General features: G+C 36.7%; 1 protein-coding gene and 1 long non-coding RNA gene across 2 annotated transcripts; one reads left to right on the top strand and one right to left on the bottom strand.

The window, feature by feature from the left end:
- The first annotated feature begins 414 nt into the window (after positions 1-414).
- Positions 415-19,610, top strand: LOC125964325 (uncharacterized). Its single transcript, XR_007477248.1, has 3 exons — positions 415-511; positions 10,348-10,423; positions 19,560-19,610. It is a non-coding gene; the product is annotated as an uncharacterized LOC125964325 (long non-coding RNA).
- A 32,407-nt stretch (positions 19,611-52,017) lies between these two features.
- On the bottom strand, positions 52,018-121,691 carry TMPRSS11D (transmembrane serine protease 11D). Its single transcript, XM_033425559.2, has 10 exons — positions 121,536-121,691; positions 99,694-99,815; positions 97,693-97,811; positions 79,989-80,056; positions 66,369-66,523; positions 63,044-63,082; positions 60,207-60,384; positions 57,606-57,865; positions 56,357-56,499; positions 52,018-52,578 (listed from the first exon to the last, which is right to left on the bottom strand). Exons 1-10 carry the CDS (start codon positions 121,541-121,543, stop codon positions 52,417-52,419), a joined length of 1,254 nt encoding a protein of 417 aa, XP_033281450.1. The 5' UTR covers positions 121,544-121,691; the 3' UTR covers positions 52,018-52,416.
- Between the last annotated feature and the right edge of the window lie 22,488 nt (positions 121,692-144,179).

Raw genomic sequence — 144,179 nt, 5'->3', positions numbered from 1 at the left:
CACAGGCTCCAGACGCGCAGGCTCAGCGGCCATGGGTCATGGGCCCAGCCGCTCCGCGGCATGTGGGATCTTCCCAGACTGGGGCACGAACCCATGTCCCCTGCATCGGCAGGCGGACTCTCAACCACTGTGCCACCAGGGAAGCCCAGACTACAGTTTTTTACTTATTAAATATGTGACCTTGGCAAGTCACTTAACCTAACTTTGCTTCAATCTCCTCTGCAAAATGAGAAACTAATATGTATATACCATACAGGGTTGCTATCAGGTTAAATGAGTTAATATAAGTTCTCTGGGGGTTCTGGTTGAGAGCATGGATTATTTAAAAAGGAACCAAGAAAATTAAATAGCACAAGTTCTAGTTTTAGGAGGAGGTATATTCCAAAGCATATTAGCTTTTCTATTTGAGATTGTGGCTGTTATTTTTCCATATCTATTGCAGGTTACCTCTTCCTCACCAGTGTTTGGATAAACATCTTTGCTGCTAGAAAATAACCGTAGAATTAGGAAGGTAAGGTAAAAGAGTGAAGCTGGTTGGGGGTAAATACATATGTATACATTTGTGTGAGTGTTAGGGCCTGCTGCAAACAGTGAAGCTTCAGTGTCAGAATATTGTTACTGTGTGGGAATGTGGGTCACATGTTGTTAGATCTTTTGATTTTTTTTAACGCATTCTGAGAATCCTGCTTTTATGTGAAATTTTCAAACTTTTACATTTAATCCACAATTCTAAGCAAGATTTGGCACATTATCTACTAGTGTGCCACTCCTGGGTCAGACATTTTATATGTGGCTCTCCTATCTTATCCATTCTTAGGTTGAAATTATCTGATTTTATATTTGCTTTTTGACTTTGTGCCTTCAAATAAAAAACAACCCCATTTAACCTTTACCTGATACTCACCATCAGCTGGAACTCTTGGCTCTGGTTTAATAATTTTCCAACAGACCTTGAATACATTTTTTCACATTTGAAAATGCTAGTGGTTTTGAAGCCTCAAATTTAACCTTTCGATTATATACTATGCAAAGATATTCTGTTGAATATGAGATATGAAGGCAAAGGAAAAGTTTATTCTCTGCACCTCTCAGGCTGTTTTACATACCTTACTTGGGCAACATGAGATTTGACATACTGTCTTCTCAGTCTGGATCCATGAAATGTTTCATTTATCTGTTAAACAGTAAAATGAATAACTTACGCTTTTAATTTTTTAATTTTAAAGTTTTCACTGTGAAGAACTTCAAATATACATGAAAATAAATAGAATAGTATAATGTACCCCATGTACCCATCATTCATCTTCAGCAGTTATCAATCAAGGACCAAACCAGTTTCATTCTACTATTATCCACATCCTAGGGATCAAATAACTCCTTAATATCATCAAATACATAGTGTTAAAATTTCCCCAGATCTCATTTAAGAAAGAGACGCAATGTGTGTTAAACGTGTGTGTTTTTTTTTGAAAATTACCTTTATACTAGCTCAATTAATTCTCAAATATCCTTAAATCAATAAATTGTGTGGCAAGGTGAGGCAATAATATTTGCTTCCTAACAGCATGATAGGGAAGAATATTCATTTTAGAGAGATAAATTCAAAGGTCCAACGAATAGAGTTTGTCTTCCATGTTCAGCCTCCATTGAACATCAATGCCATAAAACTAAGCAGAAGTGTCCCGAGAAGGAGGAAATATTTCTATTTTTTTTTTTTTTGTACTATGGCAGCCTGCTTTTCACCTCTGGACTGCAAACCATTTTCCCGGATCTTTCAGTTACATGCTACTGACGGGTTCAAAGCAGGATATGTAGAAATCTCTCAGAGAAATCTCACATAAGAGTCATTTTCTCAGCTGTTCTTGATCTTAACCTAATGATGATTTCTCACAGCAGGACCTTCACAGAGGACAAGACAAAATGTTGCACTGTCCATGGCTTTTACTTTGGCAAAGATAGTCCTTCAGAAACAGTGACTCATTTTTGGAACTGCAAAGATTTAATTTATATTTTTCCTCTTGCTCCAAAGCAATTGGAATATGTTCATTTATTCAATAAATATCTATTGAAATAAAACTACTAACAAATTAGATAGATCCATACTTTCTTGGAGATTCAATGAAGGAGACAGATAATAAGCAGACCAAGAAATAAATATATAAATATGATAATCTGAGATAGTGTTAGGTGATATGAAAAATGTAAAATGATGTGATGGAGTGATTTAGGGAATAGTACTTGAATGATAAAATAAGATCTCTTTCAAGAGGTGACATTTGATTGAGACCTGAAAGATGTAAAGTTGACTATCAAGGGGAGAAGAATATTCTATAAGGAGTGAACAGCAAGTGATATAATCCTAGGTAAAAATGAGATTAGTATGTTTGAGGGATAGAAGCAAAGTTGCTGTGACTCAAGTAAAATGAGTAAGGGAGAGTGTGTAAGCTGAGGTTGCCCAGGTAGATAGCAATGTGATTACAGACAGCCTATTTGGCCATGGTAATAAGTTTGGATGTTATTCCTAAATATAGTGAATGGAGGAATCCTGACAAGATGGTAACTTAACTATACTGTATTTTTCTTCTATTCTCTATTCCAATCTGCCACTCCTGGGGCCAGGTGGAATTGGGTTTTATGGGAGTCCTAGAAACAGGAAGGTGATGAGGAATTTCTTTTCCACAGGTCAAGGAAGAACCTAGAAAATAGTATGAGTCCTGTGCAAGGATAGAATCAAAACAGGCCCTGGGAAGATCTTGGTCAAGAGAGGTGCTTGAATACCCAGGGATAAGGTCGACATTGAACCATGTGAGTGTGTTTCCATGGCTCCACAGAAGCCAAGAAGGAACTGAAAAGGGGGCTGAAGCCTCCTTTCTCCTGATGCTAGGCTAGTACTGGGCAGAACATGGGGAGCTGGAAGACTTCCTCCTGGGTCCTTGGTTTGGAGACGCAGAAGGCCTGCTGCCCACATTCAGACTACAGGATTTAAGAATAGCTCATGCTCTATCTTGTAGGATTGTCTCCAGTAACAAGACAGTGGCCCGAATAAACCAACAAGGAAAAATGATAATACAAATAAAGAAACCCAGCAGCCAGAGAAAGGAAATAACAGATTAGGTGCTCATCAAAAGAGAACTTCTGGAGAAAACAGCAACCTAACAACAATGGCAAAAAAGCACACATAAGAACATTCAGGTACATCAAAAAAAGACTATGTGGTACTAAAAAGCACAATTTTCAAGTTAAAAATTTAGTGGGTCAATTTAAAAAGATGAGTGTCATTCTTGAGATCCAAATTTGTGACCTGTAAGGCCAAAAAGAATAAATACTTTAAATAGTAAAATTTAAAAAGAAGAAAACAATGAGGGAAGAGAAACAAAACACTTAGATCATGATTCCAGAAGTGGCTGTAAATAACAGGATCTTGAAGAGAGAAAGAGATAGAGGGAAAAAATAATAATAATAGTAAAATAAGTAGTAGGAGGAGGTGGTTCTGAATTAAATAAAGATCAAAATCTACAGATTCAAAGGGATAGACTGAGTTGCAGGCATATTTGATGCATCAGGGGAATATTTTCGAATTTTAGCTATAAACTTTAATACTGAAGTAAAAATATGTTGTCAGAAGAAATAGAATCATTTCATCTGTAACATTTGAAGGTGGAAGCTGGTGGAATAATATCCTCATACTCTGAGAGAAAAAGCTGACAATTTAACAATCCTATTCTCAGTCAAGGTATAATTTCTCGTTAGAGTAAAAGAAAGTTATTTATGGATATTCAAGAATTCAGTAATATAGCATTCACATATCACAACTGAGGAGAATACATGACTCAGGATTCTAGGAAAGCAAGATATAAAACAGAATTGAGGTCTCAATAGAGGGGGAGGTGAAGAGGAGAGGGAACAAATGTTGAGCAATGAAACCTGAGGGGTGTGTGTACAATACAATGAATGTATAATGGAAATGCTTGCAGCAGAAGCAACAAACTTTAAGAAACAGCCTAACATTAGAACTTGAGGTGCTATTTCACCTATTAGGAATAGGAAAGGAGGGCAGGAGAGGGAGGGGAAACAAGTGTTAAAAAGCCTTATCAGGAGTGGGGAATGGGAATGTGAGGAGAGGATAAAAATGAAAGTATGTTAAAGGCCTCCTGTCCTTGGGTTGGCATTTAGGTAAGGAAAATAATGTTTTGATAGGGCTAATAATTTTTTTAATAAAGAAAAATATTCATCTAACTTTGAGTTTCAGGATGGATGTTAACTATTAACTAAGTACATTGAAATTTTCAAGTGGAAAAATATAGAATGAAAAACAGTGAAACTCAGCAAGAATAAGGATAAGAAAGTAAAAAAATAAAATGTTATTTACTTAAAGAAAGATGGAGAAATAAAATCAAGTATATTACCTGCTACAATTAATGAGAATAGATAAAACTTTGTCATTAAAGAATCTATGAAATTGCATTCAAAACCAGAACCTAGTTATCTATTATTTAAAAGAATCGTACATGTAAATAAAGGGATGAAAGACTGTTGACTATTTTGCTCCTGGCTGTAGTGTGCACGTATTTTTTTCCCCTCTTCCATGTTTTCTAAACTTACACTAAAAGGATTCATCAAATCATCTTGTTCAGATAGCTCAGGATTGTTTTTCTTTTGCTTACCCTGTGCTCTTGGGTTCTATGGTATTTCTGTAATTACGTAACAATGGTGTTGCACAGTAATCTATCATATAGAGCTATATGTATGGAAAATTTTGATCAGTTTTTTAAAGAAAATTATCCTGTTTGCAAAGGCACAATAAAGTTGCATCTTATAGACTATAGGCAATAAAGCTAACACTAAACTTTATTTAGCACAAACCATATTCACATTCCCTGTTCATTTGATCTTGAGAAAAGTCTAGCATATCCAGTAGTTTCACGGATATCATTTTAACTTAAAATGTTCTGATATATTTAATTTATAAAGCTCAGACTGATAGAGTTTTGGAAAACGATAAGAGATGCTTTGGTAATGTGTATATTCTTATATAAAACCCATGGCTTCTCCTGTGTATATTTTTAAAAATTAAAGGAATGCACATTTGACAAAAAAAAAAGACCGTTGATTATGAAGTTATGAGAAAGAAATGCTATACAATTAATGTGGAACACAATATAGAATCAAAAAAATAGATCCTAGATTATATACGGACTTAGAATACAACAAGGATGGCATTTTATTTTATCTATTTTTCAAATTAACATTAAAATTTTATTTGGAAAAATGTAGTTTAGGGAAGATCTACGCTTATTTCATGTATGAACATGTGTACTAACTGTTTAAGTACCATAGGTTTGAGTCCTAAAACACACAAATTCTGATATATTTTAGTTTGTATGATTTCCATTATAAGAGAAAAAAATGTAATGGTATATTTATGATTTTACATACTGCCTTATCAAATATGTTCCTAGTACAAGGGAACTTCCATTTGATCATGTACTGAAATAATGTGTACTGATGGATGTTAACCAGACCTATTGTGGTCATTTCACAATATACATTTAGATGGAATCATTATGTTGTATACCTGGAACCAACACAATGTTGACAATGTTAATGTCAATTATACCTTAAAAAACAAAAACAAAAACTGAAGCCTTTAAAAAATTTTACATGTCTGATGACTGGAAGAATCTCCCACACACTGGATTCTAGCTCCTTAATACCAAGATTCATTTATCCCCCTCTACCACATACTTCCACTGTTGATGCTCATGATGCATTCATCATCATTCTAGGGCCCCAACCCTCTTCCTCAAATAACAATGCTAATTTTCTTGTGAGATGCATAAGTTTTAGAAGCTATATGTGCAGTAAAGAGTTAACTCAGTAGGCTTAGGGTGTTTAATCCCTGTACATTCCAAAGGAAGGAGTGACCCTTGACCAGCTTCTGAGGGATAACCTTTAAGCCCTTGGAATGTCCTGCCTGAGAAGAGTGTGTTTGTATACCTGGGGCTTTGGGCCACACCAGATGGTTTATGTTAACACTGTGCTGGATGCCTGTGGGGGATGCCTGCTTTTTACTTGCCTGGGGCCCTGGGTCATGGTATAACAGTTTCACCTCTGGAGGGGCTGCAGACTAAGTAGTTAAGGAGAGTCATGTGGACACTCCATGCTTATGTGACTGTCCCCCAGAAATTACCCTGGATCCCCTAAGGCTTGGATGAGATTCACTGGTTGGCAATATTTCATATGTGTTGTCAAACCTTTTGTGAATGGGGACAGTAATTATATGCTGCTTATGAGCTGTTATGATGATTAAGTGAGATAATATGTCATATGCTTAGAACAGTGACAGACACTGTTCTAATAAATAAAAGCTATATAAGTGCTTGTTAAATAATTCTAAGGGGTGAGTACAGGAAAGCCAGAGTTTAGAATCTGAAAACATATATCAAGCAACAGATTTGGGATGATGAAGTTTGAGCAAGCAACCAAAGGGCCAAAAGGCAAAGAAATCTGGAGCAAAAAATAAACACACACACACACACACAAACACACACACACACACACACAAATACAAAGTATGAAGTAGAGGGAGTACAGATAGAGAAGAGAGGAGAAGATAAAAGGAGGGGGAAAGATGGAGAAGGAAGGGAGACTCTGGACAATGCAGAGGGGACCACCTATATTTAGAGATCTACAGATGATAAGGAACCAGCAAAGGCAGCTGGGAAAAGCAGTTATTGAAGAAGAAAATATGGAGAAGGAGGTATCTTGTAAACGAAAAAGAGAAAAGTTTCAGGAAGGAACATAAGTAATGGTGAGAAGTTCAAGTAAGAAGTGACCATCGGATTTGGCAACAGTGAGGTATTTGGTGACCTCTATGAGAGTAGTTGAATGCGTGCAGGAGAGAGAAATTCCAGCTGGACTGGGTTAAAGTGAGAACAGGTGACAAAGGAGGTGGAAACAGCAAGCACATCTAACTTTTTCAACAAAATTTTACTGAGAAGGAGAGCAGGAAAATGATGCTGGAGGAGAACACAAAGTCAAGAGCAACATTTTTAGATGAGAGTGTGTGAGCTAGCTACTGATATCTCTGAAGAAAAGACAATGAAATACTGTACTGCACTCTAGAAGAGCAATAGTATTCCAGTATCTTGTTTCCTGTGGAAAAGAAAATCCTATGAAAAGAGAGAAAAATATAGCTACTTATATGCTCAGAATAATTCAACTGTTGTCAACTCTGTTAGGCTGCAGAAATTTTCTGCTGATCCGTAAATCTGCCTTTTCCTCTTTAAGCTGTTTCATCATTTTTCTTTCTCACTCCTTCCTAACTCCCTTCCCCCTGACTTTTTCTTCTCCTTTTTTTCAAATATTATTTGAATATAAGGAGATGACTGGGGCAAGAGGTACAGGAAGCATACCTGTAGCTACAAAGAGAAGACACAGTAAGTGACAAAATTATTACCATAGATTGTGTTTTCTGTAGGTATTCAGAGATGGAAGACAACATTTTGAGTTGGAGTGGTTAGATAATAGCATCCTAGAATTGATAGTAATAAATCCACAGATTCATGGAATTTAAATCTATAAACCACCTTATAAATAATCTTAACCAGTCCTATTCTTCAGATAAGTAAACAGAATCTTGCACAAGCTAACTACTTATGTAATTGAGTGATTACACCAGAAACACAAATAATATCACTTCCTATGTTTTCCAGATGGCTAGCTGATTGGCCCAACACTATTGAATTTGAAATTGTGTCTTTATCATAAACTATTGTACTGGATTTATCATTAATTTGAACAGAATTGATATAATTAAAATAATGAGTCTTCCGTACAATTTATGTTAGTTTTATTCATGTATATCTTATAGTTTTTGTTGCTATTAAATGGAATTTAAAAATAATGTTTATATTTTGTTATTTTTGCTGATTAAGAAAACTATTACTTTTTGTGTGTTGGTCTGGTATTTGGCCACATTGCAAAACTGTTATTATTTCTAGTAATTTTTCAACTAAGTCTTTTGAATATTTTAAGTATCTAGTAATATTGTCAGTATATAATGACCTTTTCCCCTCATTCTTTTCAATGTACACATATTACTCCCTTTTCTTTTTTAAATGCATTGGTATAGACTTCCAGTAGAATGTTTGATTCAGTCCTTTAATTAATTTACAATATATTACTTCCTGTTGGAATAATTAATACCTTATGTTAATTAATTAGTTACCCACTATGACTTCCTTTCAACCTTTGTTTTCTCTGATCTTGAGTTTATTTGAAGCTTCTGTTGGGAAGACTCACTTTCTTGGAGGCTGGTATTTTACCTCCAGGGCTCTGGAGTTTGTCAGTAACTGTGCTGCTGAGATTTTACTCTTAGTGGAGCTCTAGTTTTTATCTTCCAGAAACTCCTCACTCTTTTAGTCTTTTGGGTGGCAACATTTCCACCATTGTAAGACACATTGTATTGTTTTTATTTGTCTTCTGTCATTTCAGTGAGATTTGAGGAGAGACAGAGAGGGATAAATGCTTGCTTTTAATCAGCAATCTTGCTTTGGAAGTTAGGCTAGAAATACTTTGAAGAAATAATTAATAAAATTTGGTGAATGGTTAGATAATTGAGATAATGTTTAGATAATGGAGATAATGGTTAGATAATGGAGAAGGAGGGGTCAAAATTGACTTTAAGATATGGTGACTAGGTGAGTGAGAGAATGGGAATACTATGAACCAAAACCAGGGAAAGAGATTAGACTGAAGACCCAAAATGATGCCTGCTAAATGATACTTGAAAAAAATAAGCTTCAGAATGAACTCAGACACCCAGCTTTAGCATATAATATGTGTTTAATAAGGTGTGGATATATGGAAGATGTAGAACCATCCTTAGAGTGAACAGTAACTTCAGGCTTAGGGTGTTCCAAGAAGCTGTAAGGTGGATTTATAGAAGTTTCCCCAGTAGCACTCAAGCAATCCTTGTTTTTAAGAAGCTCAGTCTCTTGGTACACCCTGTAGGAAAAGGGTTGTTAGATATTTGACCTGAAACTAAGTGCCAAGTTTCAGAAACTCACTTAGAATTATGTTAGTGTTCATTATTACCATTCCCACCCTCCATAACCATGTCTGCAGACATCCTGTCCTGAGCATCTAATATTTCTTCTCTCTTTATTTTCCAATTGTAGAAAACTAGCGCATCAGTAATTTTTTAAGTTTTCTTCATACCATTTGAAATATGAATAATATCTCCATAATGTTGGTTGCATTTTTTTTTGATAAACCTGGGATATTCTCAATTCCTTCATCATTAAAAATTTAACGCACAATGATTTTCGTTTAATATGTCAGATCAGCATTTTTTTCAATAACCTATATTGGAGAGTACAGTAATCTTGAATTTAGTTTTCTTATAAGTTTTGAAGGGCATGAAACTGAATGAACACTGGCATAATTTTCACTCATATTAGATAGGACAGGAATCCTGCATATTATCCTTCACTTTGTTACCTTTTAAAAATTACATACTTCTAATCTTGATGAATTCCATAGATAATCTGTCATTTGGTAGGCTGCACAGAGAGACATAAGTTTAAAGGTGCATATGCCCATACCAGGTTTAGGTTGGCTCAGCAGAAAATTTGTTATTTGATGAATACCCTGGTTATATAATGACCAAAGATGCCCCCTGCTCTTGGATACTCTGGTAAGTGGTTTGATGTATAAGCTTGGCTGACCTGTTTCTTATGGGTAATCTTAGATATCTTACACATATCAGGTATCATTTTGGTCATCTATAATCCACTGCATTTATATGTGAAAACCACATAGTATTTGGTTAAACATTTTGGAATATTTGACCTGTCATGTGAAAATTGATGTAATTGGAAATGTGCTTGAGATTTTATGTTTGCATGCTCATTAATTATAGGACAATAAATCATAAAGTAGAAGGAAGCATACTTGCATTATGACTTTGGGTAAATTAACCTCTTCATGCCTCAGTTTCCTCATATGGAAAATGGGGATATCAGGAGAATCAAATAAGTTAATATATAAAGTGCTTAGACCAGTCCTGACAATTAGTAAAGCTAATTTTTGTTGTTAAGGTATTACCTCACTCCTAAATTTTAGAATTTATATTCACTGTAGTTGGACATCATATCTGCTGGAGAGCTACAAAAAAAAAAAAAGAAAGAAATAACGAGATTTCTTTTGAGTTTCCCACTAGAAAACCATATATCTAAAACATGAAAATGTTCCCTATGAAGGTGTATTCTCTGTAGTGAAAAAAAAACTATGATTCATAGTAAAGCAGCAGCTCTCTTTATTTAATTCCTTTTCTCCTTTTAGAGTGAATCATCACACAAATTATTTAATGGAAATCAGAAGAAAAACAGGCTGTGTGCATTATAATAATGACTAATAGGTAAGTTTGATGAATGATTCACAAGTCCATTTGGTACATGCTATCATCACCAGTGTTGTACTTTTGAATGTTGTGTATATGGTAACAATTATAATATAAGGAGCATTGAATTAAATGAAAATAGAAGGAAAGGCATGTAAAAGCAGGCATTCTGACCCATGTAAATGAAAAAGTATGAGAAATATTTGGTGATTGTTTTAATACAGGTGACTTACAAATTGGGAATGAGGACTGCTAAAGGAGCCTGAAGGAAGATGTCAGGATTGGTGGTTGATTGACCAAGATGATATGATAATAGATCAGACTGATAGTTTTGGAATATTCATTTGTGAAGTAAACATAGGTTAATTGGTTTGAACGTGTTGATTTGAATTTATAGCAGAAAAGGTGAATTTCTTAGTGTGGGCATATTTGGAGTTATTTTAATTTTATTTATTTTACATATTAGCTTTGTTATATACTTATAATTTATTAAGTCTATTGGCACTCTTATTTTAGGTAATTGTTTTAGACCATCCTTATTTTAAGGGTTTACAGAATAATAAGACTTCTGTTAAGATTATGACATATTTAACCTTATGTCATGCCAAGAACATTTCCATGGTATAGGTATTTGTCATCTCATTTTTAGTTGAAGAAACTGAGGTGTGGGAAGATTAAATAACTTGCCTGAAGTCATACAGGTAGTAAATGGCTACACACAGAATTGAACAAGAACTCTGAGTCCAAAGTCTACTATTTATTAGTCCTTGTGTTATACTGCTTCCTTGTCATTTCCTTCTTTATCATAAAGCTAAATTAAAAGTGGGAATTTTCTTTCTTCATTTTCTATATGCTAACTCTTATTCTAATGGTAAAAGCACACCAAAACTTTTAAAGTCTTTGGATTTATTAGAAACTGGAGGTAGTGGAATGCTGTGGGAAAACTACAAGCTTTACTCAGAGACAGTTAGGTCTGAAAATGTCCTGTCAGGAATCTGCTCAGGGAAACGGGAGATGAATGATGACACCATTGCTCTTGGCAGAATTTGGTTTGATTGATAGAATTATTTGAGTTAGTTAGAGTGGTATCTATGATAAAGGAAGTTTATGTCCAAGGGGCAGTCAAGACTTTTCACTAGGTCTTTAGTCAAGTAAAGTTTAAATTATAACAAGCATATTCTTAAGTAGACATTTAAAAATTTTACATACACTGAGGATCAACAAGAAGATTTTTATTTTGGGCTGTATGTTCTCTTCTACACTGGCCATTTCTCTTCCTTGAAGGACTGTTTAAGTTAGGAGCAGAAACAGCATAGCCTTGGTCAGGTATCTTGGAGGTAGAGTAAGTTTTATTCATTCAATTTATTAATACGTTAGAAATATTCTTTGACTGTCTATCACATGTCAGGCATTTCTTAGATGTTTCAAAATGTGTCCCTCTTACATTTTTCCTCCCATACATGTATTCTAACTGACTTTCTGAAAGGGCTCACTATCCTTATCTAGAACTGAGGTAGTGGTAAGAAATAATATCAAATTATCAATCATTTCCAACTTGGAAGGTGAGTGCTAGGATTCTGGCATTTTAAAGAGCATAGCATTTTAAAAAAACAATGCTAAGAAAAGAATTTCATCTTACCAAAGATACTATCTTTTTAGTTAGGTCCATATATTCTTGTGAATATGGTTTTTTGAACTTGCTGTCATAGTCAATATTACTGACTTTAAAGCTCATGTGATAGTAAAAAGTGTTTTTCCTGAGAAGGAGAAAAAAGAAAAAATAGTTCTGACTTTGCTTATCGTGTAACTCCTTTCATTCTTAAGGAATAATGTGAAACAGAATACTCTGATTAAATTTCAAGTAACTTAACATTTAAATAGTCTTAATACCTAGTGATTGTGGAAATAACTTTGACATGTCTATTAAATTATAACCTTGCCCAAGAATGTAAACCATTTTGTAACATTCTGATAAAATTCTTCATGTTAGTGGCTGCAGTTAATTATCTAAAAAATCTTTCCTATACAGTCACAAATAACTTAAAAAGCAAACAAAAAAATGACATAGCATTTTTCTTGGATTGTATTGGCAAAGATGACAAAAATAATAATACTCAGGCTGGAGTAGCTATACATATATCAGACAAAATAGACTTTAAGCTAAAAATAGTATTAAGATACAAAGAAGTTCATTATATAATATTATATACATATTAAATAATATAATATGACCTATTATTATGCAATGATAAAGGGGTCAATTCATCAAGAAGACATAACAATCATAAGTATATATGTACCCAACATCAGAGCATCTAAATATATTAAGCAAATACTAACAGATCTGAAGGGAGAAATAGACAAGAATGCAGTAATTGTAGGGGACTTCAATACCTCATTTTCAATAATGGATAGATCATCCAGAGAGAAGGTCAACAAAGAAACGTTGAACTTGAATCATACTTTAGAGAAATTGACTTAACAGACTTCTGTAGAACATTCTATCCAACAGCAGCAGAATACACATTTTCTCAAGTTTACACAGAATATTCTCCAGGATAAAGCATATGACAGGTCACAAAACAAGTCTTAGAAAATTTAAGAAGATTGAAATCAACTACCTTTCCTACCATAATGGTATGAAAGTAGAAATCAGTAACAGAAATAAAGCTGGAAAATTCACAAATATGTGGAAATTAAACACACCCCTGAACAACCAATGGATCAAAGAAGAAATTGAAAAATATCTTGAAACAAATTAAAATGGAAACACAACATACCAAAATCTATGGGTTGCTTCAAAAACAGTTCTAGGAGGGAATATTACAGTGATAAACACTGACATGAAGACAAAAGAAAGATCTCAAATAAAAACTCTAAATTTACACCTCAAGGAACTAGGAAAAGAAGAACAAACTAAGTCCAAAGTTACCAGAAGGAAGGAAATAACCAAATCAGAGAAATAAATGAAACAGAGACCAGAAAAACAATAGTCAAGATCAAGGTTTTTTGAAAAGATAAACAAGATTAAAAAAACTTCAGCTAGACTAACTGAGAAAAAAGAGAGAAGACTCAAAATCAGAAATGAAAGAGGAGACTTTACAACTGATACCTCAGGCATGCAAAGGATCATAAGAGATTACTATGAATAATTATACACTAAATAATTGAATAACCTAGAAGAAACGGATAAATTCCTAGAAATATACAACCTGCCAAGACTAAATCATGAAGAAACAGAAAATCTGAACAGACCAACAATGAGTTAGGGGTTTGAATCAATAATCAAAAACCTCCCGAAACAGAAAAGCCCAGGACCAGATGGTTTCCCTGGTGAATTCTACCAAACATTTAAGGAATTAATGTTAATCCTTCTCAAAATTATCTAAAAAATAGAAGTGAAGGGAACACTTTTTTTAAAAAGAAAATTTTATTGGAGTATAGTTGATTTACAATGTTGTGTTAGTTTCAGGTGTAGAGCAAAGTGAATCTGTTATACATATATATATATATGTATATGTATCCACTCTTCTTTAGATTCTTTTCCCATATAAGCCATTACAGAGTATTGAGCAGAGTTCCCTGTGCTAAACAGTTGGTCCTTATTAGTTATCTATTCTATATATAGTAGTGTGTATGTGTCAATCCCAATCTTCCAATTTAACCCTCCCCCTACCCTCACTCCCGGGTAACCATAAGTTTATCTTCTACATCTGTAACTCTATTTCTGTTTTGTAAATAAGTTCATTTGTAGCCTTTTTTTATATTCCACATATAAGCAATATCATATGATATTTGTCTTTCTCTGTCTGACTTACTTTGCTCAGTATGACAACCTCTAGGTCCATCTGTGTTGCTGCAAATGTCATTATTTTATTCTTTTTTTTTTTTTTTTTTTTTTTGCGGTATGCGGGCCTCTCACTGATGTGGCCTCTCCCGTTGTGAAGCACAGGCTCCGGACGCACAGGCCTAGCGGCCATGGCTCACGGGCCTATCCGCTCTGCGGCATGTGGGATCTTCCCGGACTGGGGCATGAACCCGTGTCCCCTGCATCGGCAGGTGGACTCTCAACCACTGCGCCACCAAGGAAGCCCCTGATATACCATTTTAATAGAATGACAGATAAAAATCATATGATCATCTCAATAGATCAGTAAAGCTTTTGACAAAATACAAAACCTTTCATGTTGTAAAAACCCGTTGGGTCTAAAGGGAACAAACCTCAACATAATAAAGACCATATATGACAAACCCACAGCCAACATGATAATCAAGAGTGAAAGGTTGAAAGCTTTTCCTCCAAGGTCAGGAACAAGATAAGGGTGCCCACTCTCACCACTCCTATTCAATATAGTGCTGGAAATCCTAGCTGGAGCAAAGGCAAGAGAAAGAATTAAAAGGCATCCAACCTAGGAAGAAAGAAGGAAAGTTGTTATTTGCACATTGATGACCTTATGTATAGAAAATCTTATAGACTCTTCCAAAAAACTGTTAGAACTAATTGAGTCAGTAAAGCTGCTGGACACAAAATTAGTTGTGTTTCTATATACTAACAATGAAACATCTGAAATAATATATAAGCATAGTAGTGGGATTGCTGGGTCATATGGTAGTTCTATTCTTAGTTTTGTAAGGAACTTCCATACTGTTTTCCATAGTAGTTGGATCAATTTACATTCCCACCAACAATGCAGGAGGGTTCCCTTTTCACCACACTCTTTCCAGCATTTATTGTTTCTAGATTTTTTGATAATGACCATTCTGACCGGCGTGAGGTGATACCTCGAAAACCATAATTCAAAAGGAGACATGTACCACAATGTTCATTGCAGCACTATTTGCAATAGGCAGGACATGGAACCAACCTAAATGTCCATTGACAGATGAATGGATAAAGAAGATGTGGCACATATATACAATGGAATATTACTCAGCCATAAAAACAAACAAAATTGAGTTATTTGTAGTGAGGTGGATGGACCTAGAGTCTGTCATAGAGTGAAGTAAGTCAGAAAGAGAAAAACAAATACTGTATGCTAACGGATGTATATGGAATCTAAAAAAAAAAAATGGTACTGATGAACCTAGTTGCAGGGCAGGAATAAAGAGGACATGGGGTGGGAGGGGGAAGCTGAGGCGAAGTGAGTGTAGCATCAACACATATACACTACCGAATGTAAAATAGTTGGCTGGTGGGAAGCAGCAGCATAGCACAGGGAGATCAGCTCAGTGCTTTGCAATGACTTAGAGGGGTGGGATAGGGAGGACGGGAGGGAGGTTCAAGAGGAAGGGGATATGGGGACATGTGTTTGCATATGGCTGATTCACTTTGTTGTGCAACAGAAACTAACACAGTATTGTGAAGCAATTATACTCCAAAAAAGATCTATTAGAAAAATATACACATAAGCATATTATGATAATCATTTTGCAATATACAAGTGTATGGTGGTAACAATTTTGCAATATATATCAAATCAACTCATTGTATGTCTTCAACTTACACAATGTTATATGTCAATTATATCTCAATAAAGCTGGAAGAAGAAAATTCCAAAGGAACATAATATTTTTGTTATTATATATTTTTATTTATAAATACTATATGACCTTAATTTTCTATTAGGATATCAGGGCTGAAAATCTAGGGCATTAAGACAGTATTAGGCTTTATTAACTTGTTGGAGTACTAAACAAATTTTAAACACTAGAAAGGAAAGCCATTCCTTAGCTCTGTTATCCTGTTAGAGCACTAAGTCCTGAATTGGAAGGTGTAGTGATAAATTAGGTGCTACTGTTGGTATTCAGAGGAACTAACAGGCTATTATACTAAAGGATTAGTTTCTCTCCTTCAAATGTAACCTGGACCTTGAGCAGAGAAAAGGAAAAATTATGATCTAAGATCTCTTCTGAGTGTTATTTTGATTGGTTTTTCCTCCCTATAAGAGTCATGTTTTTCAAATAATCCAGGTCACATTCTGGGCTAGGGCTAAGAGCTCCAGGGAGGACTAGATCCTGACCAATTCTTCTCTTTGTATCTTTATTTATTTATTTTTATTTGCTTTCCAAGTGGTTTTTACAATTGAGATATAATTGACATATAACTTTATATTAGTTTCAGGTGTACAACATAATGATTCAATATATGTACATATTGCAAAATGATCACCACAATAAGTCTAGTTAACATCCATCCAAGCGATTTTTATGCACATTAAAGCTTGAGAAGCAAGGTTTACATAAGTGGCTCTCAGCCTGGGCTTTCAACAAAGATCACATGTGGATTTTTGAGAACTATCAAATCTTGGGTCCTCTCCCACAGATTCTGTTCATTGGTCTGGGTGAGAACATCAATGTTGCTTTAATTAAGTGCTCCAGGTGATTCTAATGAGGCCAGGGTTAAGTATGTGGGCTCCTGAGTATATTTATGAGAGTTGAGTCCAGGCTTTTGTCCAAGGGGAGGTAACAGGGTCTGTTCTACATGGGTTTGGTAGAGGCAGGGCGGTGGAGCCCACATTAGCTATTGTGTAGCAAAATTTAGGGGCATCTGTGGGAAGGGAGGGTCATCGAAGACAAGAAAGGAGAAGCTCAAAGTTTGTTCTCCAGGTAGGAGCTCATTGTTCCTGAATCTCTCCTGAGACGAGGAAGGGTTGACTTTCCTAAGTTTCAAGGCCCTTCTGCCCATGGCCACATTGGTAGCAGGTAAAGGATCTGTGCCGAAGCCTTTAAAGGCATATTCTCAAGATGCTGACGTGATTTCTCCACATAATCTCACCTGAGGAAGAAACCTAGAGGAGGAAGCAGAAGAGGAAGAAATGGCAGGTTCTCAGGTAAATGTCCTGTCTTGGGTCAGGGGCTATGTCCTCCTTACTTCTTGAAATGCCATGGTTTTAGAACATGCAAAATTTTACTTCTGTACTTCTGGTGTTTCTGCCTAACAAGTTTTTTTCAACTACCTTTTTTTTCTTCTTTCTTGTGACAGTCAAGGTTAACTCTTAAGAACACTTCTCCCTTGTATCCCAGATCCTTCTTTGTTTTCTCCATTCAGACTTCTGATGGGCCTTGAGCACTTGCCACCATGAAGTAATGACCTGAAACTACAGATAATATTCCCTTTGTGACAGATCACTTTGGAAAGTTATTGATAACTAAGATTCATATGTAGGATGAAGTGGGGACCTGGGATATCAGTGAAGAAGGGAAGTGTAGTGTTTAGTTCCCATATGGATGGTCTGTCAGCTCTATGTAGATCAGGATTAAGAAAATGCACATCTAGGGCTTCCCTGGTGGCACAGTGGTTAAGAATCGCCTGCCAATGTAGGAACACGGGTTTGAGCCCTGGTCCGGGAAGATACGACATGCCATGGAGGAGGTAAGCCACTGTGCCACAACTACTGAGCCTGCACTCTAGAGCTTCTGAGCTACAACTACTGAAGCCCGTGTGCCTAGAGCCCATGCTCCGCAACAAGAGAAGCCACCGCAATGAGAAGCCCGTGCACTGTAACGAAGAGTAGCCCCCACTTGCTGCAACTAGAGAAAGTCCATGCACAGCAACAAAGACCCAAAGCAGCCAAAAAAAATTATAATAAAAAATAAATAAATAAATAAGAAAATGCACATCTAAACAGGATGGCATTTATGGCCCAGAATAATGCAGAAATTTCTGAAAGATAAGAGTAATTAGGAGACACTGCCTCTCTAGAATGCTAAAGAAAGATTATTTAAAGACACTACTGTATTAGAGATTGAGGAATATGGGCACTCTATGTGGCTTGACATTTGAATAACACTGATGTTTTTCATGACTAGATTTAGATTATGATTTGCTTATTTTTCTGGCCAGTAAATATCACAGCAGTTATATGTCCTTCAGCAAACATTAGGCACCTGATTATCAGTTTGTCCCATTACAGCTGATGTTAACTTCATTCACTTGGTTCATGCGGCAGATTCCCTCCCCTACTCTTTGTATCTTTTCAAAACTACTGAAAAGTAATCTAAAAATGGTGTTCAAGGAAATGGTTTTATGTTGAATTTACTTTTACAATACCACTTGTCCTGTGAGAATTCTTGCCCCATAGAATTCTTTCTGTGGTCAGGACCATACATATATTGTGGGCTTATAATTAACTGATAACAGTATCAGTACACTTGTCCCTAGATGTTTCCACACCTAGATCTTTCTCACACATGGTGACTTACTTGCTCAAAACTGCATTCTGGTGGCCACCAATTGCTCTCACTTTTGTCTGCTATTATCTTAGAAGATGAATCACCTTAAATACCCTCAGCTTGGTCCTTGGCTTCTATTCTCAACATTTAAGACTTGTTGGGCTTCCCTGGTGGCACAGTGGTTGAGAGTCCTCCTGCCGATGCAGGGGACACGGGTTCGTGCCCCGGTCCGGGAAGATCCCACATGCCGCGGAGCGGCTGGGCCCATGAGCCATGGCCAGTAAGCCTGCGTGTCCGGAGCCTGTGCTCCGTAACGGGAGAGGCCACAACAGTGAGAGGCCCGCGTACCGCAAAAAAAAAAAAGAAAAAAAGAAAAAAAAAAAGACTTGTTGAAAGTAGTTCTCCAGGCCAGGATCTCCCAAATGTGCCTCTAGAGAGTCAAAGAGATGCCTTTTACAAAATCTATTAGTTAACATTAAACTTGGCCCTGAAGAGACAGTCTAGAAAAAGGACCTCACATATTTACCATTTTGGCCTTTGGCTAAGAAGCAAGAAAAAAAAGAAAATAAATTTGCATTTGAGAAGAAATTATTTTTGCCTTGACTCTAATGCTTTCCCTTTCATTTCCTATTCCTTGAAAGTGAAGTTGCTATTTTGGGATTAACAATTTCCATTTACAGTTGGCACAGGAGTATTTGAAATATCCTGAACTATGGTAGTGAGAAAATCAGCAAGATAGATTAACTTTCTCCATGCCTATCCAGAAACTTTCCTGGAAATCTCATCTGTTCATTTCCTCATCAGTTACTCACATCCTAACCTACTGCAAGAGAATTTTAACCTCCTGAGGATGAAATTGTGTGCTACTTCTTGATATTCTTTCTTCTCTTTTCCTATAGTGATACAGTTTGTGATTTTTAACTGAGCAGATTCTATCCCAAAATAAAAACTATGTTTTCCTGTCTCTGTTTGTTCCATCTAGGAGTGATGGAGTACATTTAAGTTCTGACAAGTGGAATGAAATGGAAAGTGGTATGTGCAATTTATGACATGTTTTCTTAATAGAAGCCATGCTCTTCTTCCTATTCTGCCTTCTGTCTGCCTGGAATGTGAACGTGATGGTCAGAACTGGCACAGTCACTTTGAATATTGAGATGATCTGGGCAATATAGGTCATGGTAGCATAGCAAGATTGAAGGAGCCTGGGTCTCTGACATCTTGAAGTGACATACTGAACCTGAGTCACTGACTTCTGAACATATTTGTGTCTGAATCTTATAAATATATGTATCTGTTTCCCCCTAGATCAGTGGTTCTCAAATCTTGGCTGAACATTAGAACCACCTGGGGAGCTTTTAAAGTTAAAATTTCCACTCCAGACAGCATCTTTGAGTGGGGCTTTTGTACTAGTAGTGTTTGAAAAAAACTTTCCAGGTGATTCTAAGGTGCAGTCAGGGTTAAATTTTATTAATCTAGATCAGGGATCAGCAAACTGTGTAATCTAGCTTGCTGCCTAGTTTTGTATGGCCTGTGCCTGAGAAGGTTTCTACATTTTTTAAAAGTTGAAAAAAAGTCAAAATAATAATATTTTGTGACATGTGAAAATTACATGAAGTTCAAATTTTAGTGTCCATGAATAAAGTTTTATTGGAAATTAACTACATTCACTTATTTACATATTGGCTACTTTAGCATTACAACATTAGACTCAAGTTGTGATAGAGACTATTATGGCCCACGGAGAGGAAAATGTATACTGTCTGATCCTTTACAGAAAAGTGTGCTGACCCTGCTCTAGATGCTGAGCACTTTAAGGCAAGGACTAGTGTGATGTTCTAGAAACTCTCCTTCATTACTCCATTACTCCCATTATAGCACCTAGCCTACTACCTGCCATTAAGTACACACTAGTCACCCAATGAATGGCTTGTTGGGTTGAATCTGTATGCAATTTCAGATAGAATGGGAGAAAGAGGAAGGCTATCCATCTATCTATTTATCTATCTTCTCTTAAAAAGTTAACCAAATAGATAACACAACATTATTATTACATAGAGTCATGTGAAGTATAAAAAGGTAGGTTTTGTGGAGTGAATATCTGTGCTGTGCTTTGGTTGTCTAGCTGTCTTTGTTTAACTAGTTACTGGCCCAAGCGAAAGAGTAGTTATTTTGAGGATATGGCTAGTAGCTTCCAGGTTTGGTGTCTAGAATAGTGAACTAGAAAATCTTAAAATGGTAATGGGCAGAATGGAGCCCGCAGAGCTGGAACACCCGGCTCAGGGTCTGTTCCCTCCGCCGTCACGGAATTGCCCCGGAGCCCGAGGCGAGGGGGGCCTCACTGAGGCTGCCGGCTTTGGAGGGGCCCCGGCGGCGGAGGCCGCGACAGTTGTGGGGACGTCGGGCCGGGACAAGATGGTGGAAGAGTAAGATGCGGAGATCACCTTCCACCCCACAGATATATCAGAAATACATCTACACGTGGAACAACTCCTACAGAACACCTACTGAACGCTGGCAGAAGACCTCAGACCTCCAAAAAGGCAAGAAACTCCCCACGTACCTGGCTAGGGCAAAAGAAAAAAGAAAAAACAGAGACAAAAGAATAGGGACGGGACCTGCACCAGTGGGAGGGAGCTGTGAAGGAGGAAAGGTTTCCACACACTAGAAGCCCCTTCACGGGCGGAGACTGCAGGTGGCAGAGGGGGGAAGCTTCAGAGCCATGGAGGAGAGTGCAGCCACAGGCGTGCAGAGGGCAAAGCGGAGAGATTCCCGCACAGAGGATCGGTGCTGACCAGCACTCACCAGCCCGAGAAGCTTGTCTGCTCACCCGCCGGGATGGCGGGGGCTGGGAGCTGAGGCTTGGGATTCAAGGTCGGATCCCAGGGAGAGGGTTGGCTGAGTGAACACAGCCTGAAGGGGGCTTGTGCACCACGGCTAGCCGGGAGGGAGTCCGGGAAACGGTCTGGAACTGCCGAAGACGCAAGAGACCTTTTCTTCCCTCTTTGTTTCCTGTTGCGCGAGGAGAGGGGATTAAGAGCGCTACTTAAAGGAGCTCCAGAGAGCGGTGCGAGCCGTGGCTATCAGCGCGGACCCCAGAGATGTACATGAAATGCTAAGGCTGCTGCAGCCACCAAGAAGCCTGTGTGCAAGCACAGGTCACTATCCACACCTCCCCTCCCGGGAGCCTGTGCAGCCCACCAATGCCAGGGTCCCGTGATCCAGGGACAAGGTACCTGGGAGAACACGGTGCGCATCAGGCTGGTGCAAAGTCATGCTGGTCTCTGCTGCCACAGGCTCGCCCAGCATCCGTACCCCTCCCTACCCCTGGCCTGAGGGAGCCAGAGCCCCTGAATCAGCTGCTCCTTTAACCCCGTCCTGTCTGAGCAAAGAACAGACGCCCTCAGGCGACCTACACGCAGAGGCGGGGCCAAATCCAAAACTGAACCCCGGGAGCTGTGCAAACAAAGAAGAGAAAGGGAAATCTCTCCCAGCAGCCTCAGAAGCAGCGGATTAAAGCTCCACAATCAAGTTGATGTACCCTGCATCTGTGGAATACCTGAATAGACAACGAATCATCCCAAATTGAGGAGGTGGACTTTAGGACCAAAGATATATTATTTTTTCCCCTTTTTCTCTTTTTGTGAGTGTGTATGTGTATGCTTCTGTGTGTGATTTTGTCTGTGTAGCTTTGCTTTCACCATTTGTCCTAGGGTTCTGTTCGTCCGTTTTTTGTTTACTTTTTAAAATTTTCTCTTAATTATTTTTTATATTTTATTTTAATAACTATTTTATTTTACTTTATTTTATTTTATTCACTTTCTTTCTTTCTATTCTTTCTCCCTTTTATCCTGAGCTGTGTGGATGACAGTCTCTTGGTGCTCTGGCCAGGTATCAGGCCTGTGCCTCTGAGTTGGGAGAGCTGAGTTTAGGACACTGGTCCACAAGAGACCTCCCAGCTCCACATAATATCAAATGGTGAAAATCTCCCAGAGATCTCCATTTCAACACCAAGACCCAGCTTCACTCAACGACCAGCAAGCTACAGTGCTGGGCACCCTATGCCAAAAACTAGCAAGACAGGAACACAGCCCCATCCATTAGTAGAGAGGCTGCCTAAAATCATAATAAGGCCACAGATACCCGAAAACACACCACCAGACGTGGACCTGTGCAACAGAAAGACAAGATCCAGCCTCATCCACCAGAATACAGGCACTAGTCCCCTCCAACAGGAAGCCTACACAACCCACTGAACAAACCTTAGCCACTGGGGACAGACACCAAAAACAACGGGAAATACGAACTTGCAGCCTGCGAAAAGGAGACCCCAAACACAGTAAGATAAGCAAAATGAGAAGACAGAAAAACACACAGCAGATGAAGGAGCAAGGTAAAAGCCCCCCCAGACCTAACAAATGAAGAGGAAATAGGCAGTCTACCTGAAAAAGAATTCAGAATAATGACAGTAAAGATGATCCAAAATCTTGGAAATAGAATAGAGAAAATGCAAGATACACTTAACAAGGACTTAGAAGAACTAAAGAGGAAACAAGCAATGAGGAACAACACAATAAATGAAATTAAAACTACTCTAGAAGGGATCAATAGCAGAATAACTGAGGCAGAAGGACAGATAAGTGACCTGGAAGATAAAATAGTGGAAATAACTACTGCAGAGCAGAATAAAGAAAAAAGAATGAAAAGAACTGAGGACAGTCTCAAAGACCTGTGGGACAACATTAAACCACCAACATTCGAATTATAGGGGTCCCAGAAGAAGAAGAGAAAAAGAAAGGTACTGAGAAAATATTTGAAGAGATTATAGTTGAAAACTTCCCTAATATGGGAAAGAAAATACTTAATCAAGCACAGGAAGCACAGAGAGTCCCATACAGGATAAATCCAAGGAGAAACATGCCAAGACACATATAAATCAAACTACCAAAAATTCAGTACAAAGAACACATATTAAAAGCAGGAAGGGAAAAACAACCAGTAACACATACGGGAATCCCCATAAGGTTAACAGCTGATCTTTCAGAAGAAACTCTGCAAGCCAGAAGGGAGTGGCAGGACATATTTAAAGCGATGAAGGAGAAAACCTACAACCAAGATTACTCTACCGAGCAAGGATCTCATTAAGATTTAATGGAGAAATTAAAACCTTTACAGACAAGCAAAAGCTGAGAGAGTTCAGCACCACCAAACCAGCTTTACAACAAAGTTAAAGGAACTTCTCTATGTTCTTTAACTTCTCAAATGTTAAAGGAACAAGAGACAGAAAAGACCTACAATAATAAACCCAAAACAATTAAGAAAATGGGAATAGGAACATACATATCGATAATTACCTTAAATGTAAATGGATTAAATGCTCCCACCAAAAGACACAGACTGGCTGAATGGATACAAAAACAAGACCTGTATATCTGCTGTCTACAAGAGACCCACTTTAGACCTAGGGACACATACAAACTGAAAGTGAGGGGATGGAAAAAGATATTCCATGCTAATGGAAATCAAAAGAAATCAAAAGCTGGAGTAGCAATTCTTATATGAGACAAAATAGACTTTAAAATAAAGACTATTACAAGAGACAAAGAAGGAAACTACAGAATGATCAAGGGATCGATCCAAGAAGAAGACATAACAATTGTAATATTTATGCACCAACATAGGAGCACCTCAATACATAAGGGAAATACTAACAGCCATAAAAGGGGAAACCGACAGTAACACAATCATAGTAGGGGACTTTAACACCCCACTTTCACCAGTGGAAAGATCATCCAAAATGAAAATAAATTAAGGAAACACAAGCTTTAAATGATACATTAAACAAGATGGACTTAATTGATATTTATAGGACATTCCATCCAAAAACAACAGAATACACTTTTTCTCAAGTGCTCATGGAACATTCTCCAGGATTGATCATATCTTGGGTCACAAATCAAGCCTTGGTAAATTTAAGAGAATTGAAATCGTATCAAGTATCTTTTCCGACCACAACGCTATAGACTAGATATCAATTACAGGAAAAGATCTGTAAAAAATACAAACACATGGAGGCTAAACAATACACTAATTAATAACCAAGAGATCACTGAAGACATCAAAGAGGAAATCAAAAAATACCTAGAAACAAATGACAATGAAAACACAATGACCAAAAACCTATGGGATGCAGCAAAAGCAGTTCTAAGAGGGAAGTTAATAGCAATACCTTAAGAAACAGGGAACATCTCAAATAAACAACTTAACATTGCAAAGAAATTAGAGAAAGAAGAACAAAAAACCCCCAAAGTTAGCAGAAGGAAAGAAATCATAAAGATCAGATCAGAAGTAAATGAAAAAGAAATGAAGGAAACGATAGCAAAGATCAATAAAATTAAATGCTGGTTCTTTGAGAAGATAAACAAAAGTGATAAACCATTAGCCAGACTCATCAACAAAAAATTGGAGAAGACGCAAATCAACAGAATTAGAAATGAAAAAGAAGTAACAACTGACACTGCAGAAATACAAAGGATCATGAGAGATTACTACAAGCAACTCTATGCCAATAAAATGGACAACCTGGAAGAAATGGACAAATTCTTAGAAATGCACAACCTGCCGAGACTGAACCAGGAAGAAATAGAAAATATGAACAGACCAATCACAAGCACTGAAATTGAACTGTGATTAAAACCTTCCAAAAAACAAAAGCCCAGGACCAGATGGCTTCACAGGCGACTTCTATCAAACATTTAGAGAAGAGATAACACCTATCCTTCTCACACTCTTCCAAAATATATGAGAGGGAGGAACACTCCCAAACTCATTCTACGAGGCCACCATCACCCTGATACCAAAACCAGACAAAGATGTCACAAAGAAAGAAAACTACAGGCCAATATCACTGATGAACATAGATGCAAAAATCCTCAGCAAAATACTAGCAAAGAGAATCCAACAGCACATTAAAAGGATCATACACCATGATCAAGTGGTGTTTATTCCAGGAATGCAAGGATTCTTCAATATACGCAAATCAATCAATGTGATACACCATATTAACAAACTGAAGGAGAAAAACCATATGATCATCTTAATAGATGCAGAGAAAGCTTTCAACAAAATTCAACACCCATTTATGATAAGAACCCGGCAGAAAGGAGGCATAGGGGGAACCTTACTCAACATAATAAAGGCCATAAATGACAAACCCACAGCCAACATCATCCTCAATGGTGAAAAACTGAAAACATTTCCTCTAAGATCAGGAACAAGACAAGGTTGCCCACTGTCACCACTATTATTCAACATAGTTTTGTAAGTTTTAGCCACAGCCATCAGAGAAGAAAAAGAAATAAAAGGAATCCAAGTTGGAAAAGAAGAAGTAAAGCTGTCACTGTCCGCAGATGACATGATACTATACATAGAGAATCCTAAAGATGCTACCAGAAAACTACTAGAGCTAATCAATGAATTTGGTAAAGTAGGAGGATACAAAATTAATGCACAGAAATCTGTGGCATTCCTACACACTAATGATGAAAAAACTGAAAGTGATATTACGAAAACACTCCCATTTACCATTGCAACAAAAATAATAAAATATCTAGGAATAAACCTCCCTAAGGAGACAAAATACCTGTATGCAGAAAACTATAAGACACTGATGAAAGAAATTAAAGATGATACAAATAGATGGAGAGATATACCATGTTCTTGGATTGAAAGAATCAACATTGTGAAAATGACTCTACTACCCAAAGCAATCTACAGATTCAATGCAATCCCGATCAAACTACCACTGGCATTTTTCACAGAACTAGAACAAAAAATTTCACAATTTGTATGGAAGCGTAAAAGACCCCGAATAACCAAAGCAACCTTGAGAACGAAAGATGGAGCTGAAGGAATTAGGCTCCCTGACTTCAGACTATACTACAAAGCTACAGTTATCAAGACAGTATGGTACTGGTACAAAAACAGAAATATAGATCAATGGAACAGGATAGAAAGCCCAGAGATAAACCCACGCACTTATGGTCACCTTATCTTTGATAAAGGAGGCAAGAATATACAATGGAGAAAAGACAGCCTCTTCAAAAAGTGGTGCTGGGAAAACTGGATGGCTACATGTAAAAGAATGACATTAGAACACTCCTTAACATCATACACAAAAATAAACTCAAAATGGATTAAAGAACTAAATGTAAGGCCAGAAAGTATAAAACTCTTAGAGAAAAATATAGGCAGAACACACTATGACATAAATCACAGCAAGATCCTTTTTGATCCACCTCCTAGAGAAATGGAAATAAAAACAAAAATAAACAAATGGGGTCTAATGAAACTTAGAAGCTTTTGTACAGCAAAGAAAACCATAAACAAGATGAAAAGACAACCCTCAGAATGCGAGAAAATATTTGCAAACATAGCAAGTGACAAAGGATTAATCTTCAAAATATACAAGCAGCTTTTGCAGCTCAATTTAAAAAAAACCAAACAATCCAATCCAAAAATGGGCAGAAGGCTTAAATAGACATTTCTCCAAAGAAGACATACAGATTGCCAAGAAACACATGAAAGGATGCTCAACATCACCAATCATTAGAAAAATGTAAATCAAAACTACAATGAGAAAAACAAAGAAAACTACAATGAGGTATCACCTCACACCGGTCAGAATGGCCATCATCATAAAATCTACAAACAATATATCCTGGACAGTGTGTGGTGAAAAGGGAACCCTTTTGGTCTGTTGCTGGGAATGTAAATTGATACAGCCACTATGGAGAAAAGTATGGAGATTCCTTAAAAAGCTTAAAATAGAACTACCACATGACCACGCAATCCCACTACTGGGCATATACCCTGAGAAAACCATAATTCGAAAAGTGTCATGTACCACAATGTTCATTGCAGCACTGTTTACAATAGCCAGGACATAGAAGCATTGACAGATGAATGGATAAAGAAGATGTGGCACATATGTACAATGGAATATTACTCAGCCATAAAAAGAAACAAAATTGGGTTATTTGTAGTGAGGTGGATGGACCCAGTCTGTCATACAGAGTGAAGTTAGTGAGAAAGAGAAAAACAAATACCATATGCTAACACATATATATGGAATCTAAAAAAAAAAAAATTGGTTTTGAAGAACCTAGGGTTAGGACAGGAATAAAGATGCAGACGTAGAGAATGGACTTGAGGACATGGGGAAAGCTAAGTGTTAGCTGAGACGAAGTGAGAGAGTGGCATGGACATATATACATTACCAAATGTAAAATAGATAGCTAGTGGGACGCAGCAGCATAGCACAGGGAAATGATCTCTGTGCTTTGTGCCCACCTAGAGGGGTGGGGATAAGAAGAGTGGGAGGGAGATGCAAGGGGGAGGGCATATGGGGATATATGTATATGTACAGCTAATTCACTTTGTTATACAGCAGCAACTAACACAACAATGTAAAGCAATTAGACCTCAATAAAGATTAAAAAAAAATAGTAAGAAGAATAGGACAGAGAACTTGGCACATAGAGCTGTTTTTAAGGAAAATCAATATGAGAACCCCAGAATTTTTCTTGTATGGAAAATATATATAAAAGTTTTTACTGACCTTTTAAATTTTATTCCTCAATAATAGGGAATACTCTACTTTTTAATAAGAATTTTATCAGAAGAAAACTTTGTATAGAGAAAAAATTATAGGCTTTGGAAGAAGAAAGCTTAGAATCCCATATTATAGACTTTTAATGTTTGTTAACTCATTGATTATCTCTTCAGATAGTTATAAGTTTAGCTAAGGTAGGGAGAATGACTACTTGCTTCACTCATATTTTCCAAGAACCTAAATCTTTATCAGAAATTTTAAAAAGAGTACACTAAATCTTTGGGTTTAGAGTGCCCTAAACCAAAGTTTGCTAAAGAACAATCTCGTTAAATGTTATTAACCATAAGAAATTTTCTCTGCCTAATAATATTGTCTGACTGCTTCTCTTCCCTCATTCTCAAAATTCCTAATTTTCCCAATAATGGAACCAATATTTCTGTGTGATTAGAAAGACATATTGAGTACTCAGCATAAGTGACAAAATAAACTGAGTCTGAAGACTACTATGGTGATGACCATCATTAAGATACACAGGGTAATCTTTCCACAGCTTGTGATTTTCATTTTTGTGTTTGAATCTGTTCTTTTGAGCAGAAAGGACAGGGATGCAAGTGTTAATATGAGCAAAATATAGGATACTTTAAGAAATACATATGGACTTGATGTTAAGTGTAGAAGTATATTTTGTTTTACATTAATTATGGACTCAGTGGACTGCTTAGCTTGTAGAACAACAAGCAGAAGTAGTGAATTAATATTTGACCTGCTTATTTTTCAGCATGTATGAATAATATACTAAAATCAAACTTTATTCATTCAGCAAATTTTTATAGATGACCTACTAGGCATAGTTGTAGGAATAAAAATCTCTTTTGTTATGGAGATTACATTTTACTGAGCGGAGATAGACAACAAATGAAGTATAATTAATGAATAAAATACATAACTGGTAAAAAGGTAATAAATGCTGTAGGAAAAGTAGAGCTAGGTAAAGAAGATCAGGAATGTGGGGTGTGTGTGAGAGATGGTGGTGGTGGTGGCAGGATGTGATATTAAACAGAGTGGTCAGATTAGACCTATTGAGAAGGTAAAATCTGAGCAGACTTGAAATAGGCAATGGTGTTAGCCATACAGGTATCTGGGATGTTCCTGGCAGAGGGAATGACCCTACGAAGGCCCTGAAGGAGGGGCATATTAGGAGGGCACTGTGAATGAGGAGTAATGTAGTAAGAGTACTTCTTGGTGTTACGAGGGCCCAGATCATATAGAGACGTGTGGGTCATTGTAATAACTTTGGTTTTTTCCCTCTGAGTTAAATGTGAGCTTTGGAAGTCTTTGAGTGGAAGACTATGACGATTTGGCCTAATTTCTTAATGCGATCCCTCTGACTGCTTTTTGGAAAGTAAATTATACAGTACAAGGGTGGAAGCAGAGTGACAAGATAAGAATTGATTCTAATCATTGAAGCACAAGATGATGTTGGCTTGGACCAGAGTGGTGGAGGTGGAGGAAATGAAAAGTGTTTGAAGTTTGGATATATTTTGAATACAGAGTTGATAGGAGTTCCTGATGAATTGGTGGAATGTGAATGGAAAAGAGGTGTCAAAGATGGTTTCCAGTTCTTTAGCTTGAGGACTTGAGGGAGGGAGTTGTCTTCATCTGAGATGGGAAGGTTGCTGATATAGCAGGTTTTGAGGGGATGATTATTATTTCAGTTTTATGTTTTAGATGTTCACTAGTCATTCATCCAAGTGAAGATGCAGGTTGGATATACAAGTCTGGAATTTTGGATAGAGGTCTGGGCTGGTGATGTACATTTGGCGTTCTTCAACATAGAGATTATGCTCTGGGACTAGATGAGATTACCAAGGGAGCAAGTGTAGCTAGAGAAGAAGACCAAGAGATGATCACTGGGACACTCCCATATTAAGAGATCAGGGAGAAGAGGAAGACCAAGCAAAGGACACTGAGAGGAAGCAACCAGTGAGGGTAGGAGGAAAACCAAGAAAAAGTGGTGTCCTGGGAGCCCATAGAAGTGTACCAAGATTTGTGAAGGGGATCAACTGTGTCAGATGTTGCTGATGGCTCATAAACAAGATGAGCAAATGAGCACTGAAAATTGATCATTGGATTAGCATTATGGAGGTAATTGGTGACCTTGATGCAAGAAATTTTAGGAGTGGAAGGGCATGAGAATGGTTAGAGATGGTTTGAAAGAGAATGGAAGTAGAGGAGCTAGAGACAGTGACCACTGACCACTCTTTCAAAGATTTTGCTGAAAAAGGGGTGTAAAGAAATGGGAATATATACATGGTGAAGGAAATGGGATCAAGAGAAATTTTATTTTATTATGGAAAATTTTAAATATACATAAAAGTAGAGAAAATAGCTTAATAAACTTTTGTTTATCAATCACATAGATTTAAAAGTTGAACATTTTGCAAGATTTCATCTATTTTTCTGAAGCATTTAAAAATAGTTCCAGGAAAATAATTGCCTTATGATATTCACAATGGAAAAATCATTTTAGATTTTTTCCATCTAAAAAATAAGGGCATTTAAAAAATGATCATCTCTAATGAAATTAGCAATAATTCTTTAATATACTCTAATACCAAGTTCATATTCAAACATCCCTTTTTGTACTTAAAATGTCCTCAAAATGTCTTTTACAAATTTTGTTGTTGTTGTTGAACACAAATCAGATCAAAACCCTCACATTGCATTTGGTTATTATTTCTCTTATGTCTCTTTTAATCTAGAATACCTTTCATACTCTGCTTTCCTTTTTAATTTTTTTGTGACATTGACTTATTGAAAGTACTGGGTCAGTTGTGTCAGAATGTTCTACTAAGAGAAGTTTGTATATTTTTCAAATATTTTAAATTAAAATGTTGTGGACTTCCCTGGTGGCGCAGTGGTTAAGAATCCGCCTGCCAATGCAGGGGACACCAGTTGGATCCCTGGTTTGGGAAGATCCCACATGCTGCAGAGCAACTAATCCTGTGTGCCACAGCTACTAAGCCTGCACTCTAGAGCCTGCAAGCCACAGCTACTGAGCCTGCATGCCACAACTACTGAAGCCCGCGTGCCTAGAGCCCATGCTCTGCAACAGGAGAGGCCACCACAACAAGCCCTCGCACTGCAACGAAAAGTAGCCCCTGCTCGCTGCCCCTAGAGAAAGCCTGTGTGCAGCAGCGAAGATCCAACACAGCCAAAAATAAATAAATTTTAAAAAAAATTAACATTTTGTGACAATTAGACTCTCATGCAGTAATAAGAAATAATACAGAGAGATCCCTCATATATTTTACCCAGTCTCCCCCAATGGTAACAAATTGCAAAACTATATATGATATCATAACCAGGATATTTACATTGATACAGCCAAGAAAACTAACCAAGAAACTAAGATACCAAGATTTCCATCACAAGCGTTCTTCATGTTGCCCTTTTTTATAGTCACATTCACTTGCCTCCAGTACCATTGCCCTCCTTAACCCTGGTAACCACTAATTTGTTCTCCTTTTCTATAATTTCAAGAATGTTATATAAATATGAAACCTTTTTGGATTTTGCTTTTTCACTCAGCAAAATTCTTTGTCAATTCATTCAGGTTGTTGCATGTATCAATAGTTCTTTTTTAAAACAGTTATGTTAAGAAGTAAGTCATAGTATAGATGTACTATAGTTTGTTTAATCATTTACTCACTGAAGGACATCTGGACTATCTCCACTTCTTGGCTGTTAGGAATAAAGGTGCTATATACATAGATGTTTTTGCACAAACATGTCCTCATTTGTTTGGAATAAATGTCTGGAGGTGTAATTGCTGAGACATATGGTAGTTGTATGTTTAAATTTTAAGAAACTGCCAAACTGTTTTCCAGAGTGGATGCAACATTTTATATTTCCACCAGCAATGCATAAGTGATCCAGTTCCTCTGCATCCATGTCAACATTTATCATGATTTTTAATTTTAACAATTTTGATAGGTATAGAGAGGTACCCCGTAGTTTTAATTTGCATTGACTAATGGTGTTGAACATCTTTACATGTGTGCTAATTTGTTATATGCCTATCCTCTGAAATGTCTGTTTATATCTTTTGTCTGTTTAATAATTGGATTGTTCTTTTTAACTGTTGAGTTTTGAGAATTCTTTGTATATTCTAGATACTAGTCCTTTGTAGAATCTGTGTTTTGCAAATAATTTCCCCCCAGTTTGTAGCTTGTCTTTTCACCTTCCTAACAGTCTTTTCACAAAGCAAAAGTTTTTAATTTTGATGAAGGCGAATTTCTCAAATTTTTCTCTCATGGACGACACTTTTGGTGTCAAATCTAAGAAGTCTGCCTTGACCTAGATTGTCTTATATTTTTTCATAAAAATTTTGTACATTTTATGCTATGATCCATTTAGAATTAATTTTTACATGAGGTAAGAAACTTAGTTTGAGGTTAATTTGTTCCTTCGGATTGCTAGTTGCTCCAGCCCCATTTGCTGAAAAGTCTATCTTTCCTCCATTGTATTGCTTTTGTATTCTGGTCAAAAAATCAGTTGGGCATATTTATATGGGTCTATTTCTGAGTTCTCTTCTGTTCCATTGATCTATGTGTCTTTTTTTCCTCCAATACCACACAATCTCCATTACTGTAGTTATATAGTAAGTCTTAAAATCAGGTAGAACTATTCCTCCCACACTATCTTCTTTGTGAAAATTTTTTTAGCTTTCTAGTTTCTTTGCTTTTCCACATAAACTTTAGATAATCTTGTGTATATCTAAATAAAAATCTTGCTTTGATTTTGATAGGCTTTGCTGTAAAACACTGTATCAATTGGAGATAATTAACATCTTTACTATGCTGAGTCTTCTAATCCACATAGCATGTCTTTCCATTTAATTAGCTCATCTTTGATTTCTTTCATCAGTGTTGTGCAGTTTTAAGCATACAAATCCTATAAATATTTTGTTAGATTTACACTTAAGTTCTTTCTCTCGCTCTTTTTTTTAAGCAATTGTAAATAGTATTATGTTTTGATTTAGAAGTCCATTGTTCATTGCTATTATATAGAAATACGATTAATTTTTGCAGTTTATCTTGCATCCTGTGACTTGTTGGGCTCACTTTTTAGTTCTAGGAAGTAGCCTTTTATTTTTTTTCAGATTCCTTGGGATTTTCTATGTAGACAATCATGTCCTATTGGTCCTATTGGCAAATAGGCTCAGTTTTATTTCTTACTATCCAATCTGTAAGCTTTTAATTTTCTTTACTTATCTGATTGCTCTGACCAGAACTTCATCACTATGTTAAATAAGAGTCATGGGCTTCCCTGGTGGCGCAGTGGTTGAGAGTCCGCCTGCCGATGCAGGGGACACGGGTTCATGCTCCCGGTCCGGGAAGATCCCACATGCCACGGAGTGGCTGGGCCCGTAAGCCACGGCTGCTGAGGCTGTGCGTCCGGAGCCTGTGCTCCGCAACGGGAGAGGCCACAGCAGTGAGAGGCCCGTGTACTGCAAAAATAAAAAAAAAGAGTCATGAGAGTGGACATTTTTGTCTTGTGCCTGATATTAGTGGGACAGCATTTAGTCTTTCACCATTATTTTAAGTTTTTTGTAGATTTTTTTTCAAGTTGAGAGTTTCTCTCTATTCCTATTTTCCCTAGAGTTTTTGTCATGAAACAGTGTTGAATCTTGTCAAATACCTTTTTACATCCAATGATATGTAACGTTTCTACTTTAGTTTGTTAATATGGTGGATTATATTGCTTTTAAAAAAAATATTGAACCAGCCTTGCACCTCTGGCATAAACCTCACTGGATTTTGTGTGTGTGTGTGTTTTTAAATTGCAATTTCAATTTCCTTAATAACTATGAGTCTATTCCAATGATTTATTTCATATTGTTTGAGTTGGGATAGTTTGTGTTTTTCAAAGAATTGGTCCATTTTGTCTAAATTGTCAAATTTATGTGTGTAGAGTTGTTGGTAGTATTCCCTTATCCTTTTGATGTCTACATGTACCTATATCCCGTTTCATTCCTGATATTGGTAATTTGTGTTTTTTCTTCTTTTCCTTTGTCAGTTTTCCAGAGATTTGCTAATTTTATTGATTTTTTTCTAAGAACCATTGTTTTCTTTTTTCATCTCATTAATTTCTGTGCTTATCTTTGTTATTTCCATCTTTCTGCTTGCTTTGGGTTTCCTTTACTCTTCTTTTTCTAAGTTCTTGCAGTGGGAACTTAAATTATTATTATAAAAAATTTATTTATTTTGTTTATTTTTGGCTGCGTTGGGTCTTCATTGCTGCACACGGGCTTTCTCTAGTTGCGGGGAGTGGGGGCTACTCTTAGTTGCGGTGTGTGGGCTTCTCATTGCAGTGGCTTCTCTTGTGAAGCACGGGCTCTAGGTGTGCAGGCTTCAGTAGCTGCAGCATGTGGGCTCAGTAGTTGTGGCTCGTGGGCTCTAGAGCGCAGGCTCAGTAGTTGTGGTGCACGGGCTTAGTTGCTCCGTGGCATGTGGGATCTTCCTGGACAAGGGCTCAGACCCACGTCCCCTGCATTGGCAGGTGGATTGTTAAACAATACATCACCAGGGAAGCTCCCTGGGAGCCTAAATTATTGATTTGAGACTTTTTCTCTTTTCTAATGCATGCTTTTAATGCTATAAATTTCCATCTCACCACTGTTTTAGCTGTGTCGTACAAATTTCATGTGTTTTATTTTCATTTTCATTCCATGTATTTTTAAAACACCCTTTTAGAATTTCTCTTCGAGTTCTGGATTACTTAGAAATGTGTTGTTGAGTTTCCAAGTGTTTTGAGATACTCCTTTTCCTTATTGACTTCTAGTTGAACTCCACTGTGGTTGAAAGACACGCTATATATGATTTTTAAATTCTTTTAAATTTGTTGAGGTTTGTTTTATGGCACTGAATATATCTTGGCATATGTTCTATAGGTCCTTAAAAAGAATGTGTCCTGCTGTTGTTGGAGTTTTCTATGAATGTCGACTAGCTCCTGTTGATGTTGGCATTGTTTATTCTATATCTTGTTTTTCTGCATAGATATTCAACAATTGAGAGAGAGGTGTTGAAGTCTACAACTGTAATTTTGACTTTTGAATTTCTCCTTTCAGTTTCTTTTCTTCACATATTTTGCTTCTCTGTTTGGTACATACACTTTTAGGGTTGGTATGTCGTCTTGGTTGATTGACTCTTTTATCATTATACAATGTCCCATTCTGGTAATTTTCTTTGCTCTGAAGTCTACTTCTTTATCTGATATTAATTTAGCCACTCCTGCTTTCCTTTGAGTAATGTTTTAAATAATATTACATGATAGGCCTTTTTGCCATTCTTTTACAGTTAATCTGCCTATATTGTTATATTTGAAGTGAGTTTCTTGTAGACAACATATGACTGGATTATGTTTTTCAATCCATTCTGTTAATATATGTCTTTTACTGGTATATTTAGGCTATTTAGCTTTAAAGTAACTATGAGTATTTTAGGACTCAAGTCTGCCTTTTTAATGCTTTAATCAAAACAGCCTTCAGAAGTCATCTGGAGGCTAGAAGTCTGAGATCAAGGTTTCAGCAGATTTGGTTTCTTCTGAGGCCTCTCTCTTTGGCTTATAGATGAATTTTTCTCCTTATGTCTATACATAGTCTTCTCTTTATACATGTCTGTGTCCTAGTTTCCTCTTCTTATAAAGACACAAGTTACATTGGATTAGGGCCCACCTAATGACCTCCTCATAACCTAAGGTGTCTTTGGAGACCCTATCTCCAAATACACATTTTGAGGTATTAGGTCAGGACTTCAATATATGAATTTTGAGGGGACACAGTTCAGTCCATAACATATTTTTGTATTTTATGTTTGGTTTATATATATTAATATAAATATTTCATATTTATATTACTAACATAATATACATATTTTATTTATATTATATATTTTATATAGTATATACCCATACATACAATATTCCAGGTATGCTTGTATGTTTGTGTGTGTGAAAAATGTATCTGATATATATATCAACATTTCACTGAAATGACTATGCTAAATGTTGATTGGTTTAAAAACACTTAATGTTAGTTTGATTTTATTTGCAAACAGAGTCAAATATCTATCAGAAAATTTAGTTTTTAGTTAACAGTCATTCCCTGAAAGGTAATATTCCCTGAAGAAATATTTACTAGATCCCCAGAGCAGATACATTTCCAAATCTTAAGCTTTTTAGAAATTTCCTTTTACTTAAAAAGAAAACTGACTTTGACTATTTAAATATTGTTTGTCAAAGTTATGTTTGCATCCTGCACATAAAAATTAATATCTCAATATTTCCATGGAAGTATGATGTTCATGAACTCTTTTGATCTATAATAAAATAAAAAACCCTAAAGGACACCTCACTATGTAAAAGTTTAGAGGAAAACACTTTTCAATTGGACCAATTCACTTACTGAATCTAGAACAGTGTATAATATAAAGTTTTTGGAAAAAGAAAAGACTAAATGATATGGTAAAACCCTCATAACTTAAATTCTTGTAGATTAGTATATTATACTAAAGCAACCTCTTCCATACCCAAAGGTATATATCTCTATGTTTTCTTCAATACAGCTTGCCATGGAATAAACTTCAATGAAAATGTGATAAATGGAGTGTGAAATTTGATGTGGCAAATACTTGGAGTATATTTTCTATTTATCTCAACTGTGTTTTTCTAACAGATTGAGCTATATAAAGATGCTGCTTTTGTAGATCAAAAAAATTTATATTGTCAATTTTACAACAGTTTAACCTATAGATTCAGATACATTTAATTTATTGTTTCTCCTTATTTGTCTATAAGGTGACAAAAAAGTGATTCTTGTAAACAACAACTTGTTTACTAGGGAGATTGTTTGACTTCAAACTTCTCTTCAGTGTAAATTTCCTAAAATGAGAGATGCATGGCCCTTTGGAGATGGCAGGGATTTTGCAAATCACCCATTCCTGTTTCCTTATTTAAAAAAAGTGGAAATTGTAGGACAATATTTTCTCTTTAGAACCTTTCAAATCTAGGGAAGACAAACATTCTAGGTAGAGATTTCTCCTTTGGTTATCAGCAGCATATTTAGGGTTAGGGTTTGAATTTGGATTAGGATTCTTTCCTGGTCTCCTGAAGGAAAAGTAAATCATATAGGGCACTCTAACTTGCAACTCTTACTTAGCTTACAGCCAAAATCTAAGATCACTACAGTGACTTAACTATCTTGATTCACAAATGCAAAATTATGGTTAGTGAATAAAACTTAATTCTAAAGGCAAATGAACTAAGTGTGTATTTCTGTCATTCTCACCTGAGTTTTCAAAGATGCAGATGTTCTTCCTACTTACAAAGGATTTTATTGATTTGGAAAGTAGTTATCCTCTGTGTGAGTGCTGTGTGTGTGTGTGTGTGTGTGTGTGTGTGTGTGTGTATCCCTAAATTGAAAAGAAAAATTAAACTTTGTAAATATCCAGATTCTTTATTCTCTAAGAACAATGTGAGACATTTAAATTCCACTTTCTCAAAGTGTTATTATGTGATTGTCAGTTGAAAAATAGACTACTTATTCAACAGAAATTGGGTCTTAGGTGGGAGTTGACATGAGGAATAGAAAAACCTGTTTTTATTTCTGCAACATGCCTTAATTTTCCAAAGTTTTATTTATTCACCAAGTGTATCTTGAAGCCATTCAGGTGTGATAAAGGTAATGTAATAATGGTAAGGTGTAATAATGATATTGAGATTGATTTAGCAGTTTTAGAAAGTGTGGCTTGCTGATGAGTTTTACATAAAAATTATTTCCTTGAATGTATGAAATCAGGGTCTGTCTATATATTATTTCTCATATATCATTTATGAAGCCTAACGAACTGAGCAAGTTGACGTGGAAATAAAACACATTAATTAGAGACAAGGCCAAACATTTTTTACTAGAATTTTTGTTAATTAAATCATAGGGATTAACAGTCACCATTTAATGGAAAAGATTTCAGGGGTACTCTTATAGTTAAATATTTATGTGAATGTATAAAGTGACTGATTATTGAATAAGTTATATTCTGCCCAATATTAAACTGTTCACCTAGAATCTAGATGTTGGCAAGATCAAAACCAGAAAAGTTGTTTAAAAATTGTTAAAAACATGGGTCAGGCCCAATGTGTCTATCAAGGTGTGCATTTTGGAGTGACAGGAAGGACCATAATTTGTACGTGAACATTTATCTTTGTGTGCTAATTTGATTAGCTTAAGAGTCAAAAATTATTTGTCCATCTGTGTGCCATGGAACCAGTCAGCACATTTCTTTAACTTTCGGGCCAGTTGCTATCTAAGCATGTGGCACTGCTAATGGAAAGAAATAAATTTTTTTTGTTCTTGTTTCCAACTGAAATATTAAATCACACCAGTAAAAATGTATAGCAGTGAAGCACTGTGATGTTTCAATGATTAACATTAACACCTAAACTTTTATGTACCACTTCCTATAGGTAAAATAGCATATTATAAACATAAATATTAATGTCTCTGTATCAACACACATCAAGAATAGATACATATAACTATCTTGTGTTCTTTCAATTTTCAAAGTGAAATTATCTTTTAAAAAGTAGAATGCCCCAATTTTACTTCAGAAATTTCAGCAATTTATACATATACTTCTCATGAATGTTTTAATTGTGATGGAAATATTTCTCACAAAAACTAACAAGCAAAACAGACTCTAATGATTAAATTTTATCAATCATTTTTATTTTTCTTTTATTTAGAATATACATTGTTCCTTCTTCCATATAAAGTTCATTTTTTGAGACTATAAAATACAAATGAAGCTACTTCAATGAATTTGGTCCCTTCAGAAAATTTCCCTGAGGAGCAAGGGCAAGCCCTCCTGCTGCCCAGCCCATTAAGCCCACCTGTTCTGTGGTGGTGTCCATGCCTGCTCTCTCCACAGAGGTTGTCCCTTTGCCATCATCTCCCCGAGTGCTGTGCAGCACAGTCATTCTCCACCCATTTAGCTTACAAGATACTGTGACTTTTATGTGTTTTATGATAATGGTGTAATGATAATACTTAGCACTCATACAACTTTTCATCTTCAAAGTACTTTCTGAGAATTTCCTATTTGTACATTAGTAAAACATGAGCTGTATATATGCTGTTCCATAAATAATAATCATATGACCCAGGTTAAAACTCTCAGTTGTTGTGACTGAGGAAACAATGTTTATGTGGTTTGAGAAGGACAGTCAGCCTTTATTTAGTTTTGCATTTTGTGAATCTAAAGAGAGCAGCTGCCCTTCTTATTCCCTAGAGTGTGGCAGTTTCTTTATTGCTTTTTGGTGGAAGACCAATGGCTCTCCAAGTTCTCACCCTCCACCAGAATCTGAATGCTCTCCAACACATAACACTTGTCTCCTTTGACTCATCTCATCCTTTCTGAATTCCTCCCTGAAATTTTTACTGCTACCCTAATACTAGCACTCATTAAAGAATTTTTCATTCCCTGAAACCCAAAGGGTGTTGATTTTTTATTAAAAGTATACATGGGTTTAACCAGTAATTTTTCAAATTTTTAGATAGCATTCTTGTTCTTAGCAGCAAGTTTAGATAGTGCTGTGGAGACTAGATTTGACACATTCTAATGTTTAGCCACTTGGAAGAAAATGAATTTGCCAGAGGCCAGGGACCCGTAGTAAGGGAAAATCCAGTTATGCTGGGAGAGAAGGCTTCCTTGGGTAACAGTCTTTGTTAAAGAGATTCAAACTTATACGGTCAAGTAGAATCATTGTTCTAAACTGTGCTTCCCCTCTTTTTTTCCTCCCAAACATGTAAAGGTAAAGGTCATCAGAGTAATGATATTTGTATCAGAATGAAAAACCATAACGGTGGTTCTCGTATCAATTATTAATAGGACCTGGATCAGAAACATTTGCATTCTTTAACAATTTCTACTTTAATTGTATTTATTTGAGCATTCTAGGCTAGGCTTTTGTACTTTTCTTCAAAATATCTAGTATGCTCTTCTTACTCACTTGTCTATGTAAATCTATTCATCCTTTAAGATTAGGTCAGTCCCTACTTTTTCCATGTGAGCTTCTCAAAATATACTGCTTAATCATTTGAAGTTCATAAAGTCATGGGATCTTGCACCTTCCTGAGTTCTTTGTGCCATCATGGTGCTTAAGCCCTTGAATAGAGAGACTTCACAGTGTATTGAGGCAGTGAGATCCTGAGGTAGGCTTGATGAGTGTGATGGTGACTGAGAAGAGTGGGGGATAATAGTCTATTTATTCTATGCTTCTAAGCACTGTGTAGAAATGAACGTGTGAGAAAGCTGACTGACCTGTAGATTGCGCCAGTGAGGTGACAGTCTGGACAGATTATGACTGTAGATCAGCCCCCTCAACCCAGTGCTTTGATACTATGTAAGCTGAGTCACCTGGAACTTAGAGAACAGGGAGGAGTATGGTAACTCACTTGAGAAAACCCCAGACTGCCTAAGAAAAGCCTGAATTGGCTAAATCTACCAAAAATAGAGTGTACAGCTGCAGTCATTAGGCAGAATGGGAGTTTGAAAGAGAAATAATTAAGAAAATTACTTTTCTGGGGGGTATACTTGAGTTTATGGCAAGAAAATATCATACCAGCTAAAGAAGCACGTTTGAGTATGAGCTTTAAAAGGCAGATTTTAAGTTATACTAAAAGGGGTTTTCACACTAATTTGAAAAGATTCATGCACCCCAATGTTCATAGTAGCATTATTTACAACTGTCAAGATACGGAAGCAACCTAAGTATCCATCAACAGATGCATGGATAAAGAAGATGTGGTATGTGTATACAATGGAACACTACTCAGCCGTAAAAAAGAATGAAATTTTGCCATTTGCAACAACATGGATGGATTTGGAGGGTATTATGCTAAGTGAAATAAGTCAGACAGGGAAAGATAAATACTGTATGATATCACCTACATGTGGAATATAAAAAATACAACAGGGCTTCCCTGGTGGCACAGTGGTTGAGAGTCCGCCTGCCGATGCAGGGGACACGGGTTCGTGTCCTGGTCCGGGAAGATCCCACATGCCGCGGAGCGGCTAGGTCCGTGAGCCAGAGCCACTGAGCCTGCGCGTCCGGAGCCTGTGCTCCGCAACAGGAGAGGCCACAACAGTGAGAGGCCCGCGTACCGCCAAAAAAAAAAAAAAAAAAAAAACAAACAAAAAAACACTAGTGGATATAACAAAAAAGAATTAGACTCACAGATTAGAGAACAAACTAGTGGTTACCAACGAGGAGAGGAAAGGGGGGAGGGGCAATTCAGGGGTAAAAACTATTATGTGTAAAATAAGCTGCAAGGATATATTGTACAACACAGAAAATATAGCCAATATTTTATAGTAACTATAAATGGAGTATAACCTTTTTAAAAATTGTGAATATGTAAAGCAACCATACTCCAATAAAAATTAATTAAAAAATTGTGAATCACTATATTGTACACCTGTAACTTATATAATATTGTACAGCAGCTATACTTCACTAAAAATTTTTTAAAAAGCAAAAAATGGGGGTTTTCATAAAAGCATTAGTTTTTAAGCAATGAGTATCAAGGAAAAACATAGGGTCATAGCTTTAAAAAATTATATATAAGAAAGATTCCATAGAAAGGGGCTATATGGAAGTTACAACTCTAAGTTTCTTTTTAAATGCCATAATTTTATGTGTTTGAAAGTGTCTTCTCTATATATCTAACATTTGTGATGATGTACACTAGAACACTTTCAAAAAGTATCTCTTTTTTTATTATTACAAATCTAAGTGTCCACTTTAAAAGCTATCATTAAAAATCAACTAATCAATCATTGGATTTAGATGAGAATTATTTAAAAACTAATTTTTAAGTAAATATTAATGGACACATTGACATATAAAGTAAGTGAAAACCTAAAACCTTTTGATAATTATCATGAAACAGCATAAACTAATGTTAAAGATAAAATATAAAGTGAATAAGGCAGAATACAAAATTGTTCTGTATTGTTGGAGGAGGTCATGGAAAGGACATGACTGCCAGCTGACTCACAAGCTGGACCTGGGCAACTGGAGGCTCCTCGCCCCTCTCCTGTCCTTGGGATGTATGTTCTTCCCACTATTCCCATAGTGGGAGCCATTTTCAAGGACGCAGCCTTGAGAGAGCAATGTGTTGCTGAGATCATCTGGACTGTATATGTGACTGAGCTCAGTTAAGGCCTCTAAATACTGTAAACTTTAAAGATTTTGGTGGACAGGAGTGGAGATTTGCTCTTCTTGTGGCCACCCAAGACAAGCCTGGAGTGTGAGTTCTCTTGTTTACTAAAATTGCCACCTACCAGTCTGAGGTGGTCTGCCTCTTGCTTCAGTCTGTCCTTTCCTTCTGTGTACAGGGGCCAGTTTGGGAACCAAAATGTAAAATTATACATATATTTGGATGAGAACTGGAAGAGAATATGAGAAAGTGAAAATTGATATTATTACCAGTCACTGATTTTTTTTTAAAGCTTTTCATTCTTTTCCATTATTATAACGTTTACACAATACATTCCTGTAAAGTGTATATTAAAAAAAATTATGACTTATTCATGTATAGCCATTTTTTGTTTTTTTTGGAGTACGCGGGCCTCTCACTGTTGTGGCCTCTCCCGTTGCAGAGCACAGGCTCCAGACGCGCAGGCTCAGCGGCCATGGCTCACGGGCCCAGCCCCTCCACGGCATGTGGGATCTTCCCGGACCGGGGCACGAACCCGTGTCCCCTGCATTGGCAGGCGGACTCTCAACCACTGCGCCACCAGGGAAGCCCCCATGTATAGCCATTTTTAACATTTCAGGTGAAATTTTAAAATGGATCTCTCTCTTTTTTTTAAAAAAAACATCTTTATTGGAGTATAATTGCTTTACAATGGTGTGTTAGTTTCTGCTTTAAACTGGATCTCTTTTAAAAATAAGTATAAAATACATGTTATGCACTTCTCTGTCTAGTTTTCAAACAGACATTTAATGAAGGGAAAGTTTGAAAAATCACAAAGGATAAAACATAAAGATATTTCAACCTTTAAAAAGTACTTGGGGCTTCCCTGGTGGCTCAGTGGTTGAGAGTCTATTGAAAAGAATTTTGTGGAAAGTCTGTGTACATCTGCTGTGTGATTGTGTAAATCTCATGAGAAACCTGTGACATAAACTGGTCATAAGGTTAATTGCTATATATTTTTGTTTCCTCAGTCCCAATGATTATATCATTCCCTATTATTGAGTTCTATAAGAAACCTAACCTGTAAATATACACACACACATCTTGCTTTCTTAAATGTTAAAAACTTATTTGAACAATTAAAATCCAATATGTCAAAATGTAGGATCCTATTAAACTTTTCCATATGTATGTAATTTGAAATATATACTCACATATTAGTAAATATTTTAAGTGTTGGATATCAAGTCTGCTTGAGGCAAACATTATCCTGGAGAATATTGTCATAGACTATAGGCCCTCTATCTCTTATTCCTCCTTTTTCTTTGTCTCATTTATGAGCCTGTTTATTTGGTCCAATTTTAAATTATTATTTAAAAATTTTCAATTTTAGTTTTAAAATTTAAGAACGTATTTTAGAAGAGTATAATAAAAAAAATCTTATTTTTGAGTCAGGGTAGAAGAATCCCTCTAATTAGAGGGGTCCTTCTCTGCAAGAGTTATTCTAATTTCCTTAAAATTTGCCTTGAGTTGAGCCCTACAATTATATCTCTAAGCTGGCATTTATCTAACAGATTATATGAACCTACAGAGAAATGAAAGTCACACTTACATCTGGGTATCTAGAAAGGAAGTCTTCGTTTCAATCTCACGCCATTGCTACTGACCCTTTGGAGTCAGGCCCCAACAAGGGTCCTCCTGACCGATGTCTTACCAACATAATGAGACGGAGTTTGGTTCAGAAGCAAAGGAAAGCGCTATTCTAGGATCCAAGAACAGAGAGTTTCGAGCTCCAGCTCTAGAGTAAACGGTTCTCCCTGACAGGCCGGCATCAGGGCTGCTTTATAGGATTCTCATAAGCTGGCAGAGTTCTCTCAGGTGGGCGCAGTTCTCGCGAGGTGGGCGGAGCTGTGCTGCTCACGCCCAGATCACAGTGCCGGGCGGGCGCAGCCGCTATAAACACAGACCTCTGCCGCCATCTTGGACTGGCGTGTTGTGTGTGGTGCTTCTGCGTACAGCCGCCGAAGTGTACGGCACGGCGTTTCTATGCTGGGAGTGCTAACCCAGCGTGTTAGGTGCAAGACTTCTGCACGCAGCTTCTATAGACAAGTGAAACTAGACTAAGCACAAAAGAAAGTAGACCTTATCACCTAGGTTCCATCGAATTTTTCCCAGGGACCCCAGTGGGCTTTGCCGGCGACACCATGGGTAAGTGTTACCCTAAAGTTAAGGGCATTTCATTTTGCAATTGATGTTTCCTGAGCCAGGTTTGGAAAAATAATGAAGTTACAGTAGATTTATATAAGACATGCTTGACAAGTCTTCTATAGAGAAAAGTTCTAGAGAAGGGATTGTAAAAATCTTCAGAGTTTTAGAAGAAGAAAGTTTTCTTGTTCTGATAAGTGCTACAAACCAAATGGAGATTTTTTGAACCAGAATAATATAATTATATAGACCTTAACATCTGTAGGATAATTTTAAAGTGTTTTATTTTTTTAATTCGTCCAAGTGTGTGGTATAAACATCTTTGGAGCTAGTGTTGATGAGTTCTTTATAATCCTATTTTTATTGCTTATGATTTTGACAGTTCATTCAAATTTATATCTTTCTCATAAAATTGCTCTGTGAAAAGTAGAGAGAAGGTGATATATTTAAGGTTGAAAAGAAACAAGGTTGCATCCTAAGCCTGTTCAGGACGACAAAATGTCAGTGAAATTACCCTGTGAGGATGCATAAAATCATCACAAAAGGAGCAAAAAGCAGGGTTTTTTTCAAGTGGCCCATATGAGTATGAGAGGTGTTGAGTTAGGACAGCATTAGAACTAGAAAGGAAGTTTAAAAATTCAGAAAAAGCTACAGTAGTTTAAAAACTGTAATAGAACACTACTTCTGGCTGACTCACTTGAAACCCAGAAGATTTTACCAGTACCTTTTGTACCTTTCCTCTCAGCATCTGCTTTCATTGCATTGATATGTATGGAAGCTTTAGTTTTCTTTCCTTCCATCAAGGGAGTTTTATTGGAGGCAGTGGTTAGGGGGAGTTCAGAGGATGTATCAAGTCGCTGGGATTGTCCACTCTTATAAGAGTTAAGGCCCACAACAGAAGAACATTTTTATTATAATAAGGAGTTCGGTGAGATTTTAAGGAAGGGGTGTATTAGTACAAGCTGTTTGAAATGTTCAAGAAATCTTCTGTTTACAAACAAACAAAACGCACAACCTTTTATTAAACCATTTTTATTATTTCAAGTACAATTATTTAACCTGAATCATTTAACATGAATAATTTAACTCTGAATCATTTGATCTGGCCTCTTGTTGAAAAATGGGATTTTATGTATCTTTTTATTTTACCCTCAAAAACTTATAGTTTAGGAAAATTAACTAATTGTGGAAGAAATAGAATCGAATATTTGAATAGTACCATGCACATTAGAAATGTTTAAGTATAGTAACAATGTTAACACTAATAGGTGATCCTGCTAGATCTTTAAAATTCAAATAAAAACAAGTTTTAAAAGATTAGTGTGGATCATGAACAGAAAGAAAATGCTTTTTTTCTGCTGTCATGATATATACCTTAAAAAAAGAGTTTCATATATTTCCTTCAAAGATTCTTTCCTGAATGACCTGAGAATTATAGATTGCTTCCCCTCACCATGTTTGGAATGCCCACAGATGTTCTGCATCAGAGATGTGAGAAACAATACACATTTGGGAAAGCATGTAAAACATAAACGTACAACTTAATGGCTTGCTATAAAGCATATATCCATTGAAGTTTACTAACAAACCAGCCTTTCCCTTTGTGATTACAATTCCACCCTTCTCCTCTAAAGGTAAATATTGTCTTGTATTTTTTGGTAATAAATTACTTGCTTTTTTAAAAAAATAGCTTTTAATGAGTAAGAATGAATTCCTAAACAATGTAGACCTTTAAACAAATAGTATAGTATGCATTCTTTAGTGACTGGCTTCTTTTGTTTAACTTTGTGTTTTTTAAAGTTCAGCCTTGTTGTTAGGTGTGACTCTAGTCCATTCATTTTCGTTGCTGTATTGTATTCCATTGTATGAATATAACAAGATTTATTTATTCATTTTATTGTTGATGGACATTTGGTTGTTCCACTGTTTGGCTATGAAGAATAATGCTGCTTTGAATATTCCTGCACATGTGCACCCATTTCTAGAGTATTCACTTTGGAGTAGAATTGCTAGATCATAGGATATGCATATGATATCCTTTATTTGATAATGCCAATTTTTTTTCCCAAGTTAAAGCAATTTACACTCCTCCATCCTTACCAGTGCTTGATATCCTCAGACTTTCCATTTTTATCCATTGGTAAGTGTGTAGTTGTGATATATTACAGTGGCTTTATTTTACATTTCCTTATTTCTAATAAGCTTGAGCCCCTTGTCTTACATTTATTGGCCATTTAAATTTCTCTTTTGTTCTGATATGCCTGTTCCAATCATTTGTCCATTTTTCTATTGAGTTATCTTTTTCCTTTTGATCTGTACACATTCCCTACATATTCTAGATACAAGGTATTTGTCATGTGTATTGCAAATATCTTCTCACTCTCATTTTACCTTTTTATTCTTTAATAGTGTCTTTTGAATAGAAAGTTCTTAATTTTAATAAAATCAAATTTAACTTTCCTTTAAATCCCGTTTTGTTCTGATACTAAAATCACTCTTTCATCTTCTTTAGATATCAAAATATATCTTGATCATTAAGATATTTCCTTATATTTTCTAAAAGCTACATTTCCCACTCCCTCTTCTAGTCATCCAATATGGCTTTTGTCTCCTACTTCCCTGAAATTGTAAATGCCATCAGATAGATATTTCAGGTCTCAATCCCTCCCCTGAGCTACAGATGTGCGTTCATAGTTGTTTACCTCACCTTATTGCTTGCAAATTTCAAACGTAACAGATTCAGAAAGAAACTGTTATAGTTTCTCCACACCCCAAACTTGCTCCTCCCAAATTTCCTATCTCAGTGGTTCAGGCCCAAAATTTGAGTCAACCTAGATCTCTTCCTTTCCCTCAGTCCCTAAATCTAGTCTATTAGAAATTCCTATTGTTTCTCCCTACAAATATTTTCTGAATTCCACTATTTGTCACCATCTTCACCATCTTGTTAGCTCCTTAATCCAAGTCAGTCCCATCTTTTCCCTGGATTACTGCATTAGTCTTCTGACTCATCTCCCTTCTTTTGTCCTCTTGTAGCTCTTTCTCTTTAGGGTAGCCAGTGTTACCAAACCAAGTTCATTTGCCTGATGCACAGCAAGTCAAACGTTGAGACTGCAGAGGGTTGCAGCAGAGAAAGGGTGTATTTGTTGTTGAACTCAAGTTTGTGTGCCTGATGCACAGTGAGACCAAACAAGCTGACACATTGGAATTTGAGGCAGAGAAAGGTTTATTGCAAGGGCCAAGCAAGGAGTATGGGAGGCTCATGCCCCAAACACCCAAATTCCCCAATAGTCTTCTGGGAAGAATTTTTTTCTAAAGTTTATTTATTTTTGCTGGGCTGCATCTTTGTTTCTGTGCGAGGGCTTTCTCTAGTTGTGGCAAGCGGGGGCCACTCTTCATCGTGGTGCGTGGGCCTCTCACTATCGCGGCCTCTCTTGTTGTGGAGCACAGGCTCCAGACACGCAGGCTCAGTAGTTGTGGCTCATGGGCCTAGTTGCTCCACGGCATGTGGGATCCTCCCAGACCAGGGCTCGAACCCACGTCCCCTGCATTAGCAGGCAGATTCTCAACCACTGCACCACCAGGGAAGCTCTGGGAAGAATTTTTAAAGACAAACTTAGGGGGAGGGCTGCAGGATGCATGATTGGTTGGTGGTGAGGTAGCAGGGTGGTGGTCCATGAATCTCAGTCATCAGCCTTCTGGTTCTAAGTGGTCTGGGGTCAATGTGCTTATGCTCAGCCTGAAGTTACCAACCTCCACCTGGGTGAGGGCTTTAGTTCCTGTCAAGGAACTCAAAGAAAAGTATCAGATTGTTGTGTATATACTTTGAGGAGGAACTAGTATTCTACTTTATCACTGCACAGTTTTCTCTTCGCTGCTTTTCTTTGTTTCTGTATTCCCTAACCTCCCTAATTAGTAACTGTTTGAATCTGCTCTTTGGAAATCAGGGAAGGCCTATGAGCAAGAAACAAAGGGGACATGGTAAGACTTTTGTGCTAGGAGGACCCCATAGGGTCCTTCTCAGTGTCAATCCCCTGTTTTCTTTGATACTTCTCAATCTTGAGGGGGAATAGGTATGGGGCAAAAAAGGGAACAAGTTTTGGATAGAGAGGTTAATCATAAACTCAGCAGAGGAACTCAGCTTTAGGGGGACTGTTTCATATTCATGAGACAGCCAAGTGAGGAGATGGGAGAACAAAATCTCAAATCGGCCTCCCCAAAGGGAGGAGGGAGAGGCTTGGGATATTTATGGGATAAAGAAGCAGGGTGGTCTGAGGTGTGGGGAGCATGGGGAAAGATGATTGGAAATAAGAAAAAGGTGAGGTAATCATGGTGCTGCACAAGTGTAACTAAGCTACAGGCTTCTTCACAGAACTCATGGTCAGAAAATGGTGGGGTTGACATGTTCTGAGGGTGCGAGAACACCTAGCCCTCTGACATTAAAAAGTCACCAAGTGGTCATTCAGGCATGCGCAGTTGGAGGGTCAGTGGTCCCAACCAGTCTTAATTGGCTGGAGCTTGAACTGGACACAACTTGGGCAAACATCTTATTGTTTAAGGTTACATGCCACTTGGAGGGCATGCACGTTTTTGTAGTAACAATTAAAGGGAGCTTGATTAGTGAAGGCAGGTTACAGGTTTAATGGATCTAACTGATGATTAACTTTGGTTTCACCAGTTTAATCTTTAGAAAATAGAAAATTGATCATATAATTTCCCTTCAGAATTTTGCCTCCACATTTAGAATAAAATCAAAACTTCTTTAGATGGCCCCCACGCTTATTTCTTCAACCTCTTCAAACACTAGTCTCTCTTATATTAGTTTTGCTCTAGCCGCATTGACTTCTTACTGTTCCTCAAACCCACAAACTTGTAGTCACCTCAGGACTTTTACACTTGCTTCTTCCTCTGCCTTTATTGTTCTTTCCTTGAAGTTGACTTGGCTAGCCTACAATAGTGCCTGGCAAATTGTCAGTGCTCAAAAGCTATTGATAAACAAATGAATGGGTAAAAAAATGAATGGTTAGATGGATGAATTTTGCAGGGAGAAAACCTTTATTAATACTATATCAACAGATTTTTATTGCATAAGTAATTTCAGTCTAAGTTGTATGATTGGAGGTAGGAAAATGCCTGAGCTCTGTCTGCTTTTTGAATTAATTTCTCATTTCATTCAGTTCTCTTTTTCTCCAGAATGGTTTTCTGCTTAATTTGAATTTTGATCAGTTTGATTTCTTTGCTCTTGATGATTTGTTTCATGGTTGTGAACCAGATTAAACAAACAGATATCCTAATATGCTGAAATTCTTCTTTTTCTCAGATGTTATGCTCCCTCAAAACTATTTGCTTATCATGGGTAGAATCTTAGTCTGGAAATCACCATGGAAATAATCTGCTTTTAAGCCTGACCCATTGCAGAAATCTTCTAAAACATTTCTTCAGGTTATTATCCAGCTTCTGCTTAATTATCTCTCATGATAAGAAAACTGTTCCTTCAAAAGACAGCTGATTCTTACAGAAATGAATCACTAGAAATGTAGGGAAGTGGGGATGATCTGTTTTCCCCGAAGGAGATTAATTAAACTGATCAGAAGCAGAATGGACTGGATTTTGAGATTTGGATTATGTGGACATAAAAAATTGTATTTTGGCTCTGTTTGAAAATTAATGTTTAGCAAATAGGAAAATAGGAATTGAATTGTATAAATTAGAGCTTGTGACATATTTAAATAAATAACCTTAGGAGTTCTTAGCTCCCTTCTCTCTAACCACACAGTAATTAGTATTGTTCATGGCAAATTGATGGTCTGGAAGACTCACTTTTGATATTATTATAAGATATTTTCCCTGAGTCTTCTAGAACTACCCCCTTTTTTTGTTATCCTATAATAAATATCCTACTCTTTATCATTGCCTCCGTTATATTATATTTCTGTCATACAATATATTGAGTGTCTTAAAGGCAGGGACTACGTCTTGTTTATCTTAGTTTTATTAGTGTATAGTAGAGAGTAGTATAGTAGAGAGCCTGAAATATATAGGGCTCAATAAATTTGCCAAATGAATGATCTACACTCTGTAATTAAGACTTCCCAGGAGTGAAACAGTCAATTGCTTGCTCTAAACTTTCTTGAATAATTCCCTTTTTATTAGCTCTGTTGACTATTTGAAACTCAGGAGTATTTAGTTTCAACATCAAATATTCACTTTGTTTGCCATTTAAAAAAATTGGTTCATCTGTGTGTTTTCTCTATGATGAAAAGGATTCTCCCTCGTATTAATAACTCTTCCTGGCACTGAATTAAGGTTCTACAATGTTTCTTCCAGAGTTTCCAGAATGATTTTTTTAAGAACTGAAAAGATTTATGAATCACCACGCCTTCCATAAATATTCAAAATTGCTTTCATGGAGTTACTTAGCTATCAAGAAGATAGATCTCATCAGAACATTAAAAAAATCTCTTAAAACAGGTGTTCTTCTGGTGTTCAAATATCTTTTCATAAAACTATGAATATTTACTATTTTATTTTCAATAAATAATTGAATTTGCTCTATTTTCTGCTAAATAAGTACGTTCCTTTATATAGCTTTCAATGTGTAGAAATAAACTAGTATGTTTATGATTATGTGAAGGCACATGCACACACTTACAAACACACCAACACACCCATACACAAACACACTCCCCTGAGGCTTACTGTGAATGGCCAGTTTAATATTGTCCTCACAGGGTGCAACCAGGGAGTTTCAAGCTGGACGCTTGCTTTAGTTACAGAGCTTGATTATAAGGCAGCAGAAAGTGCCAAGCCTTCAGAATCTAGTTGGCCGTTCTATTGTTTGAGAACCAGTTAAATAAATTGTTTTGGATTGTCCTTCGTAAGTCATAACTTCCGTAAATATTTAGGCAGAGAAATGATTTTAAAATAGTTTATTTGAAGTAAGGTATACCAATGATTTATTTATACATTTCACAGAGTTGGTTAAATTTTCAACTTCTGTAAAGTAAGTGATTTCAGTGTAGGTCTCTTCACAATTTTACATGAGGAAATACAAGACGTTTTCATCACAATGCATGTAGTTGTTCTGATACCCAGGTGTCATAAGTTAGCTTTTAGAATGAGGAAGTTCTGACACATAGATGATCATGCATAAGCAAACTTTAACTCTGCTAGAATCCCGTAAAAATTCAGTAACAATCATAATTCAGACTGTATAAATTGCTGTGCCATTAAATGTTAAATTTTATTTGTGTTCTTTTGGTGTGTGTGTGCATGTGTGTGTGTGTGTGTGTGTGTGTGTGTGTGTTTAAGGGAGGGAGGGCAGGAGAGAGGGAGAAAGAGAAAGAGAAAGAAGGAGAGAGAGAAAAGTTTCTTCATTAAGATAATTTTATTGAAATTAAGCTATTTAACTTTTTTGGGTTTTTTTTGCAAACCAACTCTTACCAGTTTCCTTTAGTTTCCACTCTCAGGGTATCTGTTTCTCTCACTACTAGCATTTATGTTATCACAAGTATAGTATAATTGTTACCTCTATAACTAGTTTACAGTGTTCCCCCGGCACATTACTATGCAACATTCATATAATTTTCTTGAGAAAATATAAAACCCATAGTAACAGCTAAAAGTTAAATAGTATTTAATCTTTAGTATTTATGTAACAGAATGTTAAAATAGAGCACTTTGTTTCTTTTTGCAGCTGAAAAGTTTTAGAATTTTAGACAGGCACAACTGCATTCAGACTCTGCAACAGAGATGTTATTTATTGCACTAGATCCCAGCTTGTTCGTGTATCCATTCACGGTAGGCTGTCACTAGAGTATACACCCCTGGCTTATCTGGCAGAGCACACTGATACCCCCAGCTTACTATCCCCACGAGGAACCAGAGCTGCCGTGCGTCTTCTTGTACTAGTGGGCCACCAGAGTCCCCCTGAAGGAAACAGAAAGATTGATTATTTAAGTGTGAAAACAATGCCAAAGTATTGAGTTTACTTCTATGGCAGTAGAAGTCACATCCAGTATAACAGTAAAGTTAGTCTGACATTTCCTGTTGAAATACTAAATACCAAGTCATGCAAAAATTAACAAAATCTTCCAAGTACACGTGTTGCTCCTTCAGCAACTGTGAGAAGATGAGAAGCATATTTTCCAGACTCCACCAGTGTGCTACTCATTCCAGGCTCACCTCCTTCAGGGTGCCATCCCTCACCTGCACCTTTCCTCCCCACTGTCACCGCTTCCAGCTTTGGGCTAGATTAGTTTTTCACTGCCTGCATTCCCACATCCTGTGGGTACTTTCACTGCTGCTTCATTATTTTGTACGTGCACATTTGTGTGCCTGTTTGAACTTACTCTCACTGGATTAGCTCCCCTAGTTGTAGCAGCTGCACATTTCTGCAACTCTCATTGCATTTATGATACTTGTTCAGTGTCTGTTTTTCAGGCTTTACTGTAAGGTCCATAAGGGAAGGGGGCATACATATTCTGGACACTGCTATATGCTAAGCCTCTAGCCCAAAGGAAATGCTAAGAAAATGTCTGTTGAATGAATAAGTTTTTAGAAATCTCACTTATCTTCCTATTCATAGCACAATGCATGGTGTTTGATATACAGTGTATCAAAAAGTATTCTTTTGGTGAATAATAGAAATTTATATGGCAATGAGTAAAACACTACGTATGAAATATTTACCAGCAAATTATAATAATAAGCCAACCAACTAAATATCTGTGCATGTAATAATCTATTTGGGGAGAAAAATTAGGATATCTTACATGCTGTATAATGGGTTAAGTCTGTGGGTTCTGGAGTTAGCATAGGTTTGAATCCTCTACTTACTAGCTATATGATTTTCAGTAAGCTACTTAATAGCCCTTTGTACCTCAGCTTCCTCATCTGTAAATAATATTTTAATGTGTTTAAATGAGTTTAACATGCGTAGCAATCTGAGTATAGCCTGGTAAATAGTACTAATAAAACTCAGCTGTTATTACCAAGTATGCTTCTAGAATAGTTTGCTGTTCATTTGACTGCTCTTAATAGTAGCTAGTTCTTCCATGCCTACTTAATTACTGGTTTAGATGGGGAGAAGTGTTAGTGTCTGAATTACCAGCTTGATAGCAAGCACTGCATGGAGGTGATTGGCATCTGCCTCCTTTAGATGTTGCACATGTGCTCCAGTTTACCAGTTCTCAGCACTCTCCCATCATTGTGTTTTTCTTCTACTTCTTCTATAGTAAGAGATTTCTTTGCATAATGTCTTACCAAGAGTGGGCAAGCAAATATTAAACTAAGTGGGACATGTAATTTTTCCTATATCTGGGCAGCTTCACTGCCTGATTGGGCAGATATCTGAGCCTGTGGTCTCTCTTCTAGACCATAGACTTGCTGAGTTCAGGTGATACTGTGTAAGCACAGAGTCTGGCACATAAAAAGTAAATAATGCAATTAAAAAAAATAAATGAACAAAAACAAACAGGATCTCATAAGCTCTTATGTAAAGTGCTATTTTTTTGAGGCATAAACTCTATGTATTATATATAGTATTTCAGCTGAAAATCAGTGAGACCCAGAGTGGAACACACAGGAAAGTTTCTTGGTGAGTTATGGCCTGAACTGAGCTTGGAGGAAGAGCAGAATCTGTATATGCAGAAGGTAAAGTGTATCATGAGTAAAGCATGAATAAACACCCTTTTATATCTCATGTATATCCTTAAGTCAGTTCTAATTAATGCTCTTAGTAGATCTGAAATTATCATGTAAAGGTTTGTTGCTTACTTGATTGGTGAATTCTTTGTAAAACTACTATGAAAGTTGAGAATTTGTTGTTACAGGGCTAGCAATAGAAAAGAAGAAAATGGGAAGGGGAACAAGAAGCATTCCCTACCATCAAGACATCTCCACTTAAAGTGAATAAAAACCAGTGGGTAATTAACAGTGTCTTGAAAATTGATAAACAATTCCCCTCCACCCCCACACAGCTTGTAGTCAAGAAAAATGTTACATTTTGGGGAAATGGATTGGGGTCTTTGCCAAAACTATGTAAGAACTACTACTTATCCTCTTTTTCAAGAATGTAAGCACTAAATATAAAAGTCAGCAATGTTTAAGGAAAGAATAAACCTCATTTTTCTGCTTATGATTCAGTCAGGAAAGCAGTAGCAGATTCATCAAGAAAACAGATTGGGGCTTCCCTGGTGGCACAGTGGTTGAGAGTCCGCCTGCCAATGCAGGGGACACGGGTTCGTGCCCTGGTCTGGGAAGATCCCACATGCCACGGAGCGGCTGGGCCCGTGAGCCATGGCTGCTGAGCCTGCGCATCCGGAGCCTGTGCTCCGCAACAGGAGAGGCCACAACAGTGAGAGGCCCGCGTACCAAAAAAAAAAAAAAAACAGATTGATTTTTCTTAATTCCAAAAATGTAATTTTGGATACTAAGTAGTTGTTGCTGTTACTGTATGGGGTTGGGTTTTAGACATAGGAATAAAATCTATTAAAAAATATAACCACATCAGTTGTTTAGATAGTTTAATTAAAAATTTGGTATTAAAATCTTATTCTAAGAGAAAAACAAATACTGTATGCTAATGCATATATATGGAATCTAAAAAAAAAAAAGTACTGGTGAACCTAGTTGCAGGGCAGGAATAAAGAGGCAAAGAGAATGGACTTGATGACATGGGGTGGGAGGGCGAAGCTGGGCCGAAGTGAGAGTAACATCGACATATGTACACTACCAGATGTAAAATAGTTGGCTGGTAGGAAGCAGCAGCATAGCACAGGGAGACCGGCTCTGTGCTTTGCGATGACCTAGAAGGGTGGGATAGGGAAGATGGGAGGGAGGCTCAAGAGGGAAGGGATATGGGGACACGTGTATGCATATGGCTGATTCTCTCTCTTTGTTGTGCAACAGAAACTAACACAGTATTGTGAAGCAATTATGCTACAGTAAAGATCTATTAAAAATAAATAAATAAATAGCAACATACCTTCCAAAAAAAAATCTTATTACATTGGAGTAAGAATTCATATTTATTGTTAGTGTTTTTATATTTGGTTGAAAATTACAAAGTAGATCTAAATAGTTTTTTTTTTTCCTTCATTAGTGCTATTTAACAATTATGGGAGCTATGGTGACTCAGGTAACTAAGCTCTTTGTATAAATTTTTTATCTTCAAGGTGCTGATATTCAGGTGTTATTTATATTTTTAAAATCAATTATCTACAACTCTTAGATGAGTGATTTATTTAAGTCTTCATAGTAGAAGGTTGAGGTGAAAGTTATTGATGTCAGTGATCATGGTCTAGGTTGACAACAGTAGAAATAGTTGAGATAGCTGAACTTTCTTGCTTAGTGCGTGCCTGACATATTTAATCTCCATCTAATCTTTAGTGGTACCTAAAAAGTTAGATACTATTCTTATCCCGATTTTATAGATGAAAGGATTGGTAATAGAGGTTAAGGAATTCAAACCCGGGTCTGTCTCGTTCTTGAGCTTGATAGTTAACCACTTTGCAACTTGGCTTCTCAGAATCAGTGTTTCATGATAGATCAACTTCATATAAGAATCTGTAAAATCTAGACCATACATTTTTAGAGGATCAGGTCTGTATATTATAATGATACCTCTCTGTCTATCACAATAAGACATGCTAGTAAGTGCTTATAAACTTGGCTGATGACGTGGATAACATTGTCTTGAACTTACCTGGCATGCATCTACTCCACCTCGAGATAGTCCAGCACATAGCATTCCAGGCAGGATGGCTCCATTATAACGAGATGGTGCATTACATACATTATTACTTATTATATTGACCCGTGCTTGTTGTAGATCTGGAACTTGGCTGCCTGTTAAGTATAAAAGCAGAATGAAAATGGACTTCAGGGTAGATAACTTAATGATTCTATGGTGAATATAGGAAGGAATAATTGTACTCCAAACATTATCTCTTATTCAGCAAAGAAGGCTATTGAAAATGTACTAGTAGTTTTTTCTCAGCAAAGATTTCCATAGTAGAGATGGATTACCCCTTTACATAGATTGGTTTTTTGCTTTAGGTTTGTGATACAGTGCCCCTTAGACCTTAAGAGGGGGAAAAAAATCTGCTTACTTAAAATTGACTAGTAGATTTTGAAATATCCACTGACTAACTTTGAATTAGAAAATTAAATATTAACTAACCTTTAATATAGTAACAAAAGAGAAACAAATCTTGTTTCACGACTAAAGAATGAATTTATTTTATATTGATATTCCTTCAATATGGCACTGCCGTTTTTTTGATTGGCACAGATTTTACTTACTACACCAGATTACTTTGGGCCATGAAAACACAATGAAATATTTTCTAGGACAATTCAGCCTTTGTTTTGTTTCTTGGAGACATGATCTACAGAATAGTTAGAAACCCATGGATATTGTTAATGCTATCCTTCCACTCCCTAGCTGATACTCATTTTCCCCTTGGCTATATTTGCTCTTTCATGTCACCCTTATTTCTTTTTCTCATTTTATTTGCTTCATAAATAAGTGTGAACAATACTTATGTACACACAGAGTTTCTTGTTCTGAAGGCAGGATTTCTTTCACTTCAGAATACCTTAAAACCCGTAGAGAATACCTATCTAAATCCTCTTATAAATTTTTAAAATTTTCTTTATAGGGGAGCCATTCAAGTCTGTAGAGTCTCTGGGTCATGGAAGAACTCATGTTTCTGTATCACTTGCTTTTACATTTTCGTATTACTGTGTGTGAGAATTCTGTATAGTTTCTAGGGACATTGCTTTGATTTGCTGAAGGAACTCTAGTTAGATCTTAGGATGACCAGACTGTAGCATGGTTCTGTCCATAGAACCTACCCTTCAGGTGTTCCTTAATTTAAAAAAAATGCGTACTAGCAAGTACCAGGAGATATTGCTGTTGTTTTTGTTTTATTTTTTCTTGAGATACTCACCGCTGTATCTTTGAGAGCCCCATCCTGTTACATAAGCAGGGGAACCAGGTAGAATATTCTGGCTAGCATCTGGGAGGCACACTGTACGGATATTTCTGGTAAAGGTGACTTCTCTATCAAGTTGTAGAAGTGCAATATCATTTTCATGAGTTTCAGGGTTATAATTGTTATGGATTAAAATAGTCCTTATTCTTCTTTTCTCTTTAGGAAATATTGTGGAAATACCAAAGGTGACAGTCCATTGAAGAGTATCAGAGCGGCTAAAAATATGAAAACATGTTATTTGAATAGAGAACTTGTGAGAATTTCAAATATTTGGTTTTTGTGTTTGTCCCCTCCACCCCCAATCTAGGAAGTATTCGACCAACATTTCTTTGTGATCTATTTCTTTAATTCTTTACTGGTACAATGAGTGATCATTTGTCTAAAGAAACAGAAATATTTTAGAAAACATATCTTGGGGTGATGAACGTCCTGGTGTTCCATTATTCCAATAAGGATATACTGACACTTTGATGAACACTAGTATAACACAAAACTTTTCTTTGATTTCTCCCTTTTCTACATCCTTCCATTCAAGCAACTAAGAAGTCTGAAATAATGTTCACTTTAGTTTTAACTCTTTCCTTCCAACTGTTATTTTTTTCCTTTCCTTTAGCCAGAAGTTCCATTTAAATAGTAGTGATGATAAGGGGCTCCTTGTCTTACTAATTGATGAATGATTTTTCTGTACTAAGTGTGATGCTTCTTGAAGATTTTGGGGGGTGTGTGTGTGTGTATGTATTCATACAGAGAGAGAGAGAGAGAGAGAGAGAGAGAAAGAGAGAGAGAGCACTAATATAAAAAAAATATAAGGCATTATCTTGCTGACCTAGGAATAGGGACTTTTTAGCCAAACTCCCAAAATACAAACCATACAGTTAAGAATGGATGAATTTCATGAGATCAAAATTAAGTGTATCATGTATAGAGAACAAACTAATGGTTACTAGAGGGAGAGAGAGGGGGTAGGGGCAAGATAGGTCTAGGGGATTAAGAGGTACAAACTATTATATATAAAATAAATAAGCTACAAGGATATGGTACAATGCAGGGAATATAGCCAACATTTTATAATAAATGGAGTATAACCTTTAAAAATTGTGAATTACTATACTGTACACCTATAGTATATAATATTGTGTATCAACTATACTTCAATAAAAAGTATGTAGAATAAAAAATAAAGTTAAAAGACATAAAAAAACTGAAAACAAAATTAACTGTACCATAGACATATTTATCAGATGAATGAGAAAAGACTTGCAATGTTTAATATCTAAAATTTTTGTAGAATATACAGAAGTCTGTAAACCAGCAATAAATGGAGGGAGAAACCATTATACAATGAGCAAAAAATATTAATAGGCATTTCATGGGAGAAGCCCAAACAGCCAGTAGACATATGAAAAGATACTCAAACTCACTAATAAGCAGAGAAATGGAAATTATAACAATAATGGGCATCTAATGTATATTCATAAGAATGACAAAAAATTGAAAAAGAATAGTATTGTGTTGGTGAGAAAGAAGTTTGAACTCTTTTGCATTACATGTGAAGATGTAAAATTCTGGAAAGCATTGTAGTGTATTTAGCACACTGTATATATACTTCTGGGTATGTATGTCAGAGAAATTCTTGAAGGTTTATAGAGAGGCACATATGAAGGCATGAGAGAAAGTGTATATGTGCTGTTCTTTGTGGCAGTGGGAAGTTGGAGCAACCTAGCTGGATGAAGGGATATGGTGGATGCAGTGGTGGACCAGATTAAAATTCCCAGGATTGAGCAAAAACAGTAAGGAAATATGAGACTTATACACAATGCCACTTATATAAATTAAAGACACACACACACACCCCCCAAAGGTTTTGCAGGTAACTGCATATTTAAAGACATGTCAAATATTTGTGTGAGGCCTATGGGGGCAGGGAAGGTAGTAGTAGTGGAATACAGGTATGACAGGAGAAAAATAAAAAGGAGAGAAAGGTCTTGTACAAACTGATGAAAATAAGGATCTATGAATTGGAAGGTTGATTAATGCAACATGCTTTTAAGGTTGAATAAAAGCAAAATGAGGGTTTTGTGGAGTTTAGATAGTGGAGTTATACGGAAAATAGAAATTATATATCCAGGAGATACTTTCATGAGGTACAGTAGCTTGCAAAGGAGTAAATGCTAGTTAAAAATTCTAAAGAAAAAATATTTGACAACAAGAAAATACATGAATTTTTATATTAAACTTCTTTTGCCTCAGGGTCTTTATAGTGAAGATTGTAAAAGATACTCTTCTTTCTTCCCTGTCAGCCTCCCTCCCTCCATCCCTTCCTTTCCTTTCTTTCAGCAAATGAATAAGAGCATGGTTTTGGAACCAGTTGAATTTAGATTTGAATCTTGGCTGTGTCGCATATTGGCAGTGTTATTCAGGGCAAGTTATTTAATATCGCTAATGATCAGTTTTTTTATGCATAAAGTGTGATTGATTGATACCCTCTAACACAGATGTAACTATTAATTGAGACAACTAAGGTATGCCAAGATGGGTAGTTAACTGTGGTCTTACCTTTTGAAGCAGTGAGCTGCTGTCAGGATCCACTCTTTACTGATGAAGACACCTCCGCAGTGGTGAAGATTATCCCACTGTAAACTGACTTGCCATGGCCAGTCTCCTTCCTTAGCTTTAGTGCCTCCTATGATTCTCTCAGCAGACAATGATATTAGGTCTGGACGGACCCCACATTCTAATGGGAAAAGGGAATTAATGTGCTGAGAAGATCATGATTCTTACACTTGGCAGATGCTTTAAGAATTTCACCATCATTTATGACTTTTATGTCTCTTATGTATTCTTTCCCACGACATGCTAGGCTTTCCAAAAGCATGATCAATATGTTATATTTTTAGAGTACTTATGTGACTGTTGCCTATAGACTGCATTTTAGAGAACATTGCTGAACTTAATTGGCATGGAGGTTTCAAATTCTGGAGCAGCTTCAGAGTTCTCTGGAATTCCTCATGAGTGGGGGTTAAGATAGGTCAGTGCTGGAGGCACCAGTTCAGGCCACAGGTTCCCTGGGAAATTTCCATCTTCTCAGTAGCCTTGCTACTCAAAGTGTGGTCTGTGGATCTGCAGCACGGGCCTCCCCTAGGAACTTGTTAGAAATGTTGGCTCTGTGTAGAAACAACCTAAGTGTCTGTCAGTAGATGAGTGGATCGAGAAATAGTGGTATATATGTGCACATAAGCATGCACACAAGCATGCACACACACACAGGAATGTTATTCAGCCTTAAAAAAGAAGGAAATCCTGTCACTTGCAGCAACATGGATGTAACTGTAGGGTATTGTGCTAAGGGAATTTTCCAGACAAAGACAAATACTGCATGGTATGACCTATATGTGCAAATTAAAGTTGAACTCCTAGAAACAGTAGAAAGTGGTGGCCAGCGGGTCGGAGGAATAGGGAGAGTTTGGTAAAAGGGTATAAACTTTCAGCTGTAAGATGAATAAGGTCTGAGGATCTAATGTATAACATAGTGACTATAGTTGACAACAGTGTATTGTATAATTGAAATTTGCTGAGAGTAGCAAATTTGCTGAGTTCTCGCTAAAAAAATAAAAAAGGAGGGAGGTGATAAATACGTGAGGTGATGAATGTGTTAATTAGCTGGATGAGGGGAATCTTTTCATAATGTATACATGTATCAAATCATGACATTGTACACTTTAAATATCTTGTAATTTTATTTGTCAGTTGTCCCACAGTAAAGATGAACAGCGATGACAGAAAAAAAAATGTTGACTCTCAGACTCACATCAGGGAACAAATCAAAAGCTGCATTTTTTTTCCTCCAACTTTATTAAGGAATAATTGACAAATATTGATACAATGTATATATATTTAAAGTATACAGTGCGATGATTTGATATACATATACATATACATTGTAGAATGATTGCCAAGTTCAAGATATTTAACACATCTAACACCTCACATAGTTCTCTTTTTTTTGTGTGTGTGTAAGTGTGACGGGAATACTTATGATCTACTCTCAGCAACTTTCAAGTGTACAATACCATATTACTAACTGTAGTCACCAAGCTGGGCATTATGTTCTCAGAACTTACTAGAAGCTGTATTTTAACAAGTGATTCATGTGCACAATGAAGTTGGAGGGAAACTGCTCTCATCATGAAGACTCTATAGTGGTAATTCAGTTCATTGTGGACAGTTCAGTCCACATCTGCAACTGACTCTATCTTACCAAATGTGCCCTGGAAAAGGAGTTACTTTAGGTCCACAGAATATTCTTGAGGGTAACTGAAGGTTTCTAAGTATCTAGATGAGGTTTATTTAAATATTTTAAGAGAGCCCATGACTCTCTAATGGTCAAAGCTGAAACGGGCTGGAGTGGGCTGGATCACTCAACTCCTCTTAACTCCCACTCCCATGGTTTATTTTCTCTTGTTTAGTCTATTACTGAGAAATTAGAGGTAAATCACCACCAACAGTTTCTATTGCTGGACCAGCTCTGAAGTAGTGACATTGCTTCAATAGGACACCATCCAAAGGTATTTTTTCTAACAGATCTCCCAGATAGAGGAGGACTAGACTTCCAGTAAGAATATACATGGAATATAGGTTCCTTTGCTACATTCTCCAACCAAATTCTCTAGTAAATTATATAAGCACATTTTAATGAAAAAGAAGCATGAATTAAATATATAGTGAAGTTGAAAAACACCCACAGAGGAAGAAGCATTAACTTATAACATCACTTAAGTATGTGAGATAGGCCAGCTATCAAGATATATTGAACTAATTTCTAACTACCTTTTATTAGCCAGAGAAGTAAACTGCTGTTTTCTAAGGGCTATATTTCTGCTATCCTAGCCTGAGAGTATACCTAAGGACATTGGAAAGCAGTGACTTTTCTAATATGTTATAGACATAAAACTCATATTGCTTTTCGTAATTTTTTTTATTATAGTTTATGATTAACTTAAATCCACAACAAAGCAAGCTATTCTGGTGGTTAGGAGAAGGCATATAAATGATGCAACTAAACATAATTTGCAAGTCTACTGAAATGCTGCCATGGAACCAGGGCAGGAAAAACTTCCCAAAGCTGCCAAGAAAACCTTAATGAGACCAAACTTGATACAGAGTGGTGGAATGGCATTGCTACTTCTTCCTTCTAAAAGGAGGGGAAAACTTAAACATTACTTCATAGGCCAACAGAATCAGCAATATCTTATCTCAACAACAACCCACATGAGTGAACTAAGAATAAAGATACCATCTCAATAGACACTGCCTTGGCAAAGACTACAAATCACTTGAACATTTACTCTTTTTATTTTGGTAAACCACATTTACAAAGTAATTTAAAAGCTTACCTTTAGTTAAAATATCTTCTGTATCCTTGTGAGTTATTTCTGGTGTTAAAAAAGAGAGAGAGAGTAAGATCAATACAAAAAGGACTATATACCATTTGACCTTAATTTCTTAACGTGTAGTCCTCAGACAACCATAATCAGAATCATTTAGAGGACTGCTAAAATAGACTCCTTGACTCCATCAGAACCGGTGAAAGAATCTGAGTCATGGGCTTCAGAAAACTGTTTATAATATTCCCTCAATTTATTGTTTGCACATTAAAGTTTGTGCTTTAATTTCTCATCAAATGCTTAAAAGATAGTTAAAAGTTATTTAAAAGATATTTCTGCTCTCAAGTCACTCAGTTTACTTGGGAAGACAGCAACATAGTCATGGAGATACAATGTAGTAAATGCTATAAGGGAAGTTAATTTTTCATTTTTTTCTAATATATATTTATGTACATATAACTATATCTGTATTACTTTACTGATACTATTTGTAGTACTGCAGGTATAACAAAATATAGGGGGTCTGCCATCACATAATTTATAGGTAGAAATTGATCAAGAAATCATTCAAATAAATTTAAGTGTGAAGTAGAGAGGATAAAGGAGAGAGTTACTAGTGATTCTGGTTCACAGATGTTATCATGATGAAAATAACATTTGAGTTGTATTTTGAATACCTAAAAGGAGTTTTTCAGGCAGGCAAGAGGTGAAAAGGCATTCCAGATGAGAGATATAGTGGGCACAAATGCATGGAGGTGTAAGATGTTTGTGGAGCAATAAAGTCAGTATAGCTAATACAGGTGTTGCATGTAGGGAAGTGGTGGGAGAGCACAGAAAGGAAAATATGTTGGTGCCAGATGGTGACAGTTTGTATATTCCAGTTTAATGTCTACTTATAGAACAGTTTTCTCTGCATGTGCTACAGCCATCTCAAACTCAATGTCATCAAATTTTACTCCAAATTTGCTACATATATTTCCTCCTTTAGTAAATGACACCACTTCCACCAATAGCTAGAAATCTGAAATGGTCTCTAACTCCTCCTTTCTCATCATTTCCTACATCTTATTGCTTTCCAGATTTTGTACCTTCTACCCTCTAACGATCCTTTGCATTAGCACCATCTTCCCCCTCCCTTTGGCTACTACTTTAGTTCATACTTTCATCATTTGACACCTATTCCCTGCCTCCACTTTTTCCCTTTTTAATGCATCCACCTCTACTTTACCAGACTGACATTTCTAAAAATGTAGATCATATCAGAGTATATTCTTCTCTGCTTGAAATCTTTTAATGAGAAATCAGCTTCTTATTTCCTATAAGATAAATCTAAACCTCTCAGACAGGTGTTCATGTTCTCTAAAGTCAACTTAAACAAACTTTTTTGCTGCCAGAAGTTTCACGGGGCTTGGGTATCACACCTGCTTTGTAAGTGTTAGAGGAGGCAAAACATCCTTTTGGAGAAAGGAAATAAAAAGAGCTGACCATTCCTTTTCATTCTTTGAGCAAGAAAGACTTTATTTCAATACTGGCTACCCTACATGCTGCCTGTATGCCCTGGGCAATTATCTATCTTTTCTGAGTGGGGACAATAGAAGGATCTATAACACGTGGTTGTTGTGAGGATTAACAAACTGTAATGCATGAGCATCAGCTAGTCAGGAAGGACACAGCCACCCATGGAGCTGGATCAGTGTCTTGGAAGTCCTTGCTGTGCTAAGCATTAATGCTGTAGTTGCAAGGGGAGGAGAGGGATGGGAGAATTTGGAGGGGTTGGGGAGGCACCTTTGTAGGCCTGGTGCAGTGGTTATTTACCAACAGATAGGAAAGAATTTCAATATTTTAACAACTAGTAAAACTATAACAGGTATTTGCTGATTAACTACCAGTCCAATGTGGGAGCCACCAAAATCCCTTAATTGTGAGCTTATTATGAGGGGAATCATGGTTTCTTAAGCTAGCAGTACATGACAGAGTTGAAGGAGTGTCCTTAAATTCTATGCATATATTAAGTAATTCCTTTTTTTTTTAAAGTCATGCAAAAATATTAATGGAGTACTTATTATGTGCTAGACACTGGGTAGTAGAAGGACAGTAGGATGAACAAGGCAGACTGGTCCTTTTTAGAAAACTTACAGAGTAGGATGAAGACACAGAAATAATATTGTAGTTTCAATTGTGATAAACGCTGTGAAGGAAAATGAAGGTGTGTATGACAGAGGTAAATAATTTAGTACTGGAAGTTAGAAAAGACTTACATTAGAAAGAAATGATTCAGATGATACTTGACAGATGCAAGGGGGTGATCTAACCTGTGTTATAAGAAACTGGAATAATGTATGCAAAGGCCCTGAGGCAAGAGGGAGAGAATTTTTGCAAACAGAGAAAGTGAAGGTGTGGCCAGATTGTGGTGCATGAGGAAGAGAATGGTATAATAAATGGCTAGAGGGGTAAGTATGAACCAGATCATACAGTGCTTTAGATGAGATCACCATATCATTTATTGTCCAAACCAGAAAACGTAAAGGCTAATATTAATAATGGTTCTTGGACAATTGGCATGAACCCAGGACTGTCCTGGGTAAGCCAGGAAATATGGTATTCTTCTTACATGTGGTGTTTATGTTTTGCTTTTATTTTTGTTTTGTTTTGTGGGAAGCCATGGGAGCTTTTAAGTAAGATTGTATTTATATTTTAAAATATTTCCTTGATCAGTATGTGTACAATACATTGGAAAGGGCCAAGAAAGTATAGAAGCAGAGTAGCTTGGAGGCTAGTGCTGTAGTTCAAGTAAGAAATGATGTTGGCTTAGACCAGAGTGATAGCAATAGGGATGAAAAACAATGGAAGTAGATTCCATTCTAGGCAGAAGTAGAGAGGATTTTCAGAGAGGAGGTAGGGATATTGTTAAATCTTCTAATTTCCTTCTTTATTCTACGAGTATTTACCAGACACCTTCCAATTGCATGCTCTGTTCTCAGGGAGATAGATCCTTAATTAAATTGTTCTCTGACCTCGAACAGCTATTTACCATTCTTATAACATACCTACAAATTGAACATCTGACAGCAACATCCCTTACAAGGAGGGTGGAGAGGGAAAAATAATAAAGAATTTTTAGCAAATAAAACTTACTAAATGAATGCTAAATGATTCTTTAAAACTTTAGAATATTTTATATTGGAGAGCTATATATTATAGTTAGCGTCATAATACATTGTTTTCATAAAGTTTAATTCCAAGGGAAAAAGTCAGTCTCTCATTAAATTGAAACATGAATTAGAACTGGTAGAGAGATATATTGAAATGAAATGGCTAAAAAAATGATACTTGCGTTTTAAGTCAATTGCGTTCATTGTCAAGTTTCCAGGGTTATTCAGCATTTGCTGTAAAACAGACTGAATTTTCCTTTTCACTGATGGTTCATTGCTATTCCTGGCGAATTTAAATTTCATGACAGTATCTCCTATCACATCACTACCACTTTGCCTGAAAAACCATAAAGATATTTTTTAAAATGTATAATTATGATAATTTTCTGTCGTTCTTTTTATATACTCTTCTTGATTAAGCATTAAAAACATTACTTAAGAAATTTAACATTAGAACAGATTCACATAACAGTGTTTCTGTATGTAATGATATATCACATTGCTATCCCACAAACACTAGATTTCAGTGCATAGTACACTGTACCCACCATTCAGGATAGCTTGTTTTAAAGTCAGAATGGCAGAGTTTGAACACCAGCTCTGCTATTTACTGTTGGACTTTAGGTAAGTTTTTTGTTTCTTAATCTTTCTGTACCTGTATCCTCACATTAAAATGGGTTATTATGAAGATTATATGAATTAACATATGTAAGACTTTTGGGAAGAGTACATAGCATACAGTAAGTATGCTGTAAGTATTAGCTATGGTTAGACTTCACAAATCTTCAAAAAACCCCACTCATCTCATTAAACAAACTTATAAAGAGATGAACTTCCAAGTTTATGTGACTTATAGGCTCAAGTTAATTTTCTGGTACCTACACCCCCTTATCTGGCTACAAAAGCACATTTTAACTTCTGTAGTCATACGTTAAGATTTTTATCTCTGTTTCGATTAACTGTTGATATTTCTCACAAGAACCTTGATAATTTGGCTAAAGGTTATAATTCTCTAAAATCGATATAATATCCATTTCCTTCCATGTAAATTACCATGTAAATCACTTCCTCCACCTAATATTGGTGCTCTCCTTTTCTGAAAATGAATGTGCATTAGGCACATTTGGTTTTGATGCTCTCATATTCTAGGCTGCCTCCTCTCATCTCAATTGCTAATTTTGCCATAATATTCACCCCAGATATTAATTTAATATTTACTAGATAAATAGTAAATAAGCACCTTTTTTGTGCTGGGCGTTATTCTTAGTTTCAGAAATTAGCTATGACCAAGATTCACAGTTGCCATTCTCATGAATAGGGCAGTTTAGATGAAGAAGCAGACACTGAATAAATAATTACATCTTACATTTCTAGCAACGTGAAAACCTAAATAATTTAAAGAAGCTTTTCATATAAAACAACCAGAAATGCTAGCGAAAATATAATAAATTCTATTTGAAATGCAAAGTTGGGCTCCTGTGAAAATAAGGGAAATCTTAGAAGACTAAAAATAAAAGAATATGAATATTACATGGTAAGCATTAGAATTGCAATTGTTTTGTGTTTCAGCATTAATAGATACTGGAGATGAGGTCATGGGCTAGTAAAAAATAGGGAGACGGACATGAGGTTCCAGAATAAGGCTAGGTTTCTCAAAGAACTAGGCATTCAGTGAAAGCATAGTTTAGAAAGAAGAAGAACTCACATCATAAAAGAAAAAAAAGTTTAGTTGTCTCAGAGGTCCAGGTCTGGATGGAAAAAAGGGTCTCCTGAGAATTCATAATCATGAACCTGACTTCATGAAAGTTTTGGATTTACATTAATACCACCTGCATGGTCCCAGACACTTTAATCTAAGAAATTAACCAAAAAATGGTCCATGTGATGCCAATCCTCCTAGAGTATCTGATAGAAGCAAATGCTTTGGAGGTATGTATATTAAATCCAGACTGCATAGCATCCCAATTACAAAGTGAGATTAAAGATAAGCATACAACCTCAATGGTAAACAATACATCACGAGCTAGAATCAGAATAAGAAGAGCATCCTCAAAAAGTCCACATAATAAAATTAACAGATATTCAGGTAAGTAAATTTGAAATGACAAATGACATTAAAGGGGAATTATAAATATGAGAAAAGTATAGTACTTTTTCAAAACAGACAGGTAAACATAGTCAAACATACTTTTTAATTGAAATGAAAACTTGATGGATGAGTTACACAGAATAGTAGACAAAGTTGAAGAGAAACTGGTTAACTGAAAGAGATGAAATCACACAGAATGTAACATAGATAAAGGTATGAAAAAGATCAAATAGAGGCTAAGAGACAGGAGACATCTCAAAGTTTACTTAGTGAAATGTTAAAGAAGAGCACAGAAAAATAAAGGAGCAGCAGTATTACAAGAGATAATGAGAATTATCCGGAATTAATAAAGACATTAAGCCTCAGATCGAGATGAGTCTGAAGCATACTCAATAAAACAACACAAACACACAGATACATCATAATAAAACTCTGAACTCCAAAGGCAAATGGAAGATTTTCAAACAGTAGAGAAAAAACTAGCTACCAAAGAAAGTTTTGAGTGAAGGACAATTTCTTAATAGCAGTGATAAAAGGCAGTATATAATTGTATTTTCAAAATGCTGAGAGAAAATTGCTATCAACTTGTAATTTTATATCCACACTAAAGTATTATTCAAGAATGAGGCTAAAATAAGGACCTTTCATGCAACACAACAAAAACAAAACTAAACAAAAGTGTAGTTTATTGTTCATGTACTCTTGTTAAAGAATTTATGAAGGAAGTACTTCAGTAAGAAGGAAATTGAACCCAGAAGAAGGTTGGTTGTTAGGTACAGGAAGACATAGGAAACAAAGAAAATGGTAAACTGGTAATCTAAAAAGACGTTGACGGGGGCGGAGTCAAGATGGCATACTAGGAGGACGTGGAATTTGCGTCTCGTACAACTGGGGCACCTACCAGGCACTGGTGGGGTACTGTGGACACCTAAGGGGACGGTAGGAACCCCCAGGCACTGGGTAGGACGTGGGGCCTGGGGGGAGTGAAGGGGGAGGAGAAGTGGAGGCAGGACGGGACTGGTGCCCCTGAGGGGCGGCTGGGGGAGGGGAAAAGGGGGAAATTGGGGAACGATTGGGAGGGCAGAGGATCAAAAGGGAGCATGGCCAGGTTTCCCATGCCCACTTGGGCCCCCAGGAACCTGCTGAGATCCCAAGCCTGATCCTCTGCCCACGGAGGCCCCCTTTAGCCATGTGGTCCTGAGGGAGTGGGAGGGAGGGAAGGGGGAGCAAAAGTAAAGGCCAGACCTATGGAACCCCTGAGGGGTTGGCTGGGGGAGGGGAGGAGTTCCTACATCCAACAGGACCCACCCATGGTTAGGGGTCCAGTGGCAATGGGGGAGACCCTGAGGGAGATGGTTGGGGAGTGGTGTGAAGGAACAGAAGGGAACACAGCCAGTGCTTCCCCTGTCAGCTGAGCAGCTGGGGAGCCTGTTGGGCTCCCTGGCCTAATCCTCTGCCCTTGGAGCCTCCCTCCTGCTGCGCAGAGCCCAAGCCCTGCTCCTACACCCCCATCCAGGGCCTCACCTCTACACTGGGAGACCCTCTGAGACCCCCTCCAACGCACTGGGCCTAAACCCTACCCACACACCCTCACCCAGGGGCCTACCTCTAAACTCTGGAACCCCACACTCTGGAGACCTTCCTTTCCACGTGCTGCTTCTCCCCTTCCACAGAGGTCCTAAGCAGAGACCCCCTGTGCCCCCCATGCTTGAACTGCCCTGCCTAGGCCCCGCCCCCAGGACTTTTTCCAGCTACGTGGGTCCTGAGCCTAGGTCCCGCCCCACGCAAAAACGTCACCCCCCACCCGCCTAGGTCCTGCCCCACACTGAACGCCGCCCCTGCCTAAGTTCCACCCCACCTAAACTCCACCCCCATAGCCAAGGCTTTTTTTTTTTTTTTCTTTTTTCCTCTTTTAGATTGGGGTTCTGATTTACCTTGTTGATTCATTGTTGTTGATTCTTTTATATTTTTATTGTTCCTAACAAATATTTTATTTTTCAAACTTTATCTTATTCTTTAAGCTTTGTTATTGTTCTCTCCGTCTGGCTTACTTCCCCCGCCCACTTTTTGTTTCCTTTTTTCTGTTGTGGTCTTATTTTACCTTGTTGCAGTTGTTCCCATTATAGTTTTATTTTTCCTAATATATTTTTTATCTTTCTGATTTTATTTTGTTTTTTATTCTTTGATATTGTACTGCTCCTTTTTTTCTTTTTTCTTGCTTTTTTTTTTTTTCTACTGTGCCACAAAGCTTGTGGGAACTTGGTTCCCAGGCCAGAGGTCAGGCCCAGACTCCTGTGGTGGTAGCTCTGAGTCCAAACCGCTGGACTAACAGAGAACCTCAGACCACAGGGAATATTAATCGGAGTGAGATCTCCCAGAGTTCCTCATCTTAGCACCAACCCCAGCTATATCCAACTGTCTGCAAACTCCAGTGCTGGAGGTCTGAGGCCAAACAACTAGAAAAACAGGAAAACAGCACCACCCATCAAAACAACAACAACAACAAAAAGAAATGACAAAAAATATGTTACAGATGAAGGAACAAGGTAAAAACCTATAGAACAAATAAATGATTATGAAATAGGCAGTCTACCTGAAAAAGAATTCAGAGTAATGATAGTAAAGATGATTCAAAATCTTGGAAACAGAATGGAGAAAATACAAGAAACATTTAATAAGGATCTAGAAGAACTAAGGGGCAAACAAGCAGTGATTAACAACACAATTACTGAAATTAAAAATACTCTAGAAGGAATCAATAGCACAATAACTGAAGCAGAAAAATGGGTAAGTGACCTGGAAGATAAAAGAGTGGAAATAACTGCTGCAGAGCAAAATAAAAAAAAAAAAAGAATAAAAAGAATTAAGGCCAGTCTCAGAGACCTCTGGGACAATATTAAACACACTAACATTCAAATTATAGGGGTCTCAGAAGAAGAAGAGAAAAAGAAAGGGTCTGAGAAAATATTTGAAGGGATTATAGACAAAAACTTCCCTAACATGGGAAAGGAAATAGTCAATCAAGTCCAGGAACTGCAGAGAGTCCCATACAGGATAAATCCAAGGAGAAACACTCTGAAACATATTAATCAAACTTTCAAAAATTAAATAGAAAGAAAAAATATTAAGGGCAGCAAGGGAAAAGCAACAAATAACATACAAGGGAATCCCCCTAAGGTTAACAGCTGATCTTTCAGCAGAAACTCTGCAAGCCCAAAGGGAGTAGCAGGACATATTTAAAGTGATGAAGGGGAAAAACCTACAACCAAGATTACTCTACCCAGCAAGGATCTCATTCAGATTTGACAGAGAAATTAAAATGTTTACAGAGAAGCAAAAGCTAAGAGAATTCAGCACCACCAAACCAGCTTTACAACAAATGCTGAAGGAACTTCTCTGGGCAGGAAACACAAGAGAAGGAAAAGACCTACAAAAACACACCCAAAACAATTAAGAAAATGGTAATAGGAACATACATATCAATAATTACCTTAAATGCAAATGGATTAAATGCTCCAACCAAAAGAAATAGACTGGCTGAATGGATACAAAAACAAGACCTGTATATATGCTGTCTACAAGAGACCCACTTAACCTACGGACACATACAGACTGAGTGTGAGGGGATGGAAAAAGATATTACATGCAAATGGAAATGAAAAGAAAACTGGAGTAGCAATTCTTATATCAGACAAAATAGACTTTAAAATAAAGACTATTACAAGAGACAAAAAAGAACACTACATAATGATCAAGGGATCGATCCAAGAAGAAGATATAACAATTGTAAATATTTATGCACCCAACATAGAAGCACCTCAATACATAAGGTAAATGCTAACAGCCATAAAAGGGGAAATCAATAGTAACACAATCATAATGGGGACTTTAACACCCCGCTTTCACCAATGTAAAGATCATCCAAAATGAAAATAAATAAAACACAAGCTTTAAATGATCCATTAAACAAGATGGACTTAATTCACATTTAGAGGACATTCCATCCAAAAACAACAGAATACACATTTTTCTCAAGTGCTCTTGGAACATTCTCCAGGATAGATCATATCTTGGGTCACAAATCAAGCCTTGGTAAATTTAAGAAAAGTGAAATCGTATCAAGTATCTTTTCTGACCACAACGCTATGAGACTAGATATCAATTACAGGAAAAAAACTGTTAAAAAAATGCAAACACATGGAGGCTAAACAATACACTACTAAATAACCTAGAGATCACTAAGAAATCAAAGAGGAAATCAAAAAATACCTAGAAACAAATGACAATGAAAACACAATGGCCCCAAACCTATGGGATGCAGCAAAGTAGTTCAAAGGTAGAAGTTTATAGCAATACAATTGTACCTCAAGAAACAAACATCTCAAATAAACAACCTAAAGTTATACCTAAAGCAATTAGAGAAGAACAAAAAACCCCCAAAGTTAGCAGAAGGAAAGAAATCATAAATATCAAATCAGAAAAAAATGAAAAAGAAATGAAGGAAACGGTAGCAAAGATCAGTAAAACAAAAAGCTGGTTCTTTGAGAAGAAAAAGAATATTGTTAAGCCATTAGCTAGACTCATCAAGAAAAAAAGGGAGAAGACTCAAATCAACAGAATTAGAAATGAAAAAGGAGAAGTAACAACTGACACTGCAGAAATACAAAGGATCATGAGAGATTACTACAAGCAACTCTATGCCAATAAAATGGACAACCAGGAAGAAATGGGCAAATTCTTAGAAAAGCACAACATTCCAAGACTGAACCAGGTAGAAATAGAAAATATAAACAGACCAATCACAAGCACTGAAATTGAAACTGTGATTAACAATCTTCCAAGAAACAAAAGCCCAGTACCAGATGGCTTCACAGGCAAATTCTATCAAACATTTAGAGAAGAGCTAACACCTATCCTTCTCAAACTCTTCAAACTATAGCAGAGGGAGAGCACTCCCAAACTCATTCTACGAGGCACCATCACCCTGATACCAAAACCAGACAAAGATGTCACAAAAAAAGAAAATTCCAGGTCAGTATCTCTGATGAACATTGTACGCAAAAATCCTCAACAAAATACTAGCAAACAGAATCCAACAGCACATTAAATGGATCATACACCATGATGAAGTGGGGTTTATCCCCGGGATGCAAGGATTCTTCAATATATGCAAATCAATGTGATACACCATATTAACAAATTGAAGTATATAAACCATATGATAATCTCAATATATGCAGATAAAGCTTTTGGCAAAATTCAACACTATTTATGATAAAAACTCTCCAGAAAGTAGGCATAGAGGGAACTTACCTCAACATAATAAAGGCCATATAGGACAAACCCACATCAACACCGTTCTCAATGGTGAAAAACTGAAACCATTTCCTCTGAGATCAGGAGCAAGACAAGGTTGCCCACTCTCACCACTATTATTCAACATAGTTTTGGAAGTTTTAGCCACAGCAATCATAGAAGAAAAAGAAAAGGAATCCAAACCGGAAAAGAAGAAGTAAAATTGTCACTGTTTGCAGATGACATGATACTATACATAGAGAATCCTAAAGATGCTACCAGAAAACTACTAGAGCTAATCAATGAATTTGGTAGAGTAGCAGGATACAAAAGTAATGCACAGAAATCTCTTGCATTCCTATACACTAATGGTGAAATATCTGAAAGAGAAATTAAGGAAACACTCCCATTTACCATTGCAACAAAAAGAATAAAATACCTAGGAATAAACCTACCCAAGGAGACAAAAGATCTGTGTGCAGAAAACTGTAAGACACTGATGAAAGAAGGATGATACAAACAGATGGAGAGATATACCATGTTCTTGGATTGGAAGAATCAACATTGTGAAAATGACTATACTACCGAAAACAATCTACAGATTCAATACAATCCCTATCAAACTACCAATGGCATTCTTCACAGAACTACAACAAAAAATTTCACAATTTGTATGGAAACACAAAAGACCCCGAATAGCCAAAGCAATCTTGAGAGAGAAAAACAGAGCTGGAAGAATGAGGCTCCTGGACTTCATACTATACTACAAAGCTACAGTAATCAATCATACAATACTACAGTATGGTACTGGAACAAAAACAGAAATATAGATCAGTGGAGCAGGATAGAAAGCCCAGAGATAAACCCACGCACATATGGTCACCTTATTTTTGATAAAGGAGGCAAAAATATGCAATGGAGAAAAGACAGCCTCTTCAATAAGTGGTGCTGGGAAAACTGGACAGCTACACGTAAAGAAATGAAATTAGAACACTTCCTAACACCGTATACAAAAATAAACTCAAAATGGATTAAAGACCTAAATGTAAGGCCAGACTCTATTAAACTCTTAGAGGAAAACATAGGCAGAGCACTCTTTGTCATAAATCATAGCAAGATCCTTTTTGACCCCACTGCTAGAGAAATGGAAATAAAACCAAAAATAAACAAATGGGACCTAATGAAACTTCAAACCTTTTGCACAGCAAAGGAAACCATAAAGGAGATGAAAAGACAACCTTCAGAATGGGAGAAGATATTTGAAAATGAAGCAACTGACAAAGGATTAATCTCCAAAATATGCAAGCAGCTCATGCAGCTCAATGTCAAAAAATGACAACCCAATCCAAAAATGGGCAGAAGACCTAAATAGAAATTTCTCCAAAGAAGATATATAGATTACCAACAAAGACATGAAAAGATGTTCAACATCACTAATCATTAGAGAAATGCAAATCAAAACTACAATGAGGTATCACCTCACACTGGTCAGAATGGCATCATAAAAAAGTTTATAAACAATAAATGGTGGAGAGGGTGTGGAGAAAAGGGAACACTCTTTCTCTGTTGGTGGTAATGTAAATTGATACAGCCTCTGTGGAGAACAGTATGGAAGTTCCTTAAAAAAGTAAAAATAGAACTACCATGTGACCCAGTAATCCCACTACTGGGCATATACCCTGAGAAAACCATAATTCAAAAAGTGTCATGTACCACAGTGTTCATTGCAGCACTACTTACAATAGCCAGGACATGGAAGCAACCTAAGTGTCTATCGACAGATGAATGGATAAAGAAGATGTGGCACATATGTACAATGGAATATTACTCAGCCATAAAAAGAAACAAAATTGGGTTATTTATAGTGAGGTGGATGGACCCAGTCTGTCATGCAGAGTGAAGTAAGTCAGAAAGAGGAAAACAAATACCGTATGCTAACACATATATATGGAATCTAAAAAAAAAACAAAAAACAACAAAGGTTCTGAAGAACCTAGGGGCAGGACAGGAATAAAGACAGAGACATAGAGAATGGACTTGAGGACACGGGGAGGGGGAAGAGTAAGCTGGGACGAAGTGAGAGAGTAACATTGACCTATATACACTACCAAATGTAAAATAGATAGCTAGTGGGAAGCAGCTGCATGACTCAGGGAGATCAACTTTGTGCTTTGTGACCAGCTACAGGGGTGGGATAGGGAGGGTGGGAGGGAGACTCAAGAGGGAGGAGATATGGGGATATATATATACCTATAGCTGATTCGCTTTGTTATGCAGCAGAAACTAACACACCATTGTAAAGCAATTACACTGCAATAAAGATGTTAAAAAAAAAAAAAACACCCTAAATGTAATGTGGTATATTGGGTTGGATCCTGAAATGGAAAAAAAGGACATTAGTGGAAGAACTGGTGAAAACGAAGTAAATCAGAGTCTAATAATGTACCAATGTTAATCTCTTAGTTTTGACAGATGTGCCATAGTTATGTAAGATGTTAACATTAGGGGAAGCTAGGTGAAGTGTATGTAGAAACGTTCTGTACTGTCTTTCTGTAAAGTTAAAATTATTCCAAAATAAGATGTTTACTTAAAAAAAATAATAAAATGATATTGACAGTGTAATTACAGTGATTTATTTGCAGGTGTTACAAATAAGGTTGAACTAAAACATCAGTAATACGTGAATAACAGTTCCAAGTTTCCTGTATTATTTGGAAGAAGGGTAGTGGATTAAACCAACTCTCCTTGTTTGTAAGAATTTTTTAAGAATAATCACTAAAATAAGATAAATGGAATGTAGAACTTGTAAATTAGTAAACGAAAAAAAACTGAAGAAAATACAGTCATACAAGAGAAGGCACGATAGTAGAAAAAAGCATTAGAAAAACCAGGATGAAGAACATAAGATAATATGGAGGAAATAAATCCAAATGTAACTATCATCACAATAAATTGAAACTGACTAAACTCTCTAGTTAAAGGCAAAGATGGTCAGAATGCATTTGAAAATGTAATCTAGCTGTCTTCTTGTTTTAGGAGAAAAATCTAACCTGTAAGGACATATGAATGTTGAAAATGAAGATAAGGTATGTTGTAAAAAGAACCATAAGAAAGTCAGTGTAGCATAATAGTATCAGATATAAGAGATTTTAAAATTGAAAGACATTAATTAGTGATAAAAAGGATTAATACCTTGCTAAAAGAAATAGTTCATGAGGCAGATATAATAATTCTAAACATATAGGTGCTTGATAATATGTGCTCAAAATATATTGAACAAGGAGAAATAGGCAAATCCATAGTGCTGGGTTTTATTTGAATGACATAATTACTAAGCTTAATTGGAAGGAACAGAATTCCTATAATGAAGTCTAATAGGAATCCAGAAACAGACTCATAGACGTATGTAAACAATATACTATAGAAGTGGTATCACAAATCTGAAGGAAAATAACTTATGTAAAAAATTAAAAATCTTCCTCATGTCACACACAAACAAAGCACTTGAATAGGAACAGCAAAAATTTTAAATTTATAGTCAATATGGGAGATTTTCTTTATATACAAGATGATAAAGGATTTCTTAAGTAAGACCTTTTGCAACTGATTTTCTACAACAAAAGATGCATATACAAAGTGTTAAGATAATGCTATAGATAGGGAGAATATATTTGCAACTCAAAGTAACAATTGTTTGGTACCTCCTATAGACACAGAACTCCTACAAATCAATAAGAAAAAGACAAATCATAGAAAAAAACCAGAAAAGATGAATATGCAATTCAAAGAAGAGGTATCTTTAGTGAATGATAAACATGTAAATAGGTACTCAAACAGGACTGTGTTTTATACTTCATTTATTTGATCTTCATAACAACTCTATAAGAGTCATGTACCTACCTTCCTTGTGGGAACTGTGAGTAACAAACTCTCTTTTCAAAAGTCATCATCTCCTGATTTGTTGGCCTTACTGTACCTCAAATCTTCTATTGATGCAGTATATTTTAAAACAGAAGGGGAAGGGGAAAAAGTGGTGTGTGTGTGTGTATGTGTATTTCAGACAGAGGGAATAGCTTATATAAGAAGATCTTGAGGTTAGAGAGAGTGAAGAACTGAAAACAGCCTAGTGGGACTTGTGAGTAAATAACAAAGTAGAGAGTAGTAAAAGACTACCCCAGAAATAGAGATAGTAGGAGAAAACCCTATATAGGAAGGTTTAGTAAACTTTGTTTTATATATATATATATATATATACATATATATATATATATATATGTATGTATGTATATAAAAGGAGACATATATATATATCAAGAATACATATATCTGATGCACATATACATGTTTATATATGATATTTGACATATCATAATGGTAAGGAATAGCAGTTAGAAGAACTTTAAGCAAATACTATGTTTAGCATTTCATTTCAAGAAATCTTTCTGGTTGCTATGTAGAATGTGGAGTGGAGCAAGACTGCAGGAAAGGAGACTCATTAGAAGGCTGTTCATAGACAAGGAGAGAGATGATTGAGGGCAGTGTGTTTGAAGTTATGGATCTTAAACATAATTAAGAAATAGAATTGTGAAGGTTAGATGGATGGATGTGTGGGTTGAGGGAGAGATAGGAATTTAGAGATAACTCATATTTCTTTCTTGAGCATCTGGGTTGAAGGTGACACCATTGATAGAGGTAGGCAATACTAGAAGAGTAACATATTTGGTGGGGGAGAAATGATAGGTTCTGGTCTGGACTTATTAAAGTTGAGCTGTCCAAGATAGCCATATGATGTCAAGTAGACGGCTGTGTATATTCACATCTTGAGATGAGAAGAGAGGACTAGCCCAGAGATACAACTTTAATAATAATTAGCATATAGGGGCAATGAAGCCCCTAAAAGGAGCTTCAGTGTGAACTGAGAAGATGAGAGGCTTACAGCACAGTCTGACAACACTTGAGGAAGAGAAGGAATAAGAACTAACAAAGAAAATTGAGAAGGAATAACTTAAGAGATAAAAGGAAAATCAGGGGTGTATAGGGTCATAGAAACCAAGGGATGGTACTATTTCAAAAAGGATTGACAACTCAACAGTGTTAAATACTGTTGAGAGGTCCAAGAAGAGGACTGATATAATTTCTTTGGAGTTTGTGATTCAGATGTCATTGCTGAACTTGGCAAGAGCAATTACTATTTTGTGGTGAGGTCAGCAGCCAGACTGCAGTGAAATGAGAAGTAAGTGGGAAGTGAACAAAAGGAGAAAAACATGCAGATTCAGTCCTACAAGTATTGCAAGCTCGTGGCTGGTACAGAGAATTTCTCAAGAAAGTACTAAGGTAAATGTGCACTGAACTGACTGAAATGCATTTTGGAAAATGCTCTTCCTATGGATTCTTCTTGAACTCCTCAGCAAAACTTAACTGACCAGAGCTCTATGCTCCTGGGTACTTAACTAGGTGACTCTTCCGAGAATAAGAAAAAATAATTTTCTTGTGGTATTAGTATTTGAGAAAGAAATAGTATAATTTCTCTCCCTCTGAAGAGCTTTTGTATATTAGTTGAAGGATTGAGCAATATGGACATTTGAGATATTTATGTTAGGGTCAGTAAGGGTGGCTCTTTTAGTTGGTAGGAATATCACATCACATCACAAGGATAAGTCCATATTCAACTAAGGTAAGAATGGCAAATAACTAGCTTGTGTGCTGCTACTTCGCCTATTATTTATTTACTTATTTATTTTTTTGCGGTATGCGGGCCTCTCACTGTTGTGGTCTCTCCCATTGCGGAGTACAGGCTGCGGACGCGCGGGCTCAGCGGCCATGGCTCACGGGCCTAGCCGCTCCGCGGCATGTGGGATCTTCCCGGACCGGTGCGTCCCCTGCATCGGCAGGCGGACTCTCAACCACTGCGCCACCAGGGAAGCCCTACTTCGCCTATTATTAATTCATAGCAGACACATCTGTGTTTGGCCACAGCATCCTTTATATTATAGCATTCCAGGCAGACAAAACCCAAAAAGCCATTTTTGGTGTTGGTTTAGTGTTCCAATCGTGCCCAGGACCACAACACTGCACATCTCCACAAGGCATTGTTTGCTACATAGACTGCATTGTGAATAGTATCCCCTGGAGTTATATAATAGAATAACCCTGTTGCTGTACCTTCACCCAACTCTCTCTCTACCCTTTCCTCCTTTTCCCACCAAGAACTGAAGTAATATGGTTATTTACATTAGTAAGTAGATCGTATGACATGTTTTGTTTTTTGGCATTGGTTTTTAAACTTTCCATGATACTATTTTCATAATATTGCAACACATTGTGTGAATGTCTCATTCATTATCTATGCTGTGAACAAAATCAAATGCACCAAGTTGTATCTATGCTTATAGATATTTTTTGTTGTATTTCCACTCACCTCAGTCCGACAACATGAGCTCTGATGAACTGGCTTCTTAAATTTGACTCTTCGAATGTTTTAGTAATCTGTAGAAAGAAAGGAAAAAACAACCTCTCTGTAATTACCGTTCTTTCTCTGTTTCCTCTTTCTGCCCAACCTTGCAACATGGTTGTTAATGGGGAGTTGACTATGTTAATGAGGAATAGAGAGTTCAGTTTAGTTCAGTTCCATCTCAGAACACATGGGAGCGATTTAGGCAGGTTAATAACCTTCTGATGCAGTGCCTGTTTCTTCATCTGTTACACAAAGATGATAATGGACAGGATGCATCTTCGCTAGAAGCCATTCTAAACATAGCAGATGTTTTGCTCAATGAGAGCCCACGTTACGTGATTTGGTGGCTGTTCCCAAAAAGGTGGGCGCATGAGCCAACCCAACGCTAGGTGAGTCCACTGATACAATTTACAGTGTGTGATCCTGCAACAACTGTTCTTAAATGGGTAAAACCAGATTAAAATGAGCAGCAATGGAGAGCTTGATGAGAAAGAGGAAACGAAGTAAAGGCCAGTCTTTTCCTTATTGTTTCTGATTAATGCCTAAGCAACATAAGTTACTTTTAGCATCAGTTGGTATTTCCTGACCTAACTTTAACTTTCCCCCTGAATCATTGCTCAATGCCAGCAAGGATGGTCCTCTTGAGGTATAAGGTTTAGCTTCACAGTAAACTAGTAGTGAGTGATTCTGTGACTGGAACAGTTCTGCCAAGATGCAGGGTGAGATGTACTGAGCTTTCATAATGGCGAGTGGATTCTGTTGGCTTGTACTGTGAGGTTGGACCAAGGTGGGGGTGAACATGAAAAGGTGAAGTTGGGGAAATTAAGTAGCATGTTGAATATTACATTAAGCCAGGATTTGAAGTCAATTCTTCTTGAGACTGTAAAGTTTATGCAATCTCTATTACACTGCATTTATTTTTTCAGTATCCATTCTTTAGGCTGATATCAGACCAACCAGTTGTGACGCAAAATAACTTTTTTTCTTTCTAGAGGTCTCAAATATTTTTAAGAGTTATGAGGCTGTTAGTTTTTCAAAATAATTTCCTTTTTAAAAAATTCAAGAAGTACTAGTAAGTGTTAAGAAGAGAGCAAAAAGTCACTCAAAATTCTATGATCTAGAATTATAGAATGCAATCATTTGGTGAGTATTTTAGTTAACTATGTAGAAGGATAGGTTTTAATGTGTTTATTAATATGGTATATTGTAGGAGGGAGTTTAATAAACTGATTTATCTTTAATATTACTTGACTTCATCAGAAGTAAAAGGAACTGACCTAAAACTGAAGGAATTGCTAAAATTTAGATGTTTCTTGTAATTATATTTTAATTCATGATTTGGTATTGCATCAGCATGGGCTACACTGGACCAAAATGTTAAAAATATAATTTAATTATGACATTTTTCTTATGTGGAAAATATTGATGTAATTTAGTGAGGACTAAGGTAATAAGCAACATAAAGAAAGCAAGTTGATTAATTGGTTGATATCCATATACAAGGATAAAAGAAGAGACCTATGGATAAGAATCCATATTTCATAGAGTGGGTGAAAATTTTGTAGTCTCTTTAATTAGAACTTATCAAATACTTGGTAGAAAATCAGTGAGCAGATGCCTGAAGAGGAAGCCAATAGGAGAGTGGAAAGTGTAGTAGATAGGGGACAGGGAAAAGTTAGCTTGCTATGAGAACTTGAACGAATCTTTTAAACTTTCTTCCTCTCAATTTCTTCATCTGTAAAAGGAAAACAGTCCAAAGTGTGTTTAAAAAATTGTTCTGTACACAGTTGACTACTGCAACTCCCAGAGGCTATGCATCTGCTTTCAGTGAGCTTTACATGTAACCTTTGGGCTTTTTCACTCCCTTCAAACTTATTATTGATTCTTCTTTAATGGGTTGGATGAGTTTGCTTTCATACTTCTTTGATTTTGTAACCTGTATTATTGACCCTTTTATTACAATGGACAAAAAATCAAGTAAACAAAGAAAAAAGAACTATTTTATATTTCCCTCCTGAATGAGGGTGACAATACTATCTTTGTGGGGTTTTTTTTAATGTCTTTATCGGAGTATAATTGCTTTACAGTGTTGTGTTAGTTTCTTCTGTGAATCAGCTATACATATACGTATATCCCCATATCTCCTCCCTCTTGCATCTCCATCCCACCCTCCTTATCTCACCCCACTAGGTGGTCACAAACACGGAGCTGATCTCCCTGTGTTATGCAGCTGCTTCCCACTAGCTACCTGTTTTACATTTGGTAGTGTATATATGTCCATGCCACTCTCTCACTTCGTCCCAGCTTACCCTTCCCCCTCCCCGTGTCCTCAAGTCCATTCTCTACATCTGCGTCTTTATTCCTGTCCTGCCCCTAGGTTCTTCTGAACCATTTTTTTTTTTTTTTTTTAGATTCCATGTATATGTGTTAAAATACGGTAATTGTTTTTCTCTTTCTTACTTCACTCTGTGTAACAGACTCTGGGTCCATCCACCTCACTACAGATAACTCAATTCCATTTCTTTTTATGGCTGAGTAATATTCTACTATACATATGTGCCACATCTTCTTTATCCATTCATCTGTTGATGGACACTTAGGTTGCTTCCGTGTCCTGGCTATTGTAAGTAGTGCTGCAATGAACATTGTGGTACATCACTCTTTTTGAATTATGGTTTTCTCAGAGTATATGCCCATAGTGGGATTGCTGGGTCATAAGGTAGCTCTGTTTTTAGCTTTTTAAGAAACCTCCATACTGTTCTCCATAGTGACTGTATCAATTTACATTCCCACCAACAGTGCAAGAGGGTTCCCTTTTCTCCACATCTTCTCCAGTGTTTATTGTGTGTAGAGTTTTCGATGATGGCCATTCTGACTGGTGTGAGGTGATACCTCAATGTAGTTTTTTTTGGTTTTTTTTTTTAAGAAGATGTTGGGGGTAGCAGTTTACTAATTTAGTTATTTATTTTTGCTGTGTTGGGTCTTTGTTTCTGTGCAAGGGCTTTCTCTAGTTGTGGCAAGCGCGGGCCACTCTTCAACACGGTGTGCGGGCCTCTCACTATCGCGGCCTCTCTTGTTGCGGAGCACAGGCTCCAGACGCGCAGGCTCAGTAGTCGTGGCTCACCGGCCTAGTTGCTCCGCGGCATGTGGGATCTTCCTGGACCGGGGCACGAACCCGTGTCCCTTGCATCGGCAGGTGGACTCTCAACCACTGCGCCACCACGGAAACCCCCTCATTGTAGTTTTGATTTGCATTTCTCTAATGATTAATGATGTTGAGCATCTTTTCATGTGTTTGTTGGCAATCTATATATCTTCTTTGGAGAAATATCTATTTAGGTCTTCGGCCCATTTTTGGATTGGCTTGTTTTTTTCATATTGAGATGCATGAGCTGCTTGTATATTTTGGATATTAATCCTTTCTTATCTGCTTCATTTGCAAATATTTTTTCCCATTCTGAGGGTTGTCTTTTCATCTTCTTTATGGGTTCCTTTGCTGTGCAAAAGCTTTTAAGTTTCACTAGGTCTTATTTGTTTATTTTTGTTTTTATTTCCATTTCTCTAGGAGGTGGGTCAAAAAGGATCTTGCTGTGATTTATGTCAAAGAGTGTTCTGCCTATGTTTTCCTCAAAGAGTTTAGTAGAGTCTGGCCTTACATTTAGGTCTTTAATCCGTTTTGAGTTTATTTTTGGGTATGCTGTTAGGAAGTGTTCTAATTTTATTATTTTACATGTAGCTGTCCAGTTTTCCAAGCACCACTCATTGAAGAGACTGTCTTTTCTCCATTATATATTCTTGCCTCTTTTCTCAAAGATAAGGTGACCATATGTGCATGTGCATAGAGGTTCCCTCTATGCCTACATTCTGGGGAGCTTTTATCATAAATAGGTGTTGAATTTTGTCAAAAGATTTTTCTGTATCCATTGAGATTATATGGTTTATATCCTTTAATTTGTTCATGTGGCATATCACATTGATTGATTTGTGTATATTGAAGAATCCTTGCATTCCTGGGATACACCCCACTTGATCATGGTGTATGACTCTTTTAATGTGCTGTTGGATTCTGTATGCTAGTATTTTGTGGAGGATTTTTGCATCTATGTTCATCAGAGATATTAGCCTGGAGTTTTATTTTTCTGTGAAATCCTTGTCTGGTTTTGGTATCTGGGTGATGGTGGCCTCGTAGAATGAGTTTGGTAGTGTTCCTCCTTCTGCTATATTTTGGAAGAGTTTGAGAAGGTTAGGTGTTAGCTCTTCTTTAAATGTTTGATAGAATTCACCTGTGAAGCCATACATTCCTGGGCTTTTGTTTGCTGGAAGATTTTTAATACAGTTTCAAATTCAGTGCTTGTGATTTGTTTATATTTTCTATTTCTTCCTAGTTCAGTCTTGGATGGTTGTGCTTTTCTAAGAATTTGTCGATTTCTTCCAGGTTGTCCATTTTATTGACATATAGTTGCTTGTATTAATCTCTCATGATCCTTTGTATTTCTGCAGTGTCAGTTGTTACTTCTCCTTTTTCATTTGTAATTCTGTTGATTTGAGTCTTCTCTCTTTTTTTCTTTATGAGTCTGGCTAATGGTTTACCAATTTGGTTTATCTTCTCAAAGAACCAGCTTTTTGTTTTATTGATCTTTGCTATTGTTTTCATTTCTTTTTCATTTATTTCTGATCTGATGTTTATGATTTCTTCCCTACTGCTAACTTTGGGGTTATTTTGTTCTTCTTTCTCTACTTGCTTTAGGTGTAAGTTTAGGTTGTTTTTTTTGAGATTTTTCTTGTTTCTCGAGGTAGGATTGTATTGCTATAAACTTCCCTCTTAGAACTGCTTTTGCTGCATCCCATAGGTTTTGGGCCATTGTGTTTTCATTGTCATTTGTTTCTAGGTATTTTTTGATTTCCTGTTTGATTTCTTTAGTGATCTCTTGGTTATTTAGTAGTGTATTGTTTAGCCTCCATGTGTTTGTATATTTTACAGTTTTTTTCCTGTAATTGATATCTAGTCTCATAGCGTTGTGGTCGGAAAAGATACTTGATACGATATCAATTTTCTTAAATTTACCAAGGCTTGGTTTGTGACCCAAGATATGATCTATCCTGGAGAATGTTCCATGAGCACTTGAGAAAAAGTGTATTCTGTTGCTTTTGGATGGAATGTCCTCTAAATGTCAATTAAGTCCATCTTGTTTAATGTATCATTTAAAGCTTGTGTTTCCTTATTTATTTTCATTTTGGATGATATGTCTATTGGTGAATGTGGGGTGTTAAAGTCCCCTACTATGATTGTGTTACTGTCATTTTCCCCTTTTATGACTGTTAGCATTTGCCTTATGTATTGAGGTGCTTCTATGTTGGGTGCATAAATATTTACAATTGTTATATCTTCTTCTTGGATCGATCCCTTGATCATTATGTAGTGTCCTTCTTTGTCTCTTGTAATAGTCTTTATTTTAAAGTCTATTTTGTCTAATGTGAGAATTGCTGCTCCAGCTTTTTTTTGATTTCCATTTGCATGGAATATCTTTTTCCATCCCCTCACTTTCAGTTTGTATGTATCCCTAGGTCTGAAGTGCGTGTCTTGTAGACAGCATATATATGGGTCTTATTTTTGTATCCATTCAGCCAGTCTATGTGTTTTGGTTGGAACATTTAATCCATTTACATTTAAGGTAATCATCGATATGTATGTTCCTATTACCATTTTCTTAATTGTTTTGGGTTTGTTATTGTAGGTCTTTTCCTTCTCTTGTGTTTCCTGCCCAGAGAAGTTCCTTCAGCATTTGTTGTAAAGCTGGTTTGGTTGTGCTGAATTCTCTTACCTTTTGCTTCTCTGTAAACGTTTTAATTTGTCCGTCAAAACTGAATGAGATCCTTGCTGGGGAGAGTAATCTTGGTTGTAAGTTCTTCCCTTTCATCGCTTTAAATATGTCCTGCCACTCCTTTCTGTCTTGCAGAGTTTCTGCTGAAAGATCAGCTGTTAACCTTATGGGGATTCCCTTGTATGGTATTTGTTGCTTTTCCCTTGCTGCTTTTAATATTTTGTCTTTGTATTTAATGTTTGAAAGGTTGATTAATATGTGTCTCGGTGTGTTTCTCCTTGGATTTATCCTGTATGGGACTCTCTGCACTTCTTGGACTTGACTATTTCCTTTCCTGTATTAGAGAAGTTTTCAACTCTAATTTCTTAAGATATTTTCTCAGTCCCTTTCTTTTTCTCTTCTTCTTTTTGGGACCCTTATAATTTGAATGTTGGTGCATTTGATGTTGTCCCAGAGGTCTCTGAGTCTATCCTCGATTCTTTTCACTCTTTTTACTTTATTCTTCTCTGCCGTAATTATTTCCACTATTTTATCTTCTGGGTCACTTATCCATTATTCTGCCTCAGTTATTCTACTATCGATTCCTTCCAGAGAATTTTTAATTTCATTTTTTGTGTTGTTCATCATTGTTTGTTTGCTCTTTAGTTCTTCTAGGTCCTTGTTAAACATTTCTTTTATTTTCTCCATTCTATTTCCAAGATTTTGGATCATCTTTACTATCATTATTCTGAATTCTTTTTCATTTCCTCTTCATTCATTTGTTTAGGTTGGTTTTTACTTTGCTCCTTCATCTGCTGCATATTTCTCTGTCTTCCCATCTTACTTAACTTACTGTATTTGTGGTCTCCTTTTCGCACCCTGCATGTTCGTAGTCCCTGTTGTTTTTGGTGTCTGCCCCCAGTGGGTAATGTTGGTTTAGTTGGTTTTGTAGGCTTCCTGGTGGAGGGGACTGGTGCCTGTGTTCTGGTGGATGAGGCTGGATCTTGTTTTCTGGTGGTCAGGACCTCGTCCGGTGGTGTGTTTTTGGTTATCTGTGAACTTATTATGATTTTAGGCAGCCTGTCTCCTAATGGGTGGAGTTGTGTTCCTGTCTTGCTAGTTGTTTGGCATGGGGTGTCCAGCACTGGAGCTTGGTGGTCGTTGAGTGAAGCTGGGTCTTAGCTTTGAGGCAGAGATATCTGGGAGAACTCTCACCGGTTGATATTATATGGGGCTGGGAGATCTCTGGTGGTTCAGTGTACTGAGCTTGGCTCTCCCACCTCAGAGGCTCATGCCTGACACCCAGCTGAAGCACCAAGACTGTGTCAGCCATGGGGCTCAGAAGATAAGGGAGAAAAAAAAGAAAGAAAGAAAAAATAAATAAAATAAAATAATATAGTTATTAAAATAAAAAAATTATTAAAGTAATTTAAAAATAAAGAAGAGAGCAACCAAACCAATAAACAAATCCACCAATGATAACAAGTGCTAGAAACTATACTAAGATAAAGATAAAAATCAAAGTAGTCAGTCTCACGCAGCAAACTCCAAGTCCACAGGTGCTCCCAAAATCCACCGCCTCAATTTTGGGATGATTTGTTTTCTATTCCAGTGTTCCACAGATGCAGGGTACATTGAGTTGATTTTGGAGGTTTAATCCACTGCTTCTGAGGCTGCACAGAGAAATTTCCCTTCCTCTTTGTTCGCACAGCTTCTGGGGTTCAGGTTTGGATTTGGCCCTGCCTCTGCATGTAGGTTACCCTCTGGCATCTCTTCTTCACCCAGATAGGAGTGGGTTAAAGAGCGGCTGATTAGAGGGCTCTGCCTCACTCAGGCTGGGGGGAGGGAGGGGTACGGAATGCAGGGCGGGCCTGTGGCTGCAGGGGCCCACATGGTGTTGTAACAGCCTGAGGCCCGCTGTGTGTTCTCTCAGGGAAGTTGTCCCTGGATTACGGGACCCTGGCAGTGGCTGGCTGCACAGGCTCCCCAGAAGGGGGGTGTGGATAGTGGCTTGTACACAGGCTTCTTGGTAGCTGCAGCAGCAGCCTGAGCATCTCATGCCCGTCTCTGGGGTCCGCGCTGATAGCCGCAGCTCGTGCCTGTCTCTGAAGCTCGTTTAGGCAGTGTTGTGAATCTCCTCTCCTCGTGCGCCCCAAAGCAATGGTCTGTTGAGTCTTAGGCAGTTCCAGACTTTTTCCTGGACTCCCTCCCAGTTAGTTGTGTCACACTTGCCCCCTTCAGGCTGTGTTCACGCATCCAACTCCTCTCCTCTCCCTGGGATCTGAACTCCGAAGCTTGAGCCTCAGCTCTCAGCTCTCACCCACCCCGGTGGGTGAGCAGACAAGCCTCTCAGACTGGTGAGTGCTGGTTGACACCAATCCTCTGTGTGGGAATCTGTCCGCTTTGCCCTCTGCATCCCTGTTGCTGCACTCTTCTCTGTAGCTCCGAAGCTTCCCCCCTTTTCCACCAGTGAAGGGGCTTCCTAGTGTGTGGAAACATTTCCTCCTTCACAGTTCCCTACCAGAGGTGCAGGTTCCATCCCTATTCTTTTCTCTCTGTTTTTTCTTTCTCCTTTGGCCTACCCAGGTACATGGGGAGTTTCTTGCATTTTGGGAGGTCTGAGGTCTTCTGCCAGCGTTCAGTAGGTGTGCTGTAGGAGTTGTTCCACATGAACACGTATTTTTGATGTATTTGTGAGGAGGAAGGTGATCTCCATGTCTTACTCCTCTGCCATCTTGAAGGTCTCTTGACAATACTATCTTTGAATTCTAGAATAGCCTAGAATCCTCAAACCTCAATAATATTCATAATCGATAAGAATTGAAGTGAGATATAGATTATTTAGGTAAATTCTAACAAAGTAACCATCATTAAACCGGTTAATAGGTGAGGTCATACGAAGGGTAAGACATTACACATAGAATGTCTATAATTGTCACATATTTTTCATCTTGAGGGAGAAGAGATCTTATTAGCTACCCCATGAAGGTAAATCATCTTCTTATTTTCAGTACCTTCTTACTTGGTAGGTATATTTTTTGTTTTGTCTTGTATTTTAGTATTTAATGTTGAAATTACATGAACAACTGATGAGGTGGAAGCATCTCTCACATACCTACCTCATAACATTTCTCAATAGGTACAGTTTTGTGCATAATATTCATGAGCTGAGTAATAGTAATAATGTTGTTTTTGTGATTTCAGTCACCCTTCAGTTACAAACTTTCTTTTCTGTTTAATCAGAAGATCTGGAAACTCAGTTTTCAGGAAAAAAGATAAAATACATGACAATATAATCTATCTATTACTACAGTACTCTTCAAATATGTATATATATATTTTTTGCGGTATGTGGGCCTCTCACTGTTGTGGCCTCTCCCGTTGTGGAGCACAGGCTCCGGACACGCAGGCTCAGTGGCCATAGCTCACGGGCCCAGCCGCTGCGCAGCATGTGGGATCCTCCCGGACTGGGGCACGAACCCATGTCCCCTGCATCGGCAGGCGGACTCTCAACCACTGCGCCACCAGGGAAGCCCAGAATTTATAATTTTTGAAACACTGTGATAAAATGACCCAAAGGTATGATTCTAAGTTTAATCTAAATACTTGGTCGGAAGCACTGAAGAAGTTTCCACACAATTATGTGGCTCCAGATGCATGAAGTTCATTGGCAGAACTTAACAAATCATGACACTAAGTTGTCATTCCCACTAATCATGCAAGGGTTTTGTTGAAGTTCAGCAAGTGACTTTCCATCTTTCCTGATTTCAACTGGCTACCCTTTCAAATCAAATCAAAGGAGTTTAATTATATTTATATACAAATTTTAAGAAATGTGTTCAAAATCAACAAACATGGTAGGTAATTTTTGTCTCCCAAATTTTTATGTGTGCATGTCTAAGCCCTTAATTTTCAGTAAAACAAAACAACTGAACTCAATCACCTAATGCTGGACACATTGTTAAACATGTATTTCCCAAGTTTTCTCTTATTTATTTAAAAAGTAGTTAAGGGCTTCCCTGGTGGCGCAGTGGTTGAGAGTCCGCCTGCCAATGCAAGGGATACGGGTTCGTGCCCCGGTCTGGGAAGATCCCACATGCCGCGGAGTGGCTGGGCCCGTGAGCCATGGCTGCTGAGCCTGTGTGTCTGGAGCCTGCGCTCCGCAACGGGAGAGGCCACAACAGTGAGAGGCCCACGTACCGCAAAAAAAATAAAATAAAATAAAAAAATAAATAAAAAGCAGTTAATTTCTCACACTTATACCTTGAAGGGACAGGGTGTGCGTGTGTGTGTTTAAACATCTTCTAAAAAGCATTGCTTAACCTGGCAGTATGGCTGTAGCCAGTTCTTCTGTTACCTAACTGTTCATTTACTTATTCATTATTGTATATTGCATATTCATTACTTCATATGAGGGTTGTCTTCAAATTGCAGGTTTTTAAATTTATTTATGTTTTGCAGGATTCTTCTCAGTCCTCATATTAATTTTTGGGGAGGTTTAGTTTACTTTTAGAGCTAGATAATATAATTTTAAAATCTAGTGGAAACTGTGTATCATTTAAATCTACTGAGAGCCGGTAAAAGTGTGCTGATGCCCAGTCAGTTCTGTTGTGTTACTGCCCACCCCATCCCTCAAGATATTTTCACACACATTGTGTGGAACTACTTGACATAAAACCAAACAAAGGTGCCAGTGTCAATCCATTTGTTAAATAGTAACAAAGCTAAGTTTGTTTATTTGTTCCTTCACTCCTTCTCTCCCTATTTTCTTTTTCTTCTTGTTTAAAAATTCTTTCGTAAAAGAGAAAAACACATGTAGAGTGACATTTGAGTATTTTCTTCCATGACTCCAATAAAATTATCGTGAATCCCTCTCTGGTATGACAACTCCATCTTGGAGACCATTGTGGGCTTCATCCTGACTGCAATGACATCTTTATTTTGTGTCCCTAGCACTTAGCACAGGAACCAACAGATAGAATGTATCATTTATTCATTCATTCAACAAATATTTGAATGCTAGCTATGTACCAAATTCTCTTTTAGGCATTAGGCAGCAACCAGTGCTTATTAAATGGCTGTACTAAAAGCCCTGATGGTATAAGGGATGTGATAAGATTAATTGTAAATTGATACTGCTGTCTTTCTCTTCCTGTGCCCTAGTTTTTTTTCATGGTACAGTCATTAGGTATATTTTGGAAAAAATGGCAATTGTTGTTTGCAGAATCTGTTGCAATACCACCCCTGATGCCAAAGGGGAGTTTCAATGGTTCAGTTGATCCCAGGTATGAATCCTGATTGAAGTCCCTTGTTTTATTTGGAGAGGCCCATTCAATCAGAATGCACTCATAGTTTTGATACACATATTTTGCAAACAGATGCTCTCATTATTTCGAAATCACCTTATTCATTTTTTCATTCATTCAACAGTTTTTGAGCACCTCTTATGCTTCACGCTCCCTCTTTCAAGCACTGGGTTACACTGGTGGAGAAAATAGACAGTCCTTGCCATCATGGAGCTTACATCTAATGGGGGAGATACGCACTAATCATATTATCATCCACATTTAAGCAGAATTATAACTGTGATAAGTGCAGCTATATAGTAGAGGGATTTGATCCAGTCAGTGAGATTAGGGAGGCTTCTCAGAGGAATGTTTATGAAACTGAGATCTTCAGGAAGAATCAGAGTTAGCTGGTTGAAGAGAAAGGAAAAGCCTAACAGGTGGAGTGAATGGCACATACAAAGTCCTGAGGTAGGAACAAACAGATTGTGTTTAAGGAATCAAAGGCCAGGACAGTTGTAGCCTAGAAAGCAAGGAGGCTAGAGTTATATAGAAAGGCCAGACCATGAAAGTCTTGTTAGTGTGTGAAGAATTTGGTCTTTATCATCATAATGGGAAGTCACTGAAGTGTTTTAAATGAGAGGATAATAGAATCAGATTTGCAATTTGAGAACAATCTCTCTGGTTGCATGTGGATAAACAATTTTAGGTACAAAATAACGTAAATTAGTTATGGTGCTATTTTGGCACTTCGGTGTAGAGGTCATGGCTTGGATGGTTATGGTGGTAGCAGATATGGAGAGAAATGAATGGATCTGAGGGAAATACAGGGGATAAAACCTACAGGGGTTGGTAATAGATTGGATATTTGGAATGACATAGAGCAGTATGTCAAGGATGAATTCTAGGTTTCTGGTTTGGAAAACTGAATAAATGGTATTATCATCAATGGGGTTAGGATTATGGGAAGAAGGCTAGTATGGCGTGGAGGGATCATGAGTTTGATTTAGGGACATAATATATTTGAGATGTTTTTACAACAGCCAAGTAGAGATATTAAGCTGGCAGTTGGGGGAAAAGGTCTGAAGTACAGAAGAAAAGTCTGGGCTGACGACAGCATGAGTCATTAGTATATAAGTGTTGGTAGAAGTAATGGTCATGGGTGAGATCATCTAGAGATAGAAAATAATGTGAGAGGAGAGGAGCGCATAGGTCAAAGAGTTGGGGAATTTCAACATTTAATGTTAGTGTAGAGGAGGGTGAATCTATAAAAGATACAGAGGAGAAGGAGTGGCCAGAGAGGCACGATGAGAAAAACAGGTGATTCGGTGGCATGGATATCTTGTGTGAAAACCACATAATCATAGACTTTTTGAGGTAGAATGTACTATAAAAATCATCTAGTTCAATGATTTTATTTTACTAATGAATAAACTGTGAACCAGAAAAGTGAATTGCTTAATATAATAGAAATTCTGGGATTATTCCACAGCTCATTAAGTATTAATTAACACTGCTGACTATGGAACAAGGATAATGATGGTACTCATGTTACCACTGGTAAGTGGTATGATTCTTGAACTTGAAATCAGGAGACCTTGGTTTGAATTTTTGTTCTGTCACTTTCCAGTTGAATGGCCTTTGTCACGTTTCTTAATCTCTCACAGTATTCACTTACCCATCTATAAAAATTACATGCCCATTGTGAGTTGAAGGTTAGATGATATATGTAAAAGTGCTTTATGAACTATAAAATACTACATTAGAGTATTATCCAAAGTGTTTCTACAGAAGTATGAATAAATGAGATTAACTGTAGAAATCATACATCAGACGAATTTCAAGGGGAATCTTTCTCTGCCAGATGTTTAATTATAAAGCCACAGTAAATAGCTGGGTACTGGTACAGACAAAGACCAGTCAGTGAAAGAGAGAGGAGTACAGAAAAAAGAAAAGGAGGAATTTAGTGTATGATAAAGACGGCACAACAAATAAATCCATTGCACTATTTAATATACTGTTTTGGTACCACGACCTAGCTCTTTTAGGGGAAAAAGCTGGATCTCTATCTTATTACAAAATAAATTACAGGTGAATCAAAGATAAAATTGATAATTTTGGCTAACTAAAAAATTAAATCTATATGGCAGTAAAAAAAACCCCTAGATTATAAACAAGGTTGAAAGTCAAATCTCGTTAGAGAAATATATGCAAATGAATAACAGGCAAATTTTAATATTTTAACAAGGAAAGAATTTTTTTCCCTAGATTTATATAAAAACACAAAGGCTCCAGTAAGAAAATGGGCAAGGTCATGACCAGGCAATTCACAAATGAAATTATAAAAATGACCTATTACTATAGGGAGACAGATTAAATCTTACTAGTAATCAAAGAAATGCAAACCAAAATAATAGTGAGATATCACTTCTTACCTATTGAATTAGCAACAATTAATAAGGTTTACAATGCATAGTGTTAATGCTGTAGGGGAAATAAGCATACCTATGCATACTTATATACTGGTGATAAGAATGTAAACTTGGGCACTTCTGGAGTGCAATCTAGAAATTAAAATAAATGTTAAAAATGCATAGATCACTATATTGATATAAACAAATGGTTGAATTAGTACATGGAGAAACTAGACAAACAGAAGAATTTCAAATATTCTTTAAATATTCAAAGCATAACTTGTTACTCCTCCACTTCTTATGTGTGGCCTGTACATAGTGTCTTTCTTCCAAAGAGTATAATATGGAAAAGGGAGGGAGTAACTTTACAGTGTAGAAATCTGGCCAACACTACTTCAGCCAGGTGATCAAGGTCAACAGTGGTAAGTCATGTTGATATGTACCCCACTTCATATGATGTAATGAAAATGACCCTTTTCCTCTATAGTCTTCCTCCTTAAAACCCCAAACCCCAGTCTAACCATAAGAAAAAACATCAGAAGGCCTCCAATTGTGGGACATTTCTACAAAATACCTGACTAGTATTCCTCAAAACTGTCAAGGTTATCGAAAACAAGGAAAATCTGGGGAACTGTCATAGTCTACAAGAGCCTAAGGAGACATGACAACTCTGTAATTTGCTATCCTGGATGGGATCAGGAAATGGAAAAGAACATTAAGTAAAAACAAAGGAAATCTGAATAAAATACAGAATTTGGTTAATAACAATGTATTAATATTGGATGATTAATTGCAATAAATATACTATTGTAATATAAAACGTTAATCATAGAGGAAACTGGGTGTGATGTATATGAGAACTCTATATTATCTTTGCAACTTTTCTATAAATCTAAAATGCTTCTAAAATAAAATCTTTATTAAAATTGAAGAAGAAATTTAAAAATCTCTAGAGAGAAATAAAAGCATAAACCCTATATTCTGATAATTCTACTTCTGGGAATATGTCCCAAGAATATAATCACTCAGGTGTGCAAGGATGTATCAACAAGACTGGTCATCAGAATATTGGATATAATAGTGAAAAACTGGAAACAATTTGAACATCTGTCAACAGAGGACTGGTTAAATAAAATATTGTACCTTTACGCACTATAATACTATTTATTTATTTAAAATGGCATATTTCTTCATTGATATTTAAATACCTCTATGACATATTTTTTGAGAAAAAAGTGGTAGTAAACAAGCATGTATAGTCTTATTCCACTGACAGAAAATTATATGTGTTTGTGCATGGATGATTATGCAGTTTTCATGAAAAGTACTTGGAACATCAAAATATTAAAAATGGATATATTAGTATTGAGATTTTGTGCATATTTCTTTCTCTTTATATTTCTTGAATGCCTTGACTTTTCTACTTTTTTATTATCTTTAAAACAAAAGACAATACTAAAATTATTTTCATTTTGATAACACTTTATACATTACAATTTACTTTATAGACCACTTTTGAGAGTAATTCAAGAATAACAAATTAGATTGTATAATTTTTTTGTCATTGGGATTGGATTTTAAAGACTTACTGAATATCTTCCAAATGTGCTGGTAGTACTTTTGAAAAGAAACTTAGTTTATGTTTTTCACATTGCTGAATATGTACGTTGTGCTTTATGCCTTATGCTGTTTCTCTCCATATCAGTCTTTTGCAATTTTACATATGCTCTATGAAGGATGCGCTGACCTGACATATCTGATATGTCTGGCAGGAACTGAGTGACCTCTTTAGGGCTGAGGATGTCTCTGGCATCTTGCTTTAATGACAAATAGTTGGGTTCTAATTCCCTATAATGAAGCTGGGATTCTCAATATACATACTTACAGTTTGCTCCCTTTTATTAGACTGGGTAAATAGCTGAAACATTACATGATGTCTTTGTGTGGATGTGAGGACTTCATTATGAATAACTGTCCTCAGACTGACCTCCTGAGATGTTTGTCTCTAGTGTCTTCGTCAAGAAATTTAAGAATGTCTCTTGCAGTGTTAATCACAAGAAAATCTGTTCAGATGTGCATGTTGCCCTCTGCCTGAGACAGAGGTACTCACAGGCTCTTTGTATTTGTCTGTGTAGTTTGTATTTGTGTGTGTATTTTGTGGGGTCCAGCCTCAGAGTAGTATTACTAACCCAAGCACCGATTATTGCATAAATCAGCACCTTTCAACGTCTAAACTGTGTGGGCAGTCAGTCGTGAAGTAATTCATTACTAATGACAAAGTACCAAAGTTTTTAAAAACTGGCATTTTTAAATAAATGTGAATAAATTTAAGGATATTCTTTAAATACTAAAAAAAAAAAAGAATATCTCTTGGTTTGAAGTCTAAACAATGGGCTCTCATGATGCAAATGATATAACTAAATATTCCTATTGATTTTTTAAGAGCAGGTTGGGAAGAGAAAGTAGGAAGTTGGGGAGGTGGATTGCTTTGGTAAGCCTAAAATGGAAGTTTTATGTGCATTTCCACATTTTCTGGAATATGCCCTAATTCAAGTTTTAACCCCTTGGCTTTCTTCTGGACCACGGTAATGAGCTTCTAACTAGCGTTACTGTGTGCAGGCTCTTCTCTTTATAGTATAATTTTTATATTCGGAACATGAATCTGTCAGATCCTGTTTGCATCATTCTGCCTCTAGCTCAAGACTTTCTCTCTACAAGATAAAACCCAAACATTTTAGCTAAGCACATTCTCCTCTCTATGCCTTGGCTCATATTTTAGCTGTGGTGTGCCCTACTCATTCTAAAGCTAACCTGAAAAGAGTCATCTTTTATAAGACGCTGTCTCTGATCTCCATAATTGGATATCATTTATCCTCTTACCACAAACTTACATCTGCGTTGCTCTCATGTCACATACTCACTGCATACCTTATATTATAAATATTTGTAAGCTTGTTTAATCTCCCATGTTAGACTAACCTCCATGAGGACAGATCCAATATCTACTCCACTTTTTGTATGTCCACAGCATTAGACAGGATTGATGTTTAAAAAAAGTTTATTGAAGGAACAGGAGGCTCCCACTTCTGGCATAATAAACTGATGTTCCCCAATATTAACCCTACCACTGCCTCCTGGCCTAGATTCTGTTCCCAGATTATTCTGACTCAGCTGCTTATTCTGATTAAACATTTAAATTATATACTAACTTCCCTTGCTCTAATTTAATGCTCACCAAGCACTTTTCTCAATACTTGGCTCCCAGTGTAGTTTGCCCCTAGGGGAAAAGGGTGTTAGACAAGTAGATGATTCAGTCCCCCAGCCATGATAATTCTCATTATAGATTAACTCAGTGGTTCCCAAAGTGTGGTCCCTGGACCATAGCATCAGCATCACCTGGGAACTTGTTAGAAATGCAAATTCTAACTACTGAATCAGAAACTCTGACACTGGGGCCTAGAACTCTATTTTTAATAAGCCTTCCAGGTGATTTTGCTAAAGTTTTAGAACCATTGGATTAATTTATAACCTTAGGAATCTTAGAAAACGTTAAGGGTAAGTGAGCAACCCTGAGATTGTTCAGCTCTGACTCTGCAGGGCTGAAGGCCAAACCCTGGTCTGTGATGATAAACCAGTGCTAAGGGTCTGCTTGTGAGGTTTCCTGGTAAGCAGCCTGGGGGTCTTTTCAAGTGAGAGCCCAGGCTTTCTTTGTATATTTTCTATGTCAATCATTGAACCAAAGTATGACATTCTCCAAACTATGTTAATATGTATTTTAACACCTACTACCCATATGTTTAGTTGGATAAGAAAAAAGGAAAGAAGGCAAAATGGAAAGGATTTAAAAAGACAATCTCGAGGGTAGGAAAAATGCTCAAATTGCATAAACAATAGACTTCCAATCTTTGAAGTCATAATCATAAAAAATGTTTACTCATGACCTAAAACTTTTCACTCATGATGTAAGAAAATATGAATAAGAACAAGTGTACAAATTGTACAAAGTGTACAAATTGACTTGGAAAAAGCACAATGAAACATATCTTTAACCATTTGGGGAGGAGAATATGCAGAGCATCTAGGAGTTGCAAATATATCACAAAATATTAGGTTTATTATCATAATTGTTTTATGATATAATAAAGAGGAAATGCAAATATTAACTTACCGCAGACTCAATTTTTTCACTCAAAGATCTATATTTCTGTGTAATTGGTGAACTTAGCTCATCAGTATATTGAACATTTAGTATTTGTAAGCTGCTACTGTAAAAGTAATCTTTTTGCCCTGTAAAACAAAGAAAAGGCAGGATCAATCTCACATTACTAAGTACTTTAATCTGTATTTTATACAGGATTATGGGAGGCTATGTTATACAATTAAAAAATATTTGATTCCCTTGAAAGAAAACTCTAAACTTAATATGTAACTATAATAAAATTATTTTTCTTTCAGTTTTTAAAAAGATTGGCAATGCTGGAAGTGTTAAAAATGCATGAAAATCAGAGCAGCATTATTTGAGAAATTAAATTGTTCAGTAGTGTCATAATTTTCATTCTTACTATATTTTAGGGAGATTTGTGATTACAGATTTATTCATTCAGGAAATATTAATGTCTATAATACACTATTATTCATTTATAATTAAGGAATAAAGTAATTCTGAATAGTTTTAAAAATTATTTCAAATACTATTCTTTTTAGAGGAATTAGTGACTTATTGGTTCTCTGGATTAAGCTAGAAAATAACTTCTGACAAGAAAGCTAATCTGGTTGTTCAATGTGAACTAGTTCCATCACAAAGGGTCTTCCAATGGATATATTAAGCTATGTGAAGGAAATAAAAATTCCTAAAACATACTTGTCCTTACCTTAGAAACATTATGAACATGGACATAACCTAACCTGTCTCAGGAAAAAATTCCATGCTTCCATTTGATCATTCACATACATAATTTATGCAGAGAAATACCTCAATCAGGGAAAGCATTTGAGATCATGGGGATAGGGTTGTGCGGTCCTTTGTGGCAGAAGGACAAGTCTTTCTAGGGCCATAAGTGGTCGCTGGTATACACTTTGAAGAGGACTTATTTAAGGCTTCACCCTTTGTGTTTAAGTGTGACAATACAGTGCTGTTAAGAGCGAAAATTCATTAGTTTAATCTGAAACTTGATGTTTGTTTTTCACTCTTCTGTAATTCACCTTGGACATATTTGTCTCTAGGTAATTTGATAGCAAAATGTAGTCAAAAGCAAAATTTAGCCACAACTTTATAACTAGATTGACTGAAAAGATTATTCCTAGTTACTAGAATAAATAAGTTTGTTCTTACTCAGTCTCCACACTCATACATACCCATATGCCTTCACACTCTGCCCCACCCTGCCCCAATGATTTAAATAATTTAACAGGATTATAGCAAAATTAAAAAAAAAAACTCGAAGTGTTTTTTCAGGTGAAGGAAACAGATTATAACATATATTATCTAGTGAAATTTGACACATTTTATCTACATTAAAACATCTGAAAGAATATTCACTGAGATATTAAGTTGTTTGTGAATGAGCAGGGTATATGCATTCTTTGTATTATTTCTTTGTTTCCTACTTTTATGATGTAATGAAAAATTAAAGAAACTAAGAGGAAAAAAAGGAACAGAATCCTTTTTAAAGTTTGTTTTTAAACCTCTTTCTACTTCTTAACTTCAAATTCATCTCCTATGATAATTGTTCTGCTCCTAAGATTATTTTCGGGAGACAGGTCGTGAATTAACAAATATTTAGATACATCCAACTTTTAGATGTTGAAACTTAAGGTCCTTTGCAAATTTTAAATGAAGAAGGAAATCATGGTATTAATGAAAGAACAAAACAAGTGAACTCTAGCATCAGAAAAATATTGAGTTTTTTCCCTTGGCTAGAATAATTCTTGTCTGGGTTTAATGTTGTTTAGTATACTAAAAAAGGCCAAAAGAAAAAGAAGAGAAAAAATACTGAATTAGAGAAAATATAGACATGAACATATATTCAGGGGTATATGAATAAATATATAATTATGTTGTATTAAGAAATAGAAGTGGCAATAAAAGTGAGAATGCCAAACTTTTAATCTGAAAGTATATTTAGTTAATTCATCTGAAGAGTGGTATATCCAATCTTCTGGTACTTACCAAAAGCTAAAAAGTAGACAAGTAAACCTGTGGTCACTGCCAGGATCGCCACAACTGCGATGACAACAAAACATACTATGGATGGATTCACAGATCTTGAGGCCGATGGCACCCCTGATGGCCTTAGAACAAGAGAAAAGATCAAAGACCACTCATTTCACTCAGAGAAGCAATCATTTCAGCTCTCATGATCATTTTCTGCCTTCTGAAGTCTCTTAGCTTGCACATGGCTCTATTATAGAAAAACCGATTGTTTCTTGATAGGAATATAGTTCTGGAAATGAAATCTAACTGAACAACACTCTCCTTCAACACTCTCCTTAATGGTTTTTCTTTCAATTTTTTTTTCAGCACTAAAATGTTGACATTTAGATAGTTTGATAGACAAATAAGGAAATCTGACCTCAGGTTTGCAATTGCTTTTCCTTCTTCTGCCAGTTGATGAGGTTCTCAAGAATAACAACTATTTCTGTTTTACTACAACTCCTTCTAAGACCCTATGTTGGACACTACTGTAGTAAGCTCCCTTACCTGGGCACCATCCTCAGGGATGTGCTGAAGAGAGATCATTTTGGGTGGGGAGAGGGGTGGAGGGAGTCAGACAGTAGCATTTCTCACTGTAATATTCTCCGGGTTATTAAAATGAGGATATGTCTAGAGGCTGAGAGCTGAGATCCAGGAGAGTAATAAGCACCTGTAATTAATTAGAACTATACCAGCAGCAGAGGATTTGCATAATTTTTTTCACCCATGAAATCATCAACAGCAGTGTAAGTCAGTAGATTTGTACTAACAGTATCTGGCATTATATTACGCATATAATCCAAGTACTTCCTCATGGCCTCTCTCCCTACCACACACACACTCACACTGGGGAGGTCACCAGAAGAGCTTAATGTGAATTCCTGTTTTATCCCTTGTTTGCTTGGAGATCATATTGTCATTTATCTGAGATTTTCTTCATCTGAAAAAATGGAAATAATACTTGCCTCGCAAGGCTAATTTGAAAATCAGTGAGGTTATATTAAGTGTATAAAGTATATATTTCTATTAAGTAGGTTATCCACTAGACTGTGAGAACCTTGAGGATAAAGATGGTATTCATGCATATGTTTCTGATAGTTTGTAGGGTGCCTGGCATATATAGGTGGTCCATAGATTTATGGTATTTATAAATATTTGTTGTATGTGTTAACTCCTGGGTGTGTTTTAGATTTAAAAGCCTTAACAGAACTGAAAAGCACTTACATTTATCTAGAATATAGTCAGATTTCCATTTTTTCTATTTGTTTTGCTAACATTCTGGTATAAGTGGGAATGGAATGCTCTGAGAGTCAGTGATTCCCAGACTTTAGTTTTCACAGCAGGGTTGCCTGATATTGTTTGGGCTCTACCCAACTCACATACTGATGAAAGGGCATCTCCTGGTATTTTACATTGTACCACCTGCACATTGTATGCTATGGCTATGGGACCAGTATCATTTCAGAAGATTATTGGAGGTGGACATAAACTTGCCAACTTTCAATTTTGTTGAATAAACACATTAAACATTACAAAAATTGACCACGCTCAAATATTATTTTTTAATAAAAGGGCATTTAAATTGATAAAAGTAGGAAGGACATAATCTCATAATAAATTAGATGAATAATTTAGCTCTAGCTTAATGATGTCTTTTTACTACATTGCTCTTATTTGTTCATTTTGCTATGCTAATCAAAACTGACTTTCAGTGACACTGGTCCAGAGTCCAACAGTTGGGAATGACTAACTGTAGTAATTTTCTAGTAGGATAAAATTGGCCCATTGACATTTGCTGACTTTTTGAGCCTCAGTTTACTCTTCTGTTTCCTACTGGGTTTGTTGTGCCAATGACATGTGGTGACAGTTGCACAGTGTTTGGCATTTGTAAGTTCAGTAAATATCAGTGGGTACTCAGCAGGGGGAGTCAAAAGAAGAGCTGGAAGCAAGCCAACCCAAATAAGTTTTATACTGATTGACCCCCTACCTCAACAACAAGGGACTGTATCAATTTACATTCCCACCAACAGTGCAAGAGGGTTCCCTTTTCTCCACACTCTCTCCAGCATTTACTGTTTGTAGATTTGTTGCCATTCTGACCGGTGTGAGGTGATACCTCATTGTAGTTTTGATTTTCATTTCTCTAATGATTAGTCATACTGAGCATTCTTTCATGTGTTTGTTGACTATCTGTATATCTTCTTTGGAGAAATGTCTATTTAGATTTTCTGCCCATTTCTAGATTGGGTTGTTTGTTTTTTTGATATTGAGCTGCATGAGCTGCTTGTAAATTTTGGACATTAATCCTTTGTCAGTTGCTTCATTTGCAAATATTTTCTCCCATTCTGAGGGTTATCTTTTCGTCTTGTTTATGTTTTCCTTTGCTGTGCAAAAGCTTTTAAGTTTCATTAGGTCCCATTTGTTTATTTTTGTTTTTATTTCCATTTCTCTAGGAGGTGGTTCAAAAAGGATCTTGCTGTGATTTATGTCATAGAGTGTTCATCTATGTTTTCCTCTAAGAGTTTTATAGTGTCTGGTCTTACATTTAGGTCTTTAATCCATTTTGAGTTTACTTTTGTGTATGGTGTTAGGGAGTGTTCTAAGTTCATTCTTTTACATGTAGCTGTCCAGTTTTCCCAGCACCACTTATTGAAGAGGCTTTCTTTTCTTCATTGTATATTCTTGCCTCCTTTATCAAAAATAAGGTGACAGAGTGAAGTAAGTCAGAAAGAGAAAAACAAATACCGTATGCTAACACATATATATGGAATCTAAAAAAAAAATAAAAATAAAGTGGTCTGAAGAACCTAGGGGCAGTACAGGAATAAAGACGCAGATGTAGAGAATGGACTTGAGGACATGGGGTGGGGGGAAGGGTAGGTTGGGATGAAGTGAAAGAGTGGCATGGACTAATATATACTACCAAATGTAAAATAGATAGCTAGTGGCAAGCAGCTGCATAGCACAGGGAGATCAGCTCGGTGCTTTGTGACCACCTAGAGGGATGGGAGAGGGAGGGTGAGAGGGAGACCCAAGAGGAAGGAGATATGGGGATATATGTATATGTATAGCTGATTCACTTTGTTATAAAGCAGAAACTAACACACCATTATAAAGCAATTATACTCCAATAAAGATGTTTAAAAAAAAAAACCCCAAACAAGGGACTGACTGTATTTCCAGAGGTGAATAGAAGTATCAAGATTTACGAGTGTAGAATGAGAAGTTACTAAAAAACAAGCCTTAAATTGGAAGCCAAAATACCAAAAAGCAAAAACCATAGGCTAGAGTCAGCATATGCTTTAGCTTGGATGAGCCTCCCATGGGAATGGCTTTAGAACCAACCTTGCTTCAGTTCATGGAAAACATATTAAACCCAATGGCTAAAAAGCACCATGAGACATGTGACTCAATAAACAAAGGGTGTGGAGCTCAAATTACCTTAATCTCACAAGCCATAATTAATTACATAAGAATAGGTTGTTCCACCTTGTAGAAACTGCTGAAGAAATATCTGCTCTCTTGTTAGCAGTGCAGCTTGTCATTGAACCTCTGTATGTGGCTGATTATAAAGCTTATGCCAACACACACTGAATTGTGTACAATATTTGCTCTGCAAACTATTAGAGAAAATATATTTGCTAACACTGTCTGAATTTTGACTCATATTCAGTGGAAATCTTCAAGCAAATACTTTGCTTTTAAAGCATGATCCTGATTAGTAAAATTTTTAGTGGTTGTGTTTAAACAGCAAAACAAATATGCAGTTGTGAAATATTTAACCAGCTTCCACCTCCTTCTTTCTCTCTCTCATTGACTTGGAAAATTACATGAATTTAGAAAACTTATTCTGTGCTCTTATTATGAGAACCTAAGTGTCAGACTTTATACATGCTTATTGCCTATCTTCATATTAGTCTTGTAAGATGGGTATTATGATCCCTATTTGGAATATAGGAAAACTGAGGTTCAGAAAGTAAATAACTCAGGAATGACAGAGCTGGAAATGGAAACCAGGGTGGTTAGAATAAAAGAACATGGGCTTCCTCTGATGTAGACTTCCTCCCTCACACTATAGAGATGGAAAAAATTTGGGGACTCCTATCTCTTGTGACATCACTTGGAGGAAGCAAAGGGAATCAACATCTATTGAGTGCTTATTAAATTGAGTGCTAGGATTTTGTTCTTACACATAGTAAATGTGTAATAAAATAATTGTTGATTTAATTTTAATTTGAAATTACACCTTACATTACTATATCAGATTTATGTAGGAATACTAGTTAACTTCTGCCATTGACACATAGTTAGAAGCAATATATGGTTGTGGATTAATAGAGTCACTTGGCAATAACTTTTCATTATTTGTAAGAATAGAGGAAAACAGCGACAGGGTAATGGCAAATTCAGATATACATAGTATGTCCGTAGAGGACTTTTAGACAATTTTGTGTCCATTTAAATAAGATTTTAGGTATGATAGTAACAGAGATTTGGTCCACGGTTGTTTTCTCCTGATGTGTATTCTTCCTCAATGATCCCATCCTATGCCCTGGTTTCAGCAAACATATAATAAGGTAATATTTTCTAAGATAGATCTTCAGCCCAGACTTCTGTCTTTGAGCTCTACATCATTATTTTCAATTATGCATTGGACATCTTATGGATGTTTTAGAACCTCCTTAAATATAACAGTTCAGTTCAAAACTGAACTTGCTTTTTCTCCAGCCTGCACTCATGTCCCACTATTTCTAATATTGGTGAATGTCACTACCATCTATCTGGTACCGTTAAAGATCCAGGAATTAGCTGTACCTGCTCCCTCTTGGTAAGTTCCCACATTTGAGAGGTCATTGGTGCTTATACCTACTGCCTAAATCTTTCTGTCCATCACCTCTATCTCTTTCTTAATTCTGGCTGCTATTATTTTGTATTATGTGAAATACCTCTTAAATGTTCTCCCTTCTTCCATTATCAAGAGACATTTGGTGAGTGCCTGCAATGTTCTAGGAAAAATTTAATTTCTGGGAATACAATGAAAAGAATCATAGCACTCCTAATAATGGGGGGAGAGAAATGAGTAAGATAAATAAAGAAAAGAAAAGAAAAAATAGGAAGAAGTATAAGTATGGGGTGCTGAAAATTTAGATAGAGTGGCCAGGAAAGCCTTTGCTGAGGAGTTGACATTTGAGTAAAGATCAGAAGGAGGTGAGTGAGCAAGCCATGAATATACCAGGGGGAGAATTATCTAGGCAGATAAACAGCAGTTTGAAGGCCCTGAGCAAGGAGCTCACATGGTAAATTTGAGGACCAGCAAGAGAGACAGCTGAACTGGAGTGGAGTGAGAAAGTTAGGGGTGGTGGATACTGGAGGAAAATAAGGTCAGAAAGATAATGATCAGGGAGTCAGTGGTTTGGGGAAGATCACTTAAGGCTTTGAAAGTAAGGACTTTGGTCTTTATTCTCAGTGAGACAAAGTCTTTGAGGGTTTTGAGCAAAGACTGACCTCAGATCTATTTCTTCAATAGGATCACTCTGGGTACTTTGCGGGGAATAGTGGGCCTGGATGGTGTGGGAGACCACTTAGGAGGTCATTAAATAATCGAAGTGAGAGACGATGGTAGTTTAGACAAGGGTGGTAGCAGTGGAGGTGGTAAGAAGTAGTCAGAGTGTGGATATATTTCGAATTTAGACCCTAGAGGATTTGCTGATGATTCACTTATGAGATGTGGGAAAAAGAGAAATCCAGATCGAATTCAAAATTTTTGCCTCTTTCCAATGAATTCAAGATTTTTGCCTCTTTCCAGTCAACACTTTAAAATCCTTCAAAGGATTTAAAAAATGTAGATCTTAGGGTCTGACACCCTCCCCTTCCAATAATACCTCATTTGAAATTTTTCTATAGCTCATGAAAATCCTCAGATGGCATTCAAATCTTCCATGGCATTTAAGGCCAATCATATCACCCCTGCAGCTTCATCGTCTGCCACATCCTCACCTGCCCACTTGACCCCAGCCAGATCAAATGTCACAGCCCCTTCTGTATGTGATGTCTTTTGCGTGGAAAATGTCATACCTGGTTAATTCTCATTTTATCCTTAAAATAATTTAAATGTCTTTCATTTCCCTCCAGGTAGATACCTTTTTCTCCTCATCTGATCTCATAATGCCCAATGAATTTCTCTGTTGCAGTCCCTTATCCCCTCATGTGCATCCATAGTCTAGGCTGTAACTCATGAAAGGTAGCGATGCATCTTGTCTGCCAGGATATGCCCCATTCCTACATAATACCCATTACAGAGTCCACATCAGGCATTGCTATGGAAAAATTTATGAATGACTCTGCAAAGGGGGTTTTAAAAAATAATTTTACTATAGTTTGGAGGGACTTTATGTAAGATTGTATGCTGTGCATTCTTATTTTAAATAGTGACAAAAATATAGATCAGAGAATAATCTCTGCCATCTATTGAGTGCATACCATGTACTGGCTGAACTTTTCTACCTCATTTAATTTAATCCCTATTAAAAACCCTTATTTACAGGTAAGAAACAGAAGCTTACTCAGCTAGTAAGAGAGCTGGAATGCAAATACAGGTCTGTCAAGCTCAAACTACAAATGGCCACTTCAGATGGGAGGAAGTTTTCTGTTAATCATCACGTTGTTGTTATTAATTTCTGTCACACTTACTACCTTATTGTTGATACTAAGAAATGGAAAGTTCAAAAATATTTCTATAGCCCTTGTATTACAGGATATGCAAACACATATATTTGAGTGTGTGTATTTACATTTTATGTTGGAGTTAAGAAGAATATGAGAAATGGTTCCAAAGTAGAGGAACTTACTCTATTTTAGTCCCTTTCATTAACTTTGGATGGGGTCATGAGGCAGGCAATAGAGACTATCTAATTGAATGATTTAATTTTTTAAGTTGAGAAATACTTTGTTCAGACAAGGTCTTGAAAGGCTTGGAAGCTTAATGATTAAAACAGATGAAAATGGAGTAGCTTCTCTGTTTGATTTTGAGTTGTGGGAAAAGGACACCTTCCTATTTCCAGCAAATCACTGATCTAGTCCAACACTTTTATTTATTTATTTATTAACTTTTTTTTTTTGGTTGTTCTTGATAACCTTAGGTGTGCTCCGAAAGAAAAGAGAGACAGGATTATTCAGGATTGCACAACTGGATGATTGTATTATTCAGGATTGCACAACTGGATGATGGTAGAGTAAGTGCCATAGTTTTAAGACTTCTTGAATATGTTTGTTTTATTAAAACATGATGCATTCTGAAAACTCTGGGTTCATATGGAAGATAAGGTTCCTATCCTTGAATCACAAATCCACAACATTTTATGTGCATGTACCTTTGGAATGCACTACATTACTTTCTTTTAATTCAATGGTTTACCTTCCAACTTAACTTTATCTTGGGTAACATTTAAATAAGTTTATATTCCTTGAGGATATACAGCACTTTATACCAGTTGAGGATACAGAGACTGGGCAAGTGGTAAGGGACCTGAGCAAGCCTATACAATGATTTTTTGAGAGTTAGGAAAAGACAACTTCTCTGGGAAACAGAGACAGTGCTGTTTCTTGGTCTGCATGCAGCTCTACTCTGGGGTAGACAGCTTGTCAGGGAGCATAGGCACCATCTAGGCTTCCAGTCTCTCCCTGAACCAGCATTTCTGTGCATTGCACAAACTGCACACGTGTGTACAACAGACCTGAAATGATGTGTCAAAGCTTTGAAATCTGCTGCTAGTGGGAAAAGCCAATCTAGGATTCATTTTTTTCTCATAAAGTTTGCAAATTGATATGGACAAATGACTAATAGGTATTATGTAAGCATGTGCCTATGTTTGCATGTATGTAGTAGTTGAGTTGGGGAGTTGATGATGGTTCAGGAGAACCTGCTGCCAATGAAGCCAAGAGTGTGGGCTCAGTAGCTTCACAGGCTAGTTAAGTTCTTTCTTTCTTAGGACTCAGGCTGTATCCTGGAACTCAGGCTCTTTTTAACAGATCCAGGCCACAGATTCAACTCCATGAGAGAGTGTGGCCATAATAAGACAAATCCATCCTTATTGCTGGGGGAAAAATTAATTCCTTCCCTATGGTACTCTATTCATACTTTGTCTAATTGGTTCTAAACTTGAAGGAGTCAATTTTTCATATACTGGAAGTTCATGGACATTCTTTTTTTTTTGGAGCAGAAAAAGGTTTATTTCAGGGCCAAGCAAGGAAAATGGCCAGCTCGTGTTCAAAAGCCCAGAACTCCCATGGACATTCTTTCTCCAGTTTATTATTATTATATCATTGAAATGTATTTTAAGATGTTTTACAGCAATTGTTACTTGATTAAAAAGATTCACTGAGTTCTGTTTGAGGATAGATCTTGGGCTGCATTAAACAATTATTGGAGAAGGGAAAAATTATAGATTATACTTCAGCATAGTATATCAAGTTTTAATTTACTTGGACCCAGCTACATTGAAAAATAGTTCCAGTTTTGTAATACATTCTTTGTTAATAATGTTCACTTTACATTTCTGCAATAAGTAAGGAAATTAAAAATTATTTCTTTTTGAGATTTCCTTCATTCTAATATCAGTCATGTTTTTGAAATGAAAGACCTGAGATATAAAAGATTCCTTTCATTGACTTTAAACTTCTGAGCATAGTGTTTAATTCCTGCATTGTAAAAGACTTATAAGGAGATGGAGAAAGAGAACTGGAGTTAGGAGGTGTGGATTCAGGTTCTCTCTCTGTCAAATCTAAGCTATAAGGTCCCATGTAAATCATAATTTTTTCAAACTCCAGCTGTCTTATTTTAAAAATTGATAAAACAGGGCTTCCCTGGTGGCGCAGTGGTTGAGAGTCCGCCTGCCGATGCAGGGGACACGGGTTCGTGCCGCGGTCCGGGAAGATCCCACATGCCGCGGAGCGGCCGGAGCCTGTGCTCCGCAACGGGAGAAGCCACAACAGTGAGAGGCCCGCGTACCGCAAAAAAAAAAAAAAAAAAAAATTGATAAAACAATACCTTCCCTAACCAAAGAGAACAAAATAAAATGTATGTGACAATTATTTGTAAAATTCTGAAAAAGTTTTTCAGAATATAAGGCATTATTATAGGGACAACTGAAGTATACTAGAAAGATCTCAAGAACAGAAGATTGTTATTCCAGTAACTGTTGAGTGATCTTGAATGAGTCCTTCTAACATGGTGGAGTTTCAGTTGCCCCAGCTGTACCATGGTGATAACAATACCCACCGCACAGTATTTTGTGAGAATTAAAGCAGATAATATGCATGCTATATAAACTATAAAGTGCTAAAGAAGCACAAGGCACCTTTGGAGTAAGAAGAAATTGTTTTCATTAATCAATTTAATCTTATTTATTACCCTCTGTTCATATTTAATTTATACTATCAAGAGAAGAAAATATATTTCATTTAAAATATTCAGTTTTACCTATTTACCTATTCTACTCTATCTCCACTTTTTTCAAGCTTACTTTATACACATTCTTTTTCAGAGATGACTTCTAATTTATATCTTTAGTTGTAATGTTTTTCATGAGCTCCAATTTCCTCCAACTGACACCTGGGTGTTATCATATATATACCTTAGACCAAAGGAAAGGAACATGTCCACAGCTGCCTCTACTGAAGTCCTTTTTGTAGTAGAAGAAATTTAATATTAGTTTTCTACTCTTCTTATATATTTCTACTCTTCTTATTCCTTTATTCAGAAAGATTTATTGGTTTTACATGCCTGTAATTTTGCCAGACATGTAAAAATAAATAAAATTCCTTAAATAACTTTAGAGTGATAGGTAAAAAGTGGCACATAGCACTCCAAATGCTATAGAAATTGAGAGGTCAGAGAAGTAACTTTTGGTTAAAGGAAATATAAATTGATTCCAGTCTTCATGGAAGATGTGGCATGTGAGCTATACTTTGCAAGATGGGCAGGACTTCTGAGTAGATGAAGAAACAAGAACAAAAGAGAAAGTGCAAAGTGTGCTTGGGAAATAGTAATTGGCCCTGTATTGTGCTTATAGATTAGTAAATGGAAAAATAATCTGGAAAACTAAGTCAGTCAAGATTATAGAAGACACTAAGTGTGATGGATTTGGAGTCTTTGCTTGCTTTAGGACATCACTGAGGTTTTTGAAATGAGTAGTTACAGAAAAACAGTAGTGTTGTAGAAAGGCTAATCTGGTGGCCTGATTGGGCCACAATGGGAGGGAGTTGGGAGGCAGGAGGTCTTACTGGGGAGACTAACTCATTAGTCCGTGAACGGGATAGGATGGGCCTAGGGCCTTGCAGAGACTGTAGGATGGAAAGGGAGGGATGGAGGGAAATATGGAAGATGGAAAACTAGGATCAGTCCCTGATAGAGAATTCAGTGCCAGAGGCAAGAGGAGCAAGATGAGGCTGAAGGCTCAGACTGAGTAACTTAGGAATTAGTTATTCTAGTTATATGAATAGATAATTTGAGTTTTTTCAGGTATTTTAATAATATTTAATTTTAGTAACTAGCAGTACTTGTATGATATTTCCCAGCAGTTAGCTGGAAAGGTACGTCTAACCTAAGAAAAGATCTTGGGACTGGAGGTATCCTTTCTGAAGCCATTATCTGAGAGAGAGTAATTTAAAGCTCTGAAAAAGAGAGTGTGAAACCAACTCATTTCACTAAATTTGGATTAAAAAAATACAATGTAAATGTCTAGGCAGATATGCAGAAACACATGAATTTGATTTCATAAAGAACTTCCCATTACTACAGCCTTAGGTATCCATTAATAAGTGAAAGCACTTGGCATTATGAAAATCAGTATGTGTATATAATTTAGGCGGCCATCAATTAATATCTACTAAACACATATAATTACACCATTGTCCAAAGTGAAATAATTTTTACATATGAGACTAAAAATGCAATGAACCATGACCCAGTGAAAATGAACTTTTATTGTGGCTTACAAATAGAAAAGAAAGAAATACAAAATTTTGTCTGTACTTCTTTAACTAGCCTACACTTTATTTATTTAGATTTTTTTTTTTTGGCTGTGCCGCATGGCATATGAGATCTTAGTTCCCCAACCAGGTATCGAACCCACACCCCCTGCAATGGAATCATGGAGTCTTAACCACTGGACTGCCAGGGAAGTCCTAGCTAGTCTACACTTTAAAGAGGCACGAATAGTCAAATGAATGAAACAACATAAATGACTACTCATGCTGGGTGCTTGGGTGTATGGTTATTTAAACAGTTGATTGATGGTTTAATGGAGTCGGAATTGTCCTTCAGTAGCTGATTATTCTGTGTACTTATGGCATGATATAATGAGACCAAGGTCAAAGGTTTCATCGCAGATAGATTTTCCCAACCAGTTCAGAAATATAGGTTGAGCTTTTGTTCTTATTTGCTATTTTACTGGTGTGTTCCTTTTGTAGTACAGAGCTGGCCCCCTCACCCCATAAAGAGTAAGGAATTGGAGCATCTAATTAAACAAAATGGTCTTGGCACAAGCTATACCACCAAGGTGGCACATTGATCACCCCAATTAGGGCTTCATGCTGAATGCTATGTGCTTTTCTTGTGTTGGCAATATTGTTTTTGTATATTTTAATACTTTCTTATATCTTCAAGATTAAGAATGCTGATGCTGAAATGTTTATCAGATATCCAAGATAACCTTGGATATTTATCTTGTAATATTTTGTCTCAATTTCTTGGTGCTGCATGGTGATGCTACTTCCATGTATTTCTAATGTGATTCCATGTTTCTTTATATTTTTGACCTTATCTCTTACTTCTTTCTACCTCCGTGTTGTGCTCCAAACATCCTGGCACTCTCCGTCTCAAGGATTTTGTGCTTGCTGTTCCCTCTCCTTGGAACACTTTTCTTAGGTTTCCCCAGGGCTCCCTCCCTCCCTTCCCTCCTTCAAGTCTTTGCTAAATTGACACCTTCTCTGTGAGGCTTCCCTACTTAAAATTGCTCCTCCTCCCCTAGTACTCTCTACCCTCTTTTCCTGCCTTATTATTTTGCAGAGCACTTAGAGCCTTCTGATATACCATATTACTTATTTAGTTTGTTATCTGTCTCCCCTCATTGATTTAGAAGCTCCAGGAGGGTGGGGATTTTCCCTTCCTTCCCTCCTTCCCTCCTTCCTCCTCATGAGTAATGTATTTATTTTAAGAAGACTGGTCCCATTACTCTGGTTTCTCTGTATTCAACATATTCAAGAACTGTTCCAAGAAAGGCATTTACTAGAAGCAGGAATTAATTCTGATATTGAAAAGACTGTAAAGGAATGTGACATCCAAAAACAAGAGTCTTTGTTCATGAGTCAGGCTGATTTCATAGGCCTTTTCAGGGGAAGAGATTCTTGACTGTGGAAGACTTATCCAAAGAAAATCAAAGTCCTTCCTTTTCAAATCACAGCCCTAATACAGCCTTGCACCCATTGTTTTAAAGTAAGCATTTCCAGATACTTGTTTCTGATCTTTCTTTGATATTTATCTTATTTTAGACTAAGGCAGGAGATGGTATATCTGAATTGTCCCACTCATGCTCATTTTCCTCAAGCAGATGGTCTGGTTTAGAGAATGGAATGTACTGCTGAGGAGGGTTTGAGGAATGCTGCTGGACATAGATCAGTAAAGCTTGCCAGGTTTCATTTACTCAGTATATACCTCCAAATTCAATAAAAGGGTTAGCCTTGCATAATTATTAGTAGAGGATATTTGAAGACTCCTAACTGACATAGAGTCAGTTAAAGACTTGAAGGCATATTCTGGTTACTGCTCTGCTAAACTTAATATACACTTGCTTTTATAAGGAAGGTCAACTTTGCTGGAAGTATATAGCTGCCTAAAGGTGGGTTCTGATTCTGTAACTGAGATTATGGAGGCTTTTCCATGTGCAAATAGGCACAGTGGCACTATGGTACACGGTGTCACTGTCTGCAAAGGTGAACCTGCGTAGGTGATCTGAAAACTACAGAACAGTTGAAATACTTCTGGAACTTGACAATGCTGATATTTTAAGAATATTTCTCTAGGAATCACCAAGTCCACAAAGTCATGGGAGCAACGCTTTCTTGACTCTACCACTGTCAAAAAACGTGTACCTGGTGTTTCAATACCAACAACTGTAATAGAGAAAATCCTGACAGAGGTTACCTATCTCCTTGCTGATTAATGTTAGGGAGAGCTTAGCATGTACTCTAGAACAGGGGTCCCCAACCTCTCGGTTGCGGACCATTACCGGTCTGAGGCCTGTTGGGAACTGGGCCACACAGCAGGAGGTGAGCAGTGGGCAAGCGAAGCTTCATCTGCCGCTCCCCATTGCTCGCATTACCACCTGAACCTTCCCCTCCCCTCTACACTGTTCAAGGAAAAATTGTCTTCCACAAAACCAGTCCCTGGTGCAAAAAAGGTTGGAGACCGCTGTTCTAGAGGGCACTGCTCTTCTATGTTAGTTTTCCACCTGAATTCTAGAAAGTGTAGCTATCTATTGACAGAACCATTGAGCCCAGACTAGTTTCAGAGCAAGAAATAACTATTTAGTTGAAGATTTGCTTCCTTGTCTGTTTTCCTCCAAATAGTATATTTTTCCTGTATAGATTTAGTTTTCAAAAACTAAATTTTTTTGTTTAGTTTTTTCAAAAACTAAAGAGATTTTCTTCCTCTTTTCTTTAAAAAATTTTTTTTAAACTAAAGATGGTATTTAACCTTTATCGGCACCAACATTATTTTGCTGTCTTTTTGCAAATTACAAAGACATATTCTTGACACTATAAGCATGTGATAGTTTATTGTCAAAATCCTCTTTTAAAAATGTGTATTTGAAATTAATTTTTAAAATTAAATGTATTGGGATGATGAAAATGTTCTGAAATTAGGTTTTGGTGATGTACAAATCTGTAAATATACTAGAAACCACTGAACTGTACACTTAAACAGGTGAACTTTATGATACATAGTTACATTTCAATAAAGCTGTTAAAATTGTTTATCTTTTAATGATTCTTAACTTACTGCAATAACAAAATTACCAAACTTTCAAAGAGTAATTGACAGTGAGGGTGGACTTGAACTCACAGAGACAGAAAAGGACTCAATAACCCATTCAGTTCAAGTTTCAGTGCCATTTCCTTGAAAGAAATTCTCATCTAGGTATTGGAATACAGTGGTGTGTTATTGTTAATAACAACAACAATAGCAAACAACTTGTTACAAATAATAGTTAAAGCATTAGAGTTTTGAAATGATTTACTTCTTACACAATTTAGAGCAGATAATTCTAGCATAACATTCCTCTCACTCATTTGTATTTTCTTTCTTCCTTTTTTTTTTTGAGTGGAGTTACAAGGAGTGCGTTAGGAATTGCTTATAAGCCTGGTTAGATCCAGGGGGGTATGTCACACATATTACTGTTACTTGTCAGGGTGGAAAAAAAGAACTAAGAAGTCCTAGAGAAAAACATATTTAAATTTCAGCTGCTAAATGACAAAAAAGCCATTCATTTTCTGTGCATTCCGCAATTCTCCTGGGGAATTCCCAATTCCCCAATTTCTTCCTTTCTTAAGCGGCCTGACCTGTCTAGATAGCAGTGTCTCCCAAACTTATTTGAGCTCAGAAACATTTATTTCCAAAATACCTAACATTTTGAGGAGCACAGTGTTCCTGGAACTCAGTTAGGAAAATGCTCCTCTGTGAGTTGTGACTTGCCCAAGGCACTAAAGTGTTTCTGCAGGAGAGGAATGGGAAATCTATCGCACACCCAGGTTAGAGGGCATGCTCATTCATATTTAAACACACAAAGATACTTCTTGCTGTACCTCTCTCTCCATTTTGAATACTTGGGAGACTACCTTGTAGCTGTTTAGTTTAGTTGAAGTTGTTTTGTTTAGTACTTCTTATATTTTAATGTATGTATCAATTGCCTATTATGTAAACTTAAACTTAGTGAATCTGGGGTTGGGCCCAAGATTCTGCATTTCCAACAAGCTCCCAGGTGATGCTGATGCTATTGGTCCCAGTACCACACTTTGTGTAACAAGGGTTTTGGATACATTTAGATCAGAGTAGCTCCAAGACAGAACAGAGCGATTTCTACTGAAGACATCCTAGTTTCTTCTCTGTTTCCTAAAGTCCAAGTACAGAGACAATCCTTTTCTGCTATAAGATCATTATGAAATGTCCAAAACCTTAACTTACTGCTTTGTCAAAATAAAACTAGATACATATTTGCTTTCTATAGAAAATAAATGGGTGAAGTATCTGGGGGCCCTTACTCCTAGCTCATTGTGACCTGATTTGTAATACTAAATTTAAAGTATCAGGATATTCCCTGTTTTATTTTTTCTACAAAGTGTGTCCCAATGAGGTGAGAAATTTGGTACATCACACTCTGGAGAAGCACAAGGCAGCATTTTTTGCCCCACATGTGTTCATCTTCTAATATTTGATTTGATTGTTATATATAGACCCAAATATTAAAAAATTCTAACAATTACCAAGGAGACAATCCTGTTTAATTTGTATAGAGAGATATATACCAGATTTTTAACATTGTTTACTTGGGGCGGGTGGGGCAGGGAGGCAAGAAAGGAGGTACAATGAAAAATGGGGTTGAAGAAAGAGAAAAGAAATGCACAAGTTAAGTAAAAATGTATTAGTTAAGGGTCTAAAGCAAGAAAGACATTTCAGCACAAACTAGATGAAATAAGTTAGTAGGAATGATAGAATAGAGAATATAGAAATTTACTGAACTATTCTCTCAGAGCTACTAGTTAAGGGTTATTACCAGTAAGTTGGAAGAAGTGGAGACTGAACCCAGAACCCCATATGTATTTATCATGGTTAGTTCTATTTAACTATATCCAGTAAATGATGATTGTTCTCATAGAAAAAAAGTAGCTTCTAATGAATCATGGACCAAACCCAAGATTAGTTGTTTCCAATGCTCTTGAGTAACATTTAGTTGTATCAATATATTTTTAAAAACATCTTGTACTCAAACCCATCTGAACTTAATCCTAGTGGCTTCTTGCCCAGATTTTCTAAAGAAGCAGGGGAAAGAATTGAGATTCTCAGTATCATTTTCCCAGGATGATTAATGAAATTAGCAGAGTTCCAAGGTCTATGACACTAGTATTTTTGAAGCCTACATAATAAAATATATTCCTCAGAACTTAGTAAAAATGCTGCCAGATACAAAATGCTGGCATTTTGTAAGAGTAATAACATTCTTCAGAATCACAGAATGTTAGCAGTGGAAGGGAACTTCAGGAATATCCACTCCAGATGAATCGACTGATCTAAAGAGAGATTAAGTGGTTGTACAGAGATGCCTCTTCATTTTCTTAATCTGTGGTTTTTTTCTGAAGTCTTATTTATTTATTTTTCAACCCAGGACATGGTGGGCACTGTATTAACACAGTGTTTATTGAATGAGTGGTGGAAAAATCAATAGATATTGAATACTTATTATGCCATTCTGCTAGACACTGGGGACTTTAAAACAATGGCCAATTGTCCTTGCTTAAGGCACTCATGACTTTCTGAGGGAAGATAAGATATAGCCTATTAGCAGGATTTCACACCCTTGACCATTCCTTTTTATTGAAACACTCTCTTTCTATTAATTTCCATGATTCCACACTCTTTTTATCCTTTTGACTCTTCTTTTAAATGTCTTTTGCTGGTTGCTTCTCCTCTATTCAACCTTAAGAGTCTAGTGTTGCTCCATGCTCTGTCTTTGGGTGTTCACTTTTCTCTCTAGTTGATCTCATTCAGTCAACTTCAATTACCATCTAAGCTAACAGTTCTCAAGTTTTTGTGTGTGTAAAAATCAGTTGAGAAGTTTGTAAAAACCATGGAACTGGATGGAATCACACAGAAAGTAAGCAGAGCTACAGAAGAAAAGAAGTTATACCTCAAATTACTTAGAATTTGGACAACAGTAAAATGAGAAGGATCCAGTAACATAAACTCAGAAAGTTTCACCAGTGGGATAGTAGAAAAATCAAGAGAGAATGATGTTTTGGAAGCTTTGTGAAGACTGTGTTTCAAGGAGGGAATGATCTGTTGTGAAGCTGTTAAGTAAAATGAACTCTGAGATCTGACCACTGGATTTTGCATGATCACTGGAGAGCTAGACAAGAGCAATTTGAGAGCTGTGGAGATGAGAAACTGTTTGTAATGGGAAAAGAGAGAATGGGTTAAAGATAAACATGCATACACTCTATGGTCCAGAAAATTCATTTGCAGGAACATACCCAAGAGAAACTCTTGCACATTTGTACCATTGGACCCATTCAAGAATGTTCAGAGCTGTGTTATTTGTAATGGTAAAATCCCCAAACAGTGGATATGTAGGTTATATTATACTCCTACAATGGGATATCATATAGCTGTGAACACGAATAAGTTATTACTATACATCTTATAAAACCTAATTTTGATCCCATGTAATGAATTTAAAATATAGGTAGAACTAAGCAGTATGTTCTTTAGGGAGATATACACACACACACACACACACACACACACGTATATATATATATATATATATATATATATATATATATATATACACACACACATATATACGTATGTATATGTATATATATATATCATAAAGATAATCAAGGAAATTTAGATACCACGACAGATGACAGTTACAAGGGCAGTGTTGGGGGAGGGCAGTTAGTGAACAAGATGTAACTGGGGAGGGGCCCAGAGGGTCTTCTAAATTACAGTGATACTATTTTTCTTAATGAATGCTGAGTACTCAGAGGTTCATTTTTAAATAAGCCTTTGTGTGTGATATATTTCATAATAAAAAATTTTTAAGTAAGAAAAGTGAATGGGAGAAGAAAATAGAAATCGAGGCAGTGGGTCTAAACAAACTTTTACAAGAGTTTTGCTGTTAAGGGGAGAAAATGAGAAATGAGGCAATAGCTAGAGAAGAGTTGTGGATCAGGGAGGAATTTTTTTTTTAAACTGAAGATAGCATGGTATGTCTTTATACTGATAGGAATATTCCAGCAGAGAAGGAAACTATATGTTTTAATTTGTTTAATTCAGAATAAAAAAATGTCTAGGTTAGAAAAATGTTCGATGGATTTATTTATCCACTGACTTGAAATTTGAGATCACATATCCTTTTATTAATCATTGATACATTTGTTTATACTTCTGGCACATGGATATTGAAAATATTGTATTGAATCTGCCATTTCTTTTTGTTGAGTTATTCATCAGTGTAAACTTTTCCAAAGTCAGTTTTATTTTCAATGATCTTAGTTACCCAGTGAATGATTTTAGACTTGGGATGGTACTTTAATTTTATATATCATGAGCACATGCTAAATTTAGACTTAAAGAATACTATGAAAAACTGAAATTATGGCAAGTTTTCTTTGCTCAGGAGAATGAGATCCTTCAAGTTGGAGCAATACCTTTTAAGGAATTGGATTGGGTATCTTTAGGTTCCCTTACAGCAACAGATACTGATTGTTGTCCTCATGACTTATTTTAGGGGTGTCAACTGTAACCACCCCTGTGGTGGCATGGAGTGGCATGAGTCAGATAAGGAACAAATTTCTGAGGAAGTAATTTGAGTTCCTTCTGGAGGACAAATTGTCAGTGGATATAAGAGAATTTGCTAGAAAATACATGATTCTAGGGGACTGATTGCAGTCACCATGTATTATAATGCCATCACCACTCCCCAGCCTGTACCAACATTAGAAAAATAGTCTGGCCAAATGGGCAACTGGTTTAGCATGTGGCTTGAGGCGTTTATGGGCAATACCTTGTGCTTTAAATGTACCATTTTGGGCTCCATGACTGTAAAGGTAAGTTGGTATCCACTTGTCTAATTTCTACTAAGAAATATGTCCTTTGCCTACTGATTTACAATTTTAAGCATGGTTTTTGAAAATTAAAATAGCAATTCATAAACCAGAATTGAAACAACAGGAAGAATTTGGAATACATTTTTGACAGTTACAGCCTTTTTTTTCCCCATGGCATTTGATTGGCTTTGGCATGTCTCTCTGGTCAGTTAATCATATCAAGAGCACAAACAAAAAGGAAGAAAATGGAAATAAGATTTGTTATGGTGGGAGGAGTCCTGCTAAGACCTGTCTGTACCTGAGCTGAGATATGCTCATTTGCCTTAAATCTTTCCTTAAACTACATTCTGAATTCCAGCTTTTAATCTTCATCCTGTTTTCCAAACTTCATCTCATACTTTTTATGTAATCCAGTGAAAAAGACACTCTCTCAGAGGACCTAAGAACATCTGAAATGAATAATAATTGTATCACGATAACAGAGCTGCCCAGGTCCTCTAATAGGATTTCCCTCTTCAGTGAGGGGTGAACAGATAGGTAAAGAAAGAAACACACCATCTTTGCAACCTTCAGGAGAAGACAACCTAAAAAAGGTCTGGACGTTTAATTTATACATAAAAGTAATCAAACCATTCAAGAGACCCCATTCTCAACAAAAGGTATCACAGAATTACCTGGAGATTTACCTAAAATTACCTAAAAATGACATAGAATTACCTAAAAACATATTACTTTCATTTCTCTTCCCCTACCCAATTTGGATACCCTGCTCCCTCAGAGCATATGGAGGAACTGGAAAATAGTGAAGTTTGAGTTTTTTTCTTTTAAATTGAAGATGGTGAGGTGTGTCTTTATGCTGATGGGAATATTCAAGAAGAGTAGGAAACTATGTTTTAATTCATTTCTTGCACTATTAAACTCAGGCATGTATCCTGTCAAAATAAAAATTTGGGACTTCCCTGGCGGTCCAGTGGTTAAGACTCCGCACTTCCAGTGCAGGGTGCGCGGGTTCGATCCCTGGACAGGGAACTAAGATCCCACGTGCCTCGAGGCGCGGCCAAAAAATAAATAAATAAAATAAAATAAAAATTTGTCTATTTTAAAATTATGCAAGCCATTTGAGTATACTCTCCTCTTCCCACTAAAAATTCTACTCTTTACTCATGTTGACAGAAGGCATTGTTTTCTAGTCATGGGTCCTCAAATTGATGAACAAGGTCCATAAGTTATTTTCAAAATTTTACCAATTTGGCACAGTGACTCTGATTATCTTGTTCCGATAAAATCAACCAACCAACCAACCAATGAACAAACCTAATTGTGAGTTATATATTTTTAGGTTAATAAAAGAGGAAAATCTGATTATATGTAGATGCAGCTTATTTTTAAGAGATAAAATATTTCAAAGTATGATCCATAGAAACCAAGTTGCAAAGAAGAGTTCTCTGTAATTATAAAATTTGGTTCTCATTGAGTGTAAGGATGGATCAATTTAGAAATTAGATTGATTCAAGGCATTCTGAAATTGTACATCACTTTCATTATTTCCATTATTTCCATGTTTCCCTTTATTTTCCTTTGAATAACATTTAGCTGTTTATGAGATTCAATTTCTTTAAAAAATCAGAGAAATTTCTTTGCAAAATTAAAAACGTTTCAGCAAAATACATTTCAAACTCTATTGTGCTTACCGAAACAATACCAGATTGTTATAGGAGGTTTCGGAAAAAATATAATTCATAAGCTCACCACTCTAATACAACAAACACAATTAGTGTTTTATATTTCTCATAGACGTTTTCACATGTATAGTTTTACAAAGTGTTAATCAATGAGTGAATACAATTTTGTGATTTATTTTCACATAAAATGAGAATACATTTATGAGAATAACAAATTATTTCATAGATTTTAACCTATTTTAATGTGTTATTAAACCTATCCCTTCTATGAATATGAAATAATTTATTTTTATTATTTTCTTATATTATTACTTGTTAATTATCATTTTTGGAAAATTAGATTGCTATCCATTTTTTATTCTTTTATATATATTCAAATGCACATAATTGTACATATTTTATTGAAATTATTTGAATTTTGATTGAGTTTTCTAAAGTTCAGGAGATTTAAAATAAACACAACTACACTTAACATGGCCAATAGATTGTCCATATTTTATTTATTCCTCTTTTAAAATGACTTACCAATATCATACTTTTCTTTGTTCATGGGAAAACAAAATGAACAATATACTCATAGATGCAGACATAAACACATCAAATTATGTAATTTTGAGATTGTACCATCTAACTCTAGATTGTGCTACAATTTTGTTGCTTTTTTTATGTGAAAGTGTATGATCATAAATAGCTATTAATTGAAAAGAAAACTAGGCAAATACTATTTTTTCTTAAGTATCAACAAGAACTTGAAATTAATGATATCATAGTATATAATAGGTAGACAAATATAGTCTTTGCTTTCTTAAAGAGGACTTCAGGATTCACTGCATATTTAATAGCTAGTAATAATATTGCGACAGGAGTAAAAATAGAGAATCCTTAAAAAACTTTAAACAACAGAGGTATTTTTTACTGATTACATTTTAAAAGCCACACATCAGTTTTTTGAAAAGTTAAATATGAGAAAACAAAAACACTTCCTTATTCAAACATGTTTTCATAACGCTAAGCCATCTTTTTAGGTTTATTCATTTTGTTAAAAATTCAGTCAAGCAGTCAAGCACCTTATTTAAACAATATCAAGCATGTTATCTAAACAATATCTAAGAGTTTCAATGAACTTTTGAGAAAAATAACTAGAAGATTGCTAGGCACAGCCAAAATTTCTTAAGCTTCTGTACATTTTTCAAATGCTTTATGATATAGTCAAAATTTCAGAACTACAGCAGCAAAAATAGGACTTACCTATACATTTTAATCCTGAGTAATAAAGAGGTCCTTTTTTCTGCCTGTCCAACTGCTCTGAGATTTCCACTCAGATGAATGACACTTGTGTGTTATATGTGATCTATGAAAGAACTGAAGACAAAGGAGGAAATCCCACACAATTAAAACCTAACTTGTTAAACAAGTCTGAAGGAATCAATTTGAACCAATTACGTGACTTGTGGAATGGAATCAGAAATAGACAGGAAATTTTACAAATCGGTAAAAATTTTATTTATACTGGTAAATTGTGATTACATATGATAAAAGGTGATAGGTATTTTGTGAAAGCTTGAAACTAGTCCACAGGCTGTAGTGTCATAGTTTTTCCTTTAAAAAGGATGTGACACTCGCCCGTATTATCATGTTGTCATACAACTTATTCTTTGCCACACAAGCCAAAGACGATCAGAAAATACTTTCCAGATATTAATTGGTAGTACTACCTTTGAATTCTCCCTTCTTTGTGATAAAATTCTGTTTTTCTCATAGCACTTGAAACAGAGATTCAGAGAAGTAATTGATTACATATACAAAGTTGTGGGATAAGCAAGCAGAACAGTTGGAACTAAAATTCACTTTATCTTTTTCTCTATGCCTTTTTAAAAAAATATTCTAACTCAATACTGCTAGTGGATGAGTGGACAGCAGAGTGTAGTACGAATATTCCATGTATAATAGCATGGAAGTGAGAAAGGACATTCCTGTTTATTGTGTTGGGAAGGACAGGAGATAAATTTGGAAGGTTATGCTGAGTTTACTTTGGGAGAAATAATGAATGCTAAATAATTGGAATGTGTAACAGAATTAGGAAATTTGAATTTTGGTCTCAACTTTTTCAACAACTAGTTGCAAAGCCTAAGCAAAAAAATCACTTATCACTATATGAGTCTCATTTATTTACTGAGAAAAATGAGAAGCTGAATTACGTGGTTTTAGAGGACATTTTTATCTCTAAAATTCTATGACTTTATCTTGTAAATCACTGATAGCTAATGTCTAATGGATTCACTCCAAGACTTCAATTCCAGAAGTGTTCAATTACTTATGCATTTTTTATATAATGTGCATACCATACAACAGGAACAGGAATGCATGGGCTCCTCCCTGCCCATCTCCCCTATATATTTTCATCAGATCCTATGTCTCATGACTGATATTCTGACCTTTTTTTTATTAGTAAAAAGAATAAAACAATATATTAAAAACATTTGAACAAAGTTACCTAAACAAACCATTTTTATTTTATATGTTAACCTTTAAGTACTTTTCACATGTACAGCTCTTTTTCACAAGTTATATCATAGTATATAGCTTTGTATTGTGCTTTTTATTATGCTCAATGTTATTTCATAAGCATATTCTTGTGTTACTAATTTTTCTTTCTAGTAGCTGTATAATTTCTGGTAGCTGTGTATCTGTCTAATGGCTGCATAAAAAGTATAACTTTATTTTGATATAATTTCAAACTTGCAAATATAGTACCTAGATTCATCAATTATTAAGAATTTTAACAGCTGCATTTTAAAAGGTGAATCATATCACACTGAACAGATTCATCATAAAATACTGAAACCATCTCCTAATGTGAAGTATTTTGACCACCTTCACGAATGTAGTCTTTTTTTTTAACCCTGCTGCTGAATTTTTCCTTGAAATAAATGAAAAAGAAAAAGTAGCATACTGGGGCAAATCATTTAAATATTTTAATGACCTTTAAAAATTTGCTTTTATTTTAATAATTTTTTTAAGATGTGGAGTATATTGTCTTCTGGGTTTTGTTGACAGTACTTTCCCCCAACTATGTGTGCTCTTTTTTCTCCATCTTTGTATTTCCTGGAGCAATCAGCAAAGCCCTTTTTAATGAGAAGGTACTTAGCACACATTAATTGAATGCCCAGTAACTGAATGAATTAATGCAGATCCTGGTTTTGCAACACTGTTCACAACAGAACTTGGGAATGAGTCAGGGGAGAGGCATGGGGTAAACTGCATTCAGTCTGAAAGCAACTTCCTGCTTTCCTATGATGAGCTCAGCACAAGAAAAGAGGTGGGGCATGAAATTATGGTTTGTGAAAGCAGAAATAGAGTCACAGATGTAGAGAACAAACTTATGGTTACCAAAGGGGAAAGGGAGGCGGGTAGGATGAATTGGGAGATTGGGATTGACATATATACACTACTATGTATAAAATAGGTAACTAATGAGAACCTGCTGTATAGCACAGGGAATCTACTCAATGCTCTGTGGTGACCTAGATGGGGAGGAAATCCAAAAAAGAGGGGATATATGTATATATGTATAGCTGATTCACTTTTCTGCACAGCAGAAACTAACACAACATTGTAAAGCAACTATATTCCAATAAAAATTAATAAAAAACAAACAAATTATGGTTTGTGAGGCAAAGGAATTGCTCTTAACAAGGACTTATTCAAAAGATGTTGACTCTTAATTTTCAGATCCTCAGGGAGTGGCAGGATAGGCCTTGACCTTTTCTATTCTATAGGGAAGCCATTGCAAGAATAAGGAATGTAGAATGACATTGTACAAAAAAAATCAGAGGGGCTTCCCTGGTGGTGCAGTGGTTGAGAATCTGCCTGCCAGTGCAGGGGACACGGGTTCAAGCCCTGGTCTGGGAAGATCCCACATGCCACGGAGCAACTGGGCCCGTGAGCCACAACTACTGAGCCTGCGCATCTGGAGCCTGTGCTCCGCAATGGGAGAGGCCCGTGCACCGCGATGAAGAGTGGCCCCCGCTTGCCGCAACTAGAGAAAGCCCTCGCACAGAAACGAAGACCCAACACAGCCAAAAATAAATAAATAAATTTATTTAAAAAAAAAAAAAAAAAATCAGAATCCTCTTCTTCCCTGCCATAGGCTTGATTTTATTCCTCCAGCTGTATATTCACAAAACCAAGACAATGTGACCTAAGACTGACAGGAACAAGCTTCAGGGAAATATCGATAGAAGAGATCATTTGTTTTGATGGAGGATAAATCATGTAGTGTAAACACTATCAAGATTGGTTCTTTTGCCTGCCTAGGCTGAGTGGGGAGATCATGGTAAAGACAGTATCTCCAAATACACAAATGTCTGAAAATAGACCTAGCTTTAAAAGAAGTATGAGTCATTCAGTGGAACCCGTCACAACAATATGAGCAGAAGAAAACAACCAAAAGGCAGATGATGTAAGAAGGCGTGGGCCAGAGTGTTTTCTTTGAATTTGGAGATTGTTTAGTCATCATGTCCAGGGCAGCACTTTCGTATGGCTATGGCTGGTAATGAATTTGTCATGACCTCCTTCACAGAGTTATTATATAGATAGAAAAAGAAAGTTAATGATGTGCCCACCATTTGAAAGTTGTAAATGTTGTTTAAATAGAAATATTTACATTTAGTATAAGTGTAAATTTAAAAGTGGGGTAGTAATTGGATTTTCTAAGTCTGGCCAAGAGTCTATTTTATTTTGTTTCTTACTATGTGCAGGTTCTTTTTTTTTAAATTAATTTTTATTGGTGTATAGTTGCTTTACAATGTTGTGTTAGTTTCTGCAGTGCAGAAAAGTGAATCAGCTATACATATATCCCCTCTTTTTGGATTTCCTCCCCATTTAGGTCACCACAGAGCATTGAGTAGAGTTCCCTGTGCTATACAGTAGGTTCTCATTAGTTATCTATTTTATACATAGAACCGTATATATGTCAATCCCAGTCTCCCAATTCATCCCATCCTTCTTTCCCCGCCTGGTATCCATACCTTTGTTCTCTATATCTGTGTCTCTATTTCTGTTTCGCAAATAAGTTTATCATTTTTCTAGATTCCACATGTAAGCAATATTATATGATATTTGTTTTTCTTTTTCTGACTTAGTGCACTCTGTATGACAGTCTCTAGTTCCATCCATGTCTCTGCAAATGGCACAGGTTCATTCCTTTTTATGGCTGAATTGTATTCTATTGCATATATGTACCACATCTTCTTTATCCATTCTTCTGTTGATGGACACTTAGGTTGCTTCCACGTCCTGGCTATTGTAAATAGTGCTGCAATGAACATTGCAAGTGTCCTTTTGCATTATGGTTTTCCCAGGGCATATGCCCAGGAGTAGGATTGCTGGGTCATATGGTAGTTCTATTTTTAGTTTTATAAGGAAGCTCCATACTGTTCTCCATAGTGGTTGTATCAATTTACATTCCCACCAACAGTGCAAGAGGGTTCCCTTTTCTCCACACCCTCTCCAGGATTTATTGTTTGTACATTTTTTGATGATGGCCATTCTCACCGGTGTGAGGTGATACCTCATTGTAGTTGTGATTTGCATTTCTCTAATGGTTAGTGATGTTGAGCATTCTTTCATGTGTTTGTTGGCAATCTGTACGTCTTCTTTGGAGAAATGTCTATTTAGGTCTTCTGCCTATTTCGGGATTGGGTTGTTTGGTTTTTTGATATTGAGCTGCATGAGCTGTTTGTATATTTTAGAGATTAATCACTTGTCAGTTGCATGATTTGCAAATATTTTCTCCCATTCTGAGTTTTGTCTTTTGGTCTTGTTTATGGTTTCCTGTGCTGTCCAAAAGCTTTTAAGTTTCATTAGGTTCCACTTGTTTATTTTTGTTTTCATTACTGTAGGAGGTGGGTCAAAAAAGATCTTGCTGTGATATATGTCAAAGAATGTTCTGCCTATGTTTTCCTTTAAGAGCTTAATCGTGTCCGGCCTTACATTTAGGTCTTTAATCCATTTTGAGTTTATTTTTGTGTATGGTGTTAAGGAGTGTCCTAATTTCATTCTTTTACATGTAGCTGTCCAGTTTTCCCAGCACCACTTATTGAAGAGACTGTCTTTTCTCCATTGTATATTCTTGCCTCCTTTGTCATAGATTAGGTAACCAGAGGTGCGTGGGCTTATTTCTGGGCTTTCTATCCTGTTCCATTGATCTATATTTCTGTTTTTGTGCCAGTACCATATTGTCTTGATTACTGTAGCTTTGTAGTATAGTCTGAGGTCAGGGAGCCTGATCCCTCCAGCTCCATTTTTCTTTCTCAAGATTAGTTTGGCTATTCAGGGTCTTTTGTGTTTCCATACAAATTGTAAAATTTTTAGTTCTAGTTCTGTGAAAAAGGCCTTTGGTAGTTTGATAGGGATTGCATTGAATCTGTAGATTGCTTTGGGTAGTATAGTCATTTTCACAATATTGATTCTTCCAATCCAAGAACATGTTATATTTCTCCATCTGTGGGTATCGTCTTTGATTTCTTTTGTCAGTATCTTACAGTTTTCTGCATACAGGTCTTTTGCCTCCTTAGGTAGGTTAATCCCTGGTATTTTATTCTTTTTGTTGCAATGGCAAGTGGGATTGTTTCTTTAATTTCTCTTTCTGATCTTTCATTGTTAGTGTATAGGAATGTAAGAGATTTCTGTGTATTAATTTTGTATCCTGGAACTTTACCGAATTCATTGATTAGCACTAGTAGTTTTCTGGTGGCATCTTTAGGGTTTTCTATATATAGTATCATGTCATCTGCAAACAGTGATAGTTTTACTTCTTGTTTTCCAATTTGGATTCCTTTTATTTATTTTTCTTCTCTGATTGCTGTGGCTAGGACTTCCAAAACTGTTGAACAATAGTGTTGAGAGTGGACATCCTTGTCTTGTTCCTGATCTTAGTGGAAATGCTTTCAGTTTTTCAACATTGAGAATGATGTTTGCTGTGGGTTTGTCGTATATGACCTTTATCATGTTGAGGTAGGTTCCCTCTGTGCCCACTTTCTGGAGAGTGTTTATCATAAATGGGTGTTGAATTTTGTCAAAAGCTTTTTCTGCATCTATTAAGATGATCATACAGTTTTTATTCTTCAGTTTGTTTATGTGGTGTATCACATTGTTTGATTTGTGTATGTTGAAGAATCCTTGCATCCCTAGGATAAATCCCACTTGATCATGGGGTATGATCCTTTTAATGTGCTGTTGGATTCTGTTTGCTAGCATTTTCTTGAGGATTTTTGCCTCTATGTTCATCAGTGATATTGGCCTGTAATTTTCTTCTTTTTTTGCTATCTTTGTCTGTTTTGGTAGAATCTTTGAGCATCTTTTTATGTGTTTGTTGGCCATCTGTATGTCTTCTTTGGAGAGATGTCTATTTAGGTCTTCTGCCAACTTTTTTGATTGGGGTGTTTGGTTTTTTTGATTTTGAGGTGCATGAGCTGTTTGTATATTTTGTGGATTATGACTTGTAGGCAGTGGGAGGTAAGGGAATAAGTATGTCCTACTATGTTTCAAAGGCTTTTATCTATTCAGAAGGCATGTAGTAGAAACAGTACATTCTTTGGAGTTAGAATACATCTGGAATCAAATCTTGGTTCTTCTATTCGGTGCGCCAAAACGTTTGTTTTTTTCCATAAGATGGCTCTAGTAGCACTTAGTTGTGTTTAATGTCATTCGAAACAATTTTGTTAAGTAGTATGTGACAGTTGTCATATCAGTGTGCGTTTAAAAAAAGACATCAAAATTGCTGAATTTTTGTGTAGCCATTTTAATATTGAAGATGGGAAAAAAGCAACATTCTTGGCATATTATGCTATATTATTTCAAGAAAGGTAAAAATGCAGCTGAAATGCAAAAAAATATTTGTACAGTGTATGGAGAAGGTGCTGTGACTGATCAAATGTGTCAAAAGTGGTTTGCAAAGTTTCGTGCTGGAGATTTCTTGCTGGACAGTGCTCCACGGTCAGGTAGACCAGTTGAAGTTGATAGCAATCAAATCAAAATATTAATTCAGAACAATCAATGTTATAGCATGAGGGAGATAGCCTACATACTCAAAATATCCAGATCAAGCATTGAAAATCATTTGCACCAGCTTGGTTATGTGAATTGCTTTGATGTTTGTGTTCCACATAAGTTAAGTGAAAAAAACCTTCTTGACCTTATTTCCATGTGCAGTTCTCTACTGAAACGTAATGAAAACATTCTGTTTTTAAAACAAATTGTGATGGGTGATGAAAAGTGGATAATGTACAACAACGTGGAATGGAAGAGATTGTGGGGCAAGCGAAATGAACCACCACCAACCACACCAAATGCTGGTCTTCATCCAAAGAAGGTGATGTTGTATATATGGTGGGATTGGAAGGGAGTCCTGTATTATGAGCTCCTTGCAGGAAACCAAACGATTAATTCCAACAAGTACTGCTCCCACTGAGACCAACTGAAAGCAGCACCCAACGAAAAGCATCTAGAATTGGTCAACAGAATATGTATAATCTTCCATCAGGATAATGCAAGACCGCATGTTTCTTTGATGACCAGGCAAAAACTGTTACAGCTTGGGTGGGAAGTTCTGATTCATCTTCTGTATTCACCAGACATTGCACCTTCAGATTTCCATTTATTTTGGCCTTTACAAAATTCTCTTAATGGAAAAAATTTCAATTCCCTGGAAGACTGTAAAAGGCACCTGGAACCGTTATTTACTCAGAAAGATAAAAAGTTTTGGGAAGATGGAATTATGAAGTTGCCTGAAAAATGGCAGAAGGTAGTGGAACTAAAGGGTGAATATGTTGTTCAATAAAGTTCTTGGTGAAAATGAAAAATGTGTCTTTTATTTTTACTTAAAAAACCAAAAGCACTTTTTGGCCCACCCAATATTCACTACCCAGTGGGGTCCAACAAAATTGTTTATCTGTGTATGCCTCAGTTTTCTTATCCATACAAATGAAGTTAAAATACCATTCTCATGGAAAAATGAAAATTCAGTCAAATCCAATCAAATGAACTAACAAATGTAAAGCACCTGGCAATGCAACAATTTGTAATGTGGTCACTCCTTCAACACTGATTCTCAAGGCAGTGTGTGTATACATGTGTAGAAGTCACAATTGCTGAGAGGTGGAAAGCACATACAGTTTGAAAATGGCCCTGGGTGTTTCTAAAATACCCCCTCCCTAGATTCACATATGTGACCATGCTTCTCCAAAGTAATCTTATTCCTACAGCATTCCTTCAAACATGGTTTAAGAAATCCAAAGAAGCTTATTACAATCTGTGATGGCTTTTATGTTGAGAGCCAACTATTTTCTTGTGCTTTCCACATGTAAATTTTTTTAAGCCAGTTTCTAATACTAAGAGGTCAAAGAAGCATCTTGGTTATAGATACCTTTTTATCTTGTTAGAGGAGGAAGCATGTATCCTTTACCCCTCTCCTAAGTTCTCCACTTCAGTCTCCCTTGAGCTGCATAGAGTCATTTTCTCCTTTATAAAGGGTAATTTCTGTCTTCCTATATATATATGAAAGTTTGACTCTTGCTCTTTTCCCTCCACATTCAGAGAGGCAATCAGGGCAAATAAATAAAGTACATATTAATATACAACATAAGTCATCTGATCAATTGAAAGTTCCGGCTGGTAAACTCAAATTAAAATTACCCAATATATCCACAAAAGGCTTTAAGTGATCTTTTATTTGGTCGATAATAAGAAGAGTATGAATATACATAACCGTTGTAAGTATCTAGTTTAAGATTGATCCCATTATCAATTTATAACTGCTGGTCTTATCTGGCTCTTCACTACTGCCCAGCAATATAGCTAGGTTTCCATGGTCGGTGTTTAGTATTTACAAAAACCATTTCATATCTTATCTATTCTTCCCCAAATGTTTATTTTCTATCCCTTACTCTCTGCATTTGCTTTCAACAGATGACTTACAGTTCTACTGTTGGAGAAAAAGATAGAACTTTTTCTATCAACAGGTGAAGATAGAACCACCTTCAGATGGACACTCCCTCAACTACTTGTTATTGTATCTGTAAATTTTATGCATCTGCCTATATCCTTCTTATTATAGTGGAAGATGTTTTTGTCCTCCCTTGGGAGGCTAATCTTTTTACTTGTTCTTTACATGCACATCTTTATGCTTCCTCTTCCTAATATGCTTCTCCAGTATTTCCTATCTCTATAAGTCACCTTCCATTCACCCAGTTTCTCACACCAGAAATCTGGGTGTCATCCTTGACTCCATCTCTTTTCTTAATGTCTTATGTGCATAAATATTTATTGAACCCATTTTCCCCTTGTCCTTATACCCACTGCCACTATATGACTCCAGGCCACTCTGATCTTTTAGCTGGATTACTGCCACAGTCTTCTGATTAGCTTTTCTGCCCATATTTTTTTTTTCCACTCTAGTCTTTTTTTCATACAAGAGTGATCTTTACACATTGAGTTATGTCACTACCCTCTTAAAAATTCTTCAGTAGCTTCCCTTGCATTTAAGAGAGTTCACTCTCCTTAACATGGGTGGCAGAGCCCTGCAGCATCTAGACTTTGCCTACCTTTTCACCCTCCTTTCCCACCCTGCTTCTAGAACTCTACACTATACACTGAATTTCCTTTAGTTACTTGAATATACTGCCCTCTCTGTCTCCTCCAGCTCTGTTCCCTCAGCTTTCCCTATTGTTTCATACCTCTTTCAACAAATTTCTTTTTAGTGTCCAAATCTGAATAGTCTTTCAGGAATGCTTATATGCTTTTCCATCCATGAGGGCTTCTTCACACTTAGGAGAGGTTGGTTCCTCTTCATTGTGATCCCACATCTGTTTGCTTCTCCTCTCATACTCATTACAGTGTTCAGCACACCTTTTGAAATTATTCTACAGTAGACCATAGGGCCCATGGGGGAAAGGACTGCTATGTTTTCAGAGCCAGTCATCCCTAACTGGTATGTGGTTAATTAAAAAAGTAGTGAATGAAATAGTGAATAAAAATTCACTGCTTTCTGAAGTATTACAGCTATGATTGATCCACTTTAAAAAAATCACTCCTGTAGGACACATGGAGGTAGCCTTCAGATCATTCTTCAAGACAAACTGCTCAACTGCAAAGAGTATGAGTACCTATATTTTAAAACATAGATTTCATTTTTATTTAGATAAGGTGAGGCTAGCAGATCAGGAGATGATTGCCATTGATTGAAAAGATAGTTTGTTATTTACTGTTCCCAAGAAGGGGACATGTCACACCATGCAGGGTCACATGGTGAAGCAGAGTCAGGAGGCAGAGGGAAAAAGAAAGAACTATGTGCAAGAGCCTTTATTGTGATTTCCATCAGAAGGACAGATGATTCAGGGTAAGCAGGCTGATGCTTGGCTAGTTGAAATAATTTCAGTGGGCTCTGTGGCATAGGGGCTGTCCCCTGTTGTCCAGTACCTGGCCCTGGTGTGGGTACACTGTAATACTGCATACACTATTCCCTGGCAGAGGAATGATGGCCCAGAGTATAAGAGCTCAAAAAAAGGAGATGGTTGGGTTATAAGCTCTGGGTTGGTTGGTTTGCATATGGAAGACATACTCACAGTGGAGTCATTTGCCGTCTCTGGGAATTAGCTGGCCCTGGAAGAGGCATTCCCTCCAGGGTCAGCAAGGCCTCAGATATCAAAGTATCAGAGTAAAAATATATGCTTAATACAACCTGACAGACTCTAGCTGTTAGCTTTGTCAAGGTTTGCCTCAGTTTTCAAGCTCAGGGAATTTTCTTCCCTGGGTAGCCCTCAGCCAATGACTGAGCAAGGTAGTGGTATAAAGGTTTAGTCATTTCCACCCAGTGTGGATTTCTCTAACACATTATTTACTCCATAGTTCCCAGTTGGTCTGGAAGAGACTTTTGTCAGATTGGTGTCTGATAGCTTTCCCCGCCAGATCCTGCTTCCTCTCTTTTCCTTTAACAGGTGTTACTTCTCAATAAACCTTTGCACATTTACTTTATTTAAGTGTCTGGTACCCAGAAAGCCTAATCTGTAGTAGGTAGTACTGAAAGAGCTCCAAGAAAGCTAATGTTAAGATGAGATTTGGGGACTGGATCAATCACCACTCAGCTGGTGCTGGTAATGAGAACTTGGTGGTAGGTGGCATGCTGACAGCTTCTAGCTCAGGCAGTGGTGTGATTGTTAAAACTTTCACCACTGGCACTGGTAGTAGAGGTGAGTGCACAAGTCAGTGCCAGTTCATACATTTTAGGGTTAGAGGTGATAAACATAAGGACAGTGGAATTGCATGGTTGCTGCTAGTTTGCAATTATGTGCAAGAGGTGGATAATGAAAAGTGGAGGGCAGTTAACATAATTGAAAGCTGAGTTTGAGATCCAGAGATTCTCTTTGGTAGATTATTTAAAAGCTCTCATCTCATGCAGTGGGTGAGCAGGAAAAGCTGAATACCAAACACAGGACTGGATAGAGTGGTTGAACTGCAGTGATGGTTGGATGCTCAACATAGATCTGGTGATCCAAAGTCAGAGCCCTAGTTGGTAAAACTTGGGACCTGACACATGGGATGTGGCTATTGGGCTAGATAACCTGAAGTTTTTGACTCTGCAAACTTTTTTTGTTTGAGCCTTCTGAGTTTGCAGAAGTGGGTTCTCTCTCTCTGTTGAGCTAGCATTATGCAGGGATATTGCAGAAGCCTCTTCCTCACAAGGCAATAGCTGTCCTCTCCAGGAGCTGCATGCATTTTCTCTCCTGGCTGCCAAGCCTATTACCAAAGTTAAGTCACAATAGGGGGGATTTCACTAGAGAGCTGGGACAAGTAGGGGTGTTTTGGGAGGTAAAATTACATAAAGTATTAGTATAAAAACATTTTTTTCATTTTTGTTTTTAGATGCTTTAAAGGAACAAAGCATATTTGTCTAAAACAGAATGATTAGACTATTATGAATAAGATGTAGAAAATCTCCCACCAAGGGAGGGAAGTATCTAGAAGTATTTCCTGAGGTCTTTATTGCTCTGGGGATGGGTGTGTGTTTGGGGAATAAAATAAAGATAATGAAGAAATTAGCCATAAGAAACATAAGAAATAAATGGTAGAAAGAAAGGTGACAGAGTTATACCAAACATAAAACTTATGCTAATATACATGAGTAGTTTCAACAGATGGAGTAAAAGGCAAAGACTCTTTGATGGTTTTAAAAAGAAAATCCAGTTTTCAAAAGCCTGTACATTGTCAGATATACAACTAAAACAAAAAGTTAAAGAGAAGGAACAAAGATAGCAAGCAAGTATACGGAGATAGTAAGGATAGAGGTCCAAAGCAGTAACAGTAACCAGGATAAAGAGGGTTATTTATATTGATAAAAACACACAAATATATAATGCAGCAATTTAAAAACTGAGAATAATAAGGTAACAGCTGATGAAGAATAGATAAGAATATGTGAAACTATACCAAAAATATTTAGTCTCAAGAAAATAAATTTCTGAAAAAATTAAAATTATTGAAATTGAATCAAGAACTAGGAAACTTGAACAGAAAAATAACTAAGTGTGGAAGAAATAGAAAAGATTATATACATTTTTTTCCCTAAAAGCGTCAGGACTCAATGTTTTCAAGAAACTGTTATTTCCTATGCTCTCTTAACTGTTCCCAAGTATAGAACATGCTGAAAACTTTTCCGTGAATTCTACACTGCTGACATTATCTTGGTTAATAAAAATCTTGATAAGACACTAAGAAATGTACCAGTCTACCCCTGAGGAATTATTAACATATTTGAATTAATAAACCCCTGGGTCTATCTTTTCTAGATAAGCTACATAGGGTTGCCTATGTAGCTTATCTAGACTACAGACCAAACACGTGTAATTTGGAGTGTTTGCCCTTTTGATCTTCGATTTGGGGTTGGTATTTGAAAATTGCATATACATTTTTGGTTTTACTTGCAATATACATGACATGTCCTACTAGATCTTTAGTTACATAGACTTTTTTTTTTAACATGCATCCATAATAGATGTATTTATTCTATTTTATTTTTTAACATCTTTATTGGAGTATAATTGCTTTATAATGGTGTGTTAGTTTCTGCTTTATAACAAAGTGAATGAGTTATACATATACATATATACCCATATCTCTTCCCTCTTGCATCTCCCTCCCTCCCACCCACCGTATCCAACCCCTCTAGGTGGTCACAAAGCACCGAGCTGATCTCCCTGTGCTATGCGGCTGCTTCCCATTAGCTATTTTACATTTGGTGCTGTATATATGTCCATGCCACCCTCTCACTTTGTCCCAGCTTACCCTTCCCCCTCCCCATATCCTCAAGTCCATTCTCTAGTAGGTCTGCATCTTTATTCCCGTCTTGTCCCTAGGATCTTCATGACCATTTTTTGTTTGTTTGTTTTTTAAATTCTATATATATGTGTTAGCATATGGTATTTGTTTTTCTCTTTCTGACTTACTTCAATCTGTATGACAGACTCTAGGTCCTTCCACCTCACTACAGATAACTCAATTTCATTTCTTTTTATGGCTGAGTAATATTCCATTGTATATATGTGCCACTTCTTGTTTATCCATTCATCTGTTGATGGACACTTAGGTTGCTTCCACGTCCTGGCTATTGTAAATAGAGCTGCAATGAACATTGTGGTACATAACTCTTTTTGAATTATGGTTTTCTCAGGGTATATGCCCAGTAGTGGGATTGCTGGGTTGTATGGTAGTGCGATTTTTAGTTTTTTAAGGAACCTCCATACTGTTCTCCATAGTGGCTGTATCAATTTACATTCCCACCAACAGCGCAAGAGGGTTCCCTTTTCTCCACACCCTCTCCAGCATTTATCGTTTGTACATTTTTTGATGATGGCCATTCTGACTGGTGTGAGATGATATCGCATTGTAGTTTTGATATGCACTTCTCTCATGATTAATGATGTTGAGCATTCTTTCATGTGTTTGTTGGCAATATGTATATCTTCTTTCTAGAAATGTCTACTTAGATCTTCTGCCCATTTTTGGATTGGGTTGTTTGGTTTTTTGATATTGAGCTGCATGAGCTGCTGGTAAATTTTGGAGATTAACCTTTGTCAGTTGCTTCATTTGCAAATATTTTCTCCCATTCTGAGTTTTGTCTTTTGGTCTTTTTTATGGTTTCCTTTGCTGTGCAAAAGCTTTTAAGTTTCATTAGGTCCCATTTGTTTATTTTTGTTTTTCTTTCCATTTCTCTAGGAGGTGGGTCAAAAAGGATCTTGCTGTGATTTATGTCAGAGTGTTCTGCCTATGTTTTCCTCTAAGAGTTTGATAGTGTCTGGCCTTACATTTAGGTCTTTAATCCATTTTGAGTTTATTTTTGTGTATGGTGTTAAGGAGTGTTCTAATTTCATTCTTTTACATGTAGCTGTCCAGTTTTCGCAGCACCACTTATTGAAGAGGTTGTCTTTTCTCCACTGTATATTCTTGCCTCCTTTATCAAAGATAAGGTGACCATAAGTGCGTGGGTTTATCTCTGGGCTTTCTATCCTGTTCCATTGATCTGTATATCTATTTTTGTGCCAGTACCATACTGTCTTGATTACTGTAGCTTTGTAGTATAGTCTGAAGTCAGGGAGCCTAATTCCTTCAGCTCCGTTTTTCTTTCTCAAATTGCTTTGGCTATTCAGGATCTTTTGTGTTTCCATACAAATTGTGAAATTTTTTGTTCTAGTTCTGTGAAATATGCCATTGGTAATTAGATAGGGGTTGCATTGAATCTGTAGATTGCTTTGGGTAGTAGAGTCATTTTCACAATGTTGATTCTTCCAATCCAAGAACATGGTATATCGCTCCTTTTATTTGTATCATCTTTAATTCCTTTCATGAGTGTCATAATTTTCTGCTACAGGTCTTTTGTCTCCTTAGGTAGGTTTATTCCTAGATATTTTATTCTTTTTGTTGCAGTGGTAAATGGGAGTGTTTTCTTAATTTCACTTTCAGATTTTTCATCATTAGTGTATAGGAATGCAAGAGATTTCTGTGCATTAATTTTGTATCCTGCTACTTTACCAAATTCATTGCTTAGCTCTAGTAGTTTTCTGGTAGCATCTTTAGGATTCTCTATGTATAGTATCATGTCATCTGCAAACAGTTTTACTTCTTCTTTTCCTATTTGGATTCCTTTTATTTCTTTTTCTTTTTTGATTGCTGTGGCTAGGACTTCCAAAAGTGTTGAATAATAGTGTTGAGAGTGGACATCCTTGTCTTGTTCCTGATCTTAGTGGAAATGCTTTCAGTTTTTCAACATTGAGAATGATGTTTGCTGTGGGTTTGTCGTATATGGCCTTTATCATGTTGAGGTAGGTTCCCTCTATGCCCACTTTCTGGAGAGTGTTTATCATAAATGGGTGTTGAATTTTGTCAAAAGCTTTTTCTGCATCTATTAAGATGATCATACAGTTTTTATTCTTCAGTTTGTTAATGTGGAGTATCACATTGATTGATTTGTTTATATTGAAGAATCCTTGCATTCCTGGGATAAACCCCACTTGATCATGATGTATGATCCTTTTAATGTGCTGTTAGAATCTGTTTGCTAGTATTTTGCTGAGGATTTTTGTATCTATGTTCATCAGTGACATTGGCCTGTAGCTTTCTTTTTTGTGACATATTTGTCTTGTTTTGGTATCAGGGTATGGTGGCCTCGTAGAATGAGTTTGGGAGTGTTCTCCCTCTGCTATAGTTTGAAGAGTTTGAGAAGGATAGGTGTTACCTCTTCTCTAAATGTTTGGTAGAATTCGCCTGTGAGGGCATCTGGTCCTGGGCTTTTGTTTGTTGGAAGATTTTTAATCACAGTTTCAATTTCATTACTTGTGATTGGTCTTTTCATATTTTCTATTTCTTCCTGGTTCAGTCTCAGCAGGTTATGCATTTCTATGAATTTGTCCATTTCTTCCAGGTTGTCCATTTTATTGGCATATAGTTGCCTGTATTAATCTCTCATGATCCTTTGTATTTCTGCAGTGTCAGTTGTTACTAATCCTTTTTCATTTCTAATTCTATTGATTTGAGTCTTCTCCCATTTTTTCTTGATGAGTCTGGCTAATGGTTTATCAATTTTGCTTATTTTCTCAACGAACCAGCTTTTAGTTTTAATCTTTGCTATTGTTTCCTTCATTTCTTTTTCATTTATTTCTGATCTGATCTTTATGATTTTTTTCCTTCTGCTAATTTTGGGGGTTTTTTGTTCTTCTTTCTCTAATTGCTTTAGGTATACAGTTAGGTTGTTTATTTGAGATGTTTCTTGTTTCTTAAGGTAGGATTGTTTTGCCAGAAACTTCCCTCTTAGAACTGCTTTTGCTGCATTCCATAGGTTTTGAGTCGTCGTGTTTTCATTGTCATTTGTTTCTAGGTATTTTTAAATTTCTTCTTTGATTTTTTCAATGATCTCTTGGTTATTAAGTAGTGTATTGTTTAGCCTCCAGGTGTTCGTATTTTTCACAGATTTTTTCCTGTAGTTGATATCTAGTCTCATAGCGTTATGGTCGGAAAAGATACTTGATATGATTTCAATTTTCTTAAATTTACCAAGCCTTGATTTGTGACCCAAGGTGTGCTCTATTCTGGAGAATGTTCCATGCACACTTGAGAAGAAAGTGCATTCTGTTGTTTTTGGATGGAATGTCCTCTAAATGTCAGTTAACTAAGTCCATCTTGTTTAATGTATCATTTAAAGCTTGTGTTTCCTTATTTATTTTCAATTTGGATGATCTGTCCATTGGTGAAAGTGGTGTGTTAAAGTTCCCTACTATGATTCTGATACTGTCTATTTCTCCTTTTAAGGCTGTTAGTATTTGCCTTATGTATTGAAGTGCTCCTGTGTTGGGTGCAGAAACATTTACAATTGTTATATCTTCATATTAGATTGATTCCTTGATCATTATGTAGTGTCCTTCTCTGTCTCTTGTAATAGTCTTTGTTTTAAAGTCTATTTTGTCTGATATGAGAACTGCTACTCCAGGTTTCTTTTGATTTCCATTTCCATGGAATATCTTGTTCCATCCCTCACTTTCAGTCTGTATGTGTCCATAGCTCTGAAGTGGGTCTCTTGTAGACAGCATATATATGGGTCTTGTTTTTGTATCCATTCAGCCAGTCTGTGTCTTTTGGCAGGAACATTTAAGCCTTTTGCTTTTAAGGTAATTATCGATATGTATGTTCCTATTACCATTTTCTTAATTGTTTTGCGTTTGTTATTGTAAGTCTTTTCCTTCTCTTATGTTTCCTGCCTAGAAAAGTTCCTTTAGCATTTGTTGTAAAGCTGGTTTGGTGGTGCTGAATTCTCTTTGCTTTTGCTTGTCTGTAAAGGTTTTAATTTCTCCATCAAATCTGAATGAGATCCTTGCTGGGTAGCGTAATCTTGGTTGTAGGTTTTTCCCCTTCATCACTTTAAATATGTCCTGCCACTCCCTTCTGGCTTGCAGAGTTTCTTCTGAAAGATCAGCTGTTAATCTTATGGGGATTCTCTTATGTGCTATTTGTTGTTTTTCCCTCATTGCTTGTAATATGTTTTCTTTGTATTTAATTTTTGATAGTTTGATTAATATGTGTCTTGGCGTGTTTCTCCTTGGATTTATCCTGTATAGGACTCTCTGTGGTTCCTGGACTTGATTAACTATATCCTTTCCCATATTAGGGAACTTTTCAATATAATCTCTTCAAATATTTTCTCAGTCCCTTTCTTTTTCTCTTCTTCTTCTGGGACCCCTATAATTCAAATGTTGGTGTGTTTAATGTTGCCCCACAGGTCTTTGAGACTGTCCTTAATTCTTTTCATTCTTTTTTCTTCATTCTGCTCCACGGTAGTTATTTCCACTATTTTATCTTCCAGGTCACTTATCCGTTCTTCTGCCTCAGTTATTCTGCTCTTGATCCCTTCTAGAGAATTTTTAATTACATTTATTGTGTTATTCATCACTGTTTGTTTGCTCTTCAGTTCTTCTAGGTCCTTGTTAAACACTTCTTTTGTATTCTCCATTCTATTTCCAAGATTTTGGATCATCTTTACTGTCATTATTCTGAATTCTTTTTCAGGTAGACTGCCTATTTCCTCTTCATTTGTTAGGTCTGGTGGGTTTTTATCTTGCTCCTTCATCTGCTGTGTGTTTCTCTGTGTTCTCAGTTTGCTTAACTTACTGTGTTTGGGGTCTCCTTTTCGCAGGCTGCAAGTTTGTAGTTCCCGTTTTTTTTGGTGTCTACCCCCAGTGGCTAAGGTTGGTTCAGTGGGTTGTGTAGGCTTCCACATGGAGGGGACTAGTGCCTGTGTTCTGGTGGATGAGGCTGGATCTTGTCTTTCTAGTGGGCAGGTCCACGTCTGGTGGTGTGTTTTGGGGTGTCTGTGGACTTATTATGATTTTAGGTAGCCTCTCTGCTAATGGGTGAGTTTGTGTTCCTCTCTTGCTAGTTTTTTGGCATAGGGTGTCCAGCACTGGAGCTTGCTGGTCATTGAGTGGAGCTGGGTCTTGGCGTTGAGATGGAGATCTCTGGGAGATTTTCGCTGTTTGATATTATGTGGAGCTCGGAGGTCTCTTGTGGACCAGTGTCCTGAACTTGGCTCTCCCACCTCAGAGGCACAGTCCTGATGCCTGGCTGGAGCACCAAGAGTCTGTCAAGCACACAGCTTAGAATAAAAGGGAGAAAAATAAAAAAGAAAGAAACAAAGAAGAAAATTAAATAAAATAACATTAAATAGAATTTAAAAATTATTAAAATTAAAAATAATTATGAAAAAATTTTTTTAAAAGTAATTAAAAAAAAAGAAAGAAAGAAGAGAGCCACCAAACCAGAAAACAAATCCACCAATGATAACAAGTGCTAAAAACCATACTAAAAAAAACCCAAAAAACAAAAACGGACAGACAGAACCCTAGGACAAATGGTAAAAGCAAAGCTATACAGACAAAATCACACACAGAAGCATACACATACACACTCACAGAAAGAGAAAATTGGGAAAAAAATACGTATATCATTGCTCCCAAAGTCCATCTCCTCAGTTTAGGATGATTTGTTGTCTATTCAGGTATTCCACAGATGCAGGGTACATCAAGTTGATTGTGGAGTTTTAATCTGCTGTTCCTGAGGCTGCTGGGAGAAATTTCCCTTTCTTTTCTTTGTTCCCACAGCTCCTGGGGTTCAGCTTTGGATTTGGACCCTCCTCTGCCTGTAGGTCTCCTGAGGGCGTCTGTTTTCTGCTCAGACAGGATGGGGTTAAAGGAGCAGCAGATTCGGGGGCTCTGGCTCACTCAGGCTGGGGGGAGGAGGGGTACGGAACGCAGGGCGAGCCTGCGGCGTCAGAGGCCGGCGTGACGTTGCACCAGCCTGAGGCGCGCCGTGCATTCTCCCGGGGAAGTTGTCCCTGGATCACGGGACCCTGGCAGTGGCAGGCTGCACAGGCTCCCGGGAGGGGAGGTGTGGAAAGTGACGTGTGGTTGCACACAGGCTTCTTGGTGGCGGCAGCAGCAGCCTTAGCATCTCATGGCCGTCTCTGGGGTCCGCGCTAATAGCCGCGGCTCACACCCGTCACTGGAGCTCTTTTAAGCAGCGCTCTTAATCCCCTCTCCTTGTGCACCAGGAAACAAAGGGGGAAGAAAAAGTCTCTTGCATCTTCGGCAGCTCCAGACTTTTTCCCGGACTCCCTCCCGGCTAGCTGTGGCGCACTAGCCCCCTTCAGGCTATGTTCACGCAGCCAACCCCAGTCCTCTCCCTGGGATCCAACCTCCGAAGCCTGAGCCTCAGCTCCCAGCCCCCACCTGTCCCGGCGGGTGAGCAGACAAGCGTCTTGGGCTGGTGAGTGCTGGTTGGCACCGATCCTCTGTGCGGGACTCTCTCCACTTTGCCCTCCGCACGCCTGTGGCTGCGCTCTCCTCCATGGCTGCGAAGCTTCCCCGCTCCGCCACCCGCAGTCTCCGCCCGCGAGGGGGCTTCCTAGTGTGTGGAAACCTTTCCTCCTTCACAGCTCCCTCCCACTGGTGCAGGTCCCGTCCCTATTCTTTTGTCTCTGTTTTTTCTTTTTTCTTTTGCCCTAGCCAGGTATGTGGGGAGTTTCTTGACGTTTGGGAGGTCTGAGGTCTTTTGCCAGCATTCAGTAGGTGTTCTGTAGGAGTTGTTCCACATGTAGATGTATTTCTGATGTATTTGTGGGGAGGAAGGGGATCTCATCTTACTCTTCCGCCATTTTGAATCTCCCCCTACACAGACCTTTCTTAGAACTTGGGTTTTTCCTGCTTTGTCCCTGGGAATGGTCAAAGCAGATTTCTTGAGTTTGTTTTGTTGGATTTGTTTTTGTTGTCATTTTGAATAGGTTAATTTTCCATTTCTTTTTCTGTTTGTTTAGTGCTAACTTCAAGACAATCTATTGATTTTCCCCTCAGCTTTATTGAGATATAATTGATATATAACACTGTGTAAGTTTAATGTATATAATGTGATGATTTCATACATATATACATTGCAAAATATTTACCACAGTCAGGTTAGTTAATACATCCTTCACCTTCCATAATTACCATTTCATTGTTGTTGTTGTTTTGGGTACCTTAAAGCTCTACTCTCAGAGCAACTTTCAGGTATATAATACAGTATTGACTATAATCACTATGCTGTGTATTAGATCCTGGAGGTTATTCATCTCATAGCTAAAAGTTTGTACCCTTTCACCCAACATCTCCCCATTTCCCCTGCCCCCAACTCCTGGCAACCTAATGTTTAGCATAGTGACTATAGTTAATTATACTGTATTGTATACTTGAAATTTTTTGAGAGAGTAAATCTTAAGCATTTTCACTCAAAAAACAAAAAACATGTTAGATGATGGATGTGTTAATTAACTTAATGTGGTAATAATTTCACAATGTATATATACAATCAAGTTATCATGTTGTATACTTTAAATACATACAGTTTTTTCAATTATATTTCAATAAAGCTGGAAAAGTGTTAATATCACCCAAAACACCCTCACAGAAACATCCAAAATAATGTTTAACTATTGATACATATCTGGGCACTGTGGCCCAGTCAAGATGACATGTAAAACTAACCATCATAGAGTTCAAATAACACACCCATAGTCACTCAGCTGGTAGGCTATGGAGCTGGGATTCAAATAAATTCTTTTTCTTTTTCTTTAAGTAAATTCTTTTTAACTTCATATTGTTTACTTCTGTGTTTTACTACTCACTATCCAGCAATTGTATGATTTGGTAGTGTAATCTTTTACGAACATTTTGAAAGATTTTTTAAACCTATATTTAATAATCCAGTTGATTCAAATGAGCATCAATGGCCAGGTTTTCTATTAGTGTTGAACTCTTTCACCAATCTGTGAAATATGTGATTATAAGGAGGTACATGAACAGGGTTTGAGGTCATTTGGAACCATGAAAGTGCATGATGACATCATTTTGACACAAAGATAACAATTCTCACTTACTGTTCGAAGAGAAAGTACTTGAGTTGTTTTTTTTTAGTAATACTCGTGAATTTCCACTGATTTACCCTTATTTGTTTTCCCAGGCTTTTGAACAAGAACATTTAATACTATGATAGTTTTGATGATTAGGAATAGTCTGTAGTCATGGAACAGGGAGAAGCTACCAGCTCACCTTGGAATTCAGTCTGTGTCTTTTTTTTTAATGTTTGCTTTATTTGTCTTGTGCTGGAGTCTGTTGATCTGATTATTTTTTCAGAGGCGTCTAACTGAGAAGGAAATGAGGAATGTAGATCAAATAGGAGCTGGTGTAATTATCTCCTATTTGATGGTTAGGTTCTTAAAATGGCCCAATGAAAGGCAATGTGAGGGCTAGGCTGTATTTAGAGTGGTTTTCATGGAAATCCAGAAGTAAAGTTTGTGCTTTTGCACCAAGAATACTGTCCTTTGCCTCAGACACCATGAGAGAGAGGAAACAGAGCTGTGGTCAGCTGTGGCATGACTTCTGACCTAGAATGGTCTCCATCCTACTTCCCAGTTGTCCATCCAGGGAAAGCAGGAAGAGTGTTGGAGGCCTAGCTAAAGGTTTGTGCTGGACCACCATTGTGTAGTGTATCATGGAGCCAGATTATGTTACCACTTTTAGTACAGTTTCAAGAAGAGCACTGACAGGAACCCTGAATGTTCTCTCTATCCAGACATGATCCAGCCAGATAACTGATGACAGTTTTATAAGTGGGAATCTTCAAGGTTGGGCAAAAATATTTAAGGTCCCCCCAGTGATTCATTTCATACTTTTCTGCCATGGTCACTTAAACAAAACAAAACAATAACAAAACTTTACATGGGAAGGAGGTTTGTCTGGAACCCCAGAGACAACTGTGTACTTTCTATAGACAATGACAGAAATTACTCCAATCTCCTCCTCTAAACTACCCCTACCTTCCGTCATTGAAATTGGACTTATCTTTGCTCAGGGACCAACATTATATATGATTCTCCAGGAGAGCATTCCCACAAAGGTAAAATACCGTATTTATTCAATATCAAGCACACTTTCAAGATTTAGAACTATCCCTTTGAGGGGGGGCCAGCATCATGTCTCTAGACTTTCATGGTTTGTTCTACCATGGTTACTGCCAGTGTCTTTTTTGGTGAGTTGCTTTTGCTGAAGTAGATAAATCAAACCTGCCAGATGGCTCCTCTAATCCTGGAAGCCAGGTTAACAGATTGGTAAGGGAAGTTTTTCCTTGGGAAATCTTGAGAATTTTGAAGACATCTAGTTCCCAGGTTCCAACTAAAGCACATGATCCCTTAAAGGATAGCAGGAGAATCATGTGGATAATAGTGCCTCACTGAATGGCAGAACCTCCTGAGATGGCCCTGGG

Source organism: Orcinus orca, chromosome 4, assembly GCF_937001465.1.
Source record: "Orcinus orca chromosome 4, mOrcOrc1.1, whole genome shotgun sequence".
Lineage (NCBI taxonomy): Eukaryota > Metazoa > Chordata > Mammalia > Artiodactyla > Delphinidae > Orcinus > Orcinus orca.
The sequence above is the reverse complement of the archived record's forward strand: the minus strand, read 5'-3'. Positions and strand labels throughout refer to the sequence as shown.

Excerpts from the sequence above, each read along its gene's own strand:
- TMPRSS11D (XM_033425559.2), bottom strand. Across the intron at positions 63,083-66,368 it reads GAACGCAATTGACTTAAAAC|AAATAACTCACAAGGATACA; the intron begins GCAAGTATCATT and ends TTTTAACACCAG. Across the intron at positions 56,500-57,605 it reads GGGCTCTCAAAGATACAGCG|GCAGCCAAGTTCCAGATCTA; the intron begins GTGAGTATCTCA and ends TATACTTAACAG.